Here is a 116263-nt window from a genome sequence, read left to right as displayed (position 1 = left end):
GCATGGCATGACGTGAGGTGTGGAACCACCCCTGGTACCTCACCCCAGCTCAGAGCAGGGGCAAAAGTGGTGGCAGGGGGTGAGGCTGCCCTGCCTGCGGGGATCCGAGCCGGGGATGACCCCTTCCCACCTCAGTGGGGCTCTGGTCCGAGTGTTCTGCCCTGGGCAGCGTGGTGACAGGGAGCAGCACATCCCACCACTCTTTCCAGCATCAAGGGGCCACAGATCCCTGCTTTCTGGAGCTCTGCCTTGGTCTGTGACTTTCTCCACCTCTACACAGTGGGGACAGCACCTGCTCAATGAGAAGGGAGAGAACGAGATGCTTCCTTGAGGGACGGGTGGCTGCATGGAGGACAGGGTGACCCTGTGTCCCTTCAGACAAGACTGCACTGGGGCAAAGTGTCCTGACTCCAGGAAGATGGAGAGGAACAGGAGGGCATGGGGAGAGACTGCTCTTGTCCTTCAAGACCAATTAGTCCTCTTCAAAGACCCCAAACTCAGCTCTCTGCCCTGCCTCAACCTGGGGCAGAGCCCCCTGACTGCTCCTGCAGCCCCTGTCCTTGGCCTGACCCATGCTGAAATCCCGTTCGACCCTTGAGGCAGCAAAATACCTCTACCGGAGCGCTGGGTTGTCTCAAGTGAGCCCTAATGGAATAAAAAGTGGTATAACATTGTAAGACCTGATTTTCTGAATTTCTCACAGCCCTGATCCTTGTGTATCACCTTGCGGCTGTTAGGTTTGTTGGTCTAATGAGAATGTGGTCTAACGAGAGACAGGCAATTACAGAATCCCTCACCCGCTCCATGCCAGAAGACTTCAGCTTCAGTGTCATTACGCAAATTATTCTTGGATTTTCCATACGGTCTTCAGTGAAAGCACCATTTTAGCACTTCTGTGAAATGAGTAAACACATCCATCTCTTCTAGTGTGGTTATAAATTGCTTTTCACATGACAGAAGGCCTAGAATCAGACACACAGTACTTATTAAAAAGAGCAGTGACCTAGAAAAATGGTAATTGGGGACCTATCAGTGCAACAGATTTAGAAAAAAGATTTTTTGCCTCTGAGTTTGAGTATATTTTTTCTGAATGTGAAAGGAGTTCAAATATATTCTGCAAGTTTAAATCTTTGGAGAGTTAAGTATCATATGCGCACAACTGTGATACAGTTTGTCAGTGTTTGTTTACAAAATTGCTATTAGCCCTGGTATTTATGCTTCTAAATGGGCTTTCTGCTCAGCAGGGGATGAAACTATTGCTTCTGATCAAATTGCTTGTAAAACCAACCCTTTTGTAGCTGAGAAATGGCACATTTGTCTGTGAGCTTCCATGTTCAGGTCCGCTGCCTCTGGGACCATACAGGTGCAAGCAAGGTGCTGCCTCAGTAAAGGAGGAGGTATCCAGTACTATTTGTCATGGTAGATGCCCTCAAGTCTTCCCTTTTGGAGAAGCTGAGAGCGCCCACTCTTAAGTTTTGTTTCCATATCTTAGCTTGTTGTGAATTTTTGAGAAAGCTGCCAGGGAGCAATGGCAAGAAGGCATTAGTAATTTAAGTCCAAAGAGAACATACAGGTCCAACACTCGTGGACAAGCAGATGGCCTTTGGTAGATAATTGGGGCTGAATGCTACAGACCCATGAGGAATGCAGGCAGCCCTGCCATGCTTCATCCCCAGGACTGCTGAAATTTCAGTGGCAAGGAAAGGGCAAGGAAACTAGCTAGCAGGCAAGGTTAAAGCCAAACATACATCATGTGGAATGGGACTTAGGAAGTCCTAAGACTTAGATGAGTCTTCCTCCGCAGTGGCTAATTGTCCTGCTGTGCTGCCCAGCAGGCTTCAGTGCTCCCCTCCCCGCTGCAGTAGGTGTCTCCATAACTGCCTCCAGTGTGAGAAATGAGGCAGTGGGTGGATATTGGTGGTGGAAGTAGCAATGAGACAGTGATGGTCACCATTTGATATCCTGCTTGGGGCAGTGGTAGATGAGAAGAAGTTGCCCACACCCTTCAGTAGGATCATGGTGTTACTACCTTTGAGCATCCACAGGGTTGGTCTCCTCTTGAACAAGCAGGTTTTGTATTGAAATAGCCATGGGAAAGCCTAGACACTTTACAGCTAAGGGAGCGGGTGGAATGAGATCGTTGGACTTGACACTTTGTACAGATGAATGATAAATCCAGTGCAAGGGCACTGCCGGGCTGGAGCGGGTTCGCTCTTGAGTTGGGAGGAATTGGCTAACTGAAGGCAGGGGAGCTCCCTGCGGAAGAGCTCTTCTCGGCGGACTGAAACCAAGGCACTGAGTCAAACATGTTAATTAAGTGACTGCGGAAGCTCAGCCTCTAAGTCAAATAAAGATAAAAAGGACAAAGTGCAGGAAGCATTCACAGAAGGAGCCACAAATTCAAGTATGGGAACAGCAGCGTGTCCCTCTGTATGTGTGTGGGCGGGGGCGGTGTGTGTGCAGGGAAGGTCTTGTGTTACTCAGCAGGTGATAGACAGTCACCTCGCAACCTTCATGGACAGCCATGGAAACAGCACTGGTCCCACTCTGGTTTCCCGAAGCCAAGGTGGCAGAGCTGCCAGCATGGGCAGTTTTACAGTGCACAGGCTCTTCTCCAGGGAGGTATTTTGGACTGTGTGACCTTGTAAAACGTATGTCCTCACTCTCCTATGGAGCAAGCTGTCCATTCAGTACAAGGGGTTCCCAATAACTTCTGAATTACTGGGCTGCTCCCATAAATACAAGAGTTAAGTGGACTATGAGCGTACCAGGAAATTGTGAGCCTAAATCACCATTAACTATATCTCCATGAGTCCCTAACAGTAGAAGTGGGTGGGCAGGTTTGATAGTCATACTTGTGGGAATCATCCAGGTGAGTAACTATTCTTAGTCATACGTGCAATAAAGTATGTGCTATTACATACATTTTTGGGTCAGGCCATAGCTACCTCACAGCAACATTAATATTTAACTGCATCTGCCCCTCAGGTATAGCAGAAGATGCAGTGATCTCAGCTTTTCCATCTGATTTCAGGGTGCGTCTCTGCTGCGACCTGCAGCAGAATTGTCCCACATCAGTAACACCAGTGCTGGTTCCCAGGTCACACAGCACACAAAGCTGACCTGAATCGCCTGGAGGTAAACACATGTTTTTGTTGAATTAGTGCACATGACATAGGGTCTATGCCAACTTTATGCTTTTACGTCGGCTTCAAGGCCAGCCCCAGGATGACGGGTGACAGCCAAGCTAGCAGACAGTGAAGGACCTCAGCCAGCAGAGATACTGCTAGGAGGCCTCTTCAATACCTTCTGGACAAACCATAATCAGCTGAGCACATTTATGCCAGCTCAGTTTTTTGCATAATTTTTACCCAGCACTAGGAGTCTTAGAGCCACGCTGACCAGAGCCTCCATGCCTGCTGTTGCTCCTGGTAGTGCATGGACCCTCCTGTGCATCGGGTACGTCTGGTGTCTGGCATATGTGTGGCTTCACCTCTTGAGAAACAATGTTTTCTTGAGCTCCACAGTCACAAGGGGAAAGTAGATAAAAATACAGCTATCGAGGACCATACCCAGCTGGAAAAAGCATCTGCTTCAATGAGTTTGGGCAGGATAGGTCCAACCAGGTATGTACACTTCAGCAGGGACTCCTTTCCAGGCTGGTCCTGGAGTCGAGGTACTCAGCAGCAGTTCACACAGAGGTGCTCTGCCGGGCTGATCTGTGCTGACAAGACCGCAAAGCCGTGCCCAACGTAAAACAAATCTGACAGTTACCAAGCAGGGTGAAAGTACACTGCAGAATCCCGAACTCTGATCTTATCAAGAACATCCTGTAACACTCATGTGTGCTCTTACATAATTTCAGGTGGCAAATGTTAAAAGAAAAGCTTTTAAGTGAGTCAGATGACAGCAAGCAAGAACTTTGTTTAAACTTCTGTCTGCGCTGTGGTTATCTCAGGGTTTCTGGGCACAGTGAACTCTATGAAAAAATAATCTTAAAAAAATACCCTCCAGATCTGCTAAATGAAACTACTGCATAGCAAGTGAGAAGCTGAAAAACATCTGAAAAATTTTGGAAGCTCCAAAGAAATAAGCCAAGGTTTTCTAAGCAGGTGCCAGGAGTGATTGGTGACACAGGCTGAGTACAAGGGTGTGGGAACGCCATGTCCCCATGGATGCCCTATGGAGGTGGTGGCAGTATTAGTTCTGCATTAACAGTCAACGACGCTGCTTTTCAGCTTTGCTAATGTGTACCTCAGAGTGACAGCTACTGGACCAGCAGTTGTGCTTCCCCTCACTCCTGAGGAGGCTTTTGGCCCCCTCCTGGGGATGAGACCTCCCTGCTCCCACAGCATGGCAGCTGTCAGGAGCCTGCACACGGGGGGTACCCACAGCACCGTGATGACACCCAATGATGCAAACCCCTGCTCTTGCCCTCACAGCTCCCTGTGAGTTCGGAGTGCGATGTGGTGAAGGTTTTGGCTCTAGAAAGACATAACTCGGTGCCAGGTGGGCTGATGCCCATGTGTGTAGGACCCCGCACAGGGCTTTCCAGACATCCCTGCGTGTCCTTGTTCTCCTGCTTGATCCTGGGGTCACCCTGCCCATGTGTTGTGTCCCCATTCAAGCTCAGTGCCTTGCATTCCTGCTGCTTCTGCAAACACTCCTTGTGATGGAGTTTTTCTAGCCAGGGACCTTTGCCTCAGGCCTCATCTTGCATCAGGCCTCCATGTACAAACTGTCATCTCCACTGCCCCTCAGGACCAGCTTGTGCCATCCGGCCGCAACTTGGCTTGGCCACCACCTGCTGCCACTGCCAGCCACAGGTGCGGCACCACCGAACCTCACCCGGCCTCAGTCGAAGTCTTACATACACGCGCGTATATACACACACACACACAGAGTGTTAGTTTATTCCTCTGAGAAAAATTAGTGTTAAGGGGGAGCCTGTTTCCCCCAGGAAAGCATCAGCTGCGTACCTGACCTCAGCCACTGTGACATGGAGACCGCAGCAGCAGACAGTAAGATGCTGCATGCTGTCTGGGGTAGCAGCTTCCCTGCAGCACCTCTCATGACATTTTTGCCTGCATGGGAGACCAGCTTCTTCTGAAACACTGTCTGCAGTGACAGTGCTGGGGAGACGCTGTGGACACTCATGGTCTTGGTGAAGATAGACTTTTTCTATCCTGACGTCATGGCTTGGTACCATAACACTGACAGTCAGAATTGCCTGCTAAGTTGTCCCCAGAGAAGACTGAGGGACAAGGACATCTCCTGCCTCTCTAGCCCACCAGAAGGTCTCATCTCCAGTCTTTTGATGAGGGTCTAACTCAGGCCCTCCTCCTGCTGGGAGCCTTCAGAGGTGGCTCTAAACCTCACTCAGCTTCTCTATAGTTAGTCTATAGCTGCAAAACATGGGAGGAGTTCAAAGCTGCAGCAGCAGGAAAAAAGACTCCTGGACATCAGCATGAGGGTGTTGGTGTGGAGGGAGTCCTCTGTGCTGCCATGGCTCTGGGCTTGGTGTTACAGCAGTGCCACTGCCCTTGCTTACTTGTGTGGACTCACAGCAGGAGGTGGAAGCGATGCCAAATGCACAGCCAGGCATGGCCACTGCTTTCTTCTTGCCCCTGTCCCCTGACTGTTCCGAGCTCTTCCATGTCTCCTCGGGACCAGCAGAGCTGTGTGGTCACCTGAGGAGCTCAGCAGCTCTCCCACATGGACCTGGCCCTGCACAGTGATTGCACCAGCTAACCTGTTCCCTCTCCTTTCCCTCTCTGCTTCCTTTGCACACCTTTTCATTTGCCCAGTTCACATGGGTTCATGGTGTTTTAAACAGATCCTTGGTCCATGAGCTACTCTTTGCTCTCAGCAAGGTGTCTGATGGTGAAACTCACCTGCAGGCAGGGAGAGAGGCGGAGGCAGCAGCAGCAAATACCAGCCTGGGACAAGAAGAAACTGAGGAAACCTCGTGAGAGTGAGCAGAGCCAACCAGCCAGCCACCCTGCACCACAGCAAACCAGCAGCAGGCAAAGCCGTTCTCCTCCCAAGCTCTTTCCCATTACCATCTTCATCCCCTCCCAAACAGACTGCCTGGTTTGCTCTTAACCCCCTGCTCCCAGTTTTGCTGGTTTTACAGTGGTATCTGGTATCTGGGGTATGACAGCATACAGCATAGCCTGTGTATTTTCTACCTGGGTCAGCAATTCCTTTAAGCTACTTCTTCCCTTTCATCATGCACTTCATGCTTTTCTTTTCTGCCATTGCTCATGTTGTTACCTTATAATTTCTCATGCAATTCTTTTGTTTGTGTAGGCACAGGTCAGGGTTGGCCTTTTGCCTGCATGCCTCAAGAGAGCAAGCTAGCCGTGGCAGCCTGGAGGTGAGCACGACGTAGTCTAGCTCAGGTATTGTTAGTGCAACCATCTCTGTGGGCAGCGTGGGGGTCAGACCCCATGCCCGGTGAACAAAACTGGCCTGGCACCGCCGCAGCATGCAACTGACAGGAATACTTTTGTTATTTGGCACTACTGTAGTTTTTTTGCACACACACATGGTACTTTTTGACAAAAGCATAAGAAAGCAGAGCTGAAGTTATGCAAATTCAGCTTGACTTTGTGTCCCAGCAGCAGTGAGGGGAATGGCTTAGCACAGCTAAGGTAGGCTGTGGTTGCTTGGAGCCTTGCAGGGAAAGGAAAAACAGAATCATCACAGGCTGGCTGAGGTTTGCAAGGCACCTCTGAAGGTCATCTTGTCCAAACCCCCCTGCTCAAGTAGGGCCACTTACAACAGGTTGCCTAGGACCATGTCCAGATAGCTTTTGAATTTCTCCAAGGATGGAGACTCCACAACCTCTCTGGTCAGCCTGTGCCAGTGCTCAGTCACCTTCACAGTAAAAAAGTGTTTCCTGAGGGAACTTCCTGTGTTTCAGTTTGTGCCCATTGCTTCTTAAAACATCCTTCTTAAGAACGTGCTTTAATCACCTCCTGACAAAAATTCTGCAGCCTCTGTACAAAGAAGGGTAGACACAGCCAGAGTCAATAAATCTCTAAAAACTCTTGGCACAGTATGAATTAACAGGGATCACAGCTGGGACTGTCACAAGGTCCTAGGCCTCCTTATGTAGGACACAGGCCAGTGTTTCCCCCTGGACTGATGGCTTTATGGATCAGGAGGGTAACAGAAGGGATTTTTCATATCTTACAGTGTTTTTTTAGTTTATTGATTTGTCCAGGAAAAGACTGGAATTGTCTGAAAGGTTCATCCCCAGAGGAGGGAAAATTGAGGTGGAACAGACTAAAATGAGAATAAAGCATGATATGATGGGAAAACCAAGGGAGAAACTTCCCTGAGTATAGAAAAATCAGCCAAGGATTAGCTGTGAAGATCGTGGACTTCCAGAAGATAAACGAGCTACTTCCTTCTTGAAAGCTGACATATTACTTAGCTAGTGCCACCCCTCTGAACAAAAGCTGTTATCAGGAAAAAAGTGAAAGAAGTCTTCCTAGTGGTTTAGAATAAATTGCCATTTTAGTCATATTGTTGAAAGAAAGGCAGAGAGAGGGAGTTTTTCCCATATTAGTTATGCCAAGGCTACCCTGTCTGGTACAAAATTGTCAGCCATCCCTTTGGAAAATAATTGTGAAGAGGATGGAGGTCAGTGAAGGTGCCTTTAATATCCCACCAAGCTGGGAGAACGACAGCCAGGATCTGCAAAGCATGAGGCGTGTGACAGACAGCCTTTCTGGGGGGCATAAACCACTCCGATGCGTGCATTGCCTTGCACCCCTGCTCCACCAGCCTGTGCAGGATGGGCAGTGGGGCTGGGACCCTCACCCCTGTGGGAAGGCAGTGAAGCCCGCAGCTCTGCTGAAGACGCGGAGAAGATGAGGTCCACGCTTCTGCTCGCTTGCTACGCAGGAGCATAAATGTCTCCTTGGCTGCGCTGACCCAGGCATGGTTTGTTGTTGTACACAGTGACGGAGGGGGGTAGTGATTTGAGGGGCCAGGATGGCGCCAGCAGCTGTGCTGATGCATATATGGAAATGATATGGCAACATTGCCGTTTTCATTTATTAAACAAACCCAAAGAAAATCCCTTTTCCTTTTCTTCTTCTATCATTTTGCTAAAAATACTGTATGAAGTAATCCTCTAAATAACTTTTTCATAAAGCTCATCTTTGGATTAAGTCTCCTAAATCTAAGTTTCAAGGAGCTGGCAGTTAGCCTGGTAAGTGCTTGTTCACTGAAACTGCTCCATTCCCCGTCTCCTCATCTCAGCGCGGAGGAGCAGATAGATGGGACTGGAAGTACTGGCTGCCCTAGAGGACCGATGGTGGGTCTGCCCCCAGGGAAGACCACACACAATGGCAGCAGATGGCACTGTCCCAGACTTTCCAAGACCTCTCCAATTCCCTATTCCACTGCAGCTGGACGGCACGGAGCTGGGGGAGAGGAGGGGAGCTATGGTCCCATGCCTTGCCCTTCATCATTAAGTAGCCCCAGCTCTCGGCTACTGTACACCTACAAGGACTGAGTCAAGGGTTGCACACCTTCTGCTGCCAAGGGAAGCAACATCATGGTAGAAAGAACAGGCTTTTGCAGATGATGCCATCCAGTTCCTGATGCCCAGGGTTTTCCACCTGCTGCCACACTTTGCACTGTGGTGACACTGCTAGGGTCCACCTGTCTGAGTTTCCCGATCACTGTGCTCCCCTTACATAGGGTCCTCTGTTAAGGTATGGGTTTGGTCTGTAGACCCTGGCAATTGAAAGCTCAGCCTGGAAACACAGCAACCATCTCAGGGACTCCTGCCATCTGCACTGTTTTGTCTGGTCCAGCTTCCCAAGAGGCAGGTGTTAGACTTTCCATCCAGTCACTGCAGGATTGTTTCACGGGAAAATGGATACGGATTGTGCAACCTTTTCAGACACTTAGCTTGAACTGGCCTTTGCTTCAGCTCTTCTGGTTGCTCAGGATTTTGATATCCCAGGCCAATATAAACAATTCCTTGATTTTCAAGTGTTTGTTGAATCATTCTTGCTTTGCATCTCCACATCAGATATTTACATCTTTGTATTTTTTTCTTAAGTACACTCAGGGACATTTATCAGGGAAGGGAAAATATCCTGTTTAATAAGTATACTGACATTTAAAAGCAAATAAGCATTAAAACAACTGAAAGTACTGAGCAACTGAAGCACCCTGTGGTAGGTCCACATATCCAGAAATGCTGATTTTAAGTAGTGTGCTAGGTGCTGGATCACGAGCAGCAAGGGTGTACGCCCAGCTTAGCGGCCTGATGAAAGTGGCCTGCTCCCTCTTCCTATTAATAAAGTGTGCTAATCAAGCAAGAGGTGAGAACCCAGCTGAAAAGAATTCCTTTGGGTTGGTATTGTACAGTTAGGACAAAGGACACAATGTTATACCAGAGATAGATAAACTACAAAAGAGAGTCAGCTATAAATAGATTGTCACCACTAAGGGCTTCCAAAAACAACTACAGAGAGATTAGAGAAAGGCGCTGAGGAATTGCTAGTTCCCATCCATCCTTCCAGGATGAGTGAAACTTTTGCTGGTGCATTTGGAGTGTGCTGGGTCCCTGCTGCAGCTCTGAGTTTATCCCACTCCTGCAGCCTTTTTCTTGGTTCTTTTTCAGTGGTAGTAAATAAAAAATAAAATTGTTATTATCTTGGAAATCCAGAAACAGGAATTTGCTGAGACTAAATAATTTTTCACATAAATATGAGATGTATATTAATTCTCCCATGTGGAATGTGATCAGCTAGATATTCAGGCTCATGGGATATTTTGAACCTGAATTGCCTTCTATGTTGAGTCATGTTGCTTCTACCCAAAGCTGTCCGTAAGATGGACAGTGGTGATCTAGGAGAATTGTTCTGTTACCTTCTTATCACATGTATGAATGCTAGCATTAGAAAATCTGCAAGGGTTTTTGCAGGTTTCTTAAAATTTTTAATGAAAGTCCCAGTGCAGAAACGGTGAGGGAAGCAGGCAGCTAGTGCGTGGCACTCCCGGAAATCTTCATCACACTGACGTGCTCCTAGATATGGTTTAAAAGTTTCACACTTATTCTTACAAAACTGGGCTGCAAACTTTCACGCAAAGCTCTTTTCTTATTATTTAGAAATGTTTACTTCCAAACTTCATGGAAACAGAGTCACTGGGGAGGGATGTGCAACCATGAAAAATCACAAACAAACCTGATGTGATTTCCCTCGTCTTTCCAGGCAGGACTTGAAGGAGGTGCGGCTGAGAGAGAAAGCAAGCTTGCGATTCACAGCTGTCTGATAACATGGGGGATGTTTTTGTTTTATCGGGCCTTTACACCCATCCCTGGAAATATTCCTCTTCTTTCCATTGTGTAAAATAGCCTTTGGTGAACTCAGCTTGTCTTATCTCATGGCCGAAATACTCGGTTATTTGAAGTCATTAGCAAAGGTCCATCCTGACAAATGTGCTGTGGGATTATGGCATATTTATCTGAACAGGAAGGCAGAGCCTGGTGCAGACTCTGTGATGCCTTCAGAGTGACCGGGTGAAGGGGAAACGGATGAGGGAAGCCACATATGGACTGTAAAAATGTATGTGTAGGAACCCCTTTTTCCCCTGGCTGCCCTTCCTTCAGCTGGCCTTGGAGAAGGCTTCAGCTGACGAAGCCGGTTCCTCCGTCTGTCTCAGATACTGAGCTGAAATCCTGATGACCGGGTTTCCCAGATGTGCTTGGAAAGCCACAGGTTTCTGCTGCTTTCTCTGAGTAGGATTAAAGTCAGTCAGGAACAGATTATCCGTGGGTACCCAAATGTGTGGCACCTGATCTTCTCCAAAAGGCAAAGAGGAAGAGGGTGCAAGCACCACGGTGTGAAAACAGCAGTGGGTTTGGGTAAGAAAACACAGACCAACCAGGACCCCATTTGCCTTGTGGCAGAGGATGCTTCGCCCCCAGAAAGAGCCCATGCAAAGAGGTGTGGGGTGGCGGGGAGGGAGCCCTTGCTGCTGGCTGTGGTGGGGGTGAACCTGTGGGACCCCAGGGGCTGCCAGCACCTAAACCCCGTGTGCCCCCCAGCCTCTGCAACCGTGCAGCAGAAGGAAAAGGTGAGGGTGTGAGAATGAGCACGGGCTGCGGGTGGAGGATGTCTTCCTCCCCTGATGTCATTTTTTCACCTACACGTGCTCAAAATGACAGAGATAGGGGCTGTCTCCAGTATGGTCACTACTGGTTTGGTTTGGTTTTTGTTTTTTTATCTTCTCCTGTGAGGAAAGAAACAGAAACCTCTTTGATCCTGTTTTTCTTTTCCTTTCACTCAACTTTTTTTTCTCCTTGCTTGGATTTTCCCTTCTCTCCCTGTGTCCCCATTTTCCTCTGCTGTTTCAGCTGCTCTCCTAGCAATGAGGACAGATTCCCCTGGTTGTTGTACTCTACAGTTCCTAGAACTACACTTATTTATATTTGTTCTTGGAACCAAGATGGTAAAAATAGCCTAAAGGCCATGGAAATAGTGAGGGAGGGGAGTATAATGCATTGTGCATCGCTTTCATGGATTGCCAAAAGGTGGAAACCCTGTTGATTGAAATTGACTTTTCCCATGTCTCAAAGTTAGCCTACAGCTCACTAAGTTGATCTGGAGGCCTGGGAAAGGACATACTCCATTGAGTAGAATTGCCACCTTTTGGAAAGGAAAAAAGGAAATCTGGACAAAAAGAACAGGGAGATAAAAGAAGAAGAAGAAAGTGGGTGGTGTGAGGAAGAAGAAAGATTAATAAAGTGAAGGGAAAAAAAAACAATGGGAACAAAAACCAAAACACAAGAACTGTCAGAGAAAAAGCTGCGTGTAATTAATTTAATGTCCTGACTTGGAATGTACCATGTGTGGGACAGCAGAGTGTAAACATCTCCAATTGCCCCACAAAGAGGTCTTGCTCTGATCTCAAAAAATACACTACTAATTTCATCTCCAAAACTGAGCTTTCCACATGTCCTTTCCAGCCTGGCTTCTTAATGAGATATGTTGTAACACCGTGAGCTGGCGTCAGTCAGGCTTCTGCACTCCAGCATGGAAGAGCAATGATTTTTGCACAGGAGAGCCAAACCCGCGGGATGCAGCTGGAAGGTGCGTGAAAGGTGAAGAGGGTGGTGAAGAATGACGGAGGGCCCTGCCATCTTCTGCTGTGAACCAAGCTTTGCCTTTAACATCTGCGCGATGTACTTTGGGCTACTCCTGCCTGGTTCTTTGTGGCAGTCTCTGCTGTGGGGTCACCGGTTAGAGGAGGTACAGATAATCCCCAAATGCGAGGCTGTGGAGATCCCTGCCCCTTCTCCTGGCACGGAGAGCTGAAGAAAAGACTAGTGTAGGCGGTCTCCTGGCCCTAGGAAGATGTGATGCTGCCTGGTCTGCACCGCTTCTGCTTAGGGCTATCTAGTCTATAGTCGATTTGTCTGGGGGACGAATATTTGGTGCAATATGAAGCTGCATCAAGCAGTGAGATAACAGGCAGGGTGGGTGATTGCCGCTGAAGCTTGTTCCCAGGACCTCTTTTATTTAACGAGAGGCATGTGTCTGTAGGAGATCAAAACCCAGGTGATACTCTCCTGCATAACTTTATCATGAAAACAGTGCTGTTACATAGGATGGTGCCACCAGGTGTCTGCAAAGGGGCTGATGTTACTGCCCCACTGCTTATAGCGTCCCAAAGAAGGACTTTGAGGTTTTTAAGTGTTTTTCTGAAGCACTGGCAAAGGTTATCCAGGGTGTTAACAGTAAAGTTGGAACTTTGCAGGATTCAGTCAGAGTAGCAATTGATCCAAATGTCTCATGCTGTCACCCAGACATGTCTAAAACAGCAGTCTAGTGCCATGAGTGCACAGGGAATGTGTCTTCCCCTCTAGACTACATAGTTTTCATTCTGTTTCTGAAATAGCTGTGACATTTGGGCTTCTAAGCAGAGCTCCAACTGAAGATGCTCATGATTGTAATTTAGTTTTACTTCTATCTCTTTCTCTCTGCTCCCCTTTCATCACCATGTCTGCCTCTGCTCTTTCCCTGGCTTGCTGCCCTCCCCCACTCTACCCCCCGCCCCCTGCCTTTCTCTACTCTTTCCTGCATCTATTTTTACTGCTTCTGTCTTCTTCATCAGTCAACATCTTCCCTGGCTCTTTCTTCCCTTGCTTCTTTTCCAGTATCAAAGAGCATCATTTTTTACTGTATGTATAGGATGAAGTGTTTAAAATGCTGATTTGACCCTGCGATCTGTCCTCAAAGATTTAAAGGCACTCTTTCAAGAGGTTACAGTTGCAGGCTTTGTATACAAACAGATCATCTTCCCATCCTTAGATGCGTTCAGCTCTCACGGCACGTGGAACTGAAGTTCCAGGAAAACCTTGGGGAAGCTGGGAATTGCTTGCTGTAGAGCAAATGCACTAATGCCCACTCTCACGCATCTGTCTCTGGGATATTTTGGATTTCTTTGACAAACTGGAGTCTTGCAGCTCACTGATATGGTGGCAGATATTGATAAGCCATTTTGTGGACAGAGAAATGAAAACATGGGTGAACACCGAGGAAACAAGGTCACTTTGGCATCATCCATGCCAGGCAGTTGAACTGATTTTAATGAATGAATCTCCGCCTGTGTGACCAGCAGTGTAACTGTGAGTAATATTAGGGAGACTCCCAGACATTAGCGCTGATCTCTCTCAGCTGCTCGGTTTTCCGGCTTCGGGTCTGGCAGGCTGCGACGCACACGCTGTGCATGACAAGAACACAATGAATGCGATGCGTGAAACTTTGACAACCAGCTACTAGACCATGCTTTTGTTTTGGGACAGAAAGTAGCTCCAGAAGCAATGTTGCAATAGTGGACTGAATTCTCACTCCACCAAATCTGGTCTAACTCCACTAATTAGCAAAGAGGTGGCCACAGTAATGGCACCAATGGGTTTCTGAAACAGGTAAAATGCTGAGCACAGCTACATTGGTACGTGGCTTACAGGGAACTAACCCTAATGATTCAGAATTGAGCTAATAACCAACAGAGATAAAAGTAACATTTTTTACTGGGTGAGGCTTGAGGCGCTGTGGAGGTTTAACACACCCTCGAGCAGAGCCGCAAGAGCAACTCACAGGCTGAGTATCAGGCTCTCTGCCCATTCATTTGTCTTTGTGGTGGTTCCTACAGAGACAACCTCCTCCCTGGTCGCTGGAAACTGTCAGGATAAACCATCTCACCTTTGACATCTCAGCATGATTGACTTCCCCCCAGTTAGCCCTGTTGGGATAAAAGAGCTTCTCTTGTTTTATAACAGCCATCAGACACTGCCCCATCTCCTCAGACGCAGACCCGGACCTGAAGGTGATGTGTTCATGGCCTCTAAGCTTGACTACTGCAAAACAGCACAACCAGGAGTCAAACAAAATCCCCTCAAAAGCATCTTCTGATGCAAACATGGCAGCACATCTACTTAGCAACACGCATCTTTGCCGAGCTCGCACCACACCAGTCTTCATGTCTGTTACAAAGCCCATGTCAGATAGTCTGTATAGTAATCAAAACCTTCATTGTTCTGTATCTATGTGTTTTAGAAACTGTGCTTTGCTTCAAAACTGTAGACACCCATGGTCAAAGCTGAAGGTAACCAGAGACAAGGGACTGCGGGAGACATCTTTGATAGGTGCGGTCCCTGTGCTGCTTCTTGCAAGAGAAGAGGGTGGCCATGGACCTCATGAACCTGAACAAAGAGCGAAACACCTGCCACTGCATGTCTGATTTGATTCAGGGAGTTCTGCACAAGATGTGCACACGTGCTGGCTCCCCCTTCCCTTCTCCCCCCACTCAAACAAACAGCTGAACGGAAAAGGGAAATAACTTGTTTTCCATTTATTTCTGAGGAAGAAACGCTGGTCATTTCTCTTTTAAATATTTGGAAGACTTTGTGAAATTAAAATTAACAAGGTCATATAAAAGCCTTCTTGAACAGGTACATTCAACTTAAAAAAAAAAAAAAATTCCTGGATTTTGGGCTGGTGCAGTTTGTGAGCGTCACTTTATTTACACTATAGAAAGGAATGACTCTTGCAAATTAAATCTGTACAGACGGCGAAGGAACGCTTTGGAGAAGTGATGAAACTTTGCCGCAGCATTCGTTTCTATTTGTTGAAGGAAAGACTTTATAGCTCTCTTTGAAACAACTTTCCTTCTGCCCCCGCCGTCCCGCGGAGAGGCTGCATCACTCGCCGCTGCTTTTTTTGCAGGAGCTTCTCCCCTTTTTCCTGTTTAACTCTCTGCTTCGCCCTTGCACCTATTGACGTACGGCAGGGGCGGCGGGAGCGGGCATCTGCGGCTGGCCCGCCCCCAAGGAGTTAACCGGGTTTATTACATAATCCGTTTAACATTCGGGATGAATAGGAAACGCACGCCCCTCCTCTCCTACAATATGTTTGTGCGCTTTAAATCGCGCTCCTCCCGGGCTGGTGTGCGAGCCCCGCGCCACTTGACATGCCCTGAAGCCTCCCTCCCTCCCTCCGCCACCACGCTTGCACCCCTGCCGCTCATCCCGGCTCCGCTCATGCCACCGGCCTGTTGCACACCCACGTGTCTGTCCGTGTGTCCGTGTGTGAGCACATGAGAAGAGAGGAGCAAGGGGAGGCGAGACGGTCACGTTGGTAGGAAGTGCCGGCAGTGGTTGCGAAGTGCGAAAACAAACTCTGCCGTCGCTTGGACGGCTCTGACTGGACAGAGCGCCCTCGCATAATGCCATCTTTCGATGAGGTTTTGAAGGAAGCCGGGGAATTTGGAAGATTTCAAAAGAGGGTCTTTTTCCTCCTTTGCCAGACGGGCGTAACTTTTTCTTTCCTGTTCACCAGCGTGGTTTTCCTTGGGCAGGCGTCGGGCAACTACTGGTGCAGGATCCCCGGGGCAGCCGAATTAAGCGAGCGATGTGGCTGGAGTCTGGAAGAGGAACAAAACTTCACAGTCCTGCCCCTGCGCCTGGGGAACAGGTCCTCCAGCGGAGAGTGCGAGAGGCTGGACGTCGCGTGGGACGCCTCCGTCAGCTGCGCCAGCCCACTCGCCCACTACAGCAATGGCAGTGTGGGCAACCTGCCGCTCACCCCATGCCACGATAACTGGGTCTATAAGCAGCCCCACTCATCCATCGTCAGCGAGGTAAGGAAAATCCCCGTCCTATAATCGGAGGCTTGTGTCCCGGTGTGGGATTGCAGCAGTAAAATGGGATTGCCACCACAAGGGTCATTGCTTTGGTGGCTGGTTTTCCTTCCCAGATTTGTTTTGTTCCAAGTCACAAGGAAATTTGGACAACTAGTATGACCAAGTGTCAGCATCAAACTTTTAGGGAAAGGTGAGATGAGCTGAAGGGTGGCTTTCCAAAGACACGCAAAGCCAAACACTCCACACAGAGATTGCTCTGTCACAGAAGGAACGTCAGATTAAAATAAAGAGTTAAGTCCTTGCAGCTGAGGCTTCTGCTGTTCAATTTTGGGCCAGCAACTTTGGTGGTGTAAACCCCAAGTGCAGCTGATACCACTTGACCATCTGGATCACTGTATATTATCCATCCTGTGTATTTCCAGTACTGAACACTGAAGTCTGCAAGTAATAAAAAACCACTGGTGGCAGACTGCCCTTCGGAGATCTGACAGGAGTCAGCAGAAATTACTGTGCTTACTAAAGAAAAAAAAAACAAACCCACATTTTTGCCCAAAGCTATCATTCAGCTTATCCTGAAATGTCAGAGTTAGAGAACCGCAGACTGTTACCACTAGTGGTAAGTGCTGGCAAATGTAGTGGCTTTTTAATGAGGCTGCAAAAGACCATTTAAGATGCTTTCCTAGGAGATCCTCTGTGTAATCTGCAATCGTGTCGCGAATGTGCTGTGGTCTGGCTCCAGCACACAGGCTACACACTAGAAGTGTGTATTTTAAGGTCATCCTGACAGCAACAGTCACCAATGCAGTGATGAAAATATGAAGTGTGCTTAGAGGGGTTGGCTAGGAAATCATCAATGCGCACCACAGAATGTGTTGGCACAGCCATGGGCTCTGGCTCCTGCCTGTCTCATGAGCCTCCTGCCGCATTTTTTAACTAGGTGCTTGCACTGGAGCCGTGCCCTCCGAAACACAGAGCGGGGCACAGCAGGTGAAGCCCTGAGCAAACACTGAACTGAAAAGCGGTCCCGACCTTTCAATTCACCATCCTTCCCCCATCCAGCTGGGACCGCTGGATCTGCTCACAGGCTTTAGGCTCTTCAGAGCAGCAGCTTTGTGCCCTGAGCACCGCATCTGACCTGAGCAGCTTTAGCCAGGATCTATGCTCAGCAGAAGATAAATCCGAGTGCCTGGCTGGCCCTAGAGGAAGGTTTCAGAACTGGCTTTTGTGTGTGATCACTGAAATCAAGGCTGCAAGTGACATGAAGGGAGCTGGTGTCAAACTTTAGTCCCTGAGAATGACATATGTCTGCCCGTGCTGAGAGTGGCAGGAGGATGAATGCTGTTTGGGAGCCACAGCCTGGCTCTGGAGCAAACTGTAGGAGGTGGAGTTGGTGGGAAGGTTATGCTGCTGCCTCCGAGGTACCTCTGCTGGGGGACTGTGAGGGGTAAGGTCATGGTGTCTTTTCCCTGGCCAGTCCGTGCTAACCATTCCCCTCAGGGCTTAAAAAAACAAACATAGAGATTCCTTCTCTTTTGTTGTTCCTTTGTTTTCCCCTTCAGCATTGCTATAGGTGAAAGCATATAAAATGAAAGGGTAAGTTGTGTCCGTAAGATTGTGCTCAGAGTCCGTTTATGGCAGCAGTTTGTGTATCGAGCAAAGCCACTGTGATTTTCCAGCAGTGCTGAACTGCAGGGTGCAGCTAAGAGAAAATAAAACCAGTGTTTGCCTTGCAGCAATAAATGGGAGTGAAAGGTTCAATGTTCTCTGGCCAACATCTTGTCCATCTCTGCATTCTTCCCCCCCTTCTCCTGGGGAGACCCTCCAGGGCCAGGGGAGGGATGAGGGATGAACGGATGCTTGTGGAAACACTCCCCACCTGTGCTCCCAAAGGCACACACTGGGAAAGCCAGGGAGTAACAGTCTCCAAGTAGCAACAGGCTGGGACCCTCTGTCCCCTGTGACAGGGCAGCAGGTCCCATAGTCAGTGTCACTGCTGCTCCTAGAGAGACTCTTGCTGGCCAGGGGCACCTCGGCCAGAGGACACTCAGCTGTGACCTGGGGCACTCGCGTCCTGTTCCCAGTTTTGCAACATTTGGAGGATAAATCACACCCCACAAGGCTCAGTTTCTTCATCTAAAAAGGAAGCTTGTGGCATGCACGTCCTGGCTCAGTTGCTTTGAGATCAGCTATTAAAAGGAGCTTGATATCTATTAATGTGTTACACATCTAGCAAAGACAATTTAAATTCCGGACTTAATTTAGGCTCCTTTCACTCAGCTGAGGCTCTAACAAATCATGACTCAATTTAAGCAGATCTGTGCTCTGTTTAATCAGATCACAAAACATGTCTTTTCTCATATGTCTACTCGTAAATGCTTCATTTTGTCTGTGTATGCAGAAATGATTCTGTTTCTTTCAACTATCTTAAGATTTCTGGCACTTTATGTCTGGCTGAATCAACAGTGGAAGTGACCAGGGAGACAAAGTTAAAAGGATGAGTTACCCGACAATCTGAAGGACATATGTTCAGGGAGAAAGAGACCGGGGTGGGGGGGAGAGGAGAAAAAGTCAGGATCCTGAAGGAGTTCTTCCAGGCTAGGGCAAGCACAGATCTGGTGTGGATTTGCAGTGGGACAGGGGAGGCAGAGGGCAACTGCAGGCATGTAAAGCCTTCACTGGGAAAAGATGTCATATCACAGAGCATGTCTGGCAGGCAAACCACAGGCTATTGCTATCACTTCTGAGCACCTCGAAGAAGCTAAATGATATGGCTGGAAGGACTGATTGATGAGGAGTTGTGAAATGAATGGTATTGCAGTACCTGACTTCATTGCTCTGGTTTGTGCATAACAGGACCATGCTGCTTGCTGGCTGCTCTCTCATCTTAGATAGCTCTCATCTTCCACAAAGGCGTTCACAGTGGCATCAGCAGAAGGAAGCAGAGGAAAAAGGGGGAATGTGGAATCATAAAAAGCAGCCACTGCTTTGTAAGCAATACCTGAGGTGCCTGCTGCATCACCTGCTGCTGCAGGACTCCTGAGTCTCAGTGCTGGGGTACAGTGTTGTGCTGGGAGAACGTACCAGGGCTTTCCTCCTTCAGGATTTGAGGAGAAGAGCAAAATCTATTAAGTAATCATCACAGGAGGAACACATGGCGAAGCCAATTAGCTTGGTCTAGTGACAGGTGTCAGAGCACTGCTAAAGGTTCCCTTTTAAAATCTTATTTTGGTGTCTAACAGGCTCTGAGAGGAGATCCCTACTTCTGCAGTGACATGCCAAAGTGTCTCTGTGCTCCATTGCTTTAGGTCAGGCTTTTTCATGAGGGCAATCTGGATCAGAGGAGGAGTTGTCCACTGGTGCTGCACACACAGCCCAGCACTGTGGTGCCTGAATTAGAGTTGAGCCAACTAGGGGTGATGGAAAGGTTTCAAGATACCAGCAAAATCCCTCGCTACGTGTAAAACTTGGCAGCGATCCCTCCAACGCACTGCTGTTGCAGGTGGTCGATCTGCGTAGAGGACCTTGGCCCGGTGCAATCTGCTCCCATTTAATTGAGCGGGTCTTGCACAGCTCGCTGTGAAACTGGAAGACGTGTCTATGTGCGTCAGCGGTGGGACAGGAACCCAGTGGCTTCTCAGATTTTGCTTGGAGAGGGAGGCTGAGTGGGGAATTATCGAGCTAAATCCATTCCTGGCTGGTGCCAGCTAATGCCATCTGAAATGATGCTGGTCATAGCAGGTGGCTGGTGCTGCTCAGGAGGGAAGGCTGCTGACAGCAGCAGCCCTTACAGGGTGAGGAGAGCAGGGAAGGACAGCCTTTCTGCACAGCGGATGGAGCAGGCAGAAGAGCAGGGGTGCCGGGGGGCTGTGGTGGACCGGGGTGGGGCCAAAGCCTCATGCTCTGGCCTGGGGCTCTGGAAGGGAGCCAAGGTCACCCCCTGTACTCCATAACACTTGCAGTAGGAAGCGTGTTGCCTGCCATCTCCTGCCGGGTGAGCCTTGTGAGGGACACATGTACCCAGGATATACAGAAATCACTAAACCTAATTTCCCCAGGAAACTGTGCTGAAGACTGAGTCACTGACCTTTAACGCTGCTGGGATTTGGCACTATGTACTTTCGTCCCAGTGGAAAAAGTCTAGCACTCTGGGAAAGGGCGGCTGGCGATAGCCTGCGAAACAATAGCCATTTTATTCAGACATTTTTGGCAGTGATGACTCCTAGGGGCATATGCATGAATTACAATTGCATCTGCAGATTGAATGGCCTGTGATGGTGGATGAGAGGAAGAGGGAAGTCTGCATGGTCATCAGCAGCTACAGCACAGCTGGCATATTTTAGGCTTATTAGCAGTCTTTGTTGGCAGGAGTTCAGCAAAAGGGACCGATTCCAAAATGCCCTGTCTGCAGCAAGTCTTCACACTGTAGATGATGTCATTTCGAGACCTGTCAACAATTTATTGCCAAAGTGTGAGGTCTGAGGTGGGCAAATGATCATCTGAATATATCCTATTGTACCTGCTGGGAATAAATCTTCTTACTCCTCTGCTTGCCAACTGTCTGAGAAAATAAGAGTTGCCCAGCATTTGCAGAGAAACCTGTAAGCAAAGCAGTAATGCTTGTCTCATAGGTTTTACAGTCCCTCAGAGCAGGAGATGACAGGGCGGTCAAGCTCAGGGTAGAGAAAGCACATCTGGTCCTTTTGCTGTCCTCCTCCAAGGCAATAAACAATGCAATTCACCCTCAAAGTGTTGATCTAGTGTGACTGTTGTCGTTGACATGGCAGCACCCTGTCTTACTTCCACTGTCATGGTGGGATTAATATTAAGCAGTGGAGGGAAAGAGAAAAATGGCAGACAGAGGAGCAGAGGAAGGAGCAATTGCTGAATTTCTTACAAAGCTCTAACTAAGCTTTCCCAGTATGAGAGGGGCTGGAGCAGTTCCTTGCACGGGTAACACCAGTGGGGCTACATTTCTGTCACTGCCATCAAGCCGGCTGGCACTGGCTGAGGGTTCAGGCCTTGTTTTTTCCTATTGTTTTTAGGACAGATGCTGTTTTCCCCCCTTTAGGAGATGGTAAGTTTCTCCACATCCCCCTTCCATTGTCCATGGATAGACACAAGAAAAAAGGACAGAACAGGTCTTCTGTCTTAGGAGGCCCGATGAGTCCAGGTGATCTGAGTGGCAGGTACCAGCTGGGCCTTTGTCCATGCACAGGAGAGAAACCTCCAAAGCGTTCAAAGCTAAGCTGTTCCTCAGGCTTTGAGCCAGAGTGCCCTGGGAGCAGGGCGTTTGTCCTGTTGACAGCTCAGCTTGAAACAAGACATGGAGAAGGACAGTGCCCTTGCTTAGTCCCTTGGCACTCTGACAGAAGTTTTGAGAGAAAAAGAAAAGAAAAAGGTAATTTCTCCCTTTCTACTGCAGGCTCTTGCAGAGTGTTTTGTTGCAGTAAGGATGCATGAAGGAGCAGTTTGACAGCTCAGAGGACAAGAGAGATGGAGAAGAGCTGCCCAGCAACAAATAAAGAATGTGCAGTGACAGTCTGCATCTCTCCAGGTTTCCATTAAACGACGAATATTGCCCTAAACCATTTGTCACTGGGAGTGGAAGGGTAAACCAGCCTCTGTTTGGCCACTTGTATGAAGGCCACTTAAAATGTGCGTGTGGGCTCTCAATATGCTGCTGTAATTGGGCTGAGGAATCTTTTATTGACCAAAGAGTTTCATCCGTCATTTTGAAATCTAATTCTAACAGGCAGTAAAGTGCTTCCAAACTCCTGTTCAAAGTTGCTACATTTTGAGGTGCTTTTAATGACATGTTGTCATTTAAAGCAATGGATTTCTGCAGGTATAGGTGTGCTGAAGTGTTTTGGGACTTGCTTGGTGCATAAAGGCCTCTCAAGTACCAGGAATTACAAGTCTGCGGTTAGTCTGCATGTCAAACTATAATGGAAAATGTTTGCCTTCTGCCAAAGCTATGAAAAAATGAGAAGTTGCCAAAGCCCCCTTGTTTCCCACTCATTAGTCATGTACGAGCATTTCTTGTTTCTATCTCAGACAGTTCCCACCCCTTTCTATAGCGATTACTCCAGTAATGAACTACAGGGGCCCAGTGCAAAATCTCTTCCATCTCCCAGGGAGCTCTGGCTCAGGTGGTTTGAGCTGCTTTAGAGATCAGCAGAGTGCACCAGCGCAGTTCCTTCCAGCCACACTACTGCTGCTGTAAATCTGCATTGGGATTTCATGCTGATGTTCCAGCCTCTAGCGGGTGGGAAGACATTCATCCTAGGGATGTATTTCCAAGCAGGAATGTATGGCTGCCCATGCTGCAAGGCTGCCGGGGTGGAAGGGAGTGATTTTCCTCAGTCTGTCAAGGACACTATAGAGGGGATGTCCTGAAGGAGGTGGTTCCTGCGGCCTGTCTCTGTTGGCAGCACCTCACTTCTGCTCAGGATGGCAGCTCATTGCCAAGGCTAAGATGAAAGGAGCGCAGATGTGGATTGTTTATCAATTTGGGCAGTGCAACCTTTTTCAGTCAGCTCCCTAGATGGAAGGAGGCCATGGTCAGGCACACAATGCTTTTTGTCATACAGCAGATAGGAATTGTGCAGGCGAGTGCGGGACCGAATGCAGAGACGAGTTGCAGGGTTGTGCAGGCTGTGTGCACTTGCGCAGTAAGGGACTTAGCAGGGAGCATGGCAATGCTGAGGAAGAGGACATGTGTCCTTAGCTGGAGCTGGCCAGTTGAGCTATCTCACCCATGCGATGATTGCAATGAGAAGCTGGCTAGCTAGGTTTTAACAGGGTCTAGGTGTAGCCAGCGCTATACAGCTCAACAAATAGGGTTAAGGTCAGGGTCAAAAAGACCTAAGGCTTTCCTTTCCTTTTCCATATCCTCCCTCCACCCAGCCCTCTCCTGTTTCACCTCCCCAGAATAAGTGTTTTAGCAATTAAATTTCAAGTTTATGGAGAAAAGGGGACTGAACACAGGACACAGTGACATTACCTTTCTGCTGTGTTGTTCTGGATGAGCTTGTTCAAGTGAAAGCAGAAACATTTACTTCATGGCCTAGACGTGCACTGTGAGGACACTGTGCACAGAGACACCTACAAATGCATAGGGAGGACAGGATGGTAAGCTGTCCTCACTCCAACACCTACCAAAGGTTTCTCCGTAATGTGTCCCAAATTCTGCAGCAGCAGGGGTGTGCTGCTGCAGCCGTAGAGGTGATGCTTCTGAAGGGAAACCTCAGCTGGGTTCCAGCTTGCTGAGGGTTTGTGATGAGCATCACACATTGTGGTCTCACATCTCTTCTGCAGCTGATTTTCAATTGCTGTGGGCTATAGCTCTTCTTCCCTGGAGGTGCCAAGCTGGAACGTTCAAGAAGAAAACAAAGACAACCAAAGTCAGACAGCTGTGGTCTAGACAGATAGAGAGCCCTAGAGTTTTTGATTCTCAATGTTACCAATTTTGGAAACCAAGTGGGATCACAGGAGGGTAGTCTGTGACATTTAAAGACCATATGCTGGGATTTTTTTGGTATGTTATGAGAAGAACATGTACTTCCAGGGAACGGGTTCTCCTATTACTCACAGTGGGAGATGGCTGCTGACAGGGATAGCTCTTCTGCTTCTTGATGCCACCAGATATTTGCATGGAAGTGCTCCTTGTCGGTGAGCTCCTTGCAACGTGGACTACATCTGCCTGGACACAGGAACAGCCTGTGGTAGGAGTGTAGACCTCAGCCTGTGCGTGGAGAAGCATATGACTCTTTAGAAACAGAGAGGAGGCACCAATCCCCTTCCTTTTGTGGAGGCTGCTAGCAAGGGACGTGGGAGAAGTTTTGGGGGAGTGTTACATAGGAGGACTACTGGCTAACTGGAGACAGGCTGAAATCCTGGGTAAACAGATGCAGATGCTTTTACTCCAAGTGATGCAGACTGGAATAACTATCAGGTACAACCAAACCAAGTCACAGCTGAAGATGTGATGTGGGTCTGCCAGGCGGCTGGGATCAAAAAAAGATCTCTCGGGGTGTGCAATTCTCTTTTAAAGGTTACATTCCCCTCTAAAGGTTATGTTTGCAAACGAAAAGCAAGACATTAGCAGGGTGATGACTTAAATGCTAGGTGCTGCGTCAATCAAAAAGAAAACGTCTGAGAATGCTTATCTGTACCAGAAGTCATTTAAATACTTAGAAAATAACAAAGCACAGGACTAATTTAGGGAAGTACAGTTAGCATATTGTCACTAATCTCTTCAGAAAGAGCTTGTAGTTTCTTAGAAGTTTTCTCTGTTTTCCTGTTTCACAGAATATTTAAAATATTTCACTATAGTGTTAGCCAAGAGCTGGTTTCAGCTGCTGCCCAAATCATCTGAAATTGCTGTTCAGATGAAAGAGTCCTCTCCAGTAAAGGTATTTGCCCCCTCATTCTTTATGGCACCTGTTTGTTATCCTGCCCTCTTTCATAACAGCGTATTCATTGCCCGTTTACAGTAAAGGAGGGATCAAATAATTAAAAAAAAATAAATATATCATTTCAAAAAGCACCAGAAGTATAAACCCTGAAGGCCAGCGGCCACAGCGAGTGCTGGTGCTGGTCCCTCCTGGCAGCTCTGGCTGCTTGCTTGGGCAAGGCTCCAGCGCTGTCTGGCACAGCCACCCACCACCACCCTGGGAGCTGAGCTCCTCAGCTACCATCGTAGCTTTCCCTCCATTCCTCAAAGGGCAGGTTTCCTTCCTGTGAGAGCGGCTCTGCCATGCACAGGGCGGGAAGCACACCTCTTCCCCCAGGGATCAGCCACTCGCCCAGCACTGCTGATGATGGGGCTCCCATTGCCATCACTTGTGCTGCAGGGATAGCCCCCTGGGCCTTGGGAAACCTGGTGTGTCGGCTCAGGGAGAGCTGTAATCCCAATGCAGTTTATAGGTGTTAGAAATCTGGGGCTTGGTCTCTGAAATCAGCAACTGAAATTAGGGGCGAGCGGACCTTAAAAGTGATCTGCAATGTTTTTATTTACAGATTTTAAGTCCGTGTAAGCCTCATCTCATTTTGACAATTCTTTAATAGTTTTGTTATTACATGCACCTTTTAATTTTGTTTTCACACTAGTTTATTGCTATTTCTGGAGAGGCAATAACGGTCTTACCTCCTTCCCCATTCTCTCCTTGTCTGTTTTGGTTTATGAGGGGGAGTACTCTCTCATGGCCATCTTTGTCAGGAGCAATCGCAAGTGTCGGAGGACTTTTTGCTCTCTGACTGGGGCAATTCTGTGAAGAGCTCTTAAACCTGGTCCTGTATGAAGCCCTCCCTGCCTGGTATTTCTCTTCAAGGTTTTGATCTTTCAAGGAGCTGAGCTGCTTGTGAGGTGCTGAGCCATCTTAACCTTCACTGGGACACAACTCATTCTGCAGAGCACGGTCTCAGATCTCTCTGTTATTCCTGGGGACTGCTAGCACAGAGGTGTGAGGGTTTCTCTCTGCATCTCTGGGGAATGGTGCTCCCAGGGTGACTTCACAAGCATCTGCTGGAAGCAGAATGTAATGGTGCAAAGGTTCGTGTTAAACTGTGTTCAGAGCTGGAGCCCAGCTGCAGGCTGAAGCTTGCCTCTGTCGTGCTCCATCACAGTAAACAATTTTTGAAAAAGAGGTGACACAGAATAATATGAGCCGGAAAGTGTCCTCAGACTGGTAAGAGCAGGGGGCAGTTAAAAACCCGACCAGGGATGAGACTCTGGAAGGTCAGTGGTGCCCAGGGATGCACCCTGGGAGATGCTGAGAGCCTGACTGGACAAGGCCTGGAGCAACCAGCTTTGATGTGAATTTGGATGTAAGCTCAAAGCAGGTCCTGCTGTGAATGGGCGTTTGGATCAGAGGGATCCAGAGGTCCTTTCCTACCTGAAGTATTTCATTATCCCAGGAGATGTGGTCAACAGCAGGAGTAACCCTAAGCAACAGCTCACTCTGTATTAGCAAGCACTGAGTGAAGTCACTGGAGCAGGTCCCTAATGCTGATTTTCTACCCAGGCTGTGCTCGAGCCCCAGTGACTCCCACAGGAAAACACAAGAGGGATTTTATAGCACAGAACAGCCTGTAGTCAGCACAGCCCCCCCGGAGAGCCTGGAAAGGTGGCTGGGAAAAGCCAGCGCACCACAGACAACTCTGAAGCCACCAGTAGAAAATGGCATGAAACATCAGAATTTTTTGTAAAATAGCCGGTGGTATTGGGCCCCGAGCTCTCACTAGAGAAGTCACCTGCACGGCAGAGCATGAGGCCTCTCCTGCTGGCACTGATCCGACCAAAAACCCACAGAGAAGAGTGCAGCTATGTGGTGAGACAGGCAAGAAGAGTGAAAGATGGGTGCTGTGCTGTGAGGTCCCAGGAGAGCTGTTGTTGGACGGTGCAAAAGTTCATCTGAGCAGCGACACCCAGTAGCCAAATGCATCCCCTGCACCTGAAGTGCAGGCCAAGCTGGCCAGAGGAGTCGTGCCAGTGACCCGCTGACCAGGCAAGGTAGATACCTGTCTGTGTATATTCCAGTCCAGCAGCTGTCCAGATGGTCCCCTTAGTGCATACATGGCAGTGCCAGCCTGTCCAGCATGGGCCCTGGCTGGGGAACCCTCACCAGACGCATGGCCTGTGATGTGTCTACCTCAGTACATCTCTGGCTAAGTCAGAGAAGTTTCCTTGGGCCCATGTGAAGCCACTCTTCCTGCTCGTCCTCTCTGCCTGTCTCTTCATGTGATTGTTTCCTTTTTCTGTTACACTTCAGCAGCACAATTTTGAAGCCACTATTTTCTTGTAGCTGGTTTTTAGCCCTCTGGTAAGCTGTATTGACCTGTGCAGGTGGCTTCAGGTGCTTCTCTGAGAGCCCCAACCTCTGCCATCAGCACAGTCAGTTGCATTGCCTTCCAAAATCTTCTTTTAGTGGTCATTCTCATGAAAAAAGTTCTGCTTTCCAAAGCTACGTATTTTGATACTATTTGCCAGGGTTATCACAGTTTTAAGAAGCAAGAGGTTAAGCATTGTTTGAAGTGTGAAAGTGCTGCTCCATGTTCAGCCTATTTTAGGAAAACATTGCAATAGCCCTTGAGTATGACAGATGAGAGCAAGTTTTATTCCTCTCAGAGGAAGCTGAGCTTTCTGCAGCTCCTGCTCATGATTTATAGAACTAGAAGCCAGATGCTGATGGCCTGGCTTGGATGAAAGGTGGCCAGTCAAGGCTCTCCGGAGTAAGGGGGTTGACAGCAAAACCACAACTTTGTTTCAAGTCACTGGGCGTGGGATATCTGTCGGGTCGGGGACCTATGAGGTTACTCGCCACATTTTTCTTTACAGTTGTGAGAGTTGGAATCTGCAGCTCGCAGTCACAAAATTTCTCAGACCTGTGGCTTCAAGAGAAACAAAAAGCCACAAAACCTCCAAATCCTGGACTTCCAGTAAAATCACCATAACTAACAACAATGATTCTGCTGTAGTTACTGTCAGTGACAGTGCTGATAGTGCATCTGGAACCACAACTGAGGAGTTTAATTTTAAAAAGTGAAGAATAGCCCATAGAAAGGAGCATGAATGGTACTTGTGTGGAGTTTGGAATATTAAAATAACAGGTTTCTTATTTAGGTACATAAATAAACATCTAAGAGTATTATTTTAGATTTTTGGGTCCAGATTCAGGCTCAGTGAAATCCAAGTCTGGGTGCCCTCTATATCTCCTGCCTAGGCACCTCTGAAATCCCAGGCATTGGCGATACTCGCTGGGTGTTACAGCATGCAAATGGGCTAAGTCAGAGCTCGGGCTCATGGCACTAAATTTCAGACCCTGGAAGACTGTGAGTGGCAGAAGTGGCTGTTAATCTTCTCTGTAACCCACCCTGTGGCCAGCCCATCCAAGCACAGTGTTCGAGCATGGATATTGTGGTACGCATGCTGGCGAGCAAAAATGTGACACACCATGTATGCTTCAGCAACTTTGTTAGCAATAAAAGGATTTCTTACAGCTCATGCTCGAAAGCCAAAGGGTCTTTCAAGGGTAAATGGTGGCACCTGCTATTGTCTGTGGCTTCCCTTGGTCCTGATGCTGCATTGTTCCTAAGGTTACTCCAGGTATAGACCGAAACCTACCGACTCCAATAACGTCTGCAGAACTTGGCAGGCAGCAGTTGGTATTTCTTTATTCTCAAAGAACCTCTAAAGTAAGTTCCAATGACATGCTGTCTGGATAACTGCTTTATTTTTAATTTCATTTTAGTTTTAATTCCTAGTCTCTTTGTCTTCCTTCCTCTCACCCACTTCCCTCTTGCCTTCACCCCCGCCCATCCCCATCCCTATCCCTGTTAATGAGTTCTTCAAGTATGCATGTAAAGTCATGTTAGGGAGTTACAGCTACTGCAGTATAAGGAATAGAAAAGTCTGGGAAAGCTACACCAAGAAAATACATATTCAATGTGTCTGAAAGCAATCTGAGATCTGTTTTCAGTTTCCTCAGAGACCACATGTTTTTGCTTTTATCTAGAAGGCACTAAGAAAAACACTTAAACCATTTATATAAGCTGATGTTTTCATTGGCTATATTTGTGCACCCTTATTCTGCACTAAACAAAGTCATGGCTTTGCCTTGGCAACATATTTAACAGCGTTGTGTTTGGTTTGCGAAAGAGCAATTTTCTATCAATATCTGGGCAACTGATGTATGAAGCCCAACATCCTTTTGGCAAAGAGGAGCTCTCCCTCTATCTTCACGAGAGCTTGAAGAGTGCTTGCTATGGCTGCGCATCCCTGGCCCAGCGGTGCTTGCTGTTGAACAAGCACATTTGAACTTCCCATTCCCTTTCCCCTTTTCATTCCCCTCCCCCTTCTCACCTGGTCCTATGCAGTTTCTATAGTGTTTTGCCCTGAGGGGTATTTATTTATATATATCTCCCTTGTTCCCGCAGTATAACCTTGTGTGCGGCAATGCCTGGATGCTGGATCTCTCACAGGCCATCCTCAATCTGGGGTTTCTGATCGGCGCGTTCACCCTGGGCTATGCTGCAGACAGGTACTGTATAAGTGCTGCTGTCCTTTGCTTTTTTTCAGAGTTGAAATCACTTGTAGTGTCACCTGCAATAAGCATGCGTCAGCACTTTGGAGCTTTAATTCACTTTGGATAAACATCCCCAGCCTGGGTTAAAAAAGTAAGGTAGTCTTCGCTTCCCTTTGGGCTGGAAACTAACGTGATCATACTTACTGATCCTGTTTGGATGTTAAAATGTAATGAAAAGAGCTTTTCTTGCGGTTTCTGATGTTTTCTGTGCACATCTGGACCCAGGAAGGGCAGAAGGACACAGAAATGAAAAGGAAGCATTCAGAGGAGTTTTACGGACTGGTGTTTACTGGAGGATGTTTAATAGATGTCATTGATGAAGAAAGCAGCTACTCAGGGAAAGAGGGAAGGGACTCAGTATGGTAACTCTCTCCATTCACAGGCTGGACTCATACACTTACCACTGAGGTCGCAGCTCCCTCCAGCCAGTCCTCAACTGTGGTAGAGCTGGATGAATACTGAGGAAAAGATGTGGTTGACATTCAGGCTTGGGCAGCCGACCTGCCCTGGAGCAGGGTGCTCCCATAAGCTCTACCTTGCTCTTAGAGTAAAGAAGAGAACCTGGCTTGTGCTTTGTGCTGATGATTAACAGTAGTCAACCTATGCGCTGGCTGAGAGCACCACTGATGATTTCAGTGGCAGAGCATATTTCTTTAGTTCATAAAATACTTACTTTCTGCCTGTTTTGTTTTTCTTTGGTATCTGTAATAATAGTAATAATAATTTAAAGTACAATTTCTTTGCTGGCCAGGAATACTTACAGAATTATCTGGAATGTCATCTCAGATAACAAATTTTGAACTAGCAAACAAAAGTACTTTCAAGGAAAACATCTTTCCAAGGGATATAGTAAAAAGGGAAAAAGTAAGGCAGAAAGGTGCCATGGCACTAGCTAACTTAGGATGTTCCCGCTCAGTGTCTGGCTGGGCAGTTGTGATACTAGCACCTTAAGACTGTGTAAAAGTAGAGATATTACAACTAATTATTAAAATAATATGTCTAGGAGTGCTTGTCTATTAAGCATAATGTAACAACTACTGTACAACTATGAATGTTGTACAAGGATAGCACTGGGGGAATGTGCTGCAGCCAGACCAGGGGACTTGTGTGTCCTTGACAGCACTGAAAAGAATGGAGCTGGTTGAAAATACCCTGATTTTCAAGCCATATGAATTCTTCTCATGAAACCTTTTGAAGAAAATGAACAAACAAATATTTTCTCAAATAGTTTTTGGTAAGACAAACAACTGCATCAGTTTTCACGATTTCTTCTTCTTGAAACAGCAACGATAACAATGGAGAAGAGTTCAAAATGGAAATTCTAATTGTGTTCCAAGGACTCAGTTGCCATGAAACTGCAGGGAGGTTTTGTTGGTTTTGTTGTTTTGTTTTGGTTTTTTTTTTGTTTTTGTTTTTGTTTTTTTTTAATCACAGCTTACCTTGAGCACACCTATTAATAATGGTGGGTTTTGCTGGAAGATGAGACTCGTGAATACGTTAGGGAGACTTTGAAAACAAGCAGTCTAAGCCTAAACAAAACACTAGAAAATCACATAAAGTAATTAAAGAAGAAATTACTTACTTTCACAGAGATGGCTGTAATTACTATCAGGAGACAGAAATCTCTGGTTTCTTCAGTAAAGTTGCCTTTATTTCAACTGGATCAAAAATCTGAACTGTAACATATGGGCCATGGTTTAGATACAAAAAACCAAACTATTTTCTAAAATAGACATGGGACAGGTGGGGACATCACCAGTTTCAAAATTAGTGACATAAAGGCATATCCTATATCTGAAGGGCCAGCCCTACGAAGTTTCAGGCAGCCTCCCTTTGGAACAAAGCTGGTCGCAAAAAGGCACTTTCAGATCTAGCATTAAAATGAGATGCCAGGAAAAAAATAATCTTTGTGTCTTTTCATGATTTTCATTTTCTTTTCCTTTTTCAACAGATACGGCAGAATCCTCATCTACCTGCTCTCCTGTCTCGGGGTTGGGATATGTGGTATCATAGTGGCATTCGCACCAAACTTTACTGTATTTTTGATCTTCCGTTTTCTCCAAGGCGTGTTTGGCAAGGGAACCTGGATGACATGCTACGTGATCGGTGAGAACTGTTATCTTCTTTCTTTTCTGGTTAGGAAAAGTGAGAGATTTTTGGAGGATGAGGAGTCTGGCTACATCTGCTCTTGATAATATTTTTTCTGGGGAAAAAAGCACTGGCCCTGGGGTCAGCAGACAATGAATAACCCAAGTCCATCCCAGCTAACACATTTCTCCTGCAAGACAAGGTGCCTACATGCAAATTGTAACTTGGCATCATCCATGATCTGGGCTCATGCCTGAACTGAATGTTTAGGGAATCAGTCACTGGCCTTTGTCCAGACCAGGCTAGGGACCTTTCTAGCAGATTTCCTTACCTGCAATGTCTGCTAATTTCCTGGTACAGAGGTGGCCTCTGAGAATGGCAGCGAGTGCAAACTCTTTCAGATGTTCAGTACTGATATAGGATGGAAATGACCATTGGTGTACATGCCTACCTGACCTCATAGGATCCCATGGAGAAGGGCGAGGAAGAAGTAATGCATGAGGGAAGACTAACAAGAGTGACATGTACTTCAGAACTGCCCAGGCTCTGCTTTCATACCCATTACTGGGGTACTCGAATATGCCTGTCAGCAGCTGGCCATAGGCAATTCAGTAGCAACGCAACACTTTCTGTTGTTATCTGAGGACTTTATGGCTGTCTAATTTATGCACTCCGATGGGGAAGGATTAACATAAATAATTAGGAAGTGGAGGAGTGGAATGTGTATATATAAAGGTTTTCTTATAACATAGAAGATCACCAAGATAATAAAAATCTACAGAGCAAGCCCCAAATAAACCAGATAGACAGATACACAAAGAGTGAAATGGTTAATTTTGTCACAGCCTGAACATCTTCTACAGATGCTCAGAGAAGTTAAGTCCTTTTCTTTGCTGGGAGGACAGACACTTGGATGGCTGCTCTTCATTCTTTAGCTAGGAGGCTTTGCTTAGTGACAGGCTGGACAACCAGGGTCCATATTAGGATTATTATTTCCTGAAAAGGGAAAAGGAAGGGAAGCTTTTTTATAAATAGCATCAAAACAGCAGGGCTCCAGACTCTTTGACAGATTATAGTCATGGCCCAGAGATGAAGCTCCTCGCATAGCAAGCTTACTTTTCATGAGAAGAGGATATTGTTGTGGCATCTTGAATGACTGCCAGGTTCAGAAAAGGAAACTCCTCTCTAGAGCATGAAATAGCACGACATTGAGGAAAGCGTCCTAATAGAGATGAGATGTCAGAGTTACTTAAAAAGAAAATCAACCATTCAGTAATCTACTGCGATAACCCAAACCACAGTGACAACATCATTATATAGTGCAAAAATTTGTAGTCTGTGAGGCCTATGACAATTTTTTTTTTTAAACTCATAGGAGAATTTAGACAAGTGAGAGCAGAATTGCAACCAGATGTAAACAGTTACAGTGAGACCTGGGAAAGCTGCGATGATGTATGCGCAAACATACCTGTCTAGTCCTTGCAACATCTAAAGCCCAAGCACCTAAGTTTTGAGCAAAGTTACCCTGCTGAGCAGCTCAGGTCCAAGATCCAGTGCAAGAGCCAGAAGCTGCTTTTTCTCGCACTTCCAAGCACATGGCCTAATTTTAAACTGAGATCTTATCCTAAAACTTTGGCAAGTGCTCTAACATCAGCAAAGTGTTTTATGACAGACCCATGGCTTCCTTAAAATGGTCAAAAGTTTTAACAGAATGAACGTTTTGCAATGCTCGGATCAGACTGCCTGACTTTAGGAAAAGGTTCAGAGATATGACATCCTGAGGGCCAGCGTATTACCGCAGTCCTAAGCAACCTGCTTAATTCTTGGAGAGAGTGATTCCATTTAAATCCCTTCAGGGATCTAATCTTATGTCCCGGGATCACCCAGAACATAACATTTTTTAAGAGGCATATACAGATCATTGGTTTGGTTAGAACCAGGAGGATGGTCGACATCAATACATCTCCCAAGCTACTGAACTGTGCTTCAGAACCACAACAGGCTGCCTCAAGAACCTCTCTTTGTGTTTACATAGGACCCAGCTCTTCCACGGCCAGTGCTGAGCAGCCACATTTAGGCAATGGAATTGCCCCTGAGCCATGCAGATCTGATGAATAGTCAATAAAAATAGTAATGATGTCATATCCCTCTGCATTGCCAGCTGAAGCGAATCACTGTTATTTGTAAAATTATGTCTCCTTTAGTAAAATAATAATTAAAAAAAGAAGTGTTTTCTATGTATTATAAACCAAGGTAAAACCCTCTTCTTTTACTCTGAAGGCTAGGTAGTGGTGACAGTTTTGAAACAAACAAGAGACACTTCTTCATGCATTGCTCATGTCAACTATGGATCTCATGGCCATGGGATATTGCCTGAAATATGGGCTTACATGGGTTTCAGAAGTGATTAGACACATTCACAAAATAAAAATCCACTAAAGGATAAAAAAAAAAAAGGCTATGTTTATTCCAGTAAATAAAACAAACTGTGGGCCATATCCACAGACCCTATTGTCCATATTACCTGCTGAGAGCAGCCCCTGCCTGGAGGATTCTCTAGTCCTGGGCATGGATAAAAACTGTGACAGGGAGAGTGATAACAATTTACCACTAAGCATGATCATGATGCAGTCTCAAACCCCTGTTCTAGCCCCATTTAATTCATTGGTAAACACACAGTCAGAAACACCTCTAGCTGAAGAACATTGGGTGAATTGATGAGGAGGTGTCACCCGTGCTTGCCCTGGACAGCTGCGGTGACATGCTTACACTGCTGAAGGCAAGATGCTGGGCTAGACAGACTTGTGACCTGATACAGTACTATCCTTCCTCATGTTCCACCACTAATATTTTTCTGTCAAGTTAGGGTTGTTTCTATATTGTTTATTTTGGTTTTCTCTCTGCTCAGTGACGGAGATCGTTGGTTCTGACCAGCGGATCGTTGGGATCGTGATTCAGATGTTTTTTACCCTGGGAATTATGATCCTCCCTGGAATTGCATACTTGGTTCCCACCTGGCAGGGGATCCAGCTGGCCATTTCACTGCCCAACTTCCTCTTCCTGCTGTACTACTGGTAAGGTTGCAGTCATTGCTCTTGTCATTATTGCTATTGCTATTCGAGCACCTTGAGACTCCTGCTGTGGTCCCAAATCTTCAGTGTACAAGATGTTGTAGCTTAGGAAGAAGATATTTGCGTATTGTTGATTTTGGCATTTTTAATTCTTTTTAGTGAATCACAGGCACGCATTACTTTCCTTTTTCTGCCCAGGGTTTGCCTCTCTCGTCAGCACAGCTCGCCCTTCACAGAGCCCTGCTCTGTTCCTTCTCAGCTCAGGGCTGGCTACTTATCTGGTTAATTTGATTGACCAAAGTCTGCTTTTCCCATCAGCCATGGGACTCCAGCTTTACCCCTAATTACGTATGCAGTTCAATCCTGAATTTGCCCTACAGTTCCCATGAGTTGGGCAGTACAGCTAATGATAAAGCAGAGCACTATACCACGCTAAACATCTATCCCAGTGGAGCGCAGCCACCCTGTTGGCTGTATCCAAAGAAACTAATCCACATACTCTCTTCCTTCACATTGTTTCCTTAAACATTGCCTGTTGTGAACTTCTAAACTGTGAATCATCTTAACCCTAGGCTAGCAGAAACTGAAACACCAACCAGTAGTATTGCTTTGTGTTCAGTTTATAAAATATGTATACGTCTGAGTGCGTGTCTATCTTATAATGACACAGCTAGAATTTTCCTGATCTGCCTGTACTTGGTACTAAGCGTGTGTTGTGTCAACTTTAATTGCTCCTTGCTGTTCTACAAGCCCCTTGTTTGCTCATTGGTTATCATACCTTTGACATCCATTGTGCAAACACAATAGCTAGATTTCTTATTTTTCAGCTTTGTAGAATATTGATATAGTCTATTTCCTTCTTTCTTGCCCACAAGGGCCAGGTATTTTACAGCAGACTGACCGGCAAAGCAGTCCACAAAAGAGTTTCTGTATCCCAAAGACTGAAAAATCCCAAAGACTGTGTTGTGTATTAACACAGGCAAAAGGCAAAGGACTTTGGTTTACTCGCAATGTGGAAGGGCAAAACCCCTATTGATGACTTCTGTGTTCTTACAGGGTGGTTCCTGAATCTCCACGTTGGCTCCTGACACGCAAAAAGGGAGAGAAGGCATTAAAAATCATGCACAACATCGCAAAACACAATGGGAAATATCTCTCACCACATTACTCAGAGGTACTGTCATCTGTCTGAGCTAGAGGTTTTTTTTAAACTTTCTTAATGTTTTAAAGGTTCAGTTGTATTAAAATGCATTCTCTTTATGCGATGGGCAACACTCTTGAAGTGTCACACCAGAACAAGATTGTCAGTCCCTTACCTACTTTGACAATCGCAAGAGGGTAAAAGTGAACTGGCTGGAAAGACATGGGCTGAAAAAAGAAGTTTGCAAAACAATGAATCAGGTCTTTCATTTGCAACACTCCTACTTTAAAAACTTGTGGGAAATATCAAAAACTAGCCTGAGGGCCAATGGTGTTTCACAGCAGCTGCCGTTTTAGCTGACAGAGTGGAGACAACAGGATCTATTTCCCTGGCTCCTTTGCTAGAACTTTCTTTTACAACTCAAAGAGATGATCAGAATTTAAGTAAAAAATCAGAATTTAAGTATAAATTTGCTTCCGACCTAATAGCGGAAAAGTGTGCCCCAGAGTTTAAAACAGGGGAAGCACTTTCTGAGATCACTATTCACAAAATAGGACAATATTTTTTAGAATTACCGTCCTTTGACAAGACAAATGGTCTTGATGGAGCTGAAAGGGCTGATCCATTTCAAATAGCACTGTCGTGTCATTGCAGCATTTGCCTTGTTCTGTGCTGGGTGGCGTTGCCTGGCTCTCAGACCGTGTTTACTGTGGCTTTGGCCTTATGGTTCAGTGACAACAACAGATGTGGACAAGGTTCTTGTTCTGTAACAAGCCAGGCACCTAAATGCTAGCTATTGTAATGTTAGAAATATTGTTTGAACTAAGGAAAAAATCTGCAAATTGTTAGCACACAGCAGCCCAGAGGTGGCATACTGAATATACTATAAGTATATCAAAAAGAAATCATGATTTTCTTATTGAAATGAATGAGCCACATAAAATGCCCATCAGTACACAGTAGTATCCTTTAAGCCTGCAAACATGTATATGCATATTCATTCATTTTTATACATATACAAAATTATCATGTGTGACTTTTAACTAAATTTTCACTGAGACTAAAGGCAAAGGCTTTGGGATGGCAGTATTTGGAGGAGACTGATGTTTTCCATCCTGTCAGGAAGGGATACGTGTGTGCTTTGTAACAGGTAGTTGGCAACTGGGATTCCCACAGCTTGGTATCTTACCTAGGTCTTTCTCGTTGCTCTTCTTAAGCAAGGGAGCACCTGAGAATCTAGCCCAGCTTATCCAAAACAATGGGGTTGCTTCACCTAAATCTAGAGTATAATTCTGGATGAAATCCAACCAATAATTATTGGCACTCTTCTGAAACACCAGATCGATGTTCCCAAATCTATAGGATTTTATTTACCTGGTAAGAAATAGGCTCCATAAATCACACAAGCAGCCTAAGCAGCTCTGCTTATTCAGGACCATTCCTGCTATAAATATAGAGCTTGCATGAAGTGCATGCAGGAAAAGGTATGTGGCAACAGAAGAAGTATAGAAATAGCAGTTGATTTATACCAATATTCCACTATCTTTCCACCTTAGTAAGTATATGTTAATGGCAGTTAATGACAGTCCTGGAAATTAAAGTTCACACAGCAGGTTCCACAGAGAAGCTGCACCCTAACTTATACTACGCTCTTAGGATATACGACTCTGCACTAATGATTTTGTGAAGTCAAAATTAGACCTATCAGCAGAGATGAGTATGCTGAAATATACATTTCCACAGCCAGCTGCTTTACTCATAAGCAACTTGTTCAAGTGCCATAACGTTGCTATAATGGCGTTCCTATGAATGTTGTGTTGCTCAGGGCAGCACACAAAGGTTAATGCTGGGGAGAGGGGTTTGTTAAGGGGAAAAAGTTATATATAACTTCCTTGGCCAAGAAACAGGATGTACTGGATGAGACTGTTGTACATCAGTGAAGCAACATGACAGAAGGAGTTTTGATGAGCAGTACCAAGCTAGGCCAGCAATTAGTGAACCATTTGTCTGATGGAAGCCAAGGCATCTTTGTGATAGGATATCACAAGGGTAGGAAATCGCCCTCAGCTGTCCCACAACGCAGAATAAGCTTTTCTAGTCATGTCGGAGTAGCATCTTGTGCAACTGGAGGACTGTAGACTGAAACCAGTGGTAGAGAAACAAACTGAAAAGACTGAGTGAGGAGAAAGAAAAGGGTAAAATCCATTTATTGTCCTTGGCTGGGGCATATATGCCGGTGAGATTCCCCCATCTCTTGGTCAGCATTGCGCAGTGCCTGGTGTGGCCCAAAGCACGTAGAGGGAAGGTTGTGCTGCTGCAGCTCCCGCTCTGCATTCAGCCCTGCGTTCCTACACCCACTTCCTCTCTCTAAACACCAGCCTTTTCAAAGTGTCGCAACAGAATGATGTGTGTCTTTCCCTGCTTTTTAAGTTATATTTAATTTTCTTCAGATGTGTCCCTGCTCATGACCCTAAGCCACTCACAGCTGCAGCAGATTAACCTCCACACATACAGATTTGTGCTGGATCTGTTCCTGGGACCTTTTTAATACACAATGTCTGTCATGCTTGGTGCTGTGCCCAGAGGAGAGAGAGCATCTCCAGGAAGTGCATTAGTCGTGGATCAAGTGTATTTCTCACATTAACTCCCGTTAGAATTCTCTTTCACAAAGCGACTCCAGAATTTCAGGCAAAGTGCTGCAGGTGCACAGGGACAGGGAGAAGAGAGAGGCATTATCCACCGATGCATTTTGCCTATGATTTTTCCAATGTGTCTGTACCAATTTCATTGGCCCAGTCCCTTACATGGCTCTTACAGCAGCCTTGCGTTCTTATTGGCATGCAGAAATCACAGATGACCTTTGTATGAAAACAGATAAACATTTGCTGCTTTTGCTCTGTGAGTTACGACACTGGTACCGTTCAGCTCTGTCCAGAACTCATTAAATTAATTGTAAGTTATATTTTTTTTTTCCTCAGTTGCTGGTAATTATCCTAGCATGTTTTTTTTTTCAAGATAATTTTTTCATTCTTGATCTCTGTCCAAAAGCAGAATGGACTGCAAACAGCTGAGTAAGAGATGCTTCTCGAGAGGGCTGTGGATCAACAACCCCTCTCCCTCTCTATATATTTCTACTATATAGACATACGTAGACATATATATTTCTATTATAAATTAGCTTACATACATATGTGTAACAGACATGCATGGATGTACTGTCCTGTGCAGAATTAAGCATGTGAAGAATTATAGGTCTATGTTATGAGAAATCTTTAAAAATTATGCAGATGAACTGATATATAATTTGGTGGGACATAAAAATGCCAGGGAAGTTGGTTATAAAATGTCCTCCAGAGTTCTCAGATAGTCCATCTTTTGAAACACAGGAGCTGTCATTGAATTCCTGACTGCACTGATGTGAATAGCAAAGCTCTCCTTGACTTCAAAGAACAAAAAGAGGATTTTTTTTCCCTACAAAGAGATGACTTTCTACAGTGATTTTTCTTCTTTTCATCCATAAAAAAAATGCTCAGTCATGCTTGGGGTTATTATGACTTTATTAAGACATAAAAATACATGGCAGCAGCCATGTTGAATTTATCTTTAGTCCTTTGGAAAACTAAAACCTTATTTGCACAAAGTCACAACTGGTGGCTGGCAGCCTGCTCTTATAAACACAGCCATGGCAGCTTTATAACCACAATATGAGAGAGTCCAAGCGCAGTGTAGAAACCCAGCAACCTCCTCCTGCCCCACAAAGGGCTCTGGCACGCAGCAGACGTGGCAGAGCTTTGAAGAAAACTTCTGGCTCTGGTTACAGAAGAAAAGCAAGAGGGAGTAGAAAGGAGTTCAAACAAATGTGGGGTTTCTCTGTCCACCTACAAACTTTTGTGCCGCTCGCTTATGAAAAAGTCGTGCGTAAATACACCCAGACAAATCTCACTGAAAAACATCTGTGCTCCCTTATGATATGAAAAACAAATACAGGGTGAAAGCTTTGGGCATAGCCCTGGCTGAGCTGATGAGACCCTTGGGCAATGCCTTTGGCTTTACCCATGTTCTCTTCATGGATCTGGATGTTCCCACCTGCTTCTCCATCCTTTCATGCATGTCTCCCCACCGGCCCGGATCGTTATCTTGGGCTCCTGCACTCACATGGGCAGCGGGTGCTGTGGTCGAGAGAGGGATTTACTCCTCTCTGCTCTCTTAGGCCTCCTCTCGGGGTGGGGGACGTGCAATAACTGAGAATCAAAGCGGCCAAGCTGCCTGAAATCCTCCTAAAAGGGGTGCAGCAGGTTTAACCCCATGTTTCCCACAGCTGCTTTGAGAGCTGATGGCAATCCTGACCGCGGCTGCCAGTTCTTGGGCGGTCTCACGGTTTGTCCCTGCCTAAAACCACCTCTGCCTTCTCTTCCTCGTCTCCCTCATCAGCCAAATGAATATACGAACAAAACGGCTGCCACCTGGCTTGGACATCACAGTTAAAAACTGCTGGCGACAGTTAAAAACAGCCTCCATCAATGTGCCTAATCTCTTTTTGGCCCTGCTAATATTCTGGCTCCAGAATAGCCTATGGGAAGGAGCTCCAACAGGCTATGTGAAATCTTGCCCTTTTCTGTTATTGTTAAACTTTCTAACTAATGATTTAATTGAGTGCCTTATTGTGACTGTATTGGAGGAAGCTGTGAACAGATTTACTATACTTCGTAGGCAGTATGAGGACCATTAATTCATACTTTTCAGGATTTCTTCCAGGTTAAAAGCAATGCACAGCACAGTGCTTGTGTATATTAAGACCCTCTAAATTTCACCAGTTGAATGTTTTATAGCAGCACCCAAACACCTTCACAGATCTGCTCTTTCTCTCTCTCCTCTTTTCTTCCTGCTGCCCAGCTGTGCCACCAGCTGTGTTCCCAAGCCCATTGCTTGCTGCTCATCCCCTCTCTCCCTGCTTCCCGCAGCCCATCGCTTTGCCCTTCTTGGCACGGCCTCCTCCTCTCTGTCGCCTCTGGCAGAAGGCAGCTCTGCTCCCAGTGACCCTGATGTGACAACAACTGCTTATTGCCTTCCAAGAAATTCCAGGTCAACGTCTCTCAATTTACAATGAGGAAATAATTTTTCCACTCTCAAGTCAAGATTAGTGATTTTTTTCTTCTGATTTTTGCACGGTCATCACAAAGGAAAGACCGCAGCCGCGTCTGGTTATAAGCTATTTCCCATGTCTGTGCACTGCTCTGGAGTGCTAAAAGCAGCGAAATGGCTCATCAGCACCTTTGCTTGCTTGACTGGAATACTGCTGAGCACCATGTTTACATAGAAACTCTGCCCCAGCACCTGCCTGACCCCTGACAGCTGACTCTACTGCTTACGTTTCTCCTCAGATCACTATTAGCAACGAGGAGGTCAGCAACCCCTCCTTTCTCGACCTGGTGAGGACTCCCCAGATGAGGAGGAACACGCTCATCCTGATGTACGCCTGGTGAGTGCCCATGTCAGCCCAGCTTGTTACCAGGGCTGGGGGTTTTGAAGAAAAAATCCCTCGTGACTTTTAGGGTCTTTCCAGCTGCTTGCAGTCATTTGTTTGCCTCTCAACCTTTTTTCTCTTTCCTGTTTAGGTTCACAAGTGCCCTGGTCTACCAAGGGCTTGTCATGCGCCTAGGAATTGTTGGAGGAAACCTCTACCTAGACTTCTTCATCTCAGGAGCTGTAGAGCTACCTGCTGCTCTCCTAATTTTAGTGACGATTGATCGCATTGGCCGGCGCCTTCCCTTTGGAATAGGCAACATTGTGGCAGGAATTGCATGCCTCATTACTGCCTTCTTGCCAGAAGGTAATTCCCTTCCTAATGCCAGGCTCTTTAGGTCAATGACCTCTTTCTCTGACACTACTTAAGCAAGGACAGCAGAACACACAAAACTGTAGCCCAAAGTAAAAAAATGGTGATGCAAGCACAGCACTGCAGTCATGGAACAGTATAGATTGCTTATAGATTGCTCTGGGACATCTGATAGTTGTATCTTTGATAGGTGGTGAGCAACAAATGGGTGTAGTCTTAGAAAAAATGTGTATAAAGGCCCTGTACTGTTTTTGAAGGCAAATGCAAGGGAAGAGTATACAAACATAAAGGGGAAATACATTCCCTGACATGGAAGACAATGATGTAAGAAATAGGTGGTTTAGCTGAGGCAGGTTGGTGGTCTTCTCATTTGCAAATAAAAGGATGCAAGCCACAACATGATGTGGGGGCTGTGGCAGACAACATAGAGATTGCTGCCCTGCCCTCACCCTCACAGGGGTTTGGACAATGTTAAGGGGTTGGAGGAAAGGTATGGCTTTCTATTAAGTCATTCTTATCTAGTTTCAAGGACAACTAAAAGGTCTGGTATTGCACATAGGCTTCCCAGCACTCCTATCTTTTCCTTAAATTGTTTACCCTCCTGTGTATTTTTTTTTATCCCCAGGGAAACATTTGGAGGTGCTCTGAAGTGAGTGTTACCACATCAGCATGCTTTGCCTTAGTATAGCTGGGGATCAGCAGCTGAACAGGCATTAGAGAGGCCTATTCCTGACACGGGATGTTCCTGTCAAAGTAAGGGACAGTCCTGGCCAGCCTTAAAGGTTTTAGTTCCCAGTGTTATACCATGGGGCAATTGTTCTCCTAGAGGAGAGCCATAAGCAGCCACTTCAAGAGTATGACATACCCATGAAAACAGTCAGGTTTGTGGTGAGCGCAAAATGAAATCCTTCAAAGAGGTGTGTTGGTTCACCTCCATCTCAGTTAAGCTCCCTTTAATGGGATTCCTTCAAAAGTACTTTAAATTAATACCATACGCTTGAGGTGCTTCACTGCTTTACTAGAAGCAGAAAGAACAGGAGAGGGAAATGGAGAGGGAAGATCAACAGTCTGTTACTGGTGCAGGCACTGGTGGCTGTGTGGCCATGCTCTGGGTTGTTGTCACTCATTTGAATTCATTGGTTTGACCACTGAAGCCTGTGAGGGCTAATTCTGCTGTCCTGGCAGATTTTCCCCAGGTCCCCACTGCTGTGTGCCTCTCAGAAGACCCATCGCATGTCAAGGAATGCCTCTAGCACCTTCATGTATTTTGGGCCACGCCATATGCTGAGCACGGTATAGCAGGTCTGGAGTTAGAGGAGGAGCATCATGTGGGGCTGGTATGGCTGGAGAGAGGGGAGAAAGCGGTGGCCTGGGACCAGCAGGGTGTTACCACCAGCCTGCTCTCAGTAGTGGTGAACTGCCGAGGGGACCTTGCCCAGGTGAGGAGAGGACAGCCTAGGGATTATATACTCACAAGCCACACAGACCTGAGGTCCAAGTCCTACTTTCAAGAAAGGTCTGTTTATACAGATGGGACAAGCTGCAGCAGCAGCTTGCGAGCTCTCAGTCAGGCTGGGGTGCTCACACAGTTCGAGTCCCCACGCAGAGGGAGGAGGCACACAGACGTCACCCTCACCTCAGGGGTCTGATGGACTGAAGGGGTGTCAGGGAGGCAATGTGGATTTATTTTGTTCTTTCCAGCCTTTGCTTTTTTTACAAGTGTTTGAAAACAGAACTTTTCAGGGCAAAGGCAGCATCTTGCAACATGGGATGAAATTTGATGGGGATTTGTTTGGTTGTTTTGGAAAGGAAAGAGCCCCAAGCATCTCATTTTTGGGTTCAGAGCAAGCTGAAATGTTTTCTTGTTCTTCCTGCTGAAGTTTTGAGAAAACACAATCACTGCCAGAGCCCTCTCCAGCGGCAGAGCTCCCCTTTGTGCAAGGTTCAGGCTTGTTGTTTCACTCGCCTCCCTGTCTGCCTGGTCACGGTTAGACTACACAGGCGACCATCCTCTCCCAAGAGCATTGCAGAAGTGCTTTTTGCATTTCTTGTGACGCTCCTCCAGAGGCCACCAGCTCTCCAGAGAGGGCAGTCAGATGAGGGGTCGCACACGGTGAGATGGGATGGCTCTGCCCTGCAGTACGGATGTTACCATCGCACACCCTGCCAATGTATAAGGGCCCCCCGCTGACATATATAGGGCAGTGGCTGGGCACCAGAGCTGGAGCAGAGCTGGGAGAGCTGGGCAGAGCCACTGAGGCAACCTAGGGCCCCTGGGCCAGCCGGGCCAGGTACAAAGACAAGCACCAAGGAAGGGAAAGGGGAGGGTGGCCAGGAGCAGCATTATTAGGAACGTGTCTAGCATGCAATGGCTAGACAAATTATGTAGTTGGCCTATTCTAGGGAAAATTATTTTACTGTTGCTGCAGATGCACCTTTAGAAGCAGCTTCTTTGTGGTTGGAAGGCTTTGGGAGGTGACGCTTCTTTCAGAGCACAAGTTGGACATGGTCATGGAGGCTTTTAGCATTCATTCACCCACGCATGCTGTTATGCCCCATCAGAATCTTAAATCAATTGATTGGAAGTGATTTCTGATTCTTGAAAGCGGCCTCACACGGTGCTGGAAAGCAATAAATGCCAGTATAGATTGATGTGTACAGCAGTGGCCTTTCAGTCTGATTTGATCCAGTGTTTCTGTGACGTAGCTTCTGCTGCCAGGGCCTGGGGCTCTCAGAAACGTGCTGCTGGTGCAGCAAAGCATGCTTCACTTGGGTTTCTTTTTGACTGAACAGATATCCCATGGCTCAAAACGACAGTCGCCACGCTGGGAAGACTGGGCATCACGATGGCTTTTGAAATCGTCTATCTTGTGAACACTGAACTGTACCCTACAACACTGAGGTATGTCGAAAGCTCACAGGAATCTTTCAACTTTTCCCTCTGCTTTTCCCTATTCCCTGTTTCACCACTTTTTAATAAAACTTGGTTTTCTCCAGAGTGTTCTAACTTAATTTTGGAGCTAAGTCTACATTCTGCTCCTTAAACTGTTGGTTCATTTGTTTGGTAGCACTTTTCAAATATCTGGCACTATTTTTCTTTTGCAGAAACTTTGGTGTTTCCCTGTGCTCGAGTTTGTGTGACCTAGGTGGGATCATAGCCCCATTCCTACTTTTCCGATTAGCAGCCGTTTGGTTGGAGCTACCTCTAATTATTTTCAGTAAGATTTGATTTAAAATGTACTTTTGGTTTAAATATCCTCCGCCTAACAGAGCTTTTATTTTGGGGCAAAAGTGTAGTGTGTGGCCTCATCTCCCCCTCAAACCAGCCCCTCTCAACCTTCATTCCTAGAGCAAGAGGATGAACAGCAAATGGGTGAAATGTGTGTGATTTCATGGCATGTTATGGAAGAGTTCAGGTCTGCTTGGGTGACTTGGCTGAAGGAACATAAAAGAAACTATGTGGGGTGCTTTAAGAGTGAGAAACCTTACAGCTAAGTTCTGTAATTGCAGGCAAATAAGCTTAATCTCCCAACAGTAGAGGCTAATGTCCTTTAAAAAATATTTGGTTTGGGATTTTTGTTTTATACAATTATGACTATGGTTGTTGTATAAACCATAACTACCTATTCCCGTCAAACCTTTTTCCTCAGTTGCATTTTGGAAAAAATGAGCCCTGAGGATTAATTCTGTGGGAAAATATTAGTTGCTTCTAACAAGGAAGCGTGAGTCTGTGTCTAAACCAGACTTCCAGGAGATACATGTGACTGGGAAAAAAAGCAGAGGGGATAGGATAGAATAAGAATGGAAACTGGTGCTAATTAAAATGTTAGCTTGAAAACAAAAATGGAAAGACAAGAGACATTTTAAATGACGACCATCATTGCAAGAACAGACGTATATGGAAGTACTGATCATATTATCTAATTCTGAAATTCTGCTGATGCTGAATTGAGTAAACAGCTACAGAATCAGAGAGGAACAGAGAGGACCATGCAACAGTCAGGGATTTTACTTCTTGCTATAGCCCTTCTATTTTTTACTTATTACATTCTTTAAATTACATCTGCGCAGGAAATTATTCAAAAGTAACCATTATTGATGAATTATTTCAGATTAGCTCTCTATCTGAACGCCCTTTCCCAAGAATGAATTTTTATTCTGAATCACATAATGTACTTTGGCCATGGATACATGAAGGGAGTGTTTCAGGCGAATATCAATGGTCTCAAGAAACTATGTAACAGAGGTCCTTGAATAAAGGCAGATCTGTCTTATGTGAGAAATACCATCCTGGTTCCAGTGCAGTTTGTATGCGCTTGCCTACGTGCACTTATTTCATGTTTTTAACTCCTAAGATCTCCCTTTTGGGTCAATTCAGCCTGCAAATGAACCCCTAGCCCTCAAGGTTTTTTGCAATAAGTTGAATTAATGTATCACGAAGGTGTTTGATCAGAAATAGTGGTTGCACTTTAAAAACCTCACTTTAACCTTAATCTGAATAAACTTTCCTCAGTGGAAAGACCTCAAAAATAAGAAAAGTAACAATTTTCTTATAGTTTTTGTGTTTCTTCAATGTCCATTATAGGTATTCTCGCAGTTGTCTGTGGGCTCCTAGTATTCCTTTTACCAGAGACAAAGGGAATCTCCTTACCAGAAACAGTGGAAGATGTGGAGCAGCTTTCGAGGTATGATATGTATATTCTTACATTTATTTGGATGAGGTTTCCTAAGGATGTTCTCCTCCAACCTTGTCAGCTGTCATAAATTATTGATGTTTTCCAAGTGTCAAATTCCCTAGTTAGGTTGATGTTATGAGCAGGTGCTACTTTCCTCAGTAGAAATGTGAACCTCTCAGTATCACTAAGGCGGGTTGTTAAAAAAACCCCATGGGGATAGAAACCATATTTTTCTCATAGAGACACAAAGTTGTCTTGTGAACCTCTAGAAACAGAAAGTAATGGCGTGCAAGAGAGATGCTGCAAAGTATAACCTGCAACTCTCTGCTCAAGAAAACCAGCCATTATCTCAATCAAAGCACCCTGTGAGGGAGGGCCCTTGATCATGGTATCAGTCCCACGATTTGTGAAGTCACTGAAAAGTCACATACAGGATGAGTTTATAGCTGAAGTGTTACAGGCACAGCTTTCCCACTTCTGGCACAGGACAAGCCAGACTCTTCACTGCACTGCAGGCGCGCAGGAAACATTTACACCTTGGCTTGCTTGGCAGTAAATTTCTTGAGGAGCTAGTGCTATACATTAATGTTTCAAACAGAGGCTTTGGATATTACATCAGCAACTTTTTCCTGCTTCAGTGTACGAATTAAAGAAAGAGGAGATTTTTCTATGCAGAAAGTAAATGTTTCAGTACTGCAGCTTGGACTACAAGTTGGAGTACATCTTTTCTTGTTTCTTTCATCCTTATACCCCTCTCCCCATCTGTTTTTTCAGTCATTTTGGTAAATGTGGCAAGAAACGGAAACACCAGGACACCAACTCTTATATTTGACCTTCGAAGGATGGCACTGAGCAAAGAACTGTGTTCCCATAGTGGGAATTTGTTCTGCCACCTGCCACTACTTCAAAATTTGCTGCAGAGTATGGATTGAGCTCCATGTTCCTCTTCTAGGCATCAGGACGTTTAAAACAAGGAGTGTATTTTTCTATAAATATGGAATAAATTCATTTTTTCTGAGTATGATGTTTGCAGGAAGGGAGGACTCTGTGGTTCTTGGTAGAGAACAGAACAGCTTAAAAAAAGATGCATTATCCAGCTCAGTGAGCTCTTATTTATTTCTTTATACATTTGAGACATTCGTTTATTTCTACCGTTAGCGTATACCTTTGGATGTGGAGACTTGGAAACGGTACTTCTTGTTTAAGATTTGGATGACTTTGGGGAAGAGAGGATGAGTATTTCAACCTGTTCTCCTTTGCCCCTGGAGAATCTGGACAAACAGAATATCTGATGTCTCAGGAAGGAGGATGCTGATCAGAGCAGTACTTTCTCTGGTCTGGAGGGATGGGAATGAGAGGCATGCATCAGGAGACCCTCACCCTGGTCTGCTCCTCTCCCCCAGCGAGCCTCTGCCACAAAAGCCCTGCTTCCCTACTTGTTCAAGGGCTTTCTGAAATGTGGCAGCAGTCCTCTTCCTCTCCTTCCCAGGGCTTTATGTAGGTGTCACATCCCACACAGGGCATTAGTTTTGTAGGTCAGGTCGTTCTGCTGCGCATCAGTGCCTCCCCCCAGACCCAGCTGGGGTTCACGTGCCACCCCATTCTCCTGTCCCCTGTGTCTCCCAAGGGAAGAGCTTCTATCTGCTCTCCCCTGTCGGGTGCTTTTGCAACCCTCTCTTTCAAGAGATGATCATTTCCCTTCTAAAACATGCTCTTTGTCCATGGCTACAAACAAAATTCACTCTCCCTGGCCACTGCCAAGATGACCCCCAATTTCTGTCGTCTATCCATTATTATTTTTAGTCATCTTTCTTTCTTGGGGACAAATTATTTGGGTTGTTAACAGGAATGTTAAGCTGTCTTGGGAAGATGAGCAGGAGTGATACAAGAGCTTTGGTTATGGACAGAAGTGTTAACTGGTCCTGGCTGTTTCAAGCTGACATGTAGCAGAATAACTTGAATCTGTAGCTCTGCAAGCAGATAGCAGGGACAACCTGCCTTCTCTTTCAGCTGTATGACCTTCATCAAGAATTGGGTCCTGGCCACTGACAAGTAAACAATACACTTCGTATAGTGAAGGACATGAGAAGGTGTGGTGGTGTTCAAATAGTATAGTTACCAACAGAAAATTAAAAAAGAGAAAGCTGATGGGCTCTTGTAATGGTCTCATAAGCTCAGAAAATAACATATTTGGCATAAGCAAATATAGGACTGAGTTTTGGAGGTTCGTACCTTCATGAGTGGTGCTAACATTACTGTAAGCGCAGCTGAATGACTACAGCTCCAGTCTCACCGCCTTAAAAGCACGTTTAGGCAGGTGCCTGCACAGGGGGATTTCCTATGGTGAGGAGTATATTGTGCATGTCAACAGTTCCCGTCTCTCCCTGCCTTTTCCCAGCAAGTGCCCTGCCCATAGCACCAACCCTGTTGGAGGAAAACAGGACCTTTACTAGTAATCTCAGTCTAATGTTTGCATGCTTTGAGCAGTTAGCGATAAAGGGCTGTCATTTAAGGCTATTTCTAACTTCCTCTGAGGCATAGTTAAAGGTCAATGGGATGCACAGCAGAAATCAGTAGTGATGGAAATATATGAAACTAAATGAGCATCTCATAATATATCATCTGGCTAATTGGCGATATCTAGAAGACAACCTCAAACTGGAGCTACTGCTGCAGGGAGAAAACTCCTCCTACACCAACACAAGTCTTCTGCGGATAGCTATTAACTCCCTGGGACTGGCTGGCAGAGACCAGCCCTGAACTGGAAGCTGTGGGCTTGCGCTGGCCGGGTGCCGTGTCTCACCGCAGGGTGGGAGCACGGGCGCCTGGCCGCAGAGCTCAGCCCTGCCTTCCTCGCACCCAGCCAGCCCCCGCCGGAGGCACGGCCCTCGGAGAGCCAGGGTGAGGCGATCAGATGCGATGCCATATGAACTGAGCCTCCCTCTTCTTTTTCATGTTTCTTCTTTGGGAATTTTAAATTTTTAAAATCAGTTTCTTAAACGCTACAGCAGTCTGAGAAGGACTGTGGAGATTATTTAAAGCTACGGCTTGCCAAAGAAATGTCAGTATTATTTGCCAGCTGCTGCTTGTGGACAACAAAAATGTGTTGAGAAGTGAGAGACATGAAAACTTGTTTCTGGCCTTTCAGACTGTTCTTTGTTTTGCGTAGCATCAAATATTGCTCTGAAGAGAATATAAGTGAAATATTTCACTATGTAAAATGGCTAGGAGCAGCGTCAGAAGTTTGGATGTATTTATTTTCTAAAAATTCATTGTGTAAAGGACAGCAGGAAAAAGCCTGTGTATGTGTTCTACTTCTAATACGATAGTACTTAACAACTTTGGGTAGACCTTGTATTTGGCTCCTGCGCTAACTTTTACCTATAATAAGGGGATTTTGTAAGATGGGAAATCCTCCTGTCTCTGTGGGACTTTGGGTTGCCTCATGAAGGTTGTGGACTGGGCAGTAACCTGTTGCATGACCAGCGGTTTGGTGGCTGTGGGGTTATCCTGTTGTGGGTGAATGAGGAGAGATGAGGTGGTGGAAACAGAGGGAGAACTTCAGCAAGGGAGGACCCCAGGGGTCACCAGCTGGGGTCATGCAGACCATTGTACTGGTGGCTTGTTTAGAAAGAGTTATTGTAAATTCTTATGTGCCTCAAACCACTTAATACATTGAGCCTTAAAGGAAAGTCCTACAAACTTCTCAGATGGCAGTGCAGAGTTCTCCTGAACTGCACGGGTTCACACTAAAAGGGCTGTCACGACGCACCTCACTGAGAAGCACCTCTTTGGGAGGGAAAAAACACTGCCAGCTTTAGTTGTCTTGCTTGTGTTATGCTTCAGTGTTAGAGTTCAGAGGCTCAGTGAGAGATGTGATGTGCATAGCAGACAAAGGATCCCCTTACGGCTGCCAAAGACACATGTCCAACATGACCACAGAAAGCCACGAGCTGTGTTCTTCCTGCCTGCAAAGAGATTCCCCAGACCAACAAACCAGTAAATGTGCTATTTGGTCCAAATCTGTGCTGCCACCAAATTTACCTTGTTATTTCATGTAGTCTGTGTGAGTGGTTAGTGATAAGTGGCAATTTTTACTGCCATTGATACTCGCGCAGAAGGAAAAGATCACAATTTAGATGCCTTAAGAGGTTATGAGGTGGGACTTGTGTAGCTGCTCAGGTGTGCCTAGGCATTTCTGGTGGGTTTGGCAAGGACAGCAGGGATGGGTTTGTCTGCCTACAAGCCAGGTATTAACCATGCCTGCAAGAGTTCACATTTGAAGAGCTTTACAAAACAAAGACCAAGCTGCAACACAGAATTTCTGGTGCTCGGCAAGTACTGCGTGGATTTCTTGGCTGACTTAATGATCCAAATAATTAGATACAGAAAATATTTAGAAGGGTGTTTGTGCCCAGCGAATCCCCTGAACCAGAGGGGTGGGTGGGGAATGCTTCATCAGAGCTGTTCCTGCTCAGGAAGGCAATGCCCTGAGATCATGGCTTCTCCCAGAGTCAGACTCCGTGTATAGAAGCCTTAAAAATCATTCTGCCTCCTAACTCACTTTTATAGCTCCATCTCCCTTTAAGTCTATGGGACAAAAATAAAGAACTCCTAAGATGCAATCCATCTTTTTTGTATGTACATGCATACAAAAAATAAAAAGACAATGTAAATTAAATGACACGCAGCTTGGCATACCTGGGGGTGGACCTCTGCACTGCAGAAAGTGGGCTACACAAATCCCTGCCCCGTAAGCAGCGGTGTTACTTGGAGTGCACTCAGCACACCCCGGGGATGCAGGAAGGATGCCATGCAGAGCCAGGGTCCCCAAGCGCCTGTGGGGTGCTCCCTGGCTGATATGCAGGGGGTGTAGTACGGAAGTGGGGGTTCAGAGTTAGCACGTATTTAACTTTGGCAAGCGTGAGCCAAACTTTCCCTGGAAAGCATTTCTAAAGGTCTAAGTTTTCACTTCCTATAAGCACAGGCATGTGTACATCATTTTCTTTCAGAGAAGAAAAATGTACCTGTAACAGTTATATAGTGAGATAAAGTTATGTAGTGAAACAAGTGGGTACTACGGACAAGAACATTTTATCATACACTAAATGCATTGTCATTACTTGATGTAATGATTGACAGTTACTTCTCTGTCTTCGCTACAGACTAACTTTAGGGTGAGGCTATTTTTTATTCACTGTTTTATATCTTTGATGCAACCTTTGTACTTCTGCTGACACACAAATTTCCATGTCAATAAAAAATATGAAAATACAAACTAAACGTGTTTGCTTTTTTTTTTCCCCTATCCTGTGTATTTAATGCTATTGGACATATCTGATAAAACTTCACGTGCATATAAGATGTACAGGGAAATTCTTCTTCGGGTTGTATCATTAAATTGGTAAAAGGCTCAGACAACTCATAGAAAATGAGAAGTATTCTCCTTTCTTCATTCACTGGAAGCACAATATCTTGGGAAAGTCAACCTTAGAATAAAAAGTCATTGTAGAACCTGATATAAGATTGAAATGCGGATGTCCAGTTACAGTTGAGGTTGGGATTTTTGACATGTATTTCAGAGGTGGGTAAGTCTATTGTCAAACATAGCAAGCCGTAGAACATAGAAAGAGGGTAACACACCGTCAGTTGGGTTTCTTGGCATTAACTGTTAATTTATAGCGATTTAAAACAGCTGATCATATTTATTTTACTTTCTTATGAATGATTGTAGCTTTAATATTGCACTTGGAATCTTGTATTCTAACGTGCATACTGCTTTCCAGGAGAGGACAGTCCATACCCAGGATCAGTAGTTTTCCATTATAGTCTTAATCCAAGGAATATAATTGGAAACTCGAACGTAAACACCAGGTTTCATGGGTTGGGCACAGCCAAGGCCCCAAGAAGTGACTCCATGTTGGACAAATTTATCTTGGTCCAGACAGACGAGTGGTCCTCCACTGTCCCCCTAAACAGAGAGAGAGCAGGATGATTCTTTCATGGACAGACCCATGTGTGAGAGTGTCCTTCTCACAGGAGGCACAGAAACAGAAGTATCTCTCGTGTGTGAGGGCCACACAAGTTATATGTGGAGCTCTAGCCAGAGAAGAGTTCTCTATGCATGTTGTTGAACACTTTTGTAAAGTCATCTCTTCTCATCACCCAGGTATTATATTTATTTTTGAAGTAAGGGGATTTGGTGAGAAGGAATCTGACTGCCCTCAGTAACTTAACTGTGCTTTCTCCCTCAGCCTCTTCTCTGAGGTCTTCACAGCTTCCTGTTGTTACTTGATGATCCAAGACCAAGTGAATGCATGCATCGAGACGTGTTTTAAGACATGAGTGCACACCCCTGGCCTGCTTGCCCATCACAGTGCTCGTGCCTAGGGTAGCTGTGCTGTGTTGGCAATGGTGTTGACCTGCTGGCTGGGGCAGGCAGTCTGCTGTTTTGACGCGTCTTTACAGAGTCTTGTCTATCTTTTCAGGGAGGAAAGTTTCCATCTTGATTCAGTACATTAGGATTTCCTAAGCCCTTTCCTCTATTTAAAGAAACTGAAGAACTCAATTCCAAAACCTAGGCTTCTGGAGAAAGCCTTCACCCCACACATGTGAGATGAGCTGTGGCCAACCACACTCTTCCTTTTCAGCAGAAGGGAAGTCCAGCATGCATTTTGCCTCACCTGGTGTGATTTTCACAGGCACTGACACTTGGAAATAAGCAGTTCCTTTGGGCCTTGATATGCCTGTATGGCAGGCTCCACAACATTGTTCCTTAACAGCTAACTGAGATGACTCAGGTTGTTGACTGAGCTAGGTTGGACATTGGAGCTAGTCTAGCCAAGGCAAGCAAAGTGGTCTGGGAATAAAAACCAGACTGTTAGTCATTCTAAGTCGGCTTCCATACACCTGGCTCAGGCAGCCATGTTTTACCATGTGCTCTCAAGTTCAGGCTTATCTGGAAAATTAGCTGCCCCACTTCCTAGCAGCAGACGAGGGAGCAAGGGAAGAGCAGAATCCATGTGCATTTTTCAGTTCGTATGCCGCATGGTGTGGCAACATCCCAGGGCTAATTCTGAGCCTCTAAAGCCCAGAAAGAAAAGCACTATTTGATTTAAATGGGCTTACAACCAACTCGGATGCTCACAGACTCTTACCTGGCAGCTATCTGTGCCACCATGAATGTTCCCGGCACAGAGCTCGTGTTTTTTGACTCTACCATTTAAAAATTCAGGGCGGTTGCATATTTTATTCTCGATGACCGGGAAACCAGTTTCCTTTAAGTATCCATCACCACCAGTTCCTTTGCAAATAAAAACAAAACCACAATAAATGACAAAGGTAAACGAACATCTTCACAAAACAAACATCGAGATATGGATAAGCAGTAAAATAAGCATAGTGTTTATGCACTTTGCATATACTTTCTATGCATAATATGAAGTGATACCAAACCCAGTAAGCATTATCATGGTACTTATCATGCTCTGCCACCCACTAAAATCCACGCTGCAACAATTGACCTTCCTACACCCACAGTATACCCATATGGATCCAGTACCCTCTGATACTCATGGGAGTCATTCCCAAGCCATTTTATTTCTCTGTATCTGAGTTTTCTTCTCTGTGGAAGAAAGGAAATAAACAGTTGAAAATGTCAGTATGGGCAGAAGCAAGGAGGCAGAGAAAGTGCTGATGCCCTTCTCAACCAAGACAGAGTGGGAGATTATGAAAATGAGTTATGTTTATGTTTGTGTGAGATCTGAATGAGGCTGGTTGGGAGAAAAAAATCATTCAATAGAATGAGCGAACCCACTTTCATGTGATTAAGAAATAGCCTATATCTAGAAAACCGTTCCTTCTGACTGCATGAAAGCCCACTTTGAGGAAAAGCAGAGTGGACTGAGAGGTAAGAGTTAGCAGCTCCTTAGGTCTGATTCTACTCTTTTAGTATTGATTTAGGTGGGTTCAGTTTACATGGCTCTGAGTGAATCTAAATCAGAGGGAGACAGTGGAAAGAATGGCAGCACCTGCTAAATTTTGATGAACTAGGTATACAAACAAGCTTGTGTGGGGTGTTTTTGGCACAAAGAGAATACACTTTGGATACGAGTATATACCAATCCCCAAACACAGAGCTTTCAGATGTATTAAAACTCTCTCACCTCTTGTATCCCCCCAGCCTGTCACATAGCACTCCTCTCTTCCTCCTAACACAGCATTTTCTTTTGGCAAACAAACTGGGATTACATGATTGTTGATGATTGCTGGCCTGAAAGAAACAAACAAGAGACTCATACAGGAACAATTATTAGCACATTTATCCCTGATACCACCTTTGGGTTTCTGAAAAGATTTTATATACAGTCAGTCTTTTGTCTTTGAAATCCTGAGCTTCAGGTAAGGAGTTTTTCTGATGTGCAAAACCGCTTTTGTTTTAGGCTCTAATCAGAGCCTCAGAATGTGATACACAAAAGGAAAAGATCTGAAATAGAGAACAGTCAGAGGCTTTTGATTCTAAAATTACTAATATAAATACAAGAAAATGCTTTGACTTAAGCCAACGCATAGCCAACAAAACCTAATTACAAAGCTACTTAGGAGTATGAATTAGTGGCATTTAACACATAGGTGTTAGCTTGCTCTGGCTGCATCCAGTCTGACTATTTATAAATCACTCTCAAACTGTACTCCTAGCACGCAGCAGAAGCCAAGTCAGTCTGACTTGCCTTTGGGTGCAGCTAAAGCTAGGTTCAATTAAGAAGCTACACTAATTGTGCTGACCCTGTGTTGTGGTTTGACCCCAGCCGGCAGCTATGACCATGCGGCCATTCACTCACTCCCCCTGCATCCCCCCAGCAGGACAGTAAGAAGAGAGAGAAAAAGAAGGAAAAAAAACCCTTGCAGGCTGGGATAAAGACAGTTTAATAGAACAGTAATAGAAGAGAATAATAACAGTAGTAGTAGTAGTAGTAGTAATAATAATAATAATAGTAAAAGAATGTACAAAATAAAGTGATGCAATACAATTGCTCTCACTACCTGATGATCGATTGCTCAGCCCATCATGAGCAGTGATCGCAGATTCCTGCCCCCCGGCCAACCCCCATTTATATATACTGAGCATGACGTCTATGGCACGGAATATTCCGTTGGCCAGTTTGTTCTGTCTGTGCTCCCTCAGCTTCTATGGGAAGCCGAAAAAGTCCTTGACTGATGTAAACATCACTTAGCAACAACTAAACCAATATGTATTATCACCATCATTCTCATACTAAATCCAAAACATAACAGCTACTAGGAAGAAAATTATCTCAACTGAAACAGGGACACCCTGTGTCTCTTTTGGACCTGCGTTGCAGCCACAGAAATCAAAGAACAAGCACTATATGTTCACATCTGCTGGCAGCTGTATGGATGTTTTCCTTTTGATTGCACAGTGCCTCGGCAAGAGTTTCAGATGAACGGAAACAGATAAAAGAAGGGCCATACTGGGTATCACATCAAACTTGCATACTGTTTGCCCGCGCACTGGACCGACCTGCTGGAAGAGGAAATCTCCCCACCACAGCATGGAAAAGGTATGGGGTGACATCATACTAATATTACAGCTTTCAGTCCTCATTACCTTATCAAGGTAGATGCGCACAGGGAGAGAACCAGAGTGAAAACTCCTCTAGGCGTTACCCCCTCCTATTTTGCTGCCACTGCCTCACCTCCCAGCAGCTGTCACCCAGCGCATTTCCAGCCTGGGTCACTGTCCCTAGCCCCTCCTCCCCCCTACCAAGGCAGCCCTTTCCCTTTCTCAAGCCCTGCAGCTGAATCACCTTGGTTTCCACCAGACCTTCTGCAGAAAGGGAAGAAAGAGAGGGTCTTAAATCGCTGATTGAACAGAGTATGTATAGAAAAACACATTTCCGCAACACCAGCAACCACTATTATTTTAAAATACAGACGAACCAAACTTGTCTTGTCAGAACGAAGAACGCTTCAGGTGAAAATGTACCTGCTCAGTTTTAGCAGAGCAATGTCCGCCCTGTGTGGCTCCTTGAACAATTTCTCAACATCTCGTTTTTGCACTGATGGCTCTGATGCTCTTTCTTTGTGTAATCCAAGGTATACTTTATAGGCAGATGGCCGTGAGGACCTATTGGAAGTGATTGCACATGGTGAGCTGACGAACACACACTCGGGACATAGACCATTTATGATCTTATTGGGCACCTTGTTCTGCCAAAGCCAGAAAAATAAAGCCAGCTTTGACATAATTTCTTAATCCCTTATTAAGGCACATGAAATCAATTTGGCAAAAAATATCACCGTCACTCTTTGTTTCTTCCGTCAAAACTCTGCTTTAGTGAATGGTAAATAGATTTGACTGAATTCTCAACTGTTAGCAAGCTGAGTTGAGAGACAGCTCAGGTTGGTTATTTTGTTTCTTCTCTGATTTTCTATCTAGTGTAAGAAAACGCTGGTGCAGGCTATAACAGATACTTACTTTTCTAGGCAGTGAGCAGCAGTAAGAACCCACTGAGGGTCTATCAGAGTTCCCCCACAGAAATGCAGGCCAAAACTGTAATAGAGCAGAAAGGCTTGAAAAGGGCATCAGTTTAAGGTGGGGAAGCGAATTCTACTGCGGTTTATCAGGTAATCTTTCTAACATGTATGCTTTTACAAACTAAAGACATCACTTCACATTTTCATTAAGAAGTAACACTTTACTTTCCTTGAACAATAGTTCTTACCATGATGGTAGTGTTGTGTGGACATTTTTATAAGGCCTTGTAAAAATGCCTAGATCTTTGTTCTTAACCAGTGCTTCTATTACTGGAAAACCTTATGTACAGTGATGTATACCATTTTAGAGATTCTGGCTTTTATCTAGCTCTGATCACAGTCAAAAAGCTCTGCAACTGGCCCTGATTCCTATTTTTGCTAATAATTTTGCCAGTAGGATCAAGCACTCACATGGAAGGGCCAATCAACATCTGTACTAGCCATACTTCAAACTATTGCGTCTACTCATAAGATACTGATTCTACCGTAGAATATAGCGACAGACTTAAAGTCATTCTGCCTTTTAGTGAAAGTGTTTTTGAAATTAGTGGTTGTATCATTTCTATAGGTATTTATGACAAAACAGAGCGTTCTTGATTGTCTAAATGACCTTCTTTAAGACTAGCACACATAATGCACAGCCTTGAGCTATTTCTAAATTAAAATCAAGTTTAGAACGCTGCAACCACATGCTGTAGCATCCTGTGAGAGGCTTGCAATGGGGAACAGCCATACCTTGTCCGGAGACTGATTTGCCAGGGCCAGGAGTGTGGATGCGAAATACACCCAGCAACAATCCTTTGAGCACACAACTTTGGTCTGAACTTGGATTTTCCACACTCATACTGAGCGGGAGCTACAAAATAAGAAAAAAAAAGTCACTATAAGGAACTTTATCATATTTGCTATACATTCACTATCCACTCAGAAAACTAGAAGGTGAACCTGATACATTAATCACTTCAGCTTTTGATTCTTTGCAGGCAATTATATACCATGCATCACCTATATTTTGTTAAGTTACCTTCATCTGGAACACTTAAAAATGGCCGGCAATTTTTTTCACATACACTTCTCAGTGGTCAGCAAATTACACATGAGAAGATCTCCAGTCAGATAGAAAAAATCACAATGGGAAGGAGAAGGAGACAGAGAGAAAGAAAAAAATAAATTCTCCCAACATCTTTAAATGTACTTTTACAGACGCCAGCAACGCAAAAGCTGCACTGGCATCTGTTTTCAAACTAATCTTGGTGGTGCAGCATGTGAAATTCAATCACCGTCTCTGTGGAACAAAATTTTGTCCACTGTCATCTCAGGATCTTTTGGTACTTCACATGTTTCTGAGTTATTAAAAAAGGATAGGTCTTATTTAGCCATAGGAAACTGACTCATCAATACAGAATTTAGAATTTGTTGTCAGCAAAAGGAACTAACTAATGACATCAAAGGCAAAAGCCATGTTTTCTCTGTTCTTTAGCTGAACAACTGAACAAAAAAAAATTAAAATGAAAATGGATCTTCAAAATTGATACAATAACCATTTGAAAATGCCATTTTTCCCCCTAGGAGTCCCAGCCCAACACTTTCAATGCAATAGTATTTTTACAGTTACAGTATGTGCATGTTATAGAACATCTTTCTTTTCTCGTTTGCTCCATTTTGGGATTTTGATCAGAGCACATTTTCTGCTGCTCACAGCTGAAAGCATAGAACAGGAAGAAAGTCCCCCTTCTTTCGAATGGAAACTACCTCTCTTCCTGGCATAGCTTTTGTTGTTGATGGACATGAAAGGACTGGAAACCAAAATGTTGTAAAACTTTTTCACTGTACACTTTGTTGCACCACCTTGTTCAGAGTACTGAATGCCTTGATTACTAGTAACAGAGACAAGGGCATTTAGTTAAATATGTAGGGCCAGATGCGCTTTCCAGGCATATGATATGGCACGATATCATAGGAGGGAAAATCTGTTTTACTTCCAGGACAGAACCAGAGCCACATGAGCACGGAGTGCAAAAATTTTGCTGGGATAAGAGCATTCCCTGTTCAGCCTGGACACACACACAGTTATGCCAGGTGACCAGGCAGGAGCAGGGGAAATTTCTGCAGGATCAGCCCTATTTTGAAACACATGGCAAAAACCCCCATGAGCTTCAGTGGTCTCCAGGTATGTCCTGTGCTGGGTATGGGGCTTCCAAAGAATAAACTCCATTCTTAAGACTTCAGACCCAGATTTTGAGCGTCACTTCCCCACAGCCTTAATTTCCAATCTAAAGCTATCACGCTGTTTTAGATCAGTCTTTGAGATCAATCACTGAATGTCCTCCAGTTGTCATAAAAGGTTACAGGAAAGGGAGACACTAGTCTTTAAAGGAATAATTACGGCACTTGGGAATGTCACAGTATTCCCAGGCTTTTCTTGGGTCTGTTGTGTAGCACCAAGGTCCATTCACATCTCCATCAGGATTCCTGCAATACTGTAACAAACAATAAAGACACCAGCTATTAAACAGGGGACAAAACATCCTACCAATGCATGTTTCAAAATAAAATCAAATTAAACTCGGGAAATATTTTTTAACTTCCTTACTGATAAGTGATTTCCAATTCCTTCTGTCAAAATTTATTTCATTTTTCTGTTTGCTCCATGATTTTAGAAAAAGATAATAAAAATTAAACCTCTTAAACTGTCTTCAGCCAGTAAGCTTCACTAGTGCAAGCTTGGACCTCTGAGCTCTCAAAAAGTAGGAGATCTTGACCTAGAATGGGGTTTTCTAAAGCACTAAACTGTCTACTCCTGTTGTTACGGCAGCTACTAAGAGCAGTAGGGTCAGTGCTGAGGTCTTTTCACATCCATTCTGGTTGCATGACCCCGGGACAAGTGAGTGTTGTGTAATCTGCTCTTGCACAACTTGGTGACACCTATGAGTCCCAGGGCCAGGGGTGAGTGTTCACCTTGATGGGGGGTGCCTAGTTAGCTGAATCACTCTCTAGCTCTTACTGGCCATAGTGACTGATCTCTACTCAACATAGACACATCTACACAACTGCATGCTACCAGATATTTTTCTAGTTCCCTTCCCTACTTTGAAATACACACCAAGTCTTAGGAAGAAGGAGAAAATATTTGCTTCTCTTCCTCAAGAGTCCCTGCCAAATGCAACAACCAAAAAGCTATGGCAGGCAGCTCTTTGGAGGGAGTTTCGCTAATCTGAGCTGGAATTCAATACAGGGTATGTGATACCATCAGAGGATTGGCTAAAGCAAGCTCTAAAATCACATACCTGGAGAAAAAATAGTTCAAGCTGGCAACATCAAACAAGCTCTTTATACTGGTCACAAATCAGGCAAGTATTGTATATGGGATGTTACAAGTCTAGAGAACTAGCGATGAGTAGCTGTGTTAGGACTAGGGGGATGAAGGTCAGAGATGGAGAATGACTTACAGGATGGGTCAGATTCATGTTTATCCTTGTATGGTGGGCTGCATCAGAAGTTGGAGGGCTAGAGGGGGAATCGGTAGAAGATGGGGGCTGCAATCCATCAGCTATTATCTCAAGGAACTTGCACTGAACATTGGATCCCTTGCCAACTCACCCATCACTGTTACTACTGAAACCTACGACCCCAAGTGCTCTTTCTGGCAGAGATGCTGCCCACAGACCAACCTCAGTGGTGACGAGAAGCAAATGCCCATCTGAAGCCCCTTGGCTGTGCTGCAGAAGCATTCAACAGAGCTTCTGGGCATCTGTGTGTGCCACAGAAATACAGACTGTGCATGTCAACAAGAACTAGCACGATCAGGTTCTTGGATTGAACTGAGGAAAATAAATTGATATATAAGGACTTGGCATGAAATGCTTGCTCGGGGACCATGAAGAAGATGGGTGAAGCTCAATGACAGCAAGTATTAAATGAACAGCTGCTTACGTTTTTATCCAGGCCTGCTTCTGGATGAGTCCCAGGAGTGAAATAGTCATGGCTATGAGGTTTCTGGGAACTCCACTCTTGACAAGTCCTGCCCCTTGCAGTTTTTGCCACTGTGCCACGATAATCTTTACCATTATCATGAATGCAATCTGTGAAGAAAGAGGAAAAGGAAATGATTGTTAGCTGTGAGCTATTGGGCCACGTCCATACTTGATGGTGGTGAAGCAGAAATAAATTTGAGGAAATACTACTAGGACTTACATGTCCTACATAATATGTACACAAGGAAAGAAGGACAACATAGTGTCAATTATGACCAACAATCACATTTTAATTTCCTTGCATTTTAAATGTTTTGTTCATGATCATGAAAGTCATAAATCAAAGGAGCTTCGATTCAGTTGATCCCTCGTGACTCCGGAAGCCAGGACCACATAGACCACGCACTCATAAAGTCATTTCCTTACAGACACTGATATCTGGCCAATATTACATTTTACAGTAGGTAAAAAGCAGTAATACATGCTTAGCCAAAATTATTAGCCTTCTAACCAGAAGAACATGTCATGGGAAAAAAAATAAAAGCTGCAGCACTCTAACCATCTACTGCATAACAAAGTTGCATTTGAGCTGAAAAGCCAGTTGTCCTCTGTTGGGAAATGGGGCCCTGGAAATGTGAATGCATGGCACAGGAAAGGACTTTTTCGGAACAGTTGCCAGCAAAATGCCATCGCCTCTATATTTGCTGTCATTGCTCCACAGTAGTGCGGAGACTACTAGCCATCTGTTTCCTTGCGTTTCCAATATTGCCAGATGTAGTAGATAAAAGATGCAATATTAATCTAAAATCAAATACAGAAACCCTGCTATAAAATTCTACAAGAAAGTTCAGAAAATTAAGAGACTGGATACAGTATTACATTAAATTCTGTAATTATGAAGAGTTTTCTGTATTTCTTCCTCATTAAATTCTTGATGACTTTTCCATTAAAAACAGCTTACTGGCTACGAGCATTTCTGGGGAAGTTGAAAGTATTCTCACCAGGATTTGATTCCTGTGTTGTCTGAGGAGGTTTTGGTAAAGTCACTTGTATGTGGCCATCACATCTCTTCAGGTCACAATACTCCCATCTCACACTGGGGTCGGTGGTGTAGCACCATGGGCGGCTATCAGCATCTGGGTTTCTGCAATAATTCTGCCTCAGGTCCCTACAAATGTAATCATATTATATTCCCATCCATGCCACTGCTCTGAGGAGAACTTGAAAGAACGTTTTAGAAAGCACGTCTGCTACAGAAGTACCATTTATCATTCATCATGTGCAGTGTGCAACAGAAATCCTTTTTCCAGCATAAAGAAAACATATGCAGAATATTTAAATATGCCAAACACCTATTCACTGATTAACACTTATAGTAGAATACCGTTTACAAATCCAGACAAGTAAATGCATATATGTATATTACAGATATAAATATTTTTACTTTTTCAAATACATTAATAGCTTTTAAGAAGAAATATCTTTTGCATTTCAGAATAAAAAAATAGTAAGTGTTAGGAATAAGAAAATAATCCATCCCTTCCTCAAAGCTCTGATGAACTGCAGACTAGGAAGCAAAGACTCATGAATAAGCCCATGTATAGAAACAGTTCATTTCAGTATAATGGAAAATTTATGAAAACTCTTAATTCCTTTAGAAGCAATGTAGAAACACACAAATAATTAGTCTGAAGCATAATATTGACAACTATGGTTTGTTTCAATATGAGGTTAATAGAAAACATTTCCGCATTAAAATAGGAAGAAAGAGAAGGGATTATTTTTACCAAGTACAACCCCTTCCCAGTTTTAAAATCACTGTCATGTAAAAGATGACGCAAATCAAAACGAGCTGGTGAATAGTCATTGCCCAGTGAAACATGGAAATGGGAAATACACGTACGCATTTGGGAACTGGTCTGCGGTTTTATTGTGTCGGTGCGGTGACATTGAGCTCCAGGCTTGACATTTCTTTCCCGTGAGAGTGAAAGAAGCTGTGCCACGGTAAGTCACACCATTGTCTTGATAGCACTCCTCAGTAATTTGAGCCTGCTCAGGCACATCAACAGCTGTAGTGAATAACAGAAACCAGTCCCTTGCATCTTAATACTTTGATATTTACGCATGAGCATAGAAAGCCATCAGAAAACAACAAGCCAGAGTATTTCACTGACCGCCACAGCACTCTCTCTGTAATAGAATCATTCTCAGACTGTAGATCAAAAGGAAGACTTCCAAAAATGTAAAAATTTCATGATAGGCTAGATTAAAAGCACCGGTACATCAATTTTACTGTCATGCATGGGGATTTATTTCAGCTAATGATCCAAAGAGTTCACATATGGATCAAAATTTCTCCAGGGTAGGGGAATGTCTGTGGCTTTGCCACAGATGTGTGTGTGGAACAAGCCTGCCTTGTGTAAAGGGAATTTTCTTTTGATTGCTTTTTATGGAGTCCTGCTTCAGTGCTCTTAAATTATCTCAGGTTTTGCTTTGGATTCAGTTTTTCAGGAGCTGGCATGTAAAGCTAATTAACTTTTCCATGGAACATTAACAAATTTAGATGTGGAGGGAACCACCACTTGGCAAAAGGAAAAGACCTCTGTTACTCCAATTTTTCCTGAGCTACGTCAGTAGGGGACTTAAAACCTTCTGCACTTATCCACCAGAATGAACATACTGGGCTCCACACCAGGCTCAGGAGTCCAACGGAAACACAGCAATACTGAAAGTGACAGCAGTAATACAACTGAGCAGAATCACCCAAGATTTTTCAAAATAAACCATGATGACCCTTTGTTTACAGATTTCTCCTGTTGTTCTTACCCGGGGTCTCTGGTTCTGTCCCATCACAGGAAGGGATAGTGCAATATTCCCACCGGGCAGTTCTGTTGGTGGTGTAACACCATGGCATCTTCTCACCATCGGGATTTCTACAGTAGTTTTCCTCTAGGTTCCTGAAACGGAAAACGTGGCTAAGAGAAGCCTCTCATGGAAACCTAGTAAAAGTTATGAACAACAGGAGAATGTACCTTGCTGCCTAGTTTACTGTTGTATTTACTGGTGGGTAAGACTGCTGTCATTTACTGATGACATTTAGTAGATGAACAGTTGCAATGCACTGGTGTTTTGGATGTGCTAAGCCAGACACCTGCTAGACTGGTCTATACTAAGAGTATAAGCATACCAAGAGATTGTATTTCATGTAGTATTTTGAGGCCAAGAGCAGCACAGCAGAAACACAGGTTGAAAGAATCTAGCCCCAAGCAAATATCATAATTGCAACTTTCTTACTCTACATTTCTTTGCCTGAGCAACAATACAGTAAAAGGATGAACTGAATCATAGAATGGTTAGAGTTGGAAGGGACCTTAAAGATCATCTAGTTCCAACCCACCTGCCATGGGCAGGGACACCTTCCACCAGACCAGGTTGCTCAACGCCCCGTCCAGCCTGGCCTTGAACACTTCCAGGGATGGGGCATCCACAACCAGGGGAAAAGTCAATCAAGCAGAGCTTGTAAGTCAGAAGAGGAAACGCTGGTATCCAGGAACAAAGAAGTGAACAAAAAGAAATGTGCAAAAGAATTGAAAAGACGGAATCCAGCAGGTCATGAATGCTGGTGTAACCGAAGAACTTTGCAGAAGTAATTCTGTGCCTTGGTACTTCTCATGGACATTGAATAATGGAGATGTTTCGCTTACTTGCAGGGATAGTTTTCAGGAGTGCGAGCATGTCTATGGGGAGATTGAGAACTCCAGCGCTGACAGGTATTTCCTGATTCAGTAACAGATATTGTGCCTCGATAGTCGTCTCCTCTTCCTGATAGACACTGACGCCCTGGTGCAGGAACTGGTGGGGGTGTTGCTATTGCAGAAAAAGGAACTGAAATTTAGCAGTGCCTTCTAGACACATTAAAAAACAAAACCAAGAACACTATGAGTTTTATAATTAAGTGGGCTTTTTAGCTTTCTTGGCAGATAAGGTTTAAAGACCAAAATATTTGGAAAGTCCAAAGGCAGAGAAAAGATCTAAAAATATCTTAACTTTTCTTTCTTACATTTTAACATCTTCAGAAGCAGTCAGACTGACAGAAGGACATTTGCATCTGCCCCTTTACAGTAGCCAAGACACAACACAACCAAGCGCTAGCGGCCCCATCAGAACAAAGCTGGAAAGTGAGAAAGTGGTAACACTGCGAAGAAAACTGGAGTGAAAGCAGCTGGCCCATCAGGGATAGGTACAGGTATAGATGCAGGTATAAAAGAGATGCACTCTAACTGCTGAGCGTTAGAGACAGCAAGGATGAGGTCTGGTGAGAAGCCACAGGGAAAAGTGTCATGGCAAGGATAGGCCTTTAGGGGAAAAGGAAATTGAAAATGTGGAGAATTTAATTGGAAGAGCAAAACAAGAGCCAAAAGATTTTCAGGAAGACTGAAACTGTTTGACATCAAAAATGGAACATCAGAAGAAACACCAGAACCACAGAAATGCCTGGTCATGGAAAAACATGTCAAGGAGGGGAGATGTGCTCCAGGCAAAACCATTAGAAATGCCTGTGGCAGAAATGTCTAGCCTCAAAAGAGTTAACAGAGGTTCATTTCAAGTTTGGGCTTTTTTTTTTTCTTTTCTTTGAGATCAGTCAGCAGTCTTTTATTCTTTCTTCTATCTTTGGGGCCTCTTCTACTTGTTCTACCTCCTCATACCACCCTGAATGGAACTGGTTGAGATGTCTTTGTGTCTAGATGTCATCTAGAAGTCTAGAGGTCAGACTCACTGCAACGAGGAATGTCACAATATTCCCAGCGTTTAGTTGGGCTGGTAGTGAAACACCAAGGTCGAGGTTCACCATCGGGATTACGGCAATAATTCATCTTCAGATCCTTCTCAGGAAAACTGAACAGGAAAAATAATTTTTGAAAAATGTCACTAACCACTGTAACAATTACCCGGTCTGGGGCAGGGACTGATGATAAACCACCCATCAGGTGGGTTTATCATCGTGGGTGGCCTTCAGGCCACTACTGATGATAAACAACCCATCACAGTCTGACTCACTTTTCTGGGAGGTATCCATGAGAGTGAGGTTGCTGGGAGTCCCAGCGCTGGCACTCAAGCCCAGATGCTGTTGTTGCAACTACTCCGTGGTAGTTTTCTCCACTGCAGTGCATGCACTCCACTGTAGGAACAAGGGAGAAGGAGGACAAAAGAGACAGAGAGTCCCTGAGGACCTGCTCCATAAACACTGATACTCATCTCACGTGAAGCTCAAGAGCTTGATCAGAGCACAAGGCTGAAGGACAGACTTCTTTTTTGGCAAAGTAAAACCTTATTTTTCTTGGACTTCCACTAGTTGATTACATTTATAGTATTCCAATACAAAACCCCCCAGCATTATAGACTACAGTTTTTAAAAGAGCTAAATTAAAACTATTAAGCTATAATTGAAAATCTGTGCCTTGCTGCTGTCACACATTTTATTGACTTTTTAGCAACCATCATTTGGTTCAATGATTATGATATGTAAATACACTCATATACCATTTTTTTATCTAGGAGAATAAAAGACTTTGTATAGTTAATTTGGGGTTTTTTTTATATCTTCCTCGTTGGTGTTGAAAATGTCTTTGGAAAGTTTCAGATTGAATGAAACTCAAGTTTGGAACAAAGACTCAATTAAAAATAGAAGTATCTGAATAACTTCACATTCTTGAACACATCTTCCAAAAATTGAAAGAAATCAGTGTATATATCCTGACCTTCACACTCCGGGATGTTACAGTAATCAAATCTGGTATCAGGATCTGTTGTGTAACACCAGGGTCCTTTTTCATCATTATCAGGATTTCTGCAGTAGTTTTCTTCCAGTCCCGCATTGGGATATTTTTCAGGTGTGTAACTGGAACAGAATTTAAATGGGATTAGAGAATAAGGAAAGTGTCCCAATTGTTCAGCTGAGGATTCTAAAAATGAAATCCTTATCTGAGGACCATTTTGTAGATGTCGTTCATTAGAAGTCTCCTAATTGCTACTGTGTGCTGCTATTGCTGAAGAGTTAGAAGTGCCATAGCTACAGACTTCAGGAAATATGGTGCCTCTAAGGCCAATTCATGATATGCTAAAACAAAGTCACGTCTTTAATAATTTCATTTACTCCAGCTATTCAGTTTCCAGTAATTTTTGCTCAGCTGAGGTACCATGTAGCGTGTAGAGAAATGTCTTCCCTGGGAGATTCGATGAGAAGATATTTGCTGGAATGGCAGAGTTCTCTGTAACCTGAATGCTATGCCTTCTCAACAGGAGGTTACTACATAAACCCATCTGGGTGTTTTTCATTAGGTACAAGAAGTACTGCCCTGTTAATTGTCTGTAGGTTCACTGGTAAAATGATGTACATCTATCTCACCTGCTGCATATTATGCCTTTAGCCAAGAGAATAAGTTCTTGCCTGGGTGAGATTAATGGAAAATTCTTATTTCAGCAGAACCAGGTTCTTCCCTGTCTAGTGTTTTGTTCTTTTAAGACCATAGAATTTAAATGCAACTGACAGTATTGACGATGTCCCTATTGACCATGTAGCCCCAACTGCAGGTCTCTGACTAACAACTCAAATTAGAGAATTGTCTTATTCTAGGTAAGCGTAGAAAAACATTTTATAAGAAGACCTTGAACACCAAACAAATCGTTTATAAGACTACTTAACATATAAAAATGGCTTGGCAAAATTTCAGAAAAACATATAAGCATATAAAAAAAGGCCTTACTTTGGTTTATGTGGGGTATTATCAGCCCACTTCTGGCATGGCACACCTTTCTGAGTTTTGGCTTCTGTTCCTCTGTAATCCACCCCTTTTCCCTGTTTGCATTCTAGAAGATAGACTGAAATGATAAGTGTTTAATTAATCAGTATCATGACATGTCCATTAGATTTTAGCATATACGAAATCTATCTTCATGCTGATACATTTAAATACATTTGGTCATATTTTGACTTTCTTATGCCATCAAAAATAGACAGCTCACCTTGGAAATACCTACTAGTTATCTGATGCCTAAGTTCAATTAAGTAGCATTGAAAAATTTATGTGAAAGCCAAAAACTTCCAAACCAGACTTCCAGATAAATAAGTGTGACACAACCCGGTTCGTTTGAGAATATGCTACAGTAGATTTAAATAATAAAATATGCTTTTAACATTTAAATTGCACTATAACAAAATAGAAACATTCTCTTTTCATTGCCTCCTATGATGCTATTATACACTAAAATCAAACCTTAAAAGAGCGCCACTGGAATTCATCTGAAGAAGATAATACGACAGAATCACAGATGAATACACACAGCATTTTACCAGTTTAAACAAGTAAATTTTTTTAAGTTCATGTAAATGCGGATGACATTGTTTCATTAAAGTTCACCATTCCACAAATGAGATTTAATTGATTCATGATATGCTAAAACAAAGACTCTCTGCTGTACAAGATAAAATGGATGGTTGGTTGAAGGTGCATATTATAGATGCTTCTATACTCTTAGGTTTTGGAATTTAATAGTACTTTCATGAAAAAAGGAAAAGGAGGAGTGAAACAATTAGTAATGAGATCCTGTCTTTATATAAGTCAAGGGCAATTTTAATGCTGAATAAGCCTGGGGTTTGTATCAGTAACCTTCAAAGCATTAAATTGTTTTAAATTATCAACCGTTACATTAAATGAGAACTGAAAGCTCAGTGCTGTAATTTTCTTCCCAGGAGGATGGAGAACCATAACCCCATTGCAGCCCTCCTGGGAGGACTGAACATTCCCCTTTCCCAGGGGGGAAGAACAGGCTTGCAAGGGAAGAACAGGCTTGCAAGGGGAGGCCCTGCCAAGGCATGGCTGAAGAAACTTGGATCTTGGCACATTCCATCAGAGCTTCTATATCTGCAGTTTAGGGACAGTCACTGTCAGGCAGCATGTACTCTGGCTTGGAAAAATAAGCAGGAAACTCATTTAACATTTCACTGTGCACAGAGCATATTTCATCAGCCAGTTCCTCCTTTCTAGCTGCAGTGAAGCAATCTGTCTTTCAGGCTGTGACACGGATTGCCTCAATGTTTTTAAGTAGTGTCCAAATCAGATATTTGGGGAGACACAGTTTTGCATCAACTTTTCTCAGCATCAGAGTTATACCAAAGCTGACATAGAAGCAGAAGATTAATATAAATCTGCAGAAACAATGCCAATTTACACAGATCCATCTTGTCAAAAGTGAAAAGAACTCGTGTTTGAATCTGAAACAAGGTCCAGCTCTTATTTCTACCTGCCTGGTAGAATTGGCTGACTACCTGTCGTCGAATAGATAGTTAAGATCTGGATTTATAGATATACCTTTAGGCACGTCTTTATTTCAATGTATATATACGGGAAAGTTTACTCTAGAAACTTTAGCTGGAAGCCATTTGGATCCCTCAAACAATTTTGCAATAATTTAACATTAAAAACCTCAATAACTGAACATTGAATCAGTCAAGTGCTGACTCTTTTTGTTTGCATAAACTTTTGACCATTTGTATAACCTTTAGTTTTTTTCTGCCTGATGACAAATAACTTTGATCCCCAAACTCAACCCATGTCCCTTGGGTTAACTATTTACAAACAGATATGTGGATAACAATTCCCAAATGCTAGCTTTAATTCTTATTACTTTTTCTATAAGCCAGAGAAGGTTAACTTTCTCTTTTATATCACATACCATAGAAAAAATAATTTTTAAAACTCTGAATTTTATACCAAATGTCACCCTTTTCTTTCAATGCAATGATAAAGAGCAATTAGGTCTCATCAAGTAATTGCTTCAACTGAAAAAAACAATGTTGGTTTCAGCAATAGTATTGCAAAAGCCTCTGGGCATGTGAAAGGAACTTCTTTGAAGTCTCAGGACAGCAGCAGGTGCCGGAGGCAGTGATGTGATCTGCCTAGGTAAAAGCTACATTTTCCTTTCTCTTCTGTAACAACAGATTTAACCGATGTTATCATTAGAATGGACACATGATTATTTGAGACTTTCTGCAAAGGAAGAGATGAGCAACAGAGGAACCATCTGGCACATACACATAGTTTGCGTTTTTCATGTTCACTATACCTAGGTCCATCTTTTGTTTTCTGGAGGTAGATATGCAGTTTTTGAACATTTTGCTTACGTAAAACCAGTTTTTCACACCTTTACTGATGGGGTTCTGTTTGTCAAGAAATTAAAATCCACGCCTGTAACCTCAAAAGGCTTAAAAAGATGCTGTAACAAATCCTCACTGAATATTGCAGGACTCTTATCCAGGTTCTAACCTCAGCAAAACCAAGCAGTATCTCAAAAATAAACCAGAATCACAGTCTAACTCCTGATCACAGTACTGAAGCAAAATCAGTACGGATTATTTACATGTAAGTTATTTGTTCAGTCTTTAAAATTTGTTACTTGACAACCAATCTATTCAGTTTTCCTTCTACAATAGGAACTGCAGAACATTTCTCAGCATTACTTAATCATGACTCAGGGAACTTCCCATCAGCTTCTGGATATAATAAAAATAGCTTATGTTCAAAACATTAAATTACCTATCAGTTATATATACAAGGAAGGCAGCTGGCTGTAGGCTTCAGAAAATATCAGGCTGAAAAGGACCTTCAGTGGTCCTTTATATATATATACACTATAAATATATATAGTATATAGTGTGTATATATATAGTGTGTGTATATATATAGTATATATAGTGTGTGTATATATATATAGTATATATGTACTATAAAAATAGATCATTTTTTTCTGAAGCGTAGTTAACACTCTAACACTTCTGACAACATGTGCAACTAGAAGAACGTTGGTTTGTTGATTTGAGTCCCACCTAAGTAAACTGTGAATTTTCTTCAATGATACAAATGAAATTATTTGGCACTTTCCACCATTTTTGCAGTCGGCAAAGGTCTGTCTCAGAAACTGTTGCCAGCACAAGCAGCTGTTCCCAGCACCCTCCGCAGAGACAAAGAAGGTGCAGCCACAGGTTATTGGCTGGTTTAAAAGGAGAGGAGAGAAGGGACCCTTAAGCACCCACATCACTCCCAGCACCTTCTGCGTTCCCCAAGCAACGGTGTTCTTTTCTGCCTTGTGGATCCTACGATTTAGGGATCGGGAAAGACAATGGACCACTAATCTGGGAAAAAAATTGGTAGCACTGCTATACAGGCAATGCGGAGGAAACCAAGTGTTAGGTAAGGGCTAATCTACCCACTTTGTCTGACCCAGTGAAGGCTTAGCCCCCACTTACAATAGGGTTATATGAGTCCCACTGGAAAGGATATCTCAGTGAAATAATGAAAAAAAGACACAGACATACTTCTTTTTTCATAAAGAACTGCATTTGTTCTTCTGAAGATCACTGCTGTTTTGGTATTCTCAGCCAATGTTAAACACTGTTGGTCTTTGCTGGTGAATAAGAAGGCCCTGTTGAAATTAGGAGGAGAGAGCAATGTAAGAAACAATAGCTGAATGTGTGCATTATTTTCTTAAACACCTTTTCTAGTATTGAGTTATAATTTTAGCAAGCACTGCATTTCATTGATACTTAAGATTGTGTAATGTCTCACAAATCACTGAGTATCGCAGCTCACATTTTCAGTGGTGACTTTGACTCCTAAGTCTTCATACCAAACTTAGGTTGAAAGGGGGTTACACGAACAAATTATGACAGGGGATAAACAAGAAGTTTTACAAAGTGCCAGAGACTCCAGAGAACATGATGAAGAGGATATACACACAAGGGACTTTGACCTTCTTTCAAAAAAATTAGTGGTCAGTCAAGAAGTGAGACATTCTACAGTATTCAGCAGTTACCAAGAAGAGGTAAAACACAACAAGCCGTGACCTTAAATTACCTTGTGATAATTGTTCTGAGTCATCGTATGTGAAGCAATGTAAGCACTTTGTAAAACACAGCCATTTGTCTTTTCAGCAAGTACCTGGTCTGTAAGTCTGCAAAACTGGAGCAGATGGTGTAACCTTTACAATAGCCTCTGAAGAAAACTGCAGAGAAGCTAAGCGATTTCTACGGCTAGCTTTTCTCAACCAAAAAAAGGGCAATAGCGACATGGCATTCAGTGTAGGTAGGGTAGGTCTATATCAGGAACGTAAATACTGGCAAAGCCCATTCTGTAACCCTAATAGCAACTGGCATGAACCCGGTGTTCCTGTACTTGCAAATTGGCACAGCCTCTCTCCAAAGGAGAGGGATCACATCTGGACTCACTGGGTGCCTGTGAAGGGTGTCTGTGCATTTTCTGGGGCGTGCTGGTTGCCCTGGTTCAAAGCTATGATGGGGACTGTTCCCTCCAATCCAATCCAGGCTCTCAGTAATGTTAAACTTACAAGTAGGGAAGTAGCGAAGAGCATGGTCCAACACAGTGCTTGAGGCAGGACAAGTCTGAAGAGCTGATCTGAACTCAGTGGTCTGAAGCTGCGGTGCTGGCCTGGCCTTAGAGCTCTGCCTAATGCTTAACTTTCTTCCTCTGGATCTTTCCCTGCCAGATAGCATCTCTTCTTTACCGATTGTAATAGATCTCACTAAATTGATTGGGGAGGGAAGGACAAAATAACCCTGATGTTATTGCAATGTCAGGTGACGGTAGGGTTAGACCTGGGGCAGAGGCTAAGGAATGATACTGTGTCTGAATATGACACAAAAAAGAACAATAATCCTCTGCAAACTATAAATATAAACTCTGAATATACCGACCTGCCCTCTCTGCCTTCCTCCCTCCCCTCCTGAGACAAGTTCTGCTGAAGCTCTGCCCTCACTGTGTGGTTTTCAGACAGGAGTAGGATTAAAGGGAACAAGTGATACTTCACGTACTCAGTCAGCAAATCCCTGTCATCCTTCAGGGTTACATCTCTTTCAAAATAGTCTCATTTTCCCTTTTGATTTAAAACACAAAGTTATAAAACACAAGTAAAAAGTCAGCACTAGGATATCCCTCCCTTGAATAAAAGCCCGATGGAGAAGCGAATGCTGGAAACAGCGCTGCAGTCAGTCAGCCTGCTGGGTTCAAAAAGGTACACTGCAGAAGTGGTAGATCTCATGAAGATTAGAAGAACATGCGAGGACAGCCTCCCACCACACTAACTGATACCTTTCCTCATTGCTCTGGGTGCCTGCTGTGCTGCTGAAGCTGGGTGGGCTCCAAGGCTTTGGCACTGGGGGCTCAGAAGCCTTAGGCTCAAAGGAACAGGCTCCCCTGAGGCAGGAGCCTGAGCAAAGGCCAGCGATACAGACTGGTCACCATCTTTCGTGCTTTCTAGCCCCTTGGGCCTGCTTAAATGCAAATGCAGAGAGAGGGCTTGGCTGGAAGTAAGGTTTAGGATCATCAAGGTTTAGATGGCCAGTAAATAGAGGTTATGTAAATCCAAATTAAAATTCAGAATAATGGATGTATCTGCAAGATAAGAGGTAATGCAGTGAACATAAGCAATGCCGTTATTGCTGTCCTAAATTTCCAAGCAATTAATTACGACTTTTTATTGCAAAAGGAATGCGAGAGTCTTGACAAAACCATGTCAACCATGGCAAGCTGTGCATCGAGATATCATAATGTTCTCCAATAAAAATTCAACATAATTTTCTTAATTTCTCTATTTCCGCTGTCTTCATCCCTATGTCCCGGGCATTCTGTTTCTATACATCTTTTGTTTTTCCAGCAAACCTCAGACACACATACTCCTAAGAAATCCCTCAAAAGTTCAAACTGCTGATAAATAAGGCAGACCACTCCATCATCTGCAATGAAAGATATATGTGGGAACCAGTGGAAATTACCTGCAAGTAAACCTATTTTCAGCTTCACATCGCTCTGCACATTCTTCTTGACTATTTGTCCTATATGTTTGCGCCTTCGGGTTGAGCAGCCAAGCTCCCTCTGTTCTCACATAGCTGTCTAGTGCGCTTCCTTGTACTAAAAAAGAGAGAGTTAAAAATGTGAATGCTGATATGATTGATTTAAAAATTTCACGTTAAATTCTTTGTCACCTAGTTGAGTAACATCATCATTTAATTGCTAGAATAATTGGTTTAATGGCGGCAAAATATGGGTAAATTTTGCCTTCCTAGTACGGTAAAGGGTAGCTTCACTGAAAACCCCATGTAAGGCAGGACAGAGAAGTAGCTTGAACAGTGCTTTGTATCATTCTGAAAGTCATAACAAGCAACACAAACCTCGGGTGTAAAGTGATGGGAACAGAGAAGATGACCCAAGGAGCGAAAAAAGTGAGGTGTTTCAGAAAGAAAATATTGGTCAGCTATAATTTGGAGAAAGTGGAGAAATGGGACTCAAGAAGGCTGTGAAACAATGATTTTCCATTGCTGATACCTACCCACGTGGAATGACTTCAGTTTTATCAGCCGCTCCATAGCTGCCTCTTTTCAAATGTTCTTGCTCTTGCAAGAAACAGGCTATCCTCAGTCACCAGGGTAATCACTGTGCTCATGCTCAGTTTATCACTTCTGTAATAACTCTGTATTGAACCCACTTAATAATCAAGGTAGCAGATGTTGCCCTCCATTGCAGTGAATTAACACAAGCCATTAACTTGGAAAATAAATTCGCCTAACAACCCTGAGCTACAACCGCATGTGATATATATAGGATGCTAAAAAGTAAAGCTATGCTTAGTGGTAAACTACAAAAATGTGCAAGTACAATCCTTCTTGTAAAGGACTGCCATTTAGTATTTTCTTTGTCTGTTACACCTATGCAACCTCTGAATGCTTAGCTATAGCTCACAAAAATGTGACTTTCATGACTTCCAGCTGCAGGGTCACAGAGTTGGATGAGTCCTGTGATTTTTACGGTTTCTTTATCAGATGAGCATGTGACTCTACTGACAAATGTTCGGCTGTGGGAGTTACCCGTTCTGTGTGGTTTCAACCCCAAACAGACAGTTTGCCCATGTTCTTTGCAACACAGCTCAGTCCTGCTCTGCACCCTGTTTTTAGGCTTTGCTTTACGCAATTGCTGAATAAAAGCCATACAGGGTATGAACCAGACCCTGCCTTCCCCCTCATGCGTGACAGCCATGCTGAAGAGGAGGACTTCTCCTTTCTTCATCTTTTTCTGACCCTTTTCTTTCTCAGCTGTAGCCCAGTGCCAGCAGGAGGAGCAGAAAACAGCCTCGGCCCACTCAGACCCACAGCCTGTGACTGGGGGCTCCATGGGGGCGTTCAGTGAAATGTCCTCCAGGCTGAGGAAGGCAACTACTCCTCCCTTCCCTGAGTAACACTTTTTGTAGTGTCAAGCAGGCAGATACACCTCCTGGTACAGCTAAATTCCTTCACCTGAGTGATAGCTCAGCCTGCAGTTGAGTATCTTCTTTAAGATCATTTTGCACCTATGAGACAGAACGGATAAAATAGGCACAAAAGCCAAATTATGCTTCCTCTCATAGCATTGAAACCCAGAGAAGTTACTGGAGGTTTGTTTCTGCATGTAGACTAGGGAAGAGTTTGGCCCTAAGGGTTCACAGTTTAACAGTATGCATGAAAGAAAAGGATAGCTGCTAAAAAAGGGAAAAAAAAAGATAAAGGGAAAAAGGATACAATAAGACAGGCTAGTTATTCCAAAAAAAAAATGACATTAAGAAGAAATTAATTTTGAGAGAAAACATTAGACTAGGTTAAAACAATATCATAGGGATGCTGCAATGCCCTCCACGAGCACAAGAAATACAAGTAACAAATTCCTATTATGGTACAGCTTCCATGTAACCTTGATTGTGTTCTGTTTTGACACTTTGCAATAATATGTCATTATAATTACAGCATTTGATTTTTAAAATATTGACAGGGTCATAATTTATTCGAGTGGTAAAAATATTTTTCCCCTTTTCTGTTATAATTACATGGCAGGGAAAAGTACTTTAAGAAAAAATATGAAAATATATGCAAGCTGAATAAAAGCACAGTAAATGTTCTTGCTACCATTTTTATATGCCTATGGAATTTTTCAGTGTTAGATGTGTTACTGTCTTGTTCAGAAATGCAAATATTTATGCCATTTGATAAAGGATTTGCAAATAAAAGCAGAGTATTGCAGACAAAAGCCCAAATTCTTTATTTTCCTCCCCCATATAAAATTCTTACTTATTTGAGAAGTGTATTTATTTGATTTGAAAGAGGTTGTTCTTCTGCAAAAATGAAGCTTAGAAACTAGAATTTAAATTAAGATGATCATACTTAGCATTAAATAATATCTAGAATTTTTTATGCTGGAGCATGTCTCTAACATTTCCAGATAAAATTTACCCATACATTTTTCTAACTGATACCTTTTTTATATTTTAAAACTACATATGTAAAATGTTTGATATTTTATTGGAGTTTTTTATATGTGTTGGCACACTCATAAGTATATTTTTAACTGCAATCATAACAGGCTGTGTAGTTACACAGAAGGCCTGAAAGATGTGCCACCTGAATCCCATAGTTCATTGAAGTTTAAAGTTTTCAGGACAGAGACTATTTATTCGAATCTTCTGAAAGAGTTACAATCTGCTAAACCCAAAAAGATATATGTAAAGAGACTTCCTCAGTTCTTGTGTGTTACAAAATATTTTGTACTACCTTTGACGAAAATAGTCTTGCAGCACCAAATATACTGCAGAAACTAATGCTGACCAGATTTTGGCCTCCCTATCACGTGGCATGAAAAATTTCCTGTTAAGATTGTGGCTATGAAAAAGACTGAAATTCTAGCGGCTAGAACAATTTTTCCTTTTCTTCGTGACTTTGTTTTTCACAACACATTTACAAATTTTAAAACAATCAAAATGAGGATTACAGAACTTGGCAATAACAGAGAAAAGGACCAACCCTAGGATAAAAGGCTGCTGAAACCTGAGAGAGCCATGTCTTTGTAGCAAGCCTTTGGTAGACTGCTTTCCAAGGGTGCCCCTCCATTTCTGGACATGGGGCATATTTGCAGGGAGCCATTTGTTCCCCACGCAGGTACCAAGGCTCTTCTGGTGTCTCTAGCAAACACAACACTGGAGCAACCACAGCTCTCGCTTTGTTCAACAGCAGCTCTCGCTGCCCAGCAAGCCCCGGATTCATCGTTGTCCAGGTTAAGTGGTGACGCAGAGATTTAAGGACCTACCTTCACCAAACGGAGCTTGCGAGCGTTCGGCCCCCACCTCACCTAGGCAAGGGGAAGGCAAAGGACTCTTACCTGAGCTGAGCAAGAAAAGAAAGAGAAAGGCGGCTTTGCTAATCCTCATTTTGGCCCAGCTGGCGGGTGCTGGAAGTTGTGTGTGTCAGTGCACAAAGTTTTATTGACTCGCACTGGAGTGAGGCGGCATCAAACAAACAAGGCAGGTAGGTTAAGTTAATCATTCTCCCCTGCTGTGTCCCCCTTTGCCATGGTGTGGCCATTAAAACAACCTTGAATTGGATGGATTACCAAATCCGACTCAATCATTGTACTGGATGCTGGGAAATGTGAAGGCGCTCTGTTGTTGTGCAGGGCATGTTTTGTTCTCAAATAGTCAGGTCTTTCTTTGCTAGAGAGAAGACAGGAATAATGTTGCTGGAAAGCATGGGGAATCTTGTGAACAGGCAGAATTTTAATTGGTCCTGGCACTGGAGTCCCAACGGTAATTTCAGCCATGCATACCTCTACTGATTTATAAGCACCAATTTCCATTTAATCTCAGGGTAAGCATGATTATCAGATCCAGATAATATTAACACTGTAAATTAGTTCTAATTTTACGTTTTTTATTAAAGAGTTCCTTCTCTCCTATGTTTCCTTGACCTAGGTTTTTCTTTTTTTCTTCCATCTGTGAGTAAGATTTAGAGATCATTTTAATTTAAGAGGACATTAGGTTTGAGCCCCATAGATAGCTATTTAGTGTTCTTTCTTACCAGCCTTTTAACCTTATGCTGCACGCATAAACTCGTCCAGCTAGGGTGTCAGACTTTGCTCATCCATGTGTTATCCTGATTTCAACATCAGCTCACTCTGCATTTCCCAAGCGGCCTTTGCCTTGGAAAACTTGCCCTGCAGCACCATTTCATGGCTTCTCTTGCATGTTAGCTCACTGGTGTCACTTCAAAACAACTTGTTGAATCAAATGTGCTAGTGACTCACGGGAGGCAGGAGGCAGCTGAATACGGGATGAGGAAAACAGGCGTGAATGAGCACTGCTGGGTCATGCCATTCAGTCTTCTGTAATTGAAGGCATAAGTTTCATAGAATCATGGGTTCCTTCTAAAAACTGTTGAGGCTATCCACCTCCTTGTTGTCCTGCTTACTTTAAGTAGAAATTGCGTTGTACTGAGGGCTTGGGATAAAGCTATGGATGCAGGAGTAAGCACATAAGAGAGGCATTCTAGTAAGGGAACCAGATTAGCTGCTATTTTACAGATTATGCAAGAAGTCTAGAGACAATTGTGCTTGTAGTCCTGTGCTATTTTTCTCCCCTAGGGTGGTGTAATACCACGTTATCTGGTTGTCTTGAAGTTGTTTTAATGCAACTTCTGAACAGCAAAGCGTGGGATGTCTGTAGAGGCTTGAGAGACCATTAATGCTAACCCAGGCAGTTGTGTAGATGTGGCACTTAGGGACATGGTTTAATGGTGGACTTGGAAGTGTTAGGTTTATGGCGGGACTTGACAATCTTTAAGATCTTTTCCAACCTAAATGATTCTATGATTCTGTGAAACTAAGGAGATGGGCCCAAGAGAGGAGCTGATGAGAGCTAGACTCAGCTCAGGGAAACACTTGAAGGGTGACAGAAAGAAGGTGTTGGGTATTGTGCAATTACATGTGGGATTAGGTTTACTGGGTTTCAGGAAAGAAGGATAAAATGAAGGAGCAAAATACAAAGTAGGCTTCACTAGCGAGCAGGCTTTTGAGAGCTACTCAAATCTGTGTTAGCCTCACATGGTTTAACAGTCTTAACCCCATTTTCAATTCTCACTCTAGATCCTGGATTCCCTCTCTCCCGCTCCACATCACCTTACTCCCTGGCCATGGTCTTGTCCCCAGCCACAGCCAGCATCTGCTTGCCAATCTCTATGCCTCCTTCCCATCAGATACTATCAGACAGTGCTTTTGCCTTACTCCCACACAATATTTGTTTTCTGCACAGCGCCGCCCTCCCCAGTACCTCTTTCACCTTTCCCATCCTCCTGTATCCCTCATTTCCACTAAGATATTTGCTGGGTTACTGCGTTATGGCACACATCTCGTACTTAAAGTGTAAGAAAAAAGCTGCATATGTGGGTTACATGCGTGTTTCTCCTGCATGGGAGAGGTTTGAAAAGCCTTCAGTTTTAATGGAGTTTGTAAAACTCTTTGATAAACATGATGTTTTAGAAATTTTAATCAGATCAGCTTTTCCTACAGGTTTCCAAAACCAAAGGAACTAATTGTGGTAGCCAAAGGTGAGTTAACATGTGTCCAGGGCAGTCTGGGAACATCTGCATGCATCATATAAGCATGCATTCTTTTGCAAGCTTTCCTCATGTTAAAGCTCCACATATACTCCTTCAGGTCTATAGCGGTTGCCACTTTTAGGCTTGGGTCGGGTTCTCCTCTCAATCTCATTGCCCTGAACCTGGTTAAAATGTACCTGCATCAGTGCAGATGCTCCTGATTTATTTCTGAGGAAGAGAAAGAAAACTCATATTGCCATTTCTTTCAAAGATGACAATGCATCTTGGAGATGTGTTGGAGAAATATTATTCATCTCTGTCTTAATGGATCTGATCTCAGAAAACTGGACTTGAGGATACTGTCAGCAAGTGACCCTGATACAAAAATGCTCATTCTGTAAGTTCTCCACAAGAAAATGCCAGAACAGGAGAAGTGTCTTTCATCTGCCAGACTGGCACTCCTCACTGCTGTCTTGTGACAAGGATGTGACCTCTCAAGGCATCGTGTTTGAAAGGATCTCTTGTAAGCTGTTGATTTATCTGTCTCCTTTTGTGCCTTTCCTCCTTTCCCTCACAGATCCACACAGTGTCTAAATCTTTCCCCAGTTCTGGTCTTGTGGTGTTTGTTCTCATTTATTTGACCACTGTGAGGCCTACCGTAGGTGGAAGTTTATCAGATCTTATTTCAGAGTCAGGGTACATTAGTTAGCACAGTGGTTAAAATATAAACAACAGTAGGAGGCTTTTTAAATAGAAGCTGACCCTTGAAATTGGGTTTACTGTAAGTTCAAAAAAATCGCCTGCAAAAGAAATTGCAAACAACATTAGGACACAGGTCACACCTTATTGAATAAATTCACACAAACATAATTTCCCTAAATTTCAGAATCAGAAAAAATCAGAAAACAGCCACTTAGACATCAGTTATTTGCTAAGAGGAGAAAGGACCAAAGGCAAGATTCAGTTGCTTGGAGGGGAAAATCTCAAAAGGCAGCTCTAAGGAAGAGCACAGCTGCGGGACTGGGGTAAGCGTGAACTAAAGGAGCTCACATAAGGGCTCCAGAGGATAATGCGATGGCATAGATCCACAGGTAGCTGCGAAATGAGGAAGGTATTTTTACTTTATTTTCAAAGGCAACAAGAACAAGTGACAAAAGTGAGACTTACATAGCCCTGATTCACAGAGCCAGAGGGAACTTTGGGCAGCGACCCCAGAGGGATAATGTCGTCGGCTTCTAACGGCAGGAACTGCTGCAGGTAAGGTGGGAAAAGGTTCAGGAAGGAAAAAGGTAGCCAAGTTAAAAATAAATTCTGTCCTTGCTCTACACATGAAGGAGTACAGAGGGCAGAAGACCTGGTGGATAAGCTCATCTCTGAAATTTCTGGCTATAGACGCTAATGTATCCAAGGAAAGGAAAATGACAGCGACAGTAAGGAGAAACACTGAGGATGTTTTCCCAGTAGTGAAAGTTTTAGTCTTTGAGATGTTCATTTGTTCTGGCTGCTGACAAATACAAGAAACCAGCAGAATAAAGTCAGACAGACATATGAGAAGCAGAGAGGTTAGGAAGCAAGCAAACTGGGTGTCACGTTTCTAACATAAAGATCTAAAGAATTAACTGCTGGTATTACTGAAAAACTATCTTGAAAAACAATTGAAAAACAATCGTTGCTTTTTGCTTGAAAAGCAATTACCTTTAATAGAGCTGTGAAGACCATCAATGCCCCAGAGAATCTGACAGCAGCCTTGCCTTTACTGGATGTGATTAAGAGAAAATGCAGTCCTTTCCTCACCTTAAAAGTAAGCAGCTGAAGAGTGAATTCAGCTGTAAATAATTCAGCTTGCTGTGGCATGTAGCACGCAGCATGCTAGAGCTCTTTGTACATAAGGGACAACTTCATCATGTCACTACAAGGTAGGAAGGCAAAAAGCATTCTCCATGTACCAGACAGAGAGCTTTGGAGAAACCATAGCTAAGCTAAAGGATGTAAAGCAGAGGGACCCAGTGGGCAGCTTTGAGTCCTGCTGGAGTGTCCCAGTGTGTAACGCCCAGGAGTAGCACTGTTTTGGGAAATGGTTCAGCAAAAGCACTGTGGTGATCTGCTGTAGCCTACTCCATGTTTCTGTTAGCGGGAGCAAGTCCTGCACACAACCTTGTCCTTTCTTGATTTTGTTATTCTCCTAGTGTACCACAATTGCCATCCTGCCTGTGACTGAGAGTCACTCTTTACACGTGGGACTGCAAAACAGAAATGGAAAAGCAACATACAATAGGGCCTGAAATTCAACCCATATGTCTATTTTCCTTTTTAATTCTGTTTTCTTCTTAGAAGAGCCTATAAGAAAATAAGTATCTGTTTGCACTCAGGCTCCTCAAAGACTGGTGCCCAGCAGGTCATGGCTACAATTTTTTGGGCTTAGCAGGCAAGTAATTCCGGTCTCCGCCGCCCCATACCACAGGACTCTGCTGTGACTGCTGTTCTGGAGCCCATGCAGAGTGGGGGTTGTTGAACTTTTATCAGTCCTTCCTCTGACACGTAATGGTGCGGCTTAACCCTTTGGCCACTCTGTTCACAGAATCACAGAATCATAGAATCATAGGGTTGGAAGGGACCTCTGGAGATCATGTAGTCCAACCCCCCTGCCAGAGGAGGGTCACCCAGAGCAGGTTGCACAGGAACGCGTCCAGGTGGGTTTTGAATGTCTCCAGAGTTGGAGACTCCATCACCTCTCTGGGCAGCCTGTGCCAGTGCTCTGCCACCCTCAAAGTAAAGAAGTTCCTCCTCATGTTTAGATGGAACTTCCTATGCTCAAGTCTGTGCCCATTACCTCTTCAGCTTCTTGAAGGAAACGCACTTCCAGCACTCAGAAAGATCCGAAGTGCTGCAGTTGTCTACAGGCTTAGGCTGCAGGAAAACAAAAAAATCTGGTGACACAGTTGCAAGTGTGACAGAGTAAGAACATACAGTGCACCGAAACAGACCCAAGAAGTACAGACGAAATGAAGAGAATGATATTTGTGTGCCAAGGATGCAGGGTGCCATCCGATGACAAAATGCTGCTTTTATTATCAGAATCAGGGTCCAAATTCCTAACTTCTATGACAATGTATTGACACAGTCCTAGTAGTAATGAGTTGCACTGTAAATATAAAAATATATTTATTATTTAAGCACACCAAAAGACTGGAAAGTGCAATAAGCTTTGGCAGAAGTAGTGTATCACTACGTGCCAAAACCAGGACAGATGATCGATATTAAATCAAGAATTCCCATGCTGCAAGAGAACAGCTATAACCACAGCCATTTTCTCACCTGGAGAAAATAATGGCGGATTTCCAGACTGTATTCTCATAAAAGCTAAAAAAAATATCCCCAAATCACAAAATGACACCCAAGAAAGACTTTAATAACTGCGTAACCAAGTCAAAGAAGATTCAAAGAATATTGCAAAGCAAAGGTGAAAGAGAGTCTTCAACCCCTGAAAACATCCTGTAGCAAGAGGATGGACTACTAATGAATCACATGGATTTCTGGGAAAGACATGTAATTTCCAAATGTGATGCATAGTGACATGAAAATTGTCATATTTACTAGAGTGTCCAGGGAGAGCTACACTGACAGTCACCCCAAATCTAACCAAATAGTATTGAGAGGTACTCTGACAAGAGCGTCCGAGGAGAATGGCCTTTTTTGAACCTTGAAACCAGGAACAGTAGCTTTTGGTTTACATGAAACAGCAGCAGCATTTCAGTGACAAATGTGTGGGTTTGTTGGGTTCCATGAGGAGTATGCAGCTGCACACATCTGTGCTACTGCGATCTGTGAATTACAGGCAGACTCTACAAAACCTCTGCAGGCAACGGTATCGCCTAGGTTGGCAGACCCCCAGCAGGCACTGTTCAGAAAAAGACGGTATCAAATACCTGAAATATCCACTAGGCAAAGCCTCCAGGCACCGAGGAATGGCTTACAAGTGCCAAAAGAAACCAGAACAATTTCTGGGTCTGGCCAGTTATTACAGAGCATTTGTGCCAATGTTTTTTGAAGGAACAGCACTACTGGCAGAATTTGCAAAAACAACTGTATATGGGGAATCAAAAGCAAGTGCCAGATGGCAGCAAGCCTTTCATGTACTCCAGGAAACATTGTGTTCAACGGGTCCTGAAAGCATCCACGTTCCCTGAGCATACAACTCAAGAAAAGCCTTTGGGGCTGTATTACCACAGAACTAGGGAGAGACCCACTTGAGTACTATGCTTGAGCAGAAAACTTGTGCAACTGGAGAGTGAATTATATTGCTGACAGGGCAAAAGGAGCCGTTTCCGGTTTCACGCTTCAGGTTTTCCTCCAACCCTTTCTCACAAGTTGATTAAGTGACGTGAATGGTAACAACAGGCCACCGAAGCAATTGTAGCCTGAAACATGCTCCCCCTGTAGCAGCCTGTTACACGTTCAGCTGATCACACAGAACAAAGTGGAAGAGACTCACCATCATCTCCAACTCCTCTGGGTCAGAGCACAGAGGTCTGCGACAGTGTGAGAAGCTTCACGCTAAGGGCCATGTCCTTTAAAAAGGTGGCCTTTTCCTTTGGTTGCTGTGGGGGTACACAAACAAGGGCAGACTGGATGGAAGGAGAGCAGGAGCTTGAAGATATATTAAATATTCAGGATCTGGAAGGAATCCAAGAAAAAGATGCTGTCAGGAAAGAGTGGGAAGACATTAGGAAGACATTTTTTACTGTGAGGGTGGTGAGGCACTGGAACAGGTTCCCCAGGGAAGCTGTGGATGCCCCATCCCTGGAAGTGTTCAAGGCCAGGCTGGATGGGGCTTTGAGCAGCCTGGTCTAGTGGGAGGTGTCCCTGCCCATGGCAGGGGGTTGGAACGAGGTGATCTTTCAGGTCCCTTCCAACCCAAACCATTCCATGATTCTATGATTCTTGCCTTTTCTGGAAATAAACTGAAAGAATAGTTTATTTTAATTCATGAACTCGATGTCAGGGCTGAACTGTTGGTGTCACAAGTGGAAGCAGGATTTCTGTGCAAGTGCATCACAAACACCTTAACCGCACCATATGTCGTTCAACTCACTGCTTTGCCTGCCAGAGGGGATAGTTGTTTTTCCCATGCAAACCTAGGAAGGTGAGATGATTGCGCAGTGCAGCACAAAGCTCTGCTTGGGTGGTGAGAGTGGGGGAATTAGCCCCAGGAAGAAGCAACCCCACCAGGCCAGCTTGTGGCGGCACAGGCACAGCCCATCTTGGTGTTTTCTTACCTAAGGCAGTGTCCGGATTTGGTTGCTGCTTTCTTATTCCTGGAGCAGCAGCAGAAAGGGGAGCAGATGCCAGTGATGAGGAGAGAGACACGCCTGATTTGGGATAAAGTTTCTTGCACAGGGAAGACCTTGTACACAGAGATAGGCCAGCTGCTTGCATGTACAGAGGGGAAAAGCAGGAGTCTGAACAAAGAGGAAGCCACTTCGATGAGTTGGAGAACGTCTCCAATGAGAGGGGTGAAGTAGGAACCTTACAGCTGCTGCCACACGCAACATGGTTGACTGGTTACCTGGGCTCAACACAGACACACTGACAGACAGTAACAATTGGTCAACTTGGCTATTACTTTGCAATAACTACTTATGCTCAGCCAGTAATGATATTTATTTAAGATTCTTATGAATTATTACAATTTTAAACCCATATTTAGAATGCTGTTTCTGACACAGGAACTGCTTTCCAGAAAAGCTAGCCTGCATCCAGTTTCAGTGGGCAACCATTGTATTCTTGATCCAAGAAACAAAACTAGGAATTCGGACAAAAACAGGCTTTGATGGCTGGGTACAGTCCAGTCCCCAAGAGGTGACCCCATATTGGACAAATCTGTCCTTATCTTGGCAAACCAGAGGTCCTCCGACTTCAGCCTAGGGAGGAGAAAAGAGAATAAGGTGACTCCTTTAGTGATGGAGACACTAGACATGCAAACAAAAGAATACTGGCAGGAATAATATTGTGGTAACTCTGAAGGCCTCAAAATATGGCTGAGGCAAGGGCTTTAGAGAGAGGGAGAGTGTTTTATTAGACCTGCTGGAGTAAAAAAGTGGGGGGAAAAAGTTTTTTCCAAGTATACAGGCCATTCCTCTGGTCCAAAGAAGAAAGACCAATCATGGACGTGGGAACATCTGCAGATCACTGTGAAGCCAATTACACAAAAAGGAAGTTTCTCAATTTTCCGCATCCTCTGAGCTACTTGGTCCTCGACAAAATGAATATAATTCTTATAATGCCGCTTCTTAAAATCCAGGCATGGCAGGAGACGAATACCTATGTCCATGATTTACATGCCTACCAGTGAATGCACTGTCTGCACTCTCAAAGACATCATGTGCACCGTCAGTCTTGAACACCTGCTCAGACAGACCAGCATTTGCTTTATGACTCTGTCACCAAGTAGCTACCAGCTTTTTATTGAAAAGCTCCCAACACGATATCCTCCATTAAGAAAATCACATTTTATGAGTCTTTTTGTTTACTTGTGAAAATTAGAAAACTGGAAGCACTTCAAGCTTTGTTTAATCAAGGGATTAAATAAAGATGGGGTACAGCTCCAAGCTGCACCGGAAACAGTCACTAATTTCCCCTCTGTCTCTAGGAACAAAGGAAAGTCCACGCAGTATATCACAGGCTTTATTTCAGGTGAGATGGGGTATACACAACACTAGGCTACTGTGAGAAGGATATGTCAGCCTGCAGTCCTGAAAGGAAGGCGGAATTACCCTATACAATTTCCTTGCTGTTCTGGTTGACTGTGTGAGTGAAGAAAAAATACTACATATACTTCAGTTCTTATGCTTCATGCAGAAGCCTTGAATTGTTGAAGTTGCTTCTGAGCCTTGAAAGTACAAATTGTCATTTGACCTGCTTACACTCAAAGATAAATTATTCATACCTGGCAGTTACCTATGCTTCCAAAAGTAAATCCACCACAGAATTCATGATTTTTGACACTTCCATTCAGAAATTCAGGGCGATTACATATTCTGTTTTCAAGCAGGGGGAATTCAACATCTTTTAATCTGTTGTCTGTATCGGTACCTTTATGAACAACCAAGAAAATATAACAGTTATAAACGGTAGCCTGGGCATTGTGCTCCAGTGAAGCCTCAGGAGTGAAAGGTCTGGGATCCATCCCCAGCTCTACTATAGTCTCTGAGCTCCTTGAAGGACCTTATTAAATCTTTCAGCTTTTTTGTACTTGCGTCATACCTACCCTCAACAAGCAGAGGTTATTCTTCTTTGCGAAGTGTTACAAAACAAATAAAACCGGACGCTTAGTATTCTGAGCCAGAGAGCCAGTTTACAGGCTTTCATTATGGTGCAGTAGCAAAGGCTTGTTTAGGGGGGAAAATACTAGCTGGGATTTGCTTTACGTGATTTGAACTCTTTCAAACGTAAGGATAGTTTTTTCTAGATATGGAGAATTTTCCTGAAGCTAAGGTTGAATTTTCACGAAGCCAAGGTTGAATTTTCCCCAAACACAGTTCATTTAGATGTGCGGCTCTGGCTCTTCTCCCCTCCCATGCAGATTTCATGAACTAGTTGCATGACGTGGCAGGACCCTCTTTCCCACTGCCTACATGCAGCAATGGTCTGTTGATTTTTCCATCCTAATGCACTTCCGGAAGAAATCTCGCCTGTACCATTTTTTTTGTGGCTGTGATCACTAGAATATAGGAAGCAGCTGCCACCGTGTGGCAAGTTGAACAAAGAAGGAAAAATGGCAAGGTAAGAAAGGTGAAAAAAAGGTGAGAGGAAAGCCAGTAAATACTGCCTATGCTGGAGAAAAGTGTTTCCTGATAATGATGATGAGTTACACTAATAGCAGAGTGATTTTCATAGCATCGATTTTGTAGCTAAATGACACAGGAAGGGGAAAAAGGTACTGCAGTCTCTGTGGAAGGTTTTTATGGTGAAACTCAGAGACAGGGACCTGTTCTGTTCATACTTTTTTTTTTTTTTTTAATCTGTGGTTGCGCACTCAAAGAAAAATCCATTGGCTTGGTTTTACAGGCAGAGCGTTAACAAGGTGCTGTCTGGCAAATGGGGTGGGAAGGGCATCCCTTGCATGTAGCCCAGCAAGGCTAAAAGCGTGTACATGGGAGCTGGGACTGAATAAGGGCAGATGCCAGCACCACTGCTGGAAGCCGTGGGGATGAGGAATTGCCTCCTGCTGCAGCAAAAGCGGGTCAAAGAGGGCTGGGTATTCTCAACCTTCAGCATTGGTGGAGTGAGAGTTGGGCAGCAGGAGACCACATAGGTTGGTTTTTAATGCTAGACTGTGAACAAAATTCAGGTAAGGGTTTTACTGACATTAAAAACCTTCAGCTAGAATTGATTTTGCCTGTGCCCCAAAGGTGGCTGTATTTGAGCAAGCTCTGACTCAAAGGCTTCACAGTTCCTGAGATGCCATCTTATCTCAAATACAAGGTCTTAAGGCTGGTGCTTGCCCATACATCCTGTTGGTCTGGAGTGAATGTAGGTCCCTGCAGAAGTCTATGCAGACAGTAATGTTTAGACTACAGAAAGGCAAGTGCAAGCTTCATTTAGGTGTCCAAAAAAGGTATACCTGAAGATCAAAATTAAAGGCAAGGGCATTATTTGAGTATTGTCCTTATTTGTGCAAATACAGTGTATACCTAAGCTGAAGAAAGACCAAAACAGACAGAGATAAAAGGTGCTAAAGTCTTAAGTCTGATTCTTCTTTTTCTTTCCTCTTGTCAAGGAGTTCAGTTTATGTGAGCAATGAGGGGGAAAAATCAAGGTCTGAGAGAAAGAAATATAAAGAATAATGTTGCTTGGTGACCTCTGACTTAGGTAAATCTTAAGTAAAATGTGTTTTTCAGGTCCCATCAGTGCACATATTTTGGTTTAGGATTTGGAAACCTGCCTAAGTTTTCAACCACACCAAATATGCATTACCTCTTATTTTTCCCCAGGCAGTTAGAAAACATACTGCGTTTCTTTCTACCATCAGACTGGTTTCAGGCAAACAAACTGGTTTTACACGGTCAGTAATTGTTACAGGACTGGAAAACAAAGAAAGAAAAATTAAAAGATCCTTAGAAAAGTTACCATCAGCTTGTTCAGTCTTCATACTCAGTAGGCTCTGCACAGAAATGGCGTGGGGAAGGGCAGAGAAGCCGATGGTGCCTTAAGACTGTACAGATGGTTGTAAAATGGTACTTTGTCGCTTAGCGGAAAAAAAAGTTACTTACAGCAACTGAAAGTCTGTTGGATGCGTTTCTGCACACAGTCACAGTGAGAGTGTGTTTGTAGCATAGTGCTAGAGCACTGATCTTTGGTTACCCCTACGGTGTGTATAGAAACATGCACAAGCCCAAACCCCGTCCCTAGCAATCCTTGCAGGTAGTGTGAGCTTGATTTCTCTCAAATCTTTCCTGCCTCAGAGGTCGTGGACATTTTCAGAGACTTCACAGGAGGAGGGAAGGATTAGATGAATGAGTAAATAAGCAGACGTAGCTAAAGTTGCAGAAAATTCCTGGTTACAAAGGTGACACAACTGCAGGTGACATCATGCAGTACCTCAAGCATTACTAAGTCCAGCATGTCAATAAAGTAAATATCAAAATAAAACTCTTCCTCATCACAACATTGTGCCTGGAGGCTTCAGCACTGGAATAAAGCTTGATATGGAGTGGGCAGTGCCCTGGGAAGCAGTTCTGCAGAAGATGAAAACTTTGCATAGGGAGGTCTTTGCTTTGGACTGTCTGATCCCTTATTGACTTTCAGGTGTAGATGTGAAAAGATGAGGTGGCTTCTGGAAGGTATATCGCCCTAGGAGTCAGACAAGTGCAAACAGTTTTGGTACTGTGAAAGTATGTCTGAACAAGCTGTTAAATAAGATCTACCACTGTCAGGAACCTACCCTGTGAAGGTTAGTTCTGATTGTGAAAGAAAGTAAAAGGACCTAAATGAACTCCAGGTGTTCAGACAGGGTAAAATGAACCTTATAATCTCTTTTCAGGCTCAGAATGATTTTCAAAGTATGTCATGTGATAGCTAGTGAGATCTTCAATGTCCAATTAAAGGGAACTAACAAATCCCCCTAATCAGGCCATGCCAGGGCCATAAGCCCCAATAAAATTCAAGAGATTGAGATCAAAGGGAACTGACCTTGACCCATCTTAAAATAAAGATCTCTCCAACACAGAAATCTGAATGAAACATGAATGCAGCAGTCCAGAAGGGTAGGAGATGCTAACCAGCTCCTGTGCTGAAACTACAGCTGTGCTAATGCCATCACCATTACTTTGAACTCTGTCCTCCAGCCCTCTGAAGTCCAAGATGGTGATCTCAAATCTCCACTCTCACATGGTTCCATGAAATTAATCCTGCATGAGTTATTTTCCCTATAAGAAGGGAAACCAGTTCTACAGCTTCCAAAACTAGTTAATTCATTTCTCAATAAAGTCTATTTTTGTCAAAAGAATTCCTGAAAATTGATAGACAAGAGGAGATTAAAGTGAGACAGCTCAGATTGGTGGGGGGTTTTCTTGGTTTCCAGGTTTCTAGTGCTGTTCTTCTAGGACTTTTATCTTCAAGGGTGTATTTAACACCTCAGGTCTAATTCCACCGGTATTATGGCCCTCACAGCAACTCTGGCCTGCTGGCATGACAGTAGCCAGGGAAACATTTTTGAACAGCGGCAATAGAATATTGCAGCTTCTGCTTCCCCAACACCAAGAAGTTAACTGTTTCTACCTGTGCTCCTATTCTGCACCAAGGAAATTGTACATTTGTCTTAAGATGAGACACCTAAAAAAGTTGTTGGCACACAAGGAACTGGCCTTCAAACGGGATTGCAATGAACACTGGGTCGACACTGGCACCTTCTCAGAGGCCTCTGGTATCTGGGTAGGTAAATGAACAGGAAAGCAGGGAACAAGACCTCAGAAGATATACCAGAATACAGATGACATGACATTGAAATGGAAGTATGAAGTCCTAGACAGCACACATCTGCTCAAGAGCATGGCACATAATTCACCTGGGACTAGACTTCTACTGAAATCAGTAGTCCTCCTCAATAGATCAGCCCTCCTTTGGGATGATTTCAGTCAAGATCTTCGTACACCTGCATCAGTTCTCTGACAAGTCTTGTCTATTGCCACAAAATGCAGGTATAGGAGTAGCAACCAATCTTCTGATATCAAAGTTTCTTGAGTGATCTGTTTTATGAACAGACAGTGAAGATTTGGAAATAATAAGGACCACAAAGAAAGCTGAAGACAAATGTAAAGAAGGAATTTAATGAAGTTGAAAACAAGCAAAGTTGATCTAAGCCAGAAACTGAGGGATATGATGTTCATATCTGCTACTTATGGCATCTCCCATGCAGAATGTGTTCAGATGGTGAGTGCTACTGATGCAAAACTGACTACAGTGCTATAGTATGCATGTGTCTACAGTGAAAATGTGCATAGAGCACCCAATGAAGAGGAACTGAATGACATAGTTACAAGCACTAGGCAAGAGTAAAACTGGGGGAGCATGAGTTCCTTCTACTCAACTGAAGTCAGTGGGATTTTGATAATAAAGCACCAGAGAACGAGAGTTGAAATTTAAGTGAAATTGTTCGAAGTTCATTAAAGCTGTATGGTGAGTTTTTGAAAAGAAATGTCCTTTCAAGTCAAACGTGAGCTTTACATGTTCTTTAATCCATGTGTGGTGAGTGTAAGAATACGAGGGAAACCAATGAGTAAGTAGAAAAGTTTCAGGAGCATTCCAAAAGGGAACAAATAACATTGAAATAACTGCACGCACTTCAGAGCAGACTGCTCGGACATCTAAGCAAGATACAAAAGAGGGCTTCAGGCAATAACAGTTATGCACAGGACTTTTCACTGTATCACAAGCAGGATCTGGTTTTATTGAGTTGTTGGAAAAGTCTGTAGCTCATGGAACATGGATGTGGCCTGTCCTGGAGCACTGCCAAGGAAACTGGCAGGTTTTTGCCACTGCATTGCCAGGGAAACTATTTGCTCTATGCAGAAGCTGTGGTGCTTCCTGGCCCAAACCGCAGTTGGAGCTCACAACCCTCAGGGCTGAGCAGGAAAAACCTTCAAGCTCCAGACACAACTCCACTTCAGTTTGCCTCCAACCTCCCTGCTTCAGTGGACCTGCCACTTAGTGGGTGGCAATCCCTCCCATCCTAACTGGTCCTTGCCCTTCCTAAACTGTGTTAAGAAGCTCACGTGGCTTCTGCCAGTGGGGGCATTCGGCAGGAGAGGTGCTCAGGGTTTACCCTTGCACAGATGCCTATGCTAACACTTGAAGAGACTCTCACACTCTCTCATACCATCCCACAACCACCCCTGAGAGCTAACTCCAGGCTAAGCTAACACGCCTTCAGAGTAAAGGTGTTAGGAATGGAAAACTTGGACTGAAATGGTACCTGTTCAACTTCAGCAAAGCAATGTCTGCTCCACTTGGTTCCTTTAATACTTTCTGAACACTTTGGATTTGCAGAGATGACTCTGCTGCATTGAGATTCTGTATCCCAAGAAACACCCTGTAGGAAGAAGGCTCAGTTGACCTGGAAGAAATTACAATAGCAAGGTTATACACCCATATTTGTAATCAAGAGTGTCGTTCTTACAAAATTCAGTGATTTCCTTGGAGAATTGCAATTAACAAGATGGTCAGACCGTCAGACCGCTGCTTCTGACCATAGATGTCCACATTTATTCTTGGGGAGACGGAAAATGTGGCGCTTTTTTAACAGTTTGATTTTTATGACGGTGAAAAATCCCATGGGCTGTAAATAATGTGGCACCTTCTTGCAGTGTTCACAAGTCCTAAAGCCCTAAGGGTTAGCTGCTAGCCACAGGTTTTCCAAGTGCAATTAGCACCAGCACAGCATTAGCACTCTTTTTGGCATGTTTTGAGGTGGGGGAGAGGGCAGAGGACAGAAGTAACCTCTGTTGTGCTCTGCTGCTGTTTGACTGAGACGGAAACAGAAGATACAAATCAGCTTGCTGGCAAGAAAGACAGGAAATAAGGAGTAAAGAAAGTGCCTTATTGGGTACATCTTGCTCCTCTGTTGATTTCCTCATATGGCTTTAGGACACGCCTGTAACAAGTTTCAGCAGATACTCACTCTTGCAAGCACTGAGCTGCAGTAAGGACCCACTGTGGATGTATCAGAGTGCCAGCACAATGGTGCACATTGGTACTAGAATAGAGAAGATAATCACATTAATTTAAGACTGCATAGTCAATTCTTCACTGTCTATGCTGTGTACAATGGGAAATATCAGCAAACTAGCAATATGCCCCTTATTCAAACCTTTTACCAGTCAGTTTGTTAATGCCAAGAGAAATCAAATGCAGATTTTCAAAGGACAAACTTCATTTGCTCCAGAACATGAAAGACATGAAAAGAAACTTGACACCCAGGTGAAAATATTGCAGAAGAGCACTCTTGCTTTCAGGAATTTAATAAAAATAATTATATTTCCTAACAATTTCACTTGTGATGTAATGGGTTTGTACTGATGACCAATTAAGAAAAGGATAGATCCCTCTGATTTGTGGGATTGCTTTGGACGAGTTCTTTAGATAAACCTTACTATGAACTTTTAACTTTTCTTGGGATAATATTTATTATGGTGACTTTCAACAACTCTACATACATTTTCATTAACCTTTCTGTAAGCATTTCTTCACCTCCTGCTCAGCTACTCTCACTGTGACTGTGGAAATGTTATGCATAATTGTTTTTTTATACTGAGAGATGATGGCCTTCCTATGTCTTCTAACACGACTAGACTGGTCACAGCATCAATTTACATTTGAACCAGATTGGATTCTGAGTAAGAAGGGATGATCAAAATCCATTCATACACATTGCAGGTTGGTGTCTATTTTCCTAGGCTTAAATCCCCCACCGCAGAATGCAATTAACTGTCAATATCCTCAATGGAAATTATTCCTTCCCCATTTCAGTAAATAAAGGTGTACTTAATGGCTGCAGCTCAAGTTTGCCCTCTAGAGATTCAGGAGAAAGTGGGGAGTTTGGGGTTAATGACCCAATAAGTAGCTATCTGTGGGCATTATGATTTAAAAAAAAAAAAAAAAGTTTCATTTCCATGCTAAGGCATTTTATATAGAAGCCCAGAGCAGTCTCCAGAAGCATATGCATTGTTTCCTGCCAGTCTCTTTCTAACACCTGTTCCCTGCGAAACCCTGGTGCTCTTGGATGGTGAAACAGTCTGGAATACCAGTACCTCGTCCTGAGACTGACGTGCCAAGGCCAAGACCCTGGAGATGCGTCACACATGCTATATTGCTCACAAGCTCGCTCACTCCTCATTGGGACTTTTCCACAGTCATGTTCAGAAGAAGCTACGGAATAAAAAAAGCTACAATGACGAATTTTAAAGTAGTTCTTTAATGCCATCCACAGTGGAATTGGATGAAAAGAGAAAGGAATAAGACATTTTTTTAATCTTCCTTAGGCTTTCATTGTTTACCTTTGTTAACAGAAACTAAGGAAAGAACCAGAGCCTTTAGACTCCATTACATAACCATTACTTTGAGCATTTAAACCTGGGGCTAATATATCACATTCGACATAACAAAATATTAATTTACCTGGAAAAATTGTCAGCTATGTCAAGTATTTGGATGTGGTCAGATAACACAAGTAAAACTATGATGAACACCTAGCTCTCCCCAAAAGAAAATCTCTAGGGAAGTTGAAGGGAAAGAAGCGCTAAAGAAAGTGGAAGAGTTTATTGCCCAGAGCAATTCAATATAATAACAATTTCTAAGTTCTTCAAAACATTACAGTCTATACCTTGGTTGAGTTCAAACCAATTCCTAGATTATAAATAAAACTGTATCTGTCCCTTCGTCATAAAATAGTCCACTTTTCCCTTCACACTGCTCATTCTACTTTCTTGTTAACCCAAATCTCTCTTTTTTAACTTTTTTAAAATCAATTGATTTTTGGGTAAGGACCCAAGTAACACTTTCCAGAGCTGCATATGGTGCTATGGATGTTAAATTTGTTAGTTCCAGTATGAGACAACTAATAAGGAAATCAAAGGCAAGAGAATGTAAGATTCCCCTATACTTTAATTTAAAAATCTAGTATTCAAAGGCCATTTTGAAAGGAGATCAGATCTCAAAGTGAAGCTCCACCACATCAGTTCCAGGGAGAGGTTTTTAGAGCTGTGGCATGTGTTGTTTGTATACCATTCCTTATTCTTTTTGCCTGTGCAGCTCTTAGGTCTGGTTGGCAAAATTAATGTGTACAATCACAATGCATTGCTGCTTAGAGGAACAGATCAGATGGCCAGCATGAAGAATATCACTTGCCACTGAGGGAGTGACCACTCTTCACTATTTTGTATTGTTACATTGTCCAATAGAGCAGGGACCTGGCTTCTAGATGTTACTGTAGTAAAAATAATACATGAGACAAAGAAGAAATAGAATTTCCACATCCCTGTCATTTATACTAAAAAAATATAACAATCTGTACAAAATACAGGCAAGGAAGGGAAAAGCAAAGCAAATGAGCACTCCCAGTACATTACAGCTGTTATTGATGCCTGCTGCCAGGGCACCATAGAAGGTAAAATCTTTTCACTGCTGAATTTTTCAGCAAACACTACACTTGCTCAGTGTACTGATTACTATCCCAAAATAGAAAAAGATAAAAAAAGGAAATCTGCATAAAACACTCTGGACCAAATTCACTCTCTGCCCCAAAAGAAAGGCAAAATATCTAGGGACAGACTATTTTAACATCGATATCAGAATAAAAATTAAGCCAGCAGAGGGTGAAAAGGGTTTCAAAGGATGTCATTTCTGGCACTCCTAACTAACAGGAAAAGTGTATGAGCAGGTTCGAGGCATTAGTCCTGTCATAAAACGCATGGAAAGACTAGCATGCACATCAAAGAAATCCTCTCCTGTGTTTGAGGAGCCCAGGGAAGGACTACCTCTCTTCACAGCTTCACTGGATATTTCAAATTCAGCTAGCAACTCTGAGTCCTTAGCTTCACTGATGATAAAGAGCACACAGATTGTTATCTATGAAATCTTACTGATGATTCTGAACACCAGGTTATCTAAACTTTGGCTGACTGTTACAGGTGCCTGATTGTGTCAAACTTCCATACAGACCTAAATTCAGATCTAAAGCTACTGCCTACTGCAGATTTTTATGGTTGGATTGAAAATGTTTTGCAACTATCATAACAAGTTGTAGAAAGGGAGGACAGAAAAATCTTTAAGAATAATTACAGCAGCGTGGGATTTCACAGTACTCCCATTTTTTTTCCGGGTCTGTTGTGAAGCACCAAACACCATTTACATCTCCATCAGGATTCCTGCAATACTGTAATAATTACAAAAACAAAGAATGAAGAGTCCATATGTTAGCCACAGAATGAAGAAGTGCATGTTTTAAAAAGTGTTAAACTTCCCTTAGCTACTTTTCCACTGGATGTTAAATGCTTTCTATTTTTCTTCTTTCTTTCATGTATCTCAAAACCATTAGGTGAAATTAGAAAAACATGATAAAATTGCTATCATTTTCTTCATCCAAGAGTGAACCTAGCTCCAGTGCTTTTTAAGACCTCATGAGATGTAAAGGTTGACATAAGATGACTAAGTGCTTTGCACTAGATATTTATTGTTGGCCTAATCCTTCTTCCCCTAAAGTCAGGGAAAGCAAGTTAGATCAGCTCTGAGAATTTGCCAGAAGCCTGCTTAGTTTGTGTCAAACAGCAAAAGGCATCACTTTGGGGGTTGCAGAAATCAGAGTAGCCCTGTATGTTTTCTTTTGTGCTGCTTGCCTCTCAGCATCAACCCCATGGTGTACAGCTGCGCTTCAAGTAGGAAGAGCCCAGGAAAATCCCTCTTTAATACTATTATAGGTCTGGACTGTCAATGTGATGACTTCCAGATACACTTAACCTGGTCTATAAAGACTGAACATGAAGTGTTTACTGAGGGGCTGAGGGGTTATGGAGAACGGAGACAATGTTCAATGAGACCAATGACATTAGCAGCTATTTACATTTTTATCCAGGCCTGCTCTTGGATGAGTCACAGGAGTGAAATATTTGTGGCTATGAGGTTTCTGGGAACTCCACTCTTGACAAGTCCTGCCCCTTGCAGTTTTTGCCACTGTGCCACGATAGTCTTTACCGTTACCGTTAATACAGTCTGTGAAAAAAGAGGAAATTATGTTAGCTGCTGAATCTGTATGCGTTGGTGGTAAGCAGAAACAAGGCAGATTAAGTATCTTTAGGATTTGCACACGCTCTAGTGTCTGCAGCAGAAAGACAGACAAAAGTGTACCTTATGATGTGATCTCTTTCTGGATGTACAGAGTAACTGAATTGGAAAAATAATTCAAGGAACTTCAGGCTAAACATTTTCTGTAACATATTGCAAATATCTGAAAAGACCTCAAGATTATTGCTAAGCTGGTATCAGTAAGCACCTTCCATGAGAGATGCATATTTCAGAGTTAGCAGCCCATTAGACTGAAAGAGCAATTTCTGCTTCAAAGGGCATCGCTTCAGGTACTTTCTTCTGCTGCACACAAGAGTGCACAGCTCCATTTAGGAATGTATCTTTTATTCAGCTCTGCCACCTTCCCCTGCAAAGTAAATAATCCGTGGAAAGCTCTACCATACCTTCAGAAAAATCACACCACTTTGACCAACATGGACTATTAATTAAGGAAGCAGCGAAGCAGGATAGAGCAAAAACTTGTTTCCTTTGTGCATACATTTTGCAAAACATGGTTGCCCATGAGCAATACAACAAGCTAAGGTCAACCTTCTGAAAACATAAAGCACAGCACAAGCAAAATTCCTATAACGACAACATTCACCAGGGTCATGAAACAGATACAGAAACACTAGAAATTTTGTCTGTTTTCCTCTTTTTCCCCTAAAAGAAAAAGCCTACAGAATGCACTGTAAAATGATAGAGGCTACAGGATATGAACTGACTAAAGAGTCTTGCTGCAGAATTCAACAGTACAGATCTGAAAGCTGGAGGAGGGATGTGACCGTTATGTTGCAGCCTTACTTAAGAATAATTTTGATAGATGATTACTATTTCCTTTACCCACAGACTCTACAGGAGGTGACACTTATAGCCAGCTGTTACCAGATGTGGTGGGTGTAGTCAGGCCAACGTTTTGTGCCACCCTTGCAGGGGGGTCATTTGGTGCGGGCTCTTGTGTATGATCATCACACCTCTTGAGATTGCAGTACTCCCAAGTCATGCTGGGGTCAGTGGTGAAACACCATGGGCTGTTATCTCCATCTGGGTTTCTACAATAGTTTTCTCTCAAATCCCTGCAAAAACAAGTACAGTAGTCAAGCTGCATAAGACTGAAAGTAATCATAGGAATATCTTGCCAAAAAGATGTGGGCGTGTACTATGTAGAGACAAATACATTTATTAAGTTTTTACTTATTGCCAGATATCTTATTACCAGCAAACACATTTATGGCTGTGATCTGAGTGGAGTGAATTCAGGGCCATGAATATATTTATGCATAAGGAACCATAATTCAACTACTGGCTTAAATTCTGACGGTAATATACCAATGCTCTGAATAGCTAAATAAATGTCTGATATGCCAATAATTTAATTTCTAAGTGCATACACATAAGCATACACAATTGTGCGAATGTGTGAATTAGCAATAAATATTCTGGAAGATCCATACTATTGGTGGGCAATTATGTTTTTTCAAAATTTTTATTTTTAAATGTCAAAGGGTTCTTTCTCATATTCAGAAGAATGGCAAATAAATATTTATGCAAATGATCACCACCACACCCAGAAAAACCACACCACTTCTACTGAATTCAATGGGAGCACTCCCCTGCCTGTGCTTGCTGAGGCATGGGGAAGCAGAATTTATGTCTTCAATAAATTGCAGAGTTGCAGTATTTCCCCATCTTGAATCACAGCACAGTCACAGAATTAAAAAAAAAAAATGTTTTTTTCTGAATATGTCAGAACACATTAATTCCATATTTTCACAGCTTGATTTCAATTTTTTTAGATGCTTGTGAAAGACAGTATCCCCTCTGAGGATGTTCCAGTTTCAATACATCAGTATTTTTGATGCCAAAATATGACTGAAAATTTCCAAAGTAATTTATTTAGGGTGACATCATAAAAAAGGCAAAAAAACAGAAAAGTATCAACCTTCCTGCCTATACTTGTAATCCACTAAGCAATGATGGATTTTCTAGCAATTGTCATCTTGTTGCCTTTCTACCCTTCTTAACAATTGGCACATTCTCAATTATGATTAGCTCTCTAAGTCATACTAGTCCAGTTTTATTAGTCTAAAGAAGACAAATTAAGGTGGAAAATTCAGTGTATGCAATTCTCGGTGCCCAATTCCAACTACATAGAACATTTAAAAGGTAGCTCTAACCTATCTCACTGTGTGTTTTGCAGCATAAATGCTGTGTTCTTCCCTGATGAAATAAGTAGAAAGGCCACCACAAAGGTCTCAAATTCATAAACAAAATGCATATTTCAGCAGACGTTGGTTACAGAAGCTCAGAATTAAGACTAAAGAGACACAGCTATATTTTACTCAAAATTTAAATAACAAGAAAACACAGTTTTTAAAAATGAGACTAGCAGAAAATGTTTCCACATCTTGGAAAAATTCTCCTCTATAGATTCATTCCCTGGCAGTGTTTTAAAGCATAGATGTGCAAAGATAATACAATCAATAATGGTCATTGTCAGATAAAGCAAGAGAAGATGAGATAAACATACGCATTTGGGAACCTGTCTGGGGTTTTTTCATGCCGGTGTGGGAACATGGAGTTCCAGGCCTGGCATTTCTTTCCCGATACGGTGGTAGAAGTTGTGCCACGATAACTCTGGCCTTTGTCTCGATAGCACTCCTCTGACAGGGGAACCTGCACAGGCACATCTGCAGCAAACAACAGAAACTGGTCTTTTGCATCACGATTTTTCGTTCTTACTGAGTAGGCACAAAAAAGCATCAAATACACAGGGCAACAAAATCAAATGACTCATTTATACAGACAGCATCCAATGAGAGCATCACAGCCAGCATGAAAAGCAGAAGGGCATTTCCAAAGATATTTAGAAAACTTTCCCAGAATACCCTCATGTATCAGATGGAGTTCAGTGGAGGGTTCACGGGTGGATACGTTTTGGTATATGTGAACATGTTTGAAATAAAGATCAGAAAGCACACATGAAAATCCTCAAATATTAGATGCTAGTGATTTTGCCCCTGATATATTTCTAAAATGGACATTATGTTAAACTTTAACTTCTCTATTATCCTTTTTGATTGCACTAAGACTTTCTTGTTAATTTTTGTGCTTAAATGAATGAATGTTTCAGGTGAGATTTTTATTACTCTGGAAGATCCTGTCCAGTTTTGTGGCTACTTTCCAAAAATGGGACTTCCTTTCATTTAGCACTTCTTCATCTCTTTAAACCTGTTTTTCATTTTTCAGTTAACTTGCTAAAAATGACCTTTCCCACCTTTGGGAAAAAAAAAAAAGGAATATAAAAAAATCATAGAATCATAGAATCTTCATGGTTGGAAAGGACCTTTGAGATCACCGAGCCATACACACATCCAAAAAAACCCCTAACAAACAAACAAACAAACAAAAAACCCAAAAAAAACCACCCACAAACCACCACAAACAACCTACAATCTCTGCCACTAGTGCACACCCTGAAGTGCCACATCTAGACGTTTCTTAAACACCTCTAGGGATGGTGACTCAACCACCTCCCTGGGCAGGCTGCTCCAGTGCCTGACCACTCTCTCAGTCAAGTAATTCTTCCTAATATCTAACCTAAACCTCCCCTGCCGCAACTTCAGACCATTTCCTCTGGTCCTGTCATTATTCACCTGGGAGAAGAGGCCAACACCCACCTCTCTACAACCTCCTTTCAGGTCGCTGTAGAGGGCAATGAGGTCTCCCCTCAGCCTCCTCTTCTCCAAGCTAAACATGCCCAGCTCCCTCAGCCTCTCCTCATATGACCTGGTCTCCAGACCCCTCACCAGCCTGGTAGCTCTCCTCTGGACATGCTCCAGCACTTCAATGTCCCTCTTGTACAGGGGGGCCCAGAACTGAACACAGTACTCGAGGTGAGGCCTCACCAGTGCCGAGTACAGAGGCACCATCACTTCCCTGCTCCTGCTGGCCACGTCATTCCTGATACAAGCCAGAATGCTGTTGGCCTTCTTGGCCACCTGGGAACACTACTGGCTCATGTTAAGCTGCTTGTCCACCAGCACCCCCAGGTCCTTTTCTGGTGGGCAGCTTTCCAGCCACTCTTCCCCAAGCCTGTAGCGTTGCTTGGGATTGTTGTGACCAAAACGCAGGACCCGGCACTTGGCCTTATTAAACCTCATACAGCTGGCCTTGGCCCATCGATCCAGCCTGTCCAGGTCCCTCTGTAGCCTCTTTAATCCTGTGATTCTTCTGTTTAGGTCAGCTGGTGATTTACATCCTCCACTGCACTTCCTTAACCACTGAAAGTCCGATATTTGGCAGGTTTTTTTAACATGTCATGCTGAAAAAATGCATTAACAACAGTGACAAAGTGACCAAAAAAAGATTTAACATATTTACAATGAGAAACAATAAGTCTCTCACTGTTTTAAAGTCCTTATCTTAAGTACTCTCCACTGCTCATACCAGCAATCTCTAGTTCTGTCCCATCACAGTGGGGAATTGCACAATATTCCCACCGAACACTGCTGTTGATGGTGTAGCACCAAGGCCTCTTCTCTCCATCAGGGTTTCTACAGTAGTTTTCCTCCAAGCCCCTGAAACAGAAACACCAGCTTTAAACTAGTCGGAGAAATCAAGAAGAGTTGTATGCGAGACTATTAAGAACTACTGCATGCAGAACTCAACTCAGTGTTTACATTTAATCTTTTTTGAGATTCATTACCTCATGTAACACCATTTTGGGACTAATCAACAGCCTTCAAAAGGCCATTAAAAGCTGACTTCAAAACACAAGCCATTGGTGTACCTGACCATTAGGGTAAGAAACGGGCAAGGCTGAGTGTCACAGACTGATCCTGGAATTGTGTGCATATGAGCACCAGTGCACGCTGCTCTCTGCCTTGTGATGATGGACAGGGTTTCACATGTCCAGCAAAACTTGCGGGATCCATTTCACAATCCAGAAGATCAAAATACAGAGCTAAAAGCCTGGTCAGTCCCAGCTACCCTTGACCATTGATAATATTCCACTAATACAGATCCTCTGACCTCGGAGCATGAGGATGTATTGGAGTACTTGGACCTTGGAGCACCGCTCTTCAGAATAGTAATGCATTGAAAGTGTGCCAAAATAGAGCCAGGGGATTTTTAACATAAAAGTAGTAAATACTTATAACTCTGCAGAGGGATATGGAGGAGACAGATGAGACAAGTACCTGAGAATAAAGTAGTTGGTAAAGAAAGGAATGCTGAAACAAATTAAGAGCAAGTTCTGAACAGAAGTAATGAGAGTTGACAAAAGGCGGGAAAACATAGCTGGAGAAAACCTGTGCTACTCTTGCCTCTGTATCTGGATGTATAAGCAATAACCATGTTCTTTGTCATTTGTTAAAATGACAAGGCTCAGCATACTTGCAGGGATATCTGTCAGGTCTCCAGCCATGTTTGTGAGGAAACTGTGTGTTCCAGTGTTGGCAGGCATTTCCTGATTCGGTGATGGCTATCCTGCCTCGATAGCCTTCTCCTTTCCCTGAAAGACACTGGGAGCCCCGGGCAGAGACTGCTTGGTGTGTAGCTGCAACAGGATTAAAAAAAAAATAAAATGACAAAAAACAAAGAAAAGAAAAAGAAAATAAAAGAAAAACCACAGATAGACAGTTCTTTAAAATATATTAAACCCCCCTCTGTTTTCTGTAATGTTGAACGTGCATTTTTTTCCTTTCAGCAGAGGTGGCATTTGTTGAAAGCCATGGCAAAAAACAGAGTGTGCATTTTCACAAGCAGTCAGGCTGCCAGACAGATGTCCTGTGTCTGCCCTTTTACAGCAGTCAGTAAATAGCTTCGCTGGGTCGAGCTCAGACTTTGTGCCTGCAGTCCCCTGAGAGCAGAGCTGGAAAAGCAGTAAGTAGTCCTGTACAGTCTTGTAAAAACAAGTGGGATGAACTGAGGACATTAGTAGAATACACATGGGTAGGATGGAAGGGCAGAAAGGGTGAAGATGAGGGATAAAAAGAAATTGTGAGAGAAAGCAAAACAGCCGGCAGAGCTGAGCCTCTGGAGTCAGTGAATTGGGAAAGTGAGGCAGAAGGAAGAGTGAAAGAAAGTGAATTGGTCTGGCATGTGGGGAACAATAAAAAAAGTAAGAGTAACGATCAGAGGCACAGAAACTGCAGAGGGCACAGAGAAAATGAATCTACAGTGCATGCCTATTATAGATACTTTGTATATGGAATTTCCAGAGGAGACAAGCATGACTCTAAAAGGTTGGTCTGTTCCTTAAACTTTAAGTTTAAAGCACAAAATGGAGATGCTATGGCAACTTTCACAATTTACTTTATCATACAGAAGTCTGTAAACTGTCATTCTTCCATCTGTAATTGAGCATGCTGAGGTGAACTACATCTAGCAAACACATGCTGCTGCTTAGAGCACTGGAAAGTGCAGATGAATAAGAAAGCAAGCTCTAGAGATAAAAACACAAAAGTTTTTCTCCAAGTGCAGTCCAGTTCTACAAATGGCAATGCTAATTTCGTTACTCAGTGCTTTGGAAATGTCCAGATTTAGTGTGCTCAGCTCCATTGGTCAAGCTAGCTCACTGATAAGTCACGTTTTTCTCCAGAGGCCTGAACTTGTTTCTCAGGATTCATCCCTTGCTAAGAAAAAGGCAGTGCTGGCTGTGCTGGCCAGACCCAGGTGAAATAATCACAGCATGGCCACACAGCGGTTTAGGTGTTTTCCATGAGTTACCAGGTCAGCTGAAAACTACCATCTGATTTAATCAGAATGCCCTGCCTCTCTGGTAAATTGAAAAGTAAGGTGATTGAAGACAAATTAGGGTTTCCATAACATCTCTGGCACTATTGCACTTTGTGACACCTGCATCCTCACTGACCTTACATCATTTTACGTAACAGAAATGTAGTGAGTGATTCTTCTCATTAATCTGCACTTTCCCTGGTTCATAAGGACTGCCTCAGGATACTCAGAACTGCGATTTCTTGTCTTTCCCCTCCCTGCATCTTTTTAATGAGAAGAGCTACCCTATGGAGCGATCTCAGGAAATCAGACTCACTGCAACGAGGAATGTTGCAATATTCCCAGCGTTTAGTAGGGCTGGTAGTGAAACACCAGGGTCGAAGTTCACCATCAGGATTACGGCAATAATTCATCTTCAGATCCTTCTCTGGAAAGCTGCACATTGAAAATGAAAGAGAAGCTACATCTATGGCTGGCTGTAGCAATTAGGCTGTCTGCAGGCAGGATCTCCCAGACTCTGTGGGAATGAATTCAGTGCTAAGCGTGACTCACTGTTTCAGGGTAAATCCATGCATATGAGGTTCTTGGGCATCCCAGCGCTGGCACTCAAGCCCAGACTCTGTTCTGGAAACTTCTCCGTGGTAGTCTTCACCATTACACTGCATGCACTCCGCTGTAGGGCCTAGCCAGATGAAAACAGAGCAAGGTTTGCAGCAGCCCATGAATTCTGATCCTGATCTATTCATGGAAGAATACAGAGAAAGTAAGAGAGGGTTTTGCTCCAGCTAATGATAAAAGGAATCCAGAAGACCATGCATTGCAGCCTAGCCAAATAAAGATTTAGGGATACGTGTAATTTGGAGGGAGGACTTTGTCACATATCTGTATGTACTGATAGCAATGTGAGTTTTGTATGTTACGTAGCAGTTGGGTAAATCTTTACTCTTGTTAAAATTAAATAAATTGCTAGGAGTAAGAACAGGACAATATCGGCAAATGGTATAAAAATTTCAGTTCCTCCATATTTACAAAATTTGATAACTGGAGCCAATTAGGAAAATAACCTTTGTGTTCAGAACTTCTTAAGTTCCATCTTGAACTAAATTCACATTTGAAACCAATCTGCAATAATAAAGCAAGAACAAATAGCAGGAATAATATTACCTACCAGAACACTCCTTCTCTGAAAAAAAAATATACCTTCTCCAGTGTGCGTGACCTGGCCCTCACACTCTGGGATGTTACAGTAATCAAATCTGGTAGCAGGATCTGTTGTGTAACACCAGGGTCCACTTTCATCCTCATCAGGATTTCTGCAGTAGTTTTCATCCAACCCTGCATTCGGGTGTTTTTCAGGTGTATAACTGCAAAAGTATTAAAATTCTATTTTAATTCCAGTAATTTAGTGGAGCAGAATGGAAATGTCCAACTTGCTCAGCTAGCTGTGGGTTCTATTAATTCAGAGTAAATATGAGAGAAACAGATTCCCCATTGTAACCCATAAATGAAATCTGAAAAAAACATTCCGTAACTACCATTATTAGTATCTCTCTCCCTAGGTCCCAATTGCCAGCGATGAGTAAGCCTGTAAGAACTATGACAGTCTCAAAGGACAACTAATTGTCTTTAATACTTGCATCCAGCTGATCTGTATTTTTCTTAATGCAGCTACTTCACAAGTGAAATATTTCTAGAGACTATTCACCAAACACAATTGGATCTTAATTTACCGAGATTTTGAAGCAAGTGATCCTAGGCTTCTTCCTATAGCAATCCTCTCAGAGGAGGCTAAATGGCTTTTAAACAAAAAATTTAAACAAGAGCATGCAAGTTTCCTTAGAATAACAACAAAAAATAATTTTTTTAACAGATAAAAGTCCAGCATAGATCAGAGAAAATAGGCCCTCTGCTTCCACGCTTGCTTCAGTGAGCCAGCCCTGAGAAAACTCTGCCTTGGGCACTTGGATACTTTGCTGGACGTTTCTTCTTGGCTGTCTGGATGGCAGGCAGGGGGTCATAGAGCTGGACAGACATCATTGCTTTTTTTTTTTTTCACTCCTCATACAGAAGGCAGAAAATACAGTCCCACTGTCACCAAGAGCAAAATGTTCACCATGTGTTGATAGAAGGAGCATTTCTTCTTCTTAAGAGGCTCAGCATTTAGACACAACTTCTCTAGATGACAACGCACCCTTTCCTTACCCAGACCATCGCAGTTCTCTGCCAGTAGAGTCAAAATTAAAAAGGCAGATGAAGATAAGGTTGTCTTAAAAAATCACCTGGCTTTGATAACATGCACTATAAAGTTGTTTATACACATGAAGTTGGGGAAGCTTGTGAGAGATTCAGAACAACATGAAGATAAGTAAATAAGGCCATACTTTGGGTTGTGGGGTCTTTTTTCTGCCCACTTCTGGCATGGAATACCTCTCCGAGTCTTGGCTTCCATTCCTCTGTAGTCCTTCCCAATCCCTCTTTTACATTCTAGAAGGTAAACTGAAATGGAATTGGCTTTGTTAATTCAGTGGTGTTACAACATTGCATCTCTTGAAACTGAGAATCTGCAGGTATAACTCCGAAGATCATCAGTTCATGATGAACCACGTTTTACCCATGTTTTGAACCTCTTGTGCATGAAAACACAGATGTGATTCCATAAGGTATTCTAAAACAAATTAGTTACCAACTGCTAGGCAACTACAGAAGAAAATTCCTGAAGCATTTTTATAAAGCTAATAAAATGTAGTTAATAAAACAGATATAACAAGTCACAATTGATTTTGACATGTACAAAATGTGTGCTTATACTATTATACTACTAGGATGAAAGTGAAGGTCTTTCCCCAGCAGCTAGAGATTCTTTGAAATGCATTGTTCTTAAGCACATTCGCAGTGTGGGTGTCACAGAACTGTCCCTTCAAGCCAGAAAAGGTTTTAGTTATCAAAATACATTTGTCACATAAGGGGCCCCCAAACCTTTGATTCCTCTAAGTCTCAGACTCCCAGGTACTTTCTAGTGGGATTCCAAGGCAGAGAGAGTGCAAAGCATGTTGATGATGCCTTTTTTTTGGCAACAGACACTGTAAAATCTCCAGTTATTGGGGGGATTTACCCAGTTTTCCCCTTCTTGCAATTTTCTTGCACGAGAAGGATCTCCCTAAACCCCAAAATATAAAATAGAAATGTTAGAGCAAGAACAGGTGACCAATTTGATAGGAAAAGCTGAGCCCTTGTTTGGACACCTTGCAATAGTTACTGCCGTCACAGTGTGTGGCCTGCACAACAAATGACTGTGCTGCCTGTCTTACCAAAAGGGAGCTGCTGCCTGGTTGTCAGGGTACTACTGGAGTGCCCAAAAGTCTTTTCACTGCTCCTTCAACACTGATACTCCAGTAGCAGGTCCCAGCACGACCGTCTCTGGTCAATAGCCTTGCCTGTGGACTTCCTGATGTTGCCAGGTTCCTCATAAATGATTTTAGCCTGTCTAAATGAAAAAGCTGGACACATCTGACACCTGGGGAGATGGGGTGGGAGGCTCTGTATAGCTGGGTCAGGAATGAAGACAAGCAAGTAACTTCCCAGTTCAAATGGCACATGAAGACTGCCATGGATTTAGGCCTTGGTATTTGATCCCTTTTAAACTGCATTTTTAGTAACACGGCTTCTTCCTGTTTGACCCCCAAAGTGTCTTTTACTTTTCTGTCCTGTACAGGAGTTTGCTATGCTGGCCTATAACCCCTGATAGTCTGTGTTCCTCAAAAGGGGGATGGGATCAAAAGCCAAACTATACGTCAAGACAAAATTAAGGTTTGACTAGGGAAACTGCTAGGGAAACCAAAGGAAAAGGCACCCTTGGAGGTGCGCGTGAGAAGAAATCTGGCTTAACATAAGGTAGTGAGCATAGCCCACAAAAGCTGCGTATCTGGGCCTTGTGGATTATTCTGATTATTGACAAGGAGGTTGTAAACGAAAGAGGATTCCTCGTACAGGGGTTTGCCATTAGCATAAGGAAGATAAAACTGTAAATGCGAGACATATGCTCATGGAATTGCCTTTGTAACTATGGGCAATCTAGCGTATGGTCTGCATACAGATCCCAAAGTGTCTGTGGTGGGGTAAAATGTGAGTGCATAACACTGGGTGGCACAGCACAGCCAGACGAACTCTTATATGCACAGAGGGATGAACCTTTTGGTTTTAAAGGAGATGTTTTGTACAGGTATTTTGAACCCAATCCCAAGTAAAATAAGCTCTGACAAAGACTGATGCCAGAGTAGCTGTTATGAACTCCAAGGTCTGAGCGAGGCATAGGTGAGATTGTACAGTCACTATGAACCTAAGGGAGTGGCAGAGTCACAAAATGTTCTGGAGATTGCTTTTTCCAAGCAGAACAGATTCCATCATATCTCAGCAGAAAGAAGTTTTACAGCAGCTATTTCCTGATGCTGAGGAGTCACGGTGGGGACAGAAAACTTTTCTGACGCTTAAGGAAACAAAATGTCTTTATTTGCAAATTCAAGTTCAGGCTGGGTGACACTGGCTGTGATAATAAGAGTACCTCTAGGAAGGTGAGTCTCACTTTTACCATACACTTTAGCAGCCTTTTGAGAAATATCTCCAGTTTGAGGTGAGCTGGGGCCATTGCAGATACAAAATGTTGCCATTTGGATGATCCAGAGACTTCACAAAGATGTTGGCAGTGGTAGCTGTGCGTTTCAGAAGTAATACGCTAGTCCTGTATTCCTACTAGTGAAAAACAGAAGGAAAATGACTCTACATCCTCTGTTCGAAAAAACAGGCACCGTAAAACTGTCCCCTGAAAAAAAAAAAAGGAACCAATTCCCTGACTGCTAGGGCTGAAAGCACTTTCTACTGAAGCAGACCCTCATGAAAACATATCTCTAAGGCGGCAGAGGTAGTATGTTGCATAGCGTCAGAAGAAGAGCTGAATGGCATAGCCAAGGGAGGCAGCATGTGTCCCAGGTGTCAAAGGTGGGTCTCCTGGAGTGCAGAACGCGGCAGGAGACAAAGATGAGACAGGAAGTCCCCAAATTGCTGCAGATCATAAGAATGCTGGATGATGAGCAAATGATGCCTGATGACTCATTAGATGAAAATGAAGTGTCTGTGAGGCAGATGTTTTTTCCCCTGCTAGTATCTAGCGGCCTTAAGGCTCAGGTATATGGGTTGGGTCATTTCAAAGAACCACCATCATTAGCACAAGGATAAAATAGGGAAAGAGAAAATAGATTCCACAGGAAGGGATTTGGTATCCATGACCTATTGTCCAAGCTGTGGCAGTGCCTGACTGCAGCTTTCAGTGACCACACACAGTGTCTCCTCTGCAGTGGACTCATGTGGTGACATTTCCTTCAGTCCTGGTCATGGCAAAGAAAAAAAAGCTCTGTAACAAAGAGGACAAGGAGAGAGGGGAGCAGACCCATATCTCACCCTACAGTTTCAGTTAAGGCTAAAAAGTAAACAAGACAAATCCATCCTAAATCACGAGTGGGTGCAAAGCTAAGCTTTTTCCTGCAGGAAAAGGTGGCTCCAGTGGGTGTACAAGCAGCAAATCTGAAGGCTCTGACTAAATTTCTGAATTACATGTGTTCAGGAAGGTTACCAAGATGAACACTGAGTCTGGAGGCATCAGGTCTGTCTTCCAGGGAACAGCTTTGGAGGAGGAGGACAAGAAAGAAGAGAAGCCAAGCAGTGCTCCCTCCTTTTCCTGAGAGGCCAAAGCTCCTGGGTATAAAATCAAGACTTTTCCTGCTGACATGAGGATCAGATGTGTGTTTTCAGATGTTTCAGAAGTTTGTAACAGCTTGGACAACAGCAAGTAATGTAAAGGAGCCCTCATGAAGTTAGGGATATTGTCTTGATTTGTACCAGTTTAAGTCTGAGTTACTGCCTGGCCCTCTGTGACAGCATATAATTAGGGTCAATGAGAATTATTTATTCATTTGGAAGGGCTAATTTCAATTTAATAATTAATGACTTGTGCATGTGTTTATTTGCTTTCAACATATGCAGAGGAATTTACAGTGCATATACTCTTCCTTTACCTTGTTCTAAGCTCAGAGGAAAACTCCGCTCAATTTTGACTTCATTAAAAAAAATCACATTTAAAATGCTGATTTCTACAGATATTTCACTTATGCCAGAATTATTTGGCTGAACCTGCTCCAATATTCTTCAGTATTTGTGACTCACACATCAGTGGTCTATGAGGAACATGTGAAAAATAAAGTGGAGAAGAGCTCTCTATAGGCTTTAGTCTTGTGACTTCTGCTACTGGGGCGGGGGGGACATGACTATAGAGCTGAAGTCTTTTGATCAAAACAACTGTAACAGTGGTTTTGCCTTGTAAAACCGGAAGGAATCTGTCCATAATAACATTCAAGAATCATGCAGTACACTTCAAATTCTAGCTTTTAAAGCTTTAGTAATCCGTCCGAGCTAAACATAAACTGCAAGTTATAGAATCATGGAATGGTCAGAGTTGGAAAGCTCAGGAAAACTGGTGAAAAAATCCGCTTGTCATTAGCATAGAAAGAAGACACCAAGAACCACATATGGCATCATAAGAACAAACTGTTATGCTGATTATCAGCAAAAAAGCTGATAATCAGCTAGAAGTTAAGATAGTACTTACTGAAGACAGCTGTTACAAACCGAGTTGCACTCGGTGCCATGAACCTGGCAACCCATTATCCAGTCTAGTAGCAGAAAAATTAAAATACAGCTGTTTAAATGTTAATAGTCTAGCTTTTTGTTATGTTTGGGCCAGATCTCAGATGAATTCATCAGAATTGTATCAGTTTATGCTTGCTGGGAATTTGGATATGAACTGCTTTCTCTTTAAAACTTTGATGTGGCAAAGGGGTTCTCCACCATGATCGCTCATGCAGTTTCAGTTTTCTGTGTATCTTTCAAATGCTTCAGAGTTGTAAAGACACTGAAAATAATTGTCTTTTCAAACAAACTGAAGTGTTCTTACAAGAAATGCTCACTATTCATTTTATATCTCAGTTAGTAATAGGAGCTTTCTTTTTTCCAGAAGACTCATTGAAGTTAGTGTTTGTGACTGTATTATCTATGTTCCCATAAAACTTATAGAGATAGTCTAGTTAAAAAGTATTTATTTTTCCAGCTATATAGCTGGAAACTATGTATTCAAAACTTAGAAAAGCAATAATTAATTAATTAATTCCAGAAATAATCTTAAACCAAGCCACTTATCTGAGCCTGGCATACAACAAGAATTAAGCATAAACAAAACAAACAGCTTACAAAACGTGAACATTTGATTATAATTTAAAAAAAAACCCACCACAATTATAAGTCAATACAATATTTCAGTCAAATAATTCTTGACTGAATTATTACACAGAAATTACATAAGTGGGTACATAGAAGTAGATAATCTTGTAGTCTTGAAAATTTGTATGACCAAAGACTACACTATCTCCATGAAGCAGAGGACTGCAAATACTTAAAGGGCAGAAAAATGCATGATTTTTGATTCGGAGTATGTTTATTCTGCATGGTCCCAATAACACATGACTAAAGGAGTGAAGTATAAGTTCAAATACAAGGAGCCTTGATGCTAAACGTGAAATTCTCTGGCAGTGTCAGCCCAGTTCGTAACGGGTGCAGGCCCACCTCACTCAAACTGTCACCACCTGCAGTGGTTTGCTCCTGCACTGCAGCAGAGAATGCAAGGGTGCAGTTAAAACAGGCTTAATGTGTACATGTGCACCATCTTACTATATACATACTTTTCTTCTCATAAAGAACTGCATCCGTGCTCTTGAACATCACTGTCATTTTGGCATTTTCAGCCAGTGTCAAACACTGTAGGATTTTCCTGGTGAATAAGAAGGCCCTGTGGAAATTGAGAAGGAAGCAATATTGACATAGGAAGCAATCTTTTTAATTCAATTCAAATTATTCAACCTGCAATTATTTTTCTATAAATTATTAATTTACTAGCACTGGCTTGTATCCATTTATATCTTTCAGATACTGCACTCGGTATTTGAGACACTGAATAAGACACTGACTTTTTCTGCTGCTCTGAAGTGCGTGAATTTGTCAGGCTGTATGACTACGTGAGTAAGTTACTGTGTGGGAAGCCAGTTACTGCATTGGCAAAACCTTATCGACAGCATCCTAGTTGCTCAGGTTAGCACCTTTCCCTACAAAGAATTAGAAACATCTCACACTTCTTTTGTGAAACAAGGCAGCATCCAGCTGCAGGGGTGTAAGCAGCTCTCCACGTAATTTTGTGTAAGAGCAGGAACTTGAGCATTTACTATAGAGTGAGTAATACATTGTAAATCCACTCTTTACTTGACCTTGTAGTGATTTATGGGTGGAGATAAGCCACAAGCTGAAGGCGCAGGTGACACTGCTGTAGGCAGAGCTGCAGCAGCATGGAGATGTTGGTTCTGAGCAACAGCAGGAAAACATCGATTGACACCCACAATGACATAGTTTTAAGATTCAACAGACATTACCTGCAAATAAAATTTCTTTCAGCTTCACATTTCTCTGCACATTCCTTTTCATTATTTGCCTTGTAAAACTGTTTGTTTCGAGTAAGTATCCAAACACCATCTGTTCTTAAATAGTCGTCCAGTATATCTCCTTTCACTACAGGGGAAGGAAAGGAATCGGGCATTAAAAATGAGGAGGCTGCAGTTAAGAAAATCTGTGACTTTGAGTCCCATTTTTCTTGCAGCATTGACAGGTGAAGGCACCATTTATTTTGTGTAATTCTGGGTAAAACATGATAAACTCTGAGGAAATTTCTATCTCCTGACAAAATCACAGCTGTATGACCGGAACACATCATAGGAAAAAACAGCAGAAGAGAGATGTAGAGAAGCAGCTCTGAATGGAGTTAGGTATGGATTTGAAGCTGAGAACAAGGAATGTAAAACAAGAGTGAGAGGGACCAGAGAGGGGGACTAAATGATGCCAACAAAACACCAGTCGGAGAAAGATGAAGAGAAGTGATATCAATATTGAAGTTTTGGAGAAGCATGAATTTGTAAGAATGTGAGATTATGACCTCCCATGTGGATGGTGCAGTCACTACAGTTTTACTGGTCACTGAATAATTGTTTGTCCTATGATGTCTTGCCCTGCAGCAAGAAACATCAGTCATAAAATGACTTTTACATAAGACGTCTTTTACAATGGCCACCATTATTTTTGTTGTAATGGATTGAGCAGACTTACTAATGAATCTGCCAGGCTGCGTCTCTGCTGCAACAAATTAACCCAAGATTTTAAATTAGTAAATCAATTAGTATTTTTATATCTGAAAGCTACATGTGTATAAGACATATATGATGTACCTGCTAATACATGTAACACTCAGCTCCAAAATGTTGTTACTCACAATGGAGTTTGCAATCTAATTGATTTTTTCCTTTTACATCTATAAAGATTCTGTTTCTGTTCCTAATTTCTACACAAGTTTATTTCTCTATCCAGCATCAGATACAAAGTTACAGAAGTGATATGGTTTAATTCGTTCACTTTTCAAGCTAGATTATTATTGACAAACACAGGAAATTCATAATCTTGTACGGCATTCTCACAGGTAACATGGTGAATCATTCTTTTATGTAAACACTCATATTAGGCTCAATTCACTGCACCATCACTCTGGTGTAATCAACTCCCATGACATATAGGTCATCACCTACCTCCACATGACACATATTCATATAAAATAAATGGTATTTGGGCCACTAAATGAAAGTTAGAGGTTTAATTCCCTGAGGGCAATCTTTGCCTGAGGGCAAATCTGACTATTTGCAGAGTTGGCTCATTGCTATAAAATCTGCCTGTTTTAAGAAATCCCTGACATTGAGGCCTCCCATATCTAATCCTACTGTTACAGTAGGAGTATGTGGAGCACCAAGAGCCTACCAATTTCTCCTGATGGACTCAGCAAACACGTGTTTTCTCTCCTGACCTTTTTCCTAAGCCAACTGAGGCAACTGTTCCAGAATTGCAGGGGACCAGCATAGGAAAATATTACTTTCCAAACTTTATTGGCTCATATTAAAACTATATGTTTGTCCAAAGAGCTCTACTTTGGATACCATTCCTTTTCAGTGACCATAAAAAAAGATTTATTTCAGTTGGTTTAAGAATGAACACATGCGATTTTGGATGACATGCATAAACTAAAAGGCAGCACAGATTTGCAGAGGCTTAGATAACAGAAAAGAAAATGTGATGTTAGTTGCCTGAAAAATACTGAAAAGTGTAGACTTAAAAAAGAATACAATAGATGTAAAAATGCAAGTCTTTGTATACCCACACATGACACACGATAAATAATCAGAATATTCAAATACATGTGAGCAAACCAATTTCTCCTTTTACATGTATATCTTTCCAGACTTGACCAGTACTAATCCAGAAGACATAAAAAACAGTTTTAAGGCAGTTTTGTGGGCCACCACTTTGGAGAAAGTGAGTCAGAGCTGATAACAATGAGCAAATAAAAATAACTTTATCATCTGTCTTTTATAACCCAGCACAATCATATAATGATACATCCCTGTTATTAAACGCCTGAGCTACTAGAACATCACACAAAGTGTACTGACCTGTTTTTAACAGTACTTTTAAAAAGTTATTTAATGGTCATACAATGATATGCTATGATGAAGCACCTGAGAATATGATATCTGATTGAAATATGATTGAAATTTATATAACGTGGAATATTTATTTATAGAATTTGTAGATGAGCTTGAAATTCATACCTTACCATTAGTGGAACACCTATCTTCATTTGTTGTAAAAAGAATTTTTAGACATATTCCTGGAAAAGCTGATCTATGTTACCGAAGATTAAATTTTTACCTACTGCCCCCAGGAAAACAAGGGAGAACATTTTCTTGTGTTTGATGATAGAAAATGTGAAATTGCTGGAGTATAAAGAAGCCTTTTAGTGTTTAATTTTGTTTTAAATATTTCATTTTAAAACTTTAAAACTCCTATCATAAACGATGAAAATCAGGATTACTGTACTTAGCAATGCTTGGCAGTAAGAACAGCTTTAGCATTTGATACAAAGCCTGCTGAAACCAGAGATAGCCATCTCATGACTGCTATGGGTTTTGTAGCAGGCTTTGGGGCTGCTTTCCTACGGTGCCCCTCCATTTCTGGACATGGGGCATATTTGCAGGGAGCCATTTGTTCCCCACGCAGGTACCAAGGCTCTTCTGGTGTCTCTAGCAAACACAACACCGGAGCAACCACAGCTCTCGCTTTGTTCAACAGCAGCTCTCGCTGCCCAGCAAGCCCCGGATTCATCGTTGTCCAGGTTAAGTGGTGACGCAGAGATTTAAGGACCTACCTTCACCAAACGGAGCTTGCGAGCGTTCGGCCCCCACCTCACCTAGGCAAGGGGAAGGCAAAGGACTCTTACCTGAGCTGAGCAAGAAAAGAAAGAGAAAGGCGGCTTTGCTAATCCTCATTTTGGCCCAGCTGGCGGGTGCTGGAAGTTGTGTGTGTCAGTGCACAAAGTTTTATTGACTCGCACTGGAGTGAGGCGGCATCAAACAAACAAGGCAGGTAGGTTAAGTTAATCATTCTCCCCTGCTGTGTCCCCCTTTGCCATGGTGTGGCCATTAAAACAACCTTGAATTGGATGGATTACCAAATCCGACTCAATCATTGTACTGGATGCTGGGAAATGTGAAGGCGCTCTGTTGTTGTGCAGGGCATGTTTTTGTTCTCAGATTGCTTGGCCTCACTTTGCTAAGGTAAAGATGAGGATCACGGTGGTATAAAGTATGGGAACCCAGGCACAATCTAATTCTCCACGCTCCTGTATATTCAGTTTTAGGTCCCAGTGCTATTTTCAGTCACAGACTTGCACTGCTTAGGTTGGAACTGCTTCTGATTTATGCTTTTGTGTAAGCCAGTCCCCAAAACCAGACCCAGATAATGTTAATTCCGTATCAGAATTTCTTTAAACAATCACCAGTGTCCTTCTTGGGGGAAAGAAGCTTCCTTCCCTCAGCTGTTTCCCATTTCTGGGTTGTTTTTTGCCATTCATGACTTGGGAGGCAGGATTCACTTTGGTTCAGTGTATAATGTGTCTCTGCCCTCCAGGCAAAGCTCCTGATATCTCAGGTCTGTCGAAACCTCAGGGTGCATGCAGGGTGCCCCATGCATTTCAGCAATGCCACCTCCATCACCCCCATGGGGCTCAGCTAAGGCAAGCTAGGCATTCCCAGCCAGAGTGCCCTCAGCAGTTTCAGCTGGCTTGCCTGGCAAGTCGTTACGACCTTCAGTTGGGATTGGTGGGGCAGAGGAGAACAAAAGTTAGGGGCAAGGTGGGAGGGAATCCCACATATTCCCCTCTGTGCTGGGAGAATGATGGTTCTGGAAAGGCCACCTGCAGCAGCCACATCTCTGTGAGCATTGATGAGTAGGTGAGCCATCTGGGGTAAAAGCAGTGGTGAAAAGGTACATGCCTCCAGGGCATAGGTGGGAAGTGCACGCTGGGTTGTTGGGAACCCAGTAGGGAAGTGGCCTTTCTGCCTCAGCTCTGAGACACTGCAGGGAGTTTTCAGTAGGGAGCCAGAGTATAGCCTGATATCAGGATGGGCAGAAGTGTTGCTAGTCAGAAAACAGATGGTTGGTCTTTGTAACTGTTTTGTGGTCAGTTGTGTCCGTGTACCATTACATCCACAGCTCATCCACATCCCTACCTCCACACTTACTTTTTTAGCATATCATTAAACCTCCACCACACCTGGCAGAAGCAGGGAACTCCGATGTTCCTACAAGGCTTCAGAAAGTCAGTGGTCGGACAGAGAAGAGAAACCAAAATTTGTTTTCTGTAAGGACACTCATTGTGGAAGCAAACACCATTCACTTCTGCTTGGCCAGTCAGCAGGTCTGTACCCTCTAACCAGCATGTCAGCACATGCACAGGTGAATCCCGGGAGCATCCGCCTCGTACACATGGACGTGGAAGAGACAGGAAGCCATGAGTACCTCACAGAGACATTATGGGGACATGAATGGGAAGAAGCAGGATTAGGGGACCATTTGGGAGTGAGGAGGGCATGGAG

The 116263-nt window shown here is 43.3% G+C and overlaps 3 protein-coding genes across 5 annotated transcripts; 1 reads left to right on the top strand and 2 right to left on the bottom strand.

The window, feature by feature from the left end:
- The first annotated feature begins 15474 nt into the window (after nt 1-15474).
- SLC22A3 (solute carrier family 22 member 3) lies at nt 15475-48199 on the top strand. Its single transcript, XM_074580324.1, has 11 exons — nt 15475-16179; nt 29119-29222; nt 31219-31373; nt 34264-34429; nt 35483-35600; nt 40949-41046; nt 41183-41397; nt 44197-44305; nt 44509-44621; nt 45989-46088; nt 46854-48199. The coding sequence occupies exons 1-11, from the start codon at nt 15766-15768 to the stop codon at nt 46909-46911; spliced, it is 1650 nt and encodes a 549-aa protein (XP_074436425.1). The 5' UTR covers nt 15475-15765; the 3' UTR covers nt 46912-48199.
- A 3051-nt stretch (nt 48200-51250) lies between these two features.
- Nucleotides 51251-76960, bottom strand: LOC141740870 (plasminogen-like). Its single transcript, XM_074580323.1, has 19 exons — nt 76858-76960; nt 73455-73590; nt 70983-71089; nt 67375-67489; nt 66370-66509; nt 65669-65789; nt 65388-65506; nt 64315-64477; nt 63437-63567; nt 62514-62679; nt 61612-61778; nt 60570-60718; nt 59023-59116; nt 57372-57492; nt 56578-56652; nt 56086-56226; nt 54245-54351; nt 53237-53382; nt 51251-52050 (listed from the first exon to the last, which is right to left on the bottom strand). Exons 1-19 carry the CDS (start codon nt 76904-76906, stop codon nt 51889-51891), a joined length of 2409 nt encoding a protein of 802 aa, XP_074436424.1. The 5' UTR covers nt 76907-76960; the 3' UTR covers nt 51251-51888.
- Nucleotides 76961-84713: 7753 nt separating this feature from the next.
- Nucleotides 84714-114716, bottom strand: LOC141740869 (plasminogen-like). Of its 3 annotated transcripts, none has more exons than XM_074580319.1 (19): nt 114535-114700; nt 111665-111800; nt 110924-111030; nt 105524-105638; nt 104343-104506; nt 103695-103824; nt 103459-103577; nt 101799-101961; nt 100851-100981; nt 98932-99091; nt 97287-97477; nt 96181-96329; nt 95403-95496; nt 93374-93491; nt 92245-92319; nt 91540-91680; nt 88044-88150; nt 86014-86159; nt 84714-84988 (listed from the first exon to the last, which is right to left on the bottom strand). In XM_074580319.1, the coding sequence occupies exons 1-19, from the start codon at nt 114653-114655 to the stop codon at nt 84830-84832; spliced, it is 2526 nt and encodes an 841-aa protein (XP_074436420.1). In that variant the 5' UTR covers nt 114656-114700; the 3' UTR covers nt 84714-84829. The 3 variants fall into 3 exon arrangements, with proteins under 3 accessions (XP_074436420.1, XP_074436421.1, XP_074436423.1); XM_074580320.1 differs by having other exon boundaries at nt 114607-114664; XM_074580322.1 differs by lacking the exons at nt 84714-84988; nt 86014-86159; nt 88044-88150 and adding an exon at nt 90141-90313 and having other exon boundaries at nt 114535-114716.
- Between the last annotated feature and the right edge of the window lie 1547 nt (nt 114717-116263).

Source organism: Larus michahellis, chromosome 3 (assembly GCF_964199755.1).
Source record: "Larus michahellis chromosome 3, bLarMic1.1, whole genome shotgun sequence".
NCBI lineage: Eukaryota > Metazoa > Chordata > Aves > Charadriiformes > Laridae > Larus > Larus michahellis.
This window is presented reverse-complemented; position numbering and strand designations above follow the sequence as displayed.

Coding starts and splice junctions, on each gene's coding strand:
- SLC22A3 (XM_074580324.1), top strand. CDS start 15,766: ATGCCATCTTTCGATGAGGTTTTGAAGGAAGCCGGGGAATTTGGAAGA. Junction 44,306..44,508: donor CTGTACCCTACAACACTGAG/GTATGTCGAAAG, acceptor TTTCTTTTGCAG/AAACTTTGGTGTTTCCCTGT. Junction 44,622..45,988: donor GCTACCTCTAATTATTTTCA/GTAAGATTTGAT, acceptor TGTCCATTATAG/GTATTCTCGCAGTTGTCTGT.
- LOC141740870 (XM_074580323.1), bottom strand. CDS start 76,906: ATGAGGATTAGCAAAGCCGCCTTTCTCTTTCTTTTCTTGCTCAGCTCA. Junction 71,090..73,454: donor GAAAATAGGTTTACTTGCAG/GTAATTTCCACT, acceptor TAATTTCAACAG/GGCCTTCTTATTCACCAGCA. Junction 66,510..67,374: donor AATACCCCACATAAACCAAA/GTAAGGCCTTTT, acceptor ATTCTGTTCCAG/TTACACACCTGAAAAATATC.
- LOC141740869 (XM_074580319.1), bottom strand. CDS start 114,655: ATGAGGATTAGCAAAGCCGCCTTTCTCTTTCTTTTCTTGCTCAGCTCA. Junction 103,825..104,342: donor GGTCACGCACACTGGAGAAG/GTATATTTTTTT, acceptor TCATCTGGCTAG/GCCCTACAGCGGAGTGCATG. Junction 99,092..100,850: donor GACAGAACTAGAGATTGCTG/GTATGAGCAGTG, acceptor TGTTTGCTGCAG/ATGTGCCTGTGCAGGTTCCC.